The sequence below is a fragment of the Stegodyphus dumicola genome, chromosome 2 (assembly GCF_044657685.1).
Source record: "Stegodyphus dumicola isolate Sdum_Otavi_A_Nest chromosome 2, ASM4465768v1".
NCBI classification, from domain to species: domain Eukaryota; kingdom Metazoa; phylum Arthropoda; class Arachnida; order Araneae; family Eresidae; genus Stegodyphus; species Stegodyphus dumicola.
In genome coordinates, this window is record NC_140769.1 from 217,906,964 (window position 1) to 218,051,142 (window position 144,179).

Consider the following 144,179-nt stretch of genomic DNA (forward strand, 5'->3'; position numbering starts at 1 on the left):
GCATATGCCCTATCCAGAATAAAAATAGATGAAGAAGGTAATACTGTAAAGGTGGCAATACTCACAGCATGTACAATAAATTCCTGAGAAACTGTAATAACCGAACTGGGTAAGGATCCTGAGATTAGAAACATTTATGAGTATTTAAAGGATCCTGAAAATTTTAGTCACCAAGATATTGTGGCGATAAGAAATAGGGCGGCCCATTACGAACTAATAGATGGTCTATTATTTTATACAAAAACTACAAATTCCAACAACGAATTTCGACCTGTTATCCCAGCTAGTCTTAGATTAAATATACTGCAGGAGTTACACGACAGCCCATTAGCTTCTCATGCTAGTATTCGAAAAACTATCCAACGCGTACGCGAGGCTGTCTATTTTCCTGAACTGCAAAAGTTAACAAGGGCGTATGTCCAGTCCTGCCCAACATGTCAAGCAGTTAATTATATTAATTTCCGCCCGGCCGGGTTTCTAAATAGTATTAAATCCGAATTTCCAAATGAAATAATTGGCATCGATTTATTGGGCCCTTTCCCAAAAAGTCAGTTAAATAAAAGTCGCTATCTCCTTGTTATGGTTGATCATTTTAGTAAGTGGACCGAAATTGTTCCCTTAAAACGAGCCTCCGCGAAATTAGTTACTGATTCTATTTTAAATAAATATATTATAAAATACAAGGCGGCCCTAAAAGTTATATCGAATAATGGTCCTCAATTTGTAAGTAATATATTTGAAGACATGTGCCAAAAACTGGGCTTACGTCATTTAAAAATGGTCCCGTATCGGCCGCAATCAAATATAGCGGAACGGGTCAATAGAAATATAGTGAAAATTATCCGTAGTTATGTTAAAAATTTTCATAAAAGCTGGGATAACTATGTCAATGAATTTGCTTTCGCCCTTAGGACCGCAAAACATGATACAACAGGCAAAACTCCTGCTGAGTTATTTTTAGGCAGAAAGATTATAACGCCGTTAGATAAATTATTTTATGTTCAACAAAGAGCCCCAGAATTTAAAATGGGTGATATAGAAAAATTAATTAAAGAAGCAAAAAAGAACACTGAAGTAGCACAAAGAAAACAGAAGCTCTATTATAATATGAAACGACGGGGAGTAACTTATAAAGTAGGAGATGAAGTATTAGAAATTAAGCATTCACTTTCTTCAGCACCAGAAGATAAAACCGCCAAATTTTGTCCACGATTTGAAGGACCATATGTCATAGAAAAAATAACTCACGCTGTAGTGGTGTTAAAAGCCAGGAATGGTGAAACATGCTCCGCAAACATTGACCAGATAAAACCATACTGTGACCGTAATAAAATGCAAATATTTAAAGATCTTTTGCAGGATCCGGCACGGCAGGCACAAGCTCCAGAGGTGGAACAACGACAAGCACAAGGGCAAGCCATTAGGAGGCAGGAGCATTTGAAAAGAAAGTTTCCCCGTTGGAAAATTGAAGGTAACAAGAAAAAGAAGCCGTTCCACCGACCAGAAAAGAGAGCGCACGACCACCCCCAGAATGAAGAAGGGAGAAGTACGACGAATGCAAAGAGAGCCAGGAGAAATAACGGCAACTATAACCCGGCTCCCAAACGGAAGATCTACCCATCGGACAGGACTCTACGCAGCAAATGTCGACGAATTGCGGAAGGAACACCAGCGGCGGAGGCAAAGATACAAGGAAAATTTGAACGGCCAGCAACGATATCCAAGCAGGAACGAGAGAGAAGTGTCCCGGTTCCGCCAGGACCAGCTGCCATCAAACGGCCAAGACCACAGGCAGAGGCGAAAAAGAAGGTCTTCAAGCGTGACCGAACTGGAGGGAAAAGAAAGTTCATAGAGGAAGGAACTGAAGGGCGAGCCCGCACAAGAAGGAAGATAAACCAAACGCTAATCTTTGCTACCTTCCAGGACTGGGTAGAAAAAAGAATGTCCGAATATCACAAAGATAAGTAAAATTTTATGTTACTTTGCAACCTTAAGTTAATCTTTCAGTCTTACTGCAAGTGGCAGAGTTCAAGACGTTTTACCTCATGTGAGGTCTACCTTTATCGCCAAAAAGGCGAGAAATCAGTTGTTACCTATTTTGGTATTATGTTTTTCAATTACTCGCGAGTAAAACTAAAGTTGATGTATAATAGGAATGTGTAAATACTTGAATATTGTAAAAGTTATTGTATAAAATTTTATTTAAAAGATTCTGACAAGAAAGAAGTTTTAGTCTGAAAGACTTTTGAAATGTAATATTTCAATGTAGAAGAATTGGCACTTGCTTGAAAAAGAATAGAAGTTAACAATGTACTACTAATGTATGTTTTAAAATGCGTAAAATTAACGGCATGTTAATATGTTCTTATATACAATGTGAACTGTTATGTTAAACGTTAAGAAATACTGTGATATGTTAAAAGTGAAAGTAATGCCAAAAATTTTTAACTTATTCATGTGACTGTAAAAAGAGAAAATTATTGTGAATATGTGTTAAAGGTTGAATGAATGTAGTTAGGCTCTCTGACGTTACACTTCAGAGTTAGCCACTTTCAGAATAGTACCTCAGGGTTTAGAGATGAATATAAGGTGTGTTATGAGGTCTTGTTATGTTGAATTTTAATACGTTAGAGTTTTGATTGCAGGCGGTAGTGTTGAACACTTGTACATAAACACATTCATGTTTGGTGTTTTCTTTTACAACACATGTCAGAGAGCACGGGGAGAGATAATTAAATAAAGTCATGAATGAGATAAGAATGTTAAGAGAAATATAAATATTCATGTTACTTGCCATTTAATTGTGTAACAGTTCATTAAACTAGTTTTCCTTCCAGACCTCTGGAAGGAACCAGATTTCAACTAAAAGCTCCTGTTTAGATGCAGTACAGATGAAAAGTAATTGTCCATGGAGTTGATAATGTAAAAACGAATTTTTTTTTTTTTTTAATTTCTAGTTTCTAGTGAGAAATGTTTGTAAAAGATTGGCCTCGCGTTAGATTCTAGAGCTAAAAGTTTTCAACAAGGTCGTTTTAGACCTCAATTTCAAACTAATTAACTCTGGCGGGAAGTATGTAAGGATCTTAAGTTTTACTAACGTTTATTTTATTTTAAATCTTTACTATCACTTCTTATTTTCTACTTCCGGCCAGAATTAAAAGCTTTAAATTATTTATGCAAATTTGTCTTGCGAACGCCAAGTACTTAAGTTGTGGCTTTTTGCCAAGCAAGAGAGAGAGGAAGGAGTTAGTACAAGCAGGCCGCTTGCCTTAGCAGTTTTACTCGGTTGCTGGTTGCCTTCAAGGCCAGAGGTTTAATCCTCTTGATAATTTTAAACGTATCGTAGTGTTAACAGTTCTCTGTACTACATACGGCCTTTCTGTTAATATACGGCCAATCTTCAAGTAGCCACTTGTTTATTAATCCAAAGTTAGTTTAGTTAGAATTTAGTTAATATTTTTATATTCTTACGTTCAGACCACAAGTGGTTGGTCTCTGTATTCCGAAGTCCGGAAATCATTGTAAAGAGAGAAAAATAAAGGGTTTCGTATACCCTTCATGTGTATCTTGTCTACTTCTCACATTTATTGAACATAGCTTTAGTAAGCTCCCTGTTCCGAGTCAGGTCATTGAATGTTCCCCAAGCAAGTAAGGAGGAACACTGAACCTGATAAGTCTTGTTATTTATTCAGAATGAGCAACTGAAAATAAAGGTGAGGTCGTTCGATTTGAATTCTTATAATCTTCAAAATGAAGTATTTTAACTCTCTTAAAACATAGATAATATTTTAAAGAAATTAAAAGCAGAATAATAAAACTTAATTTGTATAATAATAGTAATACAGTAATAATATAAAATTTCAACGTAAAATATCTATCTATCATCTATCTGTAAATATATATGTGTGTGTGTGTGTGTTATGTATTTGTGTGAGGTAAAAAGTATGTGAATAAAAATTATAAGCTAGAATAGCAATAGCCTCTTTAATTCTCAATTTTAATTTCGGTCCATCCCCTCTTTATTCTAAAAATAGTAGTAACGTTTTTGGACTGCGTCATTTCTAGACTAAACTATCATATGACTTTTGAATAACGATGATGGCATAGCTAATTAAAAACCTGAACAGAAATTTTTCGCTTAATAAGCTGTCAAAATGGATAACTACGCACTTGCTTTCTTCACCTCGGTCTAGACAGACTGCTGCTTGCTGCTTCTCCTCTTCCCGCTAAGCTGTCGAAAATGTAAAATGCTTGAAATAGGCACAATTAGAGTACCAAGTGAACTGCAGCCTCAAATGCGAATTGAAATAAAAAGAAATATTTCTGTCTTGCTGTCAAGTTTCCTATTCGTTAAAGATCAATACCTTCAACATCTACGCTATCAATTTTTCTACATCATTACATCCAGTCGACAGGATATCATCTGTCTCAGAAATCCCTGCCTGAAATTTAAGTCCATCTGTGCAGAATGATCCCTGTCTTAAAAGTGCAGTTTATCTACAAAATTCAATTAAGTGTGTGAACGACAAGGATTGAAGCTTTGCTATGATAACTAATTTTATGTTATTCGGGTTCCATGTGAAACATCATCTTGATCTATTAAATATACACAAATGGAAAAAAAAATCCTATCTTTGTCTAAGGAGCAGCAAGTTGAAATAGACAAAAAAAAAAAAAAAAAAAAAAAAAGAGGGTACTGCACAGTAGTAACAGCGGTGTTAAAGACTTGATTTCTTTGTTTAAATTTTGAGCTCTGTGAATGGATGAGCGCCATCCGCAATGCAGGAGGATAAGATGACATAACCCGGATTAGATTTCATATATGACGTAGTTTAGATTCCAAGAAGGGGACGTAGCCAAATTAAAGTCAGTAATTTTAAGTTTCATATTTTTCTATCTTTCATACAAATGTAATGATGCAAAAAAGTTGATAGCATAGATGTTGAAGACGAATATTAATAATGAACAGGAAACTTGAAAGCTAGGCGCGTTATTCTTCTTTTATTAAAGACATTCCCCTTCATTTCAACTGACATTTGCAGCTGTAATTTACTTGGCTCTCTAATTGCGCTTATTTCAAGCATTTTGCATTTTTTGATAGCTTTATTGTAAGAAGAGAAGCAGCAAGCAGTAGTCTGTTTAGATCGTGGTGCAGAAAGTAATGAATTAAAAGAATCTGTAATAATACAAAATACCTCCAAGAAGAAGTACTCTACTTTGTTAATATCTTACAAAGCAATCTTACTCCAAAAACAGTCATTAAAAATTCATTAAAAAGAGCTGTCATTTACCTATTTTTTAGATTTTTTGAGTTAGATAATGAAATTACTTATTTAAATCCCTTAGGGAAGGTTATTAATGGATGGCTAATTCAAATGATCTAATGTAAAAATGAACTTGAATTTTATTCTACACGTTTGGCTCAGTACTTCAAATTCTACTCTTGAATAGATGTTTAAGCTTTTTCTGGCCATTCCTAGCCTTTTATTGATTTTATGGGCCTTTTTCGTTTCAAGCAGCTTGAAAGCCCTCTAGCTGGAAGAATTTCGATTTTAATTAACAATTTACTGTATTTTTCCAATTTCTACTGCTTTATGGCCAATTTTTTACCATTTTAAAATTCACTCATCCCAACTTTCTAGAATTTACATCGAGCAAGACGCCATCTTGAACAAATTTCTTCCTTCTTCAACCGTTAACACCCCCACACTACCTGAGTCAGGTTTTGCCAAATGTCTGTCACGTTTCATTGGCTGTAGCTTCATGAAGTTTCTTCCCCTTTTACGTCATTCCACCGCGTTGGTGAGCTTCATTCTTATCTTTTCTGGAGGCAAACGACCATTTTAGCACACAGCATTTCGCAGTAGAAGTCACCAATCAAGGTCTGTTTTAAAAAAAGTTTTTTCTTTCCCTTGTTTTAATTTTGATCATAGCAAAACCCAAGTTGGTTAGCCTTTAGTTTTAAAGTTTTCTCCTTATTCTACAAAGTTTAAACTCTTTAAGCTAGTAGGTTCTCCCTAAAAATCTTGTATCAATTGACTAATAGCAATTCGCTATTTACTTTACTTTGTATATTTGCGTAACCAGGCTAGTTTGTATAGCTTTTTCTTACACCCTTAATGTGTTTATCATTTACTTTTAACAAGCGGACGCGTCAGGAAATGAAGCAGAGAAATTAGAGACTGAAGTTTTTATCTAGGTTATTTTGTCAATTATATAATCAAAAAAGTTTCGTTTACAGTCTCGATTCTTCTGTTTTGACGAAACGCGATATGGAATTAGCTGGATTCGAAAACCCTTGTGCATTTCCCCTGAAGAGTCCATAATGAGATTCGAGGCTATCCATAATGATGTCCATAATGATGTTCGTTCATAATGATGTTCGTTAGGCTAATTTACCATTTGCCGCTTCTTTATATCTTTGTATTTTTGCCTATGTCTTAAATAACTTTTGTATTTCTATTAATATGTTTTAGGATAGTTTAAACTTTAATCAACATTTTACTTTCAATTTGATTTGAGTTTTAAATTGGCTTTTTATTTGTAAGTATTCTTGTGATAATCTCATTTTTTTTGTAATTACACTTTTAATTGCAATTTATTTTAACTTAGTGTTAAAATTATTCACCGGAACCACAGTATCACATCTTCTATAAAGCAAAAGCATAAAGAATATTCTTTTTACCCTGTTTTCTAATTTTTGCAGCTCAATGCGCAAAATACTTGACCACAAAGGTCTTTTTAGTTTTTTCTCCTTTCTTAAATTATATATATATATTATGTGTAAGATATAACAAAATACGATAGCAGCTTTAAGATTAATTGTCGACCTCAAAATTATCTATTCTAAATTCATCTGATCTCTCAAAGTCGAGATCTTTCCAAGTTACATAAGGCTGCCTGAAAAAGGTAACTAAAACTAAAAATTAACCAATCATACCTTAGAGTATATTCTGCATATACTCGGTATAAATAGCCCTCACAAGTTACGTACGCCATTCTTCCTCTCCCTAGCTTCCGCCTTCCAACATCTGCACGCTGCTATACCCACTTGCTTAAAATGACGTCGTATCCCTTTACCTGTGTATATAAAAATTATTGTAATTGCTAATGATATAGAAGTATCTTATCTATTAAGAAATTATTTGATATGTGCGAAAATAAAGATTGGTGATTTGTAAAAATCCAGTTTTTTTATCTTTGTCAGTAAGCATTCAACCCTCAGCCATGACGGATATCGAAAGCTGTTAAAAGTTCCAGTGTTTTCTTCTACGCATTAAATTATGAAATACATATATATATGCATTGCAGAATGCAGTTTTAAATATATATATACAGGGTGTTTGGTAAATGTTGCGACAAACTTCTGGGGAAAATAGTGAACATCGTAAAGATTAAGAATTGAATAGGAACTCTTGTCCGGATTGAAGCATTTATTGGACATGAATACAAATGGTGTACGACAATTTGAATGTTACAACAGATGTTCGAAGTTTGCACCATTAGACGCCAAACATGTCTGACACCGACGGACCATTGACTGCCGCACATGTTCAAACACACCGGGAGTTTCTTTGAGTGTAGCAGCTGCGCAGGCAAGTCTTTCCACGAGATCCATTTCGACACAACAGGATGATAATACACAACACTTTTGTTGACTTCCCACAAAAAGAAATAAAGGCTTGATAAATCCGGTGAGCGTGGGGGATCAGGGAACCGGTCCACCATGTCCAATCCATCGACGCGGGAACGATCTGTTCAAATGGCTACGAACAATCCAGTCCAAAATGAGCAGGCTCCCCATCATATTGGAAACACATGTTTCGCCTCACATTTGGTGGAACATCGGCGAGCAAGCTGAGAAGAACCTACGTTAACGTTATAACGTTACATGTTCTTCGTATTGTACCTACCGCTCGAATTAGGCAATCCTCACTTTCCACTAGCACTCTCCTCTACATCACCCGGTGGCGACGTATAATGAAGTTTCAGGGCATGGGTTCCTATGTAATTCTTAATCCTTATGATGTGCCCTACCTCCCCCAGAAGTTTGTCGCAACATTTACGGAACACCCTGTATATACTATATAACTACCATATGCTACTACATGTATAATCTTCTACTTCTTCAGTAAACAAAATTTTATTTGTCTTCTAGCTTTTTACTCTCACCTCCCGATTTTACTCTTATTGACTGGCTTTTACTCTACTTTTGACCTTGCTTTTAGTTATCAAAAACCTGGAAGACCACAACTAATTATAAATTACAAAATTTCTTTTAGGTATTATCAAGTGGTTAGGTTAGACATGTCATATTTTCTGTTGAATCGAAAGAAAGTTTTGTATTTTTATTCCCTTTCTAACTTTATTCAAGTACTTACTTTTTAAAGTTATATTCTTCGGTAGACATTGTTAATTATCTCATACATATGTCAAGTATTGCGATAGTGGGAAATTATACAATACTTGACGTAGATGTATATAGACTTAAAGTTACCTTTTATTCTTCTTTTTTCCTTTAGCGAAGAAAATAATAACAAAAATGAGTAGCAGGAAAAAGTTTTTTGAAAAAAAAAAAAAAAGCTTTTCAAGAGCAGCTGTCTTTTCTTCGATTCCTCAATTTTCAAACCATGTATTGACGTAAATCTTTGAAGAACTGTCACTCAATTGAAGGAAATAGAACATCTCAAAAGAATAAGTGAGAATTTTATAATAAACCTTGCCCTTGAAATTCAACATCGAAATATTTTTAGCTCAAATTATTGCAGTTTGTTGTACAATTGCATCCTGATTTGTGAGCAACACAGTCTGTTTCTATGCTTTCATACCTCGAATCAGCCAGAGAGAGATGACCTCTAGCAGACGAATAGCAGTATTTGAATTAGAGCCAAAATTTCGCTCTTACGTCAGCCACTGTTCTAAAGAGAGAATGACATACATCGTCTCACAAAAAAAAAGTGACAGAGCACTTTTGATTTCCGAAAATAACGAACAAAAAATAATGCATGAAATTTTAAAACTTTGAAATATGGTTTTCTAGACGTCTATGTTTAATGTTAAATATTTTTTCTAGAAGAAAAGTATTGAACCTAATTTCTTCCCTTTTAAACCAGAAAAGCATGTCGGAAAAAATAATCGAACACTTTATTAAAGAAAAACATTTCTTAAATTTTTCCCAAATTTTGTTGGATTATTATTACTTTTCCAAACAAAAACATTTAATCTTCTTGGCAAGCATTCCACTAAATAATTTCATTAATTCTCGCTTGATTTTTCTTCATTCACCTTGTACTATTAATTTCAGTCGCTATTTAAAAAATATATATAGTTTCTAAATTTTATATTACATTTCTTATCAGATATGTTTCATACAATTTCAATCTGGTCGTTAAGAAAGTACTTCGAATATTTCATGAATATTAAGCAGCAGTGAAAGTTTAGAATTTTTATCTCGGAATTAAATTATTCTCCAGGTTAGGTTTTGCTGCCAATGACTTTTTGATTTTAAAACAAAAATTTGATTTTAAAATGGCGTCCTTATGCTGACCTATTATAGCATCAGTACACTTAAATAATATTTCAAACAGTGATATATATACTTCAATACCATAATTCCTCTGCCACCATTATTTTCTACTATTGAAATAACTTTGTACAGAACCTAACTATTTTAAAGGCAAATCTCTGGCTCCATGTAGACAATCATATCACTTATAGTCCCGTCTTAGTCTTTCAGTGAAATAATACCACGCACAGAAGAAAGTTTAAAACAAACCTTTTCATTAGTTCTTCAGTCTAACAAATTTTACACAGCTTATGTTATAACAGAAGAGCTCTGATGCTTGAAGGATTAACATACCACAAGATCCACAAGATTTAAAGTAAAATTTAGTATGATAAAGTAAATTAGTATGATATTCACAAGACAAAGTCTACTTATACGTTTGGGGTCAAGTTCTGGATTCAAAGCTCTCTGTTAAATATCAGAACCCTGTTCTTATATACATGAACTATTCGCATCCTTCTGGAAGCAGACAAAAGTAAATTAGATAATACGAGCAAGTGGTTAATGAACATAAAATCCTATAACTTAAGTTTTTAAAATTCTTCGTAGTTTCTTTAGCTTTCTAAAAACGGGTCATGATAATCAAAACTATTAAATTTGATTCTCTAATCAAATACTACTTTATTCCAGCATTCATAATTCTTACTTTCATAGATTTTGAGAAAGCAAATTAAAATACTACCTGGCCGTTACATTCAGTATATCAAACTACTAGTTTAACAATGGACACTTTAGATATACTGTTTAAAGTTCGGCAACATTCAGTCTTCGATTATTTAATCTCTTTTTAATATTGTTTCCTTCTATATTTAAGTGCCACCGAATTTGGGATTTCTGATCAGTAAGGAGTTGCTGCTTTTTTGGCCTTCATTCGGTGAGGCATGCTTTCAACAAGTCTACGGAAGTGTTTCAGAGATTATTTTCTGAAAAATGTCTTCCATAAATCCATTAAGGATATTGGTCGTGGACGAAATGTTTCCATACCTTTTTCAAGAATATCCAAGGATTTTCAACGGCATTTAAGTTTGGGCTTCTTGGTGACCATTCCTGTATAATCTAATGGAATACTCCTGTAACAGGATGTTAGTCAACCAGGAACTGTTTCAGGAGTAGTTGACTTGTTGGTACTTTTCACCTCTATCCAGATGAAAAAACGTAGGAAGGTATGTAAATAATCGGCTAAGATCTACGTACTTAGCTCCAGTGAGTTTGTTTAGTACAAACACCACAAATCCCAAGCATGGAAAAAAAAAAACCCAAAACATAGCTTTTAATCGCCATGACTTTGTATTATTCCAAACAGGCTTTCAGGATCCTCGGTTTCATGGGATAGGCAAACAAATTTTAACCTAGTATCAGTGTGATGCAATCCAAATCGAGACACACCTTTTCATGCTGTTCGTTTCCGATCACCGATGGCCCAGTCACGGCATTGTTTGGCTTATTTTAAGACGTTGAAAACAGTGGCGTAGAGTGAGAAATGATACTTTCGTGAGTCTTTGGCTTCTGGAGCTATTATGGAGAAGTGTTCAACGTAAACTAACCCCACATTTCGTCTGCGCTTCTCATCCAGTTGGATAGTCAACTGAACTAAAGTTTGGTATATCTAGCTACCTACGATTCGGCCGAGTCTTCGATCGTAGATCAGATCGATGATGAAGCCGATCGATCATTTAGAGCTGCTTGTCTCTTGCAGTTTGCCCACTTACTCTCTCTCTTTTTCTGTCGGTGTATTCACACCATACTCTTTTTGTTATGAAAAAACAAAACCCAATTCTGAAACTATTTCTCATTCTGAATGATCCATGCTCGATGAATCATATTATATAATGCATACGTGCGTTAATGCAAGAGCATCGAAGCGAAAAAAAAAAGATGCTCCGTAACGTGTTTGATCACGGCATAGGAATACACAATAGGAATTTTCGTTAGTAACATCCTGCCGTCCTAATTGGTGGAGTGGTTAGTGCTCCTAGCAGCTGTATCGTTCGATTCGGTTTTGAATCTCCGAGTGGGCACTATAACGTCACCGAGATTTCGTGATAGAAAAACTAAGATCGGTTGTTATTTTTTAGATTTATTTAAAAAATTAACATAGGCTTTCTTAAATAATTAAAAAGTATCATTACAACATTATTACAGAAGGGGAAAGACAGCAGTGATGCGTATTACACTGTCGGCATTTCTCAGACAAAAGCTACCTTTTTACACTTACAAGATGAGTCAACGGAAACTTGCCAAAGAGGAGTATCCTTAACAAGTTTTTCCTTGATCACTTTTACCGGCCTCCGCGGTGGACACTCCTGTTCGTTTCCAAGAGACTAGGAAGTTCTCTAAGGATATACACCTGTTGTATTGTTACTGCATGGATGCTTGTGAAAGTATTGCGTTTCTGCGGCGTCGGGACACTCAAAAAGTAAGTTCTTTTGAGTGGTTTAGTGGTATAAGAAGATAAGAGACCTTCAGACTGTCCTAGAGTGTTCTCTATCAAAACTGAAGTGGAGCTTAGCAACTAGTGCTGAGGGGCTACATCTGTCTATCAATGATAAACGATAAAATTATGGTACTCCCCTTACCTTTTAGTAACAATTAAGGGAGTAAATGCTGTGAAATGAAACAGAGAACGAATAGTATTAAAGTTTTAAGTAAAGAATCCAAAAATGTAAGTATCTTCACAGTCATTTCTTCATTATCTCTTGTGCGAAACGCGTCTCTACTATTTAGTATGCCCTCTATTTCTGTGGTTACACATAAATAATTCTTCAAATGTAACTCTAGCTGAGCGTACTACATGTCTTAAATGGTGTTTAAAAGATTTTTTCCTAATTCCCATAGTCTATCGAAATTTGAAGCGGTATGCATTATAAGAATACATAAATGAGAGGCTTCTAGCAGATTTATCCAAGAACTCAAATGAACCTCTTCCATTATCAAAAGCTCATTTTCTCCATGATATTGGTAAATGAACTTATAATGAAAACATTGGTTTTGATGTAATCGATGGAAACCATATAATGTCAGAGAATGGCATCTAGTTTCATGCAGAATGTCAAAAATAGTTTTCGAAAGTTAGATTCCAAAGAGAATATCTTTGTGAGTTTGTTAAGAACCCGAATATTAAACGAAGACATAATATTCAAATAGGAAACAGTGTTCTTATAGCATCTGATAACATCAAGAAGATTAATTGGCCGTTGGAACAGGAAGAGATTTTATAAAGCGAATGGCTCGGTTTAAGCTAACAAAAAGCGAGATTATTCGACCATTGCAACGCATATTCCCTTTGGAGATAACGTCTTCAGATGCCCCTCTCCCTCATCCAGATAACTGAGACTGATAATCTGGAATAAAGGATGATAATCTGGAATAAAGGAACAGTTAGACATCAGACTTCGGATTTGAATGCAGAAGATGAAGATTTTCATCTATTTCCGGAAAAAATTCCATTACAAAGTGATTGTCAAGTAACGAAGCCTGAAAGACTAGATTTATAATTAATATTTAATTATTATGTGTAAGTACTGTTTATTTGTATGAATATTTGGTTTAACTATACTTGATTTTAATACTTGTAGTTTTGTCTTGATAATTATTTATCAAGACAAAAGGAAAGAGTATGTTATAAAGTGACATGCTGTTGTCCGTGTTAAAAGTGAACAATAAATTTTGTCATTATTGTTACTTCGCATCTGGTAACAGTATAAAACTGAAATTTATATGTCTACACTTGTATATGCCGTTAAGAATAGTGAATAAGTTTTAAATCAAACTACGTTCTATATAAAATAGCAAATGAGTACGTGTTTTCAAGAAGACATAAGTTTTTCTTCCTCCATAAGCAATTATTATCTGCAATTAAATTGCTGTTTAAAGCTGCTAAAAGTCTTCATAATTTCCTGCGTATTTTGTCTCAAAAGTAATAATAACACCTTAGTGGACTGTAATTTCTTTTATCAATCCTATAACATCTCAATCTTATAATTCTAAAATTAATAACTCATTGCTCTCAACAAGCCGTTTCACCTTCACTCTCGAACGCCGTCAACGGCGGCTCTAATCCACATCGCAAGTCACGTAGCTACACTGCAGACACAAACACCGTCAATATTAGCAATGGAAATTCAAGAAGCTTTAAGTTACGGAACGTTAGTTTTCATTATGCACTGATACGCAACGATTTTAAATCTTTGAAGAATTATTTATTTTATGCGTTCAAAAAAAAATATTTAATTCTTACCTCCACATTATCCAATGATGAATCCAGCTCTTCCATACTTTTTAAACCTTCATCAATATCTAGCTTTTCGTCAACGCTTCAATAGTTGTTGTAGGAATTTGTCATGCTATCCTTTATTTTTTTAACTTTTTTTAATTTAATTTCGGAATTAAATTAATTAAACTTCCTTCGGATTCTTTGAAGTTAATCGCCAACGTATCCAATTTAGCAGCTGTACCTTTGATTGCGCCTCTTTGGCCATTTAGTTACGTTAACTTATTCATTATATTTGTTTTCCTACTTTAAGTGGCAGCAGCTTTGTTGATCTTTTCTTCGATAGACCACTTATGAATTTTACCTTTCGCCGATTCTTTTAATGGACTGAAATTTTCTTTAAACTAGATAAAGAATGCAAAAACATAAGTATCTTCACATTTTTTTATGTTCAAAATCTCTGGAATGAAGAATATGTAATTTTTAATTCTTGCCTTACCTAGGACTCGATCTCGATCTTGCTCTTGCCACTTCTCATCCATATAATCTTCCTACTGCCTACAAAGCTCCGCTGGAGGACCATGCATACGTAGGTGCCACTAATGACGTAAGAGATGGGATTCCTTTCATGCAAAGACGAAAGTTTGTTCCGAGAAACTAAGAATAAAGACAATGCTTGTAGCATTCTTTGACAGCCAAGGCATGATTCATAAAGAATTTCTCCCAGAAAGGGAATGGAAAGAAAGAGCAATAACTAATGCTAAAATGTGCAAGGTTATTCTGGCAAATATATTGCAAAGAATCTATATAACGTCCAGAATACGCCGAAGCTGGCTCTTGGTTTTTTAACCGTGATAAGGCACATCAGGCCCTCTTCGTGAAAGGGTTAATGAACTGAAGTGGAGCTGTAGCTCTCAAACATCCACCATGCTCACCTGATCTTGATCCTGCAGACTTATTTCTTTTCCTGCACCTGACATAAACTTAAAAGAAGAACGAGAACATCCCAGAAATTCAAAGACATGTGGCATGTGACGAGGATTCTCAAGGCGATATCGAAAAAAGGAGTGTGTCCACAATTTTCAGGAATTGTATAGTTGTTGTCTAAACTGTATTTCAAATGACGGACATTATTCTGAAGGAATATAAAAAGTGTCCCCTGATTTTAATAAGAATCTTTTAGTTACTCTTCACCAAATTTTATAATCATGCTTCGTATGATCCATTTCCGTTGGTTATCAGATATATGATGTGATAGCAAAATTTTAACCACAGACTAAAATTGTAAATTTAAATATACAAGAACTCCCTTTCAGTTATTTTTCTCAATAATACTTATTTCACAGGACACTTTAAAAAAGTGTGACTTACAAATTATGGTAGTAGAATATGCAGTTAATGCATGCAGAAATATGCAGAAATGCAGTTAATGTGTGATCAGGCTAAATATATAAAATAATTCAGAGAAGGCATATCTCATTTCATTGCTAATTGGTTATGCAGAGTTTTTCTGAAATTAAAAAAATTTTTGATAATTTGTAGTATTACATTCCAAATTTAATCTCTAATTCAAATTCATAACTTTTTCAGGGCAAAATTTTGTACGAAATCTAAAAATGAAAATGCAACTAGCATAAAATATCATTTTACTTTCCTCGTCCCGTAACTTTACAAAAAATATTAATTCAATTCTATATTTTAAAGTTGAAATTATTTTCATGAACCTTTACAAATGAAAGCGCTCAAGAAGATGCCAGCTGAAATGCGAAAACTTGCTAGCAACAGAAACGGATGATGACGCTAGAAGAAAGACTGTTACTGTTGTTTCCAGTCCTCCTGAGCTGAATCTCCAGTCAGATCGGATCCATGAATATTGTCATAGCAGAGAGGTTTAGGCCTTTGGCACTTTATAGTGACAGCTGCCCAGCTCTGTTCCAGGTTTTGAAGCCGAATTACCCGGAGATCTCACATTCTTCTCCTACCATTGATTTTTCCAGAAAACGTTCGGCTCGATAGTAATTTAAGTGCCTCCATACCACAAAAACGTTATGTATTTACAAACATCAGTGCTTTTTCCTGGGTATGAACCAGGCCCAAGGCTATGGTAGCCGGTTTCCCTACGATGTGGGGCGTAGAATAACAGAAGGAGATATTATTACTGTGTTTTGAGATATTATTACTTATTTATAAAGAAGAAAGAGAGTAACTTTCAATTTGGAAACTTTCGATTACGATTAAGTTCTTCGAAATAAATTTTACCATTAAAAAGTTAACATATACAGAAGAAGAAAAAACTTTTAAAGGGTAAAACTTATGTTCATATTTCACTTTTATTGTCAAATAACAATATTCTTACTCACTACTAAAATTTAATATTTATTGTTAATCACAATTAGAAGGTCAACTCAAAAACATGTTCAGTTTTTAAAGCCAGAGTTTTGAAACCAAAGGACTGGACAGCTATTTTGAGTTTAATTTTACTTTGTTTTTGGTTTAATTTTACATGTAAATAATATTATTTTTAGTTAATTTATAATATGTCTAATTGATAAATTCTGTGTTTATTTGAAACATTATCTTAATTCAGAGAATCATTTAGTTACGCCTTCGTTAATTGAGTATTGGAGGGGATTTAAAACCTAGTTTCATAAAATCAGGTTATAAAAACTAATATTTCGTGCAATCTTCATGCAACAGAAGAAACATTAAAACACTCGTGCAACCAGAGCCTTCTGCCATTGGGAGTACACGTAAAAACAAAACTAGTGGTTCCTGATTTTTTAACTTTTAACTAATGTAAAATGAATGATGTTATATTTTCAATGAAGTGAGGTATCAGAAACTGCTGATATAAATTATTTATAACTAAAAGTTTTATGAAATATAGTTAGTCTGGCATTAATAATAAAGTTATTTACATGTTAAGCATCTTATCAAATTATGATAACATTAAAATATGAGTTTTGTTGTAAAAATGAAGTATCAACTTTATCGTAGATATGGAGTTTACAGAAAATGAGGAAAATACACAGTTAAAGTTAAGTAATTGATACAAATCATATATAGTTATTATATATATAGTTCTGAAACCATTTCGTTAAGGTTCAGTGTAACCGGTTTCTAGTTGGTCAAATACTTTTAAATATTTCTAAATTACAAGCTATGTATTAATATTAAAGTTAGCAATGCAAAATAAATTAACAGTAACAAATAAATAACGGTATAAAATGACAATTATGTTCCCTGCAAAAAATGTCTTTCAAACTAGAAAAAGTATGAAGAAACCACTTTTAAGATACTTTCGAAATAAAATTCCATAAGATGTTTTGTAAAGCTTTGAGCTCCGGTAGCAGTTTCCCACACGAATTTCTTTCAGCGAATCACCTGATCACAAGCCAGAAATAAGCTTCCGTAGAGCGTTTAAGATAAAGGATTGCAAAGAAAAGAGTGTAAGAAGACAGCGTTATTCTTTTTGGATCTAAATTTAGCGTTCTCTTTCTGAATGATTATTACTTTACACTTTCTTATCTTTAAAATACAAAGTAATCGTAGTTTTGGATCTAAATATAACTTCTTTCAAGAGCATCGTCTGATTTTGATTTCATATATAAGTGGTGTGATTCTTGAGCAACAGTAGCCCTTCTGTTGACTTTTTATTTTAAAAACAGTAGCACCACGCGTTAAGCATTCGATCATCACCTGTGCAACAAAAAATATTTCAAAAAAAGAAAAATATTTCATTTAAATTTGGCTCCAAAGATGCAAAGGAAATATTTTCCTCGAATTTTTTCATTGCAGTCTTATGTAATAGTTTAATTTAAAATTCTGACAGTATATTCTATTACAAACACAAAAAATATCTTTATTATTATTACGTCACAAAATCGAGGTAAAAAATACAGAATTAAAAATCGAATATAATGCATTTTGCTTCTTTCACGTTGCAATAGCATGATACGATCCTATTGGCCGATCTTCATCTCATGTCATGTGACGTCAGTTACGAATCTGCGTGAAGATGGTCATATAAGATGGCGCGCATTTAGCAATGTCTCGGCGATTAAAAGATTATAATTCGTGTTCCTTCGAAGCGGTTTTCTTTTCCTTGTTAAATTTAACACTGCGCTCTGTATATTTGAGTATCAGCGAAATACTTGTGTTAGTCTGACTATTTTATATGGAAGATAATTGCATTTAAAAGTAAATAATAACGTTTAAATTATTTTTACTTGAAATTGTACAGATTTTATAATTATTTAAAGAACTAAATAATGCCCGATTTTATAGCAAATGGATATTCTGAAAATGGATTGCAGACTAAAGCTAAATTTCAAAGTTTTCAAGTGAGAAATATGGATGAATACAATAAACTATATAAGCTTTCTATAGAAAAACCTGAGGTGTTTTGGAGCAGTATAGCAAATGAATTCGCATGGAAAACGAAACCTAGTGGCGAATTTTATAGTTACAATTTCGATCCAAGAAAGAATTCTGTTGGTGTTAAATGGATGGAAAATGGTGAAACTAATATATGCTACAATGCTTTAGACGTAAATGTAAAGAATGGACTTGGAAACAAAATAGCATATTACTGGTAAGACTATAAGGTTCATTTATTTGTTTATTTAATTAATTTGTTTTTCTTCCAATTTACATTGCTTTTCAACGTAAGGTAGAAGAAAATTTGGCATTTAAGTAAACTGGATGAAACTAAAGGTGTCAAAATATGCAATTTTAAGTTTTTTTTTTTTTTTTTTTTTTTTTTTTTTTTTTTTTTTTTTTGAATTCAAGAAAGAAATTTTAATATCAACCATTTTATCATCAACTTGAACAAGGCGTTAAAATCTAAGGTGTGCTGTTGAATCAATAATCGAATCTTTGTTTCTGAAAAACAACATAGACTTTATTAAAACTAACAGGAATTATTGAAATTAGATAATTTTTTATGAGATCAAAATTTTCTTGTTTTTGTTTGTTGTATACTTTATTTCAGGAGCGTAAGAATAAGCCTTTTTAGAAAGTTTTCTGATTGTTCTCTTTAATCTTATTTAAATATATTCTAGTCGATTTTGATGCGATAATTTTCATCTAAAATGAAAATTAGATCATAAAATCAGGTACTTTATTACCATAAAAATTAATAGATATTTTAAGGTAATTTGGGTCATTTAGAGACAAAAGCTGGATAGAAAGTAAAACATTTTGCTTTATTATTATTATTAATTTTTTAGCAATATTCTTACTTTCAAAATTAATTTTAGACGTTAGAATTTTATTAGTAGTAGTAATAGTAGTAGTATTTTTATGTTAAAATTGTAAAAACATTTGATTATTGTCTAATCTTCCTCGCTCTGCGTCACCTTACTTTATGATACTAGATCTGCTTCTGTTCTAATTTTTTACGCGGCCTAGCAAGCCGCTAATTTTACGAACTGTTGCCACGCGGAATGAGATAATTAAGTTATTTTTCAAAATAGCATTGCATTCAAAAGTGCATTGCATAGATGCATTTTAACAACATTTTTAACATTTATAACATCAATATAATTAGTAAAAGACGCTACAGTTATGTACGTACGTTACAGAATTTTTTGTTTATTACCATATGTCCATAATAAAATTATCATTACATTTATTTAAAACAGGAGGTAAGCGGTTTACTGAAAAATTTTACAAGTAGTTATAAAATGAAATTTACAGCAACAGATAAAAAATTTTCTCCTTCAAGCCACGGTATTTGTTAAAATCAAGCAGGAAGGTGTTTTGCATGATCATGGACCTTATAAGAAATAGACTAACCCAAACGGGTTTTCTCCCTCGTCTGAGGCGTTGCCGGCTGTCACCTTGATCACTTCTGGAAGAGTAGGGACGACTTGCAGAAATTTAACATTGGTTGCCTATTGCAGCGTGTATAATTGTAGAGAAAAAGTTGTTTGTAGCGCCTCATTTCACAAATTAGAATGTCTACATATTTTTATTTTTGAAACTGAGATTGATTGTTAAAAATTTAGCATATTTATCAAGCATAATTAACATTCCAAATAATTATAAAGCTATTGCATGCTTTCAGGACTGGATATTTTTTTGGCTTTTCCTATGCTGTTAGGAAATTTTTAACCACTTCTTTTAGAAAATAATATTTTAAATTTGAACTAATAAAAAATTTCAAACAAGCAATTTTCTCTTGCAATTTTTATGCTTTTTATTGGTGTAAATAAGTAAAAAATACTAAAACATTTAAAAACGAATTTTTGAAAGTTTTGTTTAAAGTTCTAAATTGTGCTGCTTTTTTAAAATTATAGATGAGTATTATAGCACAATTTCTATAAAGGTATTTTATTTCAATTATATTTCATATTTCATTATATTTCACATCATAGTGGTAAACACTTTTGACTCCTTGGAAATGTTTATACATTTAATTCTAATATTGAAATTGTATTTAACCGTAATAATCAATTTTGCGGTTAAATACGATTTTGTTTGTATTTTATAGTGATTATTTTTTAAAATTTTTTTTTAGTTCAGCATAAGATTTTTTTTATTTACCGTTAATTTAATTTATTAGCCTAAAGGGGCGGTAGCCTAGAAAGGCTGTCAGTTTCGAAGCGGCATTTTGCGCTGTTTTATTATAAATGTCCGTGTCTCCTTGCCAATTGTTGTTACCATATATTATCGCCCTGTATTATATGTAAAGAAATTAAATAATGAAAAATCTGCATGAATGCATGAATGTTTCTCGCATTTTCAAAAACGACGGTATCTAGAGCCATCAAATTTTGAATAATGTAATCCTCCATCCGAACATGGGCATCTGGACGGCCGAATTTCGAATTTGTTTTAATCTATTTCATATTTTGTAAAACTTTAACGAATTTTTGATTAACAAACTCAACGAGTTCAGAGCGAGCACTGTACGGAAAATAACAGTTTTATCCCCAGTGCGGAAATTCTAAAGATATGCTGTTTTCAAATGTATGTGGTTTACGGGCGAAGAACATGATATTCAATAAATATAGGTAACACACAAAACTTTAAAAAAAGGTTCCTTTTGGGCGTAATATAAAATCTGAGTGCATCTAGATTTTATTTTATCTTTTTTTTCCTTCATTATGCTCAGAAAATTTTATGCTCCGAATTTTATGAATTATTAAAATAACTAATTTATGAATTATTAAAATAACTTTTAATTAATAAAATAACTAATTTATTTTATTATATGCTCATTAATGTTATTAATGAGCATATAATAAAATAAATATGATCGCTTTGTAATGTTATTATAGTTTGGAAAATCACTGCCTGAAAATGTTCATTAAATTTAAAAAAAAATATCAGATCTTGTTTAATTTTACCTTATTTATTTCAAAGCATCGCGTACTATCAATCTTATTTAATTTTACTTTATTTTTATGCAAAATTAAGTTCATAAATTTTGTGCTTAGAGTTTTTACCGTTTTACCAAAGTAAAGATGTTTGTGCAAGAATTAAGCATGAAAAAAATGCGCGAAATGCAGTAAAAAGTGGTTTAATGAGATATATTAAATCCTATTTGGAAAAAACTGTGGCTTCATAATCTCATCAGTATACAACGTATCACATTTAATAATTAAAAAGCGTTATGTGATACAAACGTCATAGGTTTCAGTGTTAAAGTAAACCAGATCGTCCCTACTCTTTCTTGCCGACATGTCGGTGACGCGCGCCCCGCCCACAGAGTTAGTCTACCTCCTACAAGGTCCATGTGCATGATACTGTGACGTCATTAACAGCGGCGAGAAATTTCCTTCGCGCTGCATGGCTTGCGGGTTTTTTGTCATCGTGTTTTTGCTCCAAGTAGCAGCACAGTTGTTTTTTCTCCATTTCGCATTTTATTATTTTTACCCTCTGTCCTTGAACTTTACTCGCTCGTTTTCTGCAATTACTTTATACTGCAATAATTGTTGACTGGTACAGTTCCTATTTAGCGTCTAGGCCGGGGGTGGGCAAATACTTTTAAGGGGGCTCCATACATCTTAAACCTCTTATGATCATCGAATATGTGACTGTTGCAAGAATTGGGATATTTTATTTATTTTAAAAGCAATTACTTGCACCTTTTTACAGCTGACTATATGACTAAAATATTTATATTATGTATGTGTTGACGTGTAAAGAATGATTAATACTTTAAGGAGGTGATAAGGTACCTTTAAAATAGCAAAATATCCCAAAATACAATACATTTTAATATCCCAAAATATAAGACGTTCCGTTTATTTACCCAAAATACAGTACGTTACGTTTAAAGCTCAGTATCTTTATAACTGGTTTAACAAGCGGGAAATTTTGTATATGTATTTCGACACTCTTAATAATATATTTGCTTCTTTTTTATATATTCACATATTGTAAATAAAGTACCTTTTTTGTCATCCACATAATACTGTAATATGTACTGCGCGTAGCATTATGTAAACATATTGGTATTTTTAACTGATATTTTTTAAGTAGAAAAATAATAGTAATTATTAAAATGTATCACGTTAAAAACAACAGAATTATATTTTCTTAAAAAGTAATATTTTATTTATTTATTTTATTTTCGCCGCTTCAAAATCAATTATTGTTTAATATAATTAAAGATAATTTCTAAAATTTTGGGCAAAAGGTATAGTAGTTTTTCGTTTTTTAACTTAGGTATTATGAAATTGGTCAAATGGTTTCAAAATTCTGACCAATGGTTTCGGAGAAATCGTGCACGCAAGCAAGAAAGTTGTAGTTAACATATATCTACCGTCAGAGCAAGAATAGACACTATTTAAGAAAAATCTTATCTATAAATTATAAGGCTGATTGATTGTTGCTGACAGACTGTGCAGAAATGTTGTCCATAAGTGGTAGAAAATTTAATGTTTCCCAAGCGATGATGTGCACAACTGCCGTGTGCGCAAATGTCACACCACCGTTTTCAAAAAGCGATAGGGGAAGGAAAACTACCCTCCCCTGTAAGGTTCTTTTTTTTAATTGATATCATAATTTAAAAAAAAAAACTAAAAATACGCCGATTTCATTGGTCATCAAATGATTGACATAATATATATTGTATATTGTTTCGTTTTCGGATAAAAATTTAGAAGTGAAATGATTTAAGCACCTTTTCTGAGCAGTCTTTTTATCTCAACAATGTATGTCATTGTTTAATTTCATTCATATGCCATCGTTAATAATTGAATTTGCTAGAAATTATAGAGTTATATTCATGGGCGGATGCGCATGCTTTCATAGCATATCTAGAGTTCACAACTTAGGTCAATAGCTAGTACAATGATATGCGTACTATATGGCAATCAATTATTTCCAAACTTTATGTATAATATAATACAATATATATGCGCTCAAAAGGCGGGGAATTTATGATACTGAGCTTCCCAGACAATAGTGAAACTAGTTACAGCGACCATTGAGAGAACCTCGCGATCACGTGATTCACTATCATACACTCGCAAATAATCGTGAGAGCCAACTTCTTTGCCTACCCCCTAGGGTACGACATGGAGGTAGGAAGTAAGAAGGAGTCGCCCTAAACAAGTTTCTCCGTACCCTGCTCTGAAGCACCGGCGATCCCTACGTGGTGACCAAAACATTGGGTCATTTACCATTGAGTTCTATGGGATTTGACGCGTTCGGGTGTAAATATTTTGTAATTACATCGCAAATATACATATAAATGTATATATTTTCTTTTTCTACAACACTTCAGAGTCCTAAGTATGTGAAAACAACATATTTTTAAACAACATTTCATTCTGAACGGAATTAAATGCTATACTTTTCACAGGACAGTTTTCTCAGAATGGTTTAATTTGAATGAAATATTTTCACAAGTTTTCGTTAATTACATTAGAAAAAAAATTAAGGTAATTCGATTTTATTCGGTTAAGGTACAAAAATTAAGATCAAAGTTTATTGTATTATTAATATTAAAATTATGCATTATTTCTTTTCTATTTATAGAGCTTCTTCCTAAAATACTTTCTTAAATATGACATGATTTTTTGGCTTCTTTTAAATCGAAAAATGTAAGTCAATTTATAATTAATGCTCTGTTCGGTTCATTTTAAATTAGAGAATTATTAGGAATTAGCGAAATTCTTTAAATAAGTATTTCGCTAATTCCTAATAATTAAATAGGTATTAAATAGTATTTGACTTTCTCTGAACATTTCTGAAAGGGAATAAAATAAGTTTTTTTTTTTTTTTTTTTTTTTTTTTTTTTTAAGTATTATTTAAAACTTGTAACTGAGTTATTATAAAATGTAAAGGGAATAATTCTTTTAATTATACTTATCAGATTTTTTTTACCCTTCATTTCAACAATACATATTCCAAAACTCTTTATTACGTTCTTAAGTGCGCATCTCATAGCATTTGCTTTACAATACCTTTTAACAGATTGCTTTCCAATGCGAACAATTCTTCCTTAAATAGTTTTATAACGTATTTGTCAACAAGATTTCAATTTATGTTTACAATTCAATATTAAGGTTATTATATATTTAGATAACATTTATAATCATTATAAATTAGATACATTTAATCATTAGATTTCTTCACAGTACTTTCACAGTTTTTTATAAGTGAATAAATTCTTCATTTCAAATACATTTATAAATAATTTAATGAATATTTAAGTATTTTGTCAAAGACAGATACGCGCTTTTTGCAAGCACATGCATAAATACCCATACATATTTCCTATTTATCATTTCCGGCATGTGCAAATCTTTAATTTCTGTGCATTCACTATATTTTTCGTGTAAAGTAATTTACACTAATTTAGCATACACCCGAAAGTTTTACATAAAAAATATATATGAATATAATTTGAATGAAAATTATAAGTATTATTTTTAATACCCACTCAAAGGTCAGTTTTCCTTCAAAATTCCTCCACGACGGCATCTCTCTCTTTAGGCAGATAGCCCTTGCCTGCGTTACTCTATTTAATAAAAACTTAATCTGACCTATGTGCCTAATTACAAATATTTTAACATACATAATTTTATATTTACATTTAGCCATCAAGTTTCAAACTTTTCAAATCTTCTAGAAAATAAATTTTGGCAGATCTCTTTTAGCAATTTTCTTAAAATCTATATTTTTGTAGTGCAACAGCTTAGAATTTTATAAAACAAATTCATAATCAAAATCGCTGTTGTTAGTTATCGAAAAATAACCAAGATGTGATTTTTGCGTAAATGTCAGTAAACTATACAAATTGCTATTATCCATCCCACTATGAATGTTTCTTTCATGCGAGAGTGTCCCTTTTTCGATTTCTATGGAACTGTCGTGTGTCGAAATACTATCAGAATCGTGTCAAGCGAGCTTCTGAATGTAAACAAATAACACCCCGTCTGGTGACCCAAGCTTCAAAGCAGTGCTTCACTTCTAGCGCGGAATGGCCCCTCCTCCCTTTCCTACCTCCATGGGGTACGAGTACCCCACTTTAAAGATCATTGCTAGATGCGCACTCGTGCTGCTCTTTTAAGGGATATCAGAAACCCCTATACCGACAGTGTTAAATTGGCCATTTTCGATGTACCTTTTCTTAAAATCTGCTGTAGATACAAGCTTGAAATTTTTTCTGTAATTAAAGTATACCTATCTGATTATACTGAAATGAGCTTTTGAAACATTTTGAATTTTAGAGTAAATTACAGGATATTTTGTTAGGCATAGTAAAATTTAGCACTTTTCTCACACAAAAAAAATTAAAAAAATTTTTTTTAGTTATTACGAAAAGCTCATTTCAGTAAATATTAGGGAACCTAATAAATAAGCCATAAAAAGTTTAGATACCTGTGAGCAGTAATTCCTGAGAAAAGGTACATCGAGTATAAAAAAATCACGTTTGGAGAAAAACGCGTTTTTATGTAAAAATCCCCATTGATCAAAGCAGTAGATGACAAATTAAAACTAGATTTTTTTACAGTTCTAATTTTCATAGAGATTAAAGAAGGGTATTTTTAGAAAGATAAAAGTGTAGAGAATTTGAAAATGCAAAAATCCGAAATCACAATTTTTTGAAGATTTGGGGGTTCCAACTCACCTTAAGTAGTTTGCACATAAAAATAGGTAGGAAAGAAATGAAAATGTCTTTGCACAGGATTTCATAACGGACCGGATTGAGCAATTAGAAGGACCGGCTTTTGTCCATTCCTGGTCTAGGCATTTACCTCGCAAAATCATGTTGTAATCTCTTATTGGGTATCAATTTCGAAAATTTGTGATTTCATTTTTATTAATTTGTTCTTGTATAGCTTTTAATTTACGGTAAATTAGCTTGAATTCTGCATACCTTTAAAAATAGTATTATCCGCTTGCAGCATATTTATTTCATAATCAATAAAAAGACAGAATTAAAAATTCGAATATTCAATGAATTTCCTTGGTTTAAAATATAATTAACTGACATTCTTTAGGCAGCAGTATTTCTAAAATTTTCAAAATTATCAAAAAATAATCATAACAGGGAGGGGAGTATTTTTAATGTAATATTATCCCTAATTTGGGAATTACCATTCTTAAATTTCATCTAAATGAGCGAGCGAAAATCCTAAACATTAAATTTTAGCATTTTATACTTTTTGTTATATTACTTTGATTAATTTTCTTACATACTACCTTGATTTTTATTTCATTTTATTAATTAGGATAACTTATATGATCCTACAACAGAATTACCACTACTTAATGTTTTTCACCTTGGGAGCTATTAATCTTACACGCCTTCTTTTTTAATTGCGAATTACCTTCAGATACAAATGGAAGGGCGTTTTGTGTATCTTAAGCTTTGTCAACAACGGCAATTGTAAAAAAAGCAACTCTCTAGCTAATTCACTGGGTTTATTGGCAACCACATTACCAATATTGCAGTGTATTTATTCGAGTTTAATGTAGATCAGAGATTCTTAAATTATGGCTTGCAGGTCTTTATAGGTCGTTTTTAAAAGTAGTTTTGTAATTTTTAAAAGTAAAATTTTATTCTTTAATTTTATTCTTTATTCTTTAATTTTATTCTTTGTTTTTATTCTTTATATTGATGTAAGAAAAATTTTTAATTAAAAATTGTAATAAAAGTATCATACAAGTTAACCGTTAAGAGACCAGCAAAATACACGTCATTGTGAAAAGTATCCCCAAACTCGTAAGTTTAAGAACCATTGGTTTAGATTTATTTCGTAAAACAGCTAACAAACAAACTTTGGGAAAAAATGCGAAAGCCAAGTTCAGCGTTTTTCATTCATCGAGAAACCCAGATTATCAGTTTTATAAAATTAAGGCGTTGAAAACCACACAGAAAAATGCCTACGTTGTTTGTAAAACAGAGATTATTTAAAATATATCGAAAATTTAGGGAAGAACAGTGAGGTAAGACTAAAGACAAATGGACCAACTGCTTCAAAATTGCCATCATGGTTACTCGATCCCACGGCCTTCAGTACCGTTACCGAATTATTCTTATTTGCTTAAAACAGCAAGTTTCGTGTAGCGGCAAAATCCGTCTAAACTATACAAATAACCTATTGTTAACTCGCAAGGAAAAGCAAAATATGCTATTGCATGAGATGGCAAAATTCCTTAATCCAGCACTGCACGTAACTTCAAAATTAGTCCAGGATTAAAAAAATCCAAGAATATTAGCGTTATCTGATTACCGGCCAGACTAAAAAGTCCGGTCTTAAGATCACCCAAACCAGTCTGCAATTCTTCATCGAATTCCATCAAAAGATAAAGAAAAAAAATCATTGAGAAGACGTTGGTTAGAAGGAACGTTATTTCTAGAGCCCCAAAAATTGTTTTAAAGAGAACTGAATATAAGTGGTAAACAAGCTAGCAGTGTGTATATCTTTCAAGAGCATACAAAAGGGCACTGATTCTATGGATGTGATCTTTCCTGTCAGATGGTCCAGCTCCAAAGGAGGTACCCAGTGTGGTTACAAATGCCAATTAATTACAGATGTTAGGTGTTTACACGGCAACATATTATAGTGCAACAGGAAAGACCAGTTTGTTCGTAAGCACACTCGTGCGCAAAATTAAAAGAATTGGCACATCATGTCGAATTTCCGAAAAACTAACGGACAGATTTTAATGAAATTTGGTAAGCACGTGCATTTATACCAGAGAAAGAGATGTACCATTCAAAAGTCATTTTATGTATGCATGATTATCAGTGAAGCTCATAGAGCAGAGATGTCCAAAGTCAACATTGGGATATCGAACTGAAAATGAGTCTAATATAGGATATGGTCTCCTCTCACAGACAGAGAGGTCACGTAGCGTGACGGCATACTGGACAGGAGAAAGGTAAAGAGTCCCTATGGCAGTCGATCTCACACCTGCAGCAAGGTAGTTTTTAACTCTGGTGTGGTTCTTGGAGAAGGCAAGATGAAATTACTCTCCAAACAAAGCAAACAGCCCTAGCCTCCGGAACCTGTAGACTGTGAAATTAGTAGACTACGACCTGTTGACTGTGAGCCAGTGTCAGCATACAGCTCACTTAAGAGCTGTGAAATTGTAGCAATATTGACTCGCTGTCCTGAAAGTGCCAAATAACGATCCTCATTCGTCGTTATGGATCTTGATTGACCTTTTTCGGGTTTTCTCGGTATGGATTCAATGTCCTGAAACTGTTCCCACAAATGGCAGACGACACTGGGCATTGAACTCTGTAGCGACTTGCGCTTGTGACTGCTTTGCCTCTAATTTGCCAAAAATTCCCCATCTCATTCCGTCATCAATACGTTCGTGGCCATAAATTTTACCTGAGATCTTATAAAATTTATCCAACTCTTGCGATAAACACAACGAATGTCGTGAAGGAGTACGATCACACAAATCGTCTAAAACTCCTCGTGTTGTTATATTTTCTCCATAATAACCAGCTCTGCAGATAGTCACGTGCAGGCTTACGGGGGCATAATTAATATCTTTAGTTCAATACTTTTCATAAAAATAGACATAATTTGCAAATTCTGTTAATTTTGTGCACTAAGTGTATTATAGTCATGAATTTTATCCAGGTGTTGAAGGAAGTAGTCATCACTTCACTACGTTATCTGTTCTGTTACTTTCAAGTGGTATTTGCAGTTTAGTTGGAATATTAGAAATTTTTCACTTAAGAAGTAGTAAACTAGATCAAAAGGCTTTAATTTTAAGGAATTAATATCACTTCATTTTTAATGAATTGAATCACCCATATGCTGCACGAATAACATCAGTTGTATTTGGACTGTGAAAATGTGCTGACTGCATGGACATTTTCACACGTATAGTAAAAATAGGTAGGAATAGAAGGAGATATTTATGATATATTTTTAACAAGGAGATAATATAAATATGGACCGCTTCCTCTAAATGCTCTTCCGTGATGTCAGCCCACCTTAAGCAGATACTTACACTACGATAATCAAATTGAATTCTAAAGTGTTTTTCAGCACTTGTTGCATTTCATTTGCAAGCGAAATTAATTTTTAAACAAATCTGTTTCGGAGATTAATTATGTACTATTTTTGGTTGCAGGGAAGGCAACGATGTGGACGACAGGATATCTATAACTTATCGACAGCTGTTGAAAATGGTATGCAAGTTTGCAAACGTATTGAAGTCCAAAGGTAATATTTTAAAATTTTACCTCATTATATAGATACGGCCCACCAGCGGCCGAGCGGTAAAGACGCTGAACACTGGTAGTTCGGTCCGAGGTTCGAATCCCGCGAACGGGCTGGCTGCATGGGCGTTTTCGTGGTTTTCCCCATGTGTAACGTGTATACGAGCCAGTTTCCCTTAGAAAGTCCTCCACGAAAGGCATCCCTCCCCTTAGGCAGATAGCCCTAGTGTGCTTTGCCATAATTAAATACACCAACACCATTATATAGATATAAAATGTTATTCTTAATCTAAAAATTTCCGGAAACAATCAAAAAGACACAGAGTTAGTCAGAAATTGTAATTAAAATCAATTAGTTATTTTTCTATCTCAAAATCTCAGCCATTGTGTGTTCTATATTTGTGTGCTCGGATAGAAGTAATATATTTTATGAATAATTTTTGTTTGTTTTTAAATTTTTTAAGAATAAGAAATTTCTATTCATAGTTGTTCATAATAAACTGTGAGTTTTTGATAATACACTACATTTTAGTGTTTTAAGAATTACTTTCATAATTTAAAAAAATGTTTTGTAGAAAATGGTACATGAGAATTTATAAATAATCACATAGGGTTATTTTTTTTTTTTTTTTTTTTTTTTTTTCCCGTTTTTAATTGTTTCGTTTCGAGAGTCAGTAAAATGTTATGCCTTAACATTATCGAAAATATCAAATATAATATTAAAAACAAAACATTACGCTCAAAATGTTAAGTATAATATTAAGTGATAGTAAGTAAGCGTATCGAGCCCTTTACAAAGTCTGAAATAATAATTAATTCATGATATAATAGGTAACAAATGCTATCATTCTTTTTTAATTTTAAGTGCATGTAAACCTATGTAATTTATTTTGCTCTTTGACAGGTGTAAGGAAAGGAGACAGAGTTACGATTTATATGCCAATGATCATCGAAGCAGTCGCGGCCATGCTTGCTTGTAGTAGAATTGGAGCGATTCATAATGTTGTTGTAAGTTACTTTTCAAGATTTATTTTGCACGTTACGGTATGTTAATTTTAAATTAGGTGAGGAAAATCTTCTTAAAAATAAATGCAGCAGAAAAATCTTTTACTGTTATGTATGCTAATAACATAAGCATGTTTTACATAGGATATTCATGATTACATTAGCTAATTACAGCAATGAGCCCAAGTGGCGCAGTGGCTAGCGCGTCGCGTAGCAGCACCACAGGTCCCGGGTTCGATCCCCGGGTTGGGGGGCAGGGATGAATCAGCCTTTTTGCGACAAGCTGACCACTTGCCTGAAGCATATGCTCATCCACCCCAGGGCCCACGCACTAGAAAGCAGATATAGTGCACTGCCTGCCATGGCTCTTTAAGGGCTGTTTGTGCCGCTGAGTTTAGTTTTAATTACAGTGATAGTTTTATGCAGTCAAATCTCACTGTATCGAAACCGGTTCGTAGTGAATCCCCGGATATAACGAATGAATTTTTGGTTCCTCTCTATATATTCAGAATTATTTTATGCAGCTATAAAGAACCTCCAAAAATATGAAAATTCGGATATAATGAACTTTATGGATAATTTCGACTGAAATAGCTTTCGCATTTTTCATAATTTCTTCTGAGTTTTTCATAATTTCTTCTGACTTCTGAGTTTTCCAGTACCCTTCTCTTTCTCTATATACTAAACAAAGGCTATTCAAGGCAGGTACAACAGACAATTCTTGGAAAACCGAGATGCACAATAAGCATATCTTAGGACATCGTACTATGCTCACGAAAATCGTTATTTATAATTATAAATGTGTATTTGGAGAAAAGAATCTAAATACTTACTTTTATGTTAAATAATTTATCGTACAAAACTTTTAACGTATCGTGAAACTAAAAAATCTGACGTGGACACCACATGACTTCCTTGTATGGCCTATTAAATTATACACATTTTTACTGCATTTCAGTAGATATATATTTCTCATTCAATTAAAAAAAACACATAAGGCAAAAATACATAAAACCTCAAAACGCTTTCATTAAATTTGTAAAATACAGAAAAACTTACAACACCAAATACAATTAAAAACACTTTAAAAAAATTCTACAATTAAAATTGGAATTTCATCGCAAAAACCAGGAAACTAGAGGGCAAGAAGACAGATTTTTCAGTGCACAAAACTGAAAGTTTGCTTTTGGTTCCGCTCGGTAAAAAGTCACTGAAGTTGGTGCAGAAACTGACTTAATTCACTGTTCTACTAAAAGTTTCAAGTGGAAACAAATGGTGGATTTAGGCTTAATACTACTTAAACAACTTTTAAATTGTTGATAATTCTACAACTATTAAATGCAGATTCAATAAAGCCATAAAATCTTTAACCGGGGAACATAAGAGCAACATAATTAATTCTTTTCTAAAGGAAAAAATGCACAATTTACCAACATATAAGAATTAAAAAAAAAAAAATTGAGCTCACTGAGCCGGGTAACAGAATGGGTATGTATATATACAATTACAAAACAATTTTTAAAAACAAAATATAAACATGCCTAGTTCACGCATTTAAGCTGCTGAAAAATTAGCAATAAAGACACAAAGTAAGAATTTAAGAACAATTCAATTTTTGGTCTTTTTGAAAAATTAGTTCTTAATTTCTTACTTTATGTCTATATATATATAGGAAAAAAAATTAAAACCCTTCCATTAAAATATTAAAAGAAAAAGCCATTAAAATATTTAAAGAAACCTATCTTTTTTCCAGAAACACTTGTAAAATGAAATTCTTAAGAAAATTACAAATAATTAACTAAAAATGTTTTTTAAGAAACAACAGGAAAAATGGAAAAAATTCGAGTATAAAAATGTTTACAAATCCTACAAATTTATTTAGTCCTACAAATTAAAAACTAAACTGAAACATAAATTTAAAAAAAAAAGGTACTACAAATTAAAAACTAAAAAAGAAACATAAATTGAAAATTAGAATCTAAAATATAAATGGCCTAGTAAGGCTAATGATCAAATAACAAGTAATGCAAAAGAATAAAAATATTCAAACAATTTTCAGAGATGAAAATTTAACTTGAATGTTTTATAAAAAAATAAATTATTAAATTCATTTGAAATAAATTATTTAAAATGGATTCAGAAGAGGGGGGGGTTTTTTGGTCGGGTGTGAACGTACGTACGCACAGATTTCACAAAAAAATCTCTTTTAAATCCATTTTACAATCCGTTTTGGATAAAACAGTCCTTTATTCTGCCCGTGCGTACCGATGTAAAGCAAAAACATGGTTCAAATGGATTCGAGAGTGGTCAAAATAGATATTTTAGTTGAAATGTGATGCCCGAAATATTTAGCTATTACAATACTTCCTTTACTTTGTATAAGGAAGTAAAAAGAACAAGTAAATAAGTAAGTAAAGAATTGTACATAATAAAAACTACAATTCGCTATTAACATAATTTTTTTAATTAGATTTATTAATTCCTTCTTACCATATGGTGAAACTGAAAAAGAATGACAAACAAATTTAATAATTGCGCATAATAAAAACTGTAAATAACCCTTAACATAATGTTTTTAATTATATTTATTAATCATCTCTTTTGTAATAGAAGTAACAAAGCTAAGTAGTTTTATATTTATTGTTATTCGCCAATTAATTTTTACATTTTTTACTGTGGGATAATCCATTTATCTTCACAGATCGGACTCAGCGAATCAAACTGTCGGTTTCTTGAAATTCACTGAATTTAGAGAGTCACATTTCTTGAGCAACAGTTACTTTGAAACTTATCTATATAAGAAACATATTGAAATAGACACCATTCTAGTTAGATTTTAAAAAACAGAAATATTAACCAATGATACAAAAATACTTTAATTATGAAAAATTAAGGTGGAGTTTCTAAACGCTGCTCCCAATATGCTAAATTTGGTCAAAAACAATTTTTTTCCAGCATATTTATTCAATGCCTCATGACTGCACGCCCTGAATGTGTAGGATTTTTGTGGTTTTACCAAAAGATAGCATGAATACAAGCCAGTTTCCATTAAAATGGTATCCACGAAGGCACTATTTTTATGTAGCAAATATCTCTTTTTGCTTGTTTTAATGACCTAACCTAACTATAACTCTTTTCTTTTAAATCTTGAATTAGAATTTTTTAAGATAAAAGCTTTTAATTGTTCTGCGTTAAATGGTGAAATGCAAGTTTACTTAACTTCTTTGATTGCTACAATAAACAATAAGTTGTGTGTATTAAGAAATAGAAATACAGAGGCACACACAATCCTGTATGTGGCATGGGTAGATGAAATAGATCATGTAGTTAGCAATTTCTGTCTGTTGAACACATCTTGAGCTTGATAGTACAATCCGCGCTATCTCTTCATCTTGATAGTATTATCCGCGCTACAATTTGAAAATGAATTTTTAATTACGGTTATATTTAAGACAATTAGAAATTCTAATATATTAATTACACATATGCATGCATGTACATTACAAAATGTGCACATTAACTCAAATGGACCCGTTTTATTAAGTGAAGTTTAAAATTTTAGGTTATGATGCTCAAGGTTGGGATAACATGTCTCCTTTTGAAACAGTTAGAAAAGGGCAAGGAGCCATTAAAAGAAGTATAAAGAAAATGAAAACTAGAATACTCATCGCAGACTTTCATCACTGCCGAGAAGAGATTCTGCGCTTTGGAATGAATGATATCGTCTTCAATAATGAAATAATGTTGAATGATAGATTGATCACAGATATGATACATTAATAATTAGCTTGTTATGCATATTTGTGATCCTTGTGAAGTTTCATTGACATCAAGTACTCGTTACAAGGTTTATTACCACGAAGCGAACTTCTAAGAATTTGACATAAGTAAGGCGAAAGTTCGAGCAAATGTACTTTGAAGGAAGAAAATTTACAAAAGAAAGAAAGGAAAAAAGAACACGTAAAATTCGGTTATTTTGAAGCGGTGACTTTTACGGTGATTTTATTTAAAGTTCAATTTATAAATTCTTCTTGAATGCAATAAAAAAAGTATGGCCACGCTGTCTATCTTTAGAAACCTTATGTTTCAGCATGTAAATTTACATACATTATTTTAGTTTCGTGATTTTTTGCAATATCGACAATTTTTATTTGCAGTTTTTTAATAAAAGGTATTAATAGGAATATGCTTACAGATTAAGCAGTTTCTCGCTGTTAGGAAATCATCTGAATAGATATTTATCTATTTATTTTTTCACTCAAATCACGAATTTCATTATGCAATCTATTGCTATTCCTAAGAGTATTAATGTATGTACAATTCTGTCGAAGAAATGTTTATAAATTTTATACTGTACTCATTCGCTCATTAAATTTTAAAACAAACTTTAATCATTCCTGAAGGCTGATAATACCAAAACACATAACTGACGGAATTCTTAACAACAAATCTTTCGGATTCCTTGAGGGAATTTTCTTCAAAACTGAGAGGAAGCTGAGCAAATTCTCACTGTCTTTTATAAGGCGCCGAAGCCAATCACAGGTGCAAACTTCTATCTGATGGAGAACACCTCGAAACCTTGGCCACGATAAGCCCACCCTTAGCCACGATAAAATTCGTGGACTTTATTTAAGGTTACCGTCAGACAAATGAAACATATCAGTACAACAGCGTCTTATATCACTTCAGAAGTTCTTGTTTTTGACACAGTGTTGTCCTCAAAGGCATGCTGCAACATTTAAAGGCTTTTACAGCAGAAATTCCGAAACCAAAATTTAACGCATGTGTCTTTGCTTAATTGCATTCGCCATTTTGAGAAATCACCAAAGCAAAAATTTTATTCATTAAAAACGAATTCGTTTGCATACGAGAAAACGAAATGGAATCCGGATTCTTGAACACCTTGACGAATATCCATCGGAAAATAAACTGTGCTATCGTTCGAACTCTAACGCAGAACTTTGGAATTTTGGACTATGGTGAGGTCCACTGTAAAACCATCCTTGTTTCTTTCTAATACATCCATATGAAGCATATCTATGTCTGAATTTTTATTTAATGTACGGTAGTTTATTAAAAATTGCTGCATATTCAGAGTATCTGGAATAAAAGTATACTCAGATTGACTTCCAATGCAATATGATTTTTACTAGCAACTATTAGTACATACATACTAATATACTACATAAATGATACAGCTGCACGTGTAAATGTTCTCTCAGTGCAGCAGGTATTTGAGTTTGGAACTAGCTTCCTGTTGCCGGCAGGCACAGATCAGCTCTTTTTAATAAATTTGCGCATAGCGATTTTAGTTCATTGTGCAATTTGAAATTTGTCTGGATAAATGTTAACGAAGATATGGTTAGCATACGCTCTACGATGGAAGTTTTTGATGTGATGGTGGTGATACTATTTTTATATTCTCTACATGTTCTTCACTAATTTGCTACGACTCACCAAAAACATTTCCCATTGTAAAATTTTCTGCAGTTGTATCTAAGAATTTAAATACAACTTGAAAAAAAAGAATATCCCCGAATAAAGTTACGCAAATGAAATTAGCATGCTTTTTGGTTCCATTTGGATGTTCTTTTATTTGGAACACTCCTTAGTGTATAATGTTGTACGCTGCTCTGATAAGTGAGGTGGTTAGAGCTCTAGTTGCTGTGCTGGGCTCGGAATGAAGTCACAGAGAAGGTTTTATGTTTGTTAATGTGTAACGTTCGTATGCTAAAATACTGGGGAGCTGAAAGTTGTCTCGTATGACTTGGAGGTAGGTAAAGAGGGGTGGAAAGCACACCATTCGTTCTCTCGAGGAATTCGAACACAGCTTGGTACTCTTCTGTTATTGGGACCAGATTCTGAAATGTATATATGTATGCATGTATGGATGGATGGATATGTTCATGTTTGCGTGTATACATGCATATGTGCGTACATATATTCATATACACGTACGTAATACGTATTATAAGGATTTTAAGTTTTACTAACGTTTGTTTTATTTTTAAAACTTTGCTATCCTCTCTTATTTTCCATTTCCGGTCATAATAAGCGCGAGTAGAAATTGTTTATGCTAATGAGGTTGCAAACTGTATAGGTATTTAAGAAGTGGCTTCTAGCCAAGAGAAGAGAACAGCCTTCCTGTTGCCCAGCCACGCCTGTGCTTTTCAGTCAGTTCATGTCTGTCAGTTAAGACCAGAACTTAGTTCCTGCTGATATACTAAGACGTATTGTAGTATTTGGATTTCTCTCACTACATACGTAGTGTCAAAGGGCCAATCTTCGCGTTAATAGTCTCTGTAAAGCATTTAAATTTAATTCTTGCTTAGTTAAGTTAGTTTGTTTCTTATTTTCTACGTTTTAGACCAAAAATGCTCTGTATCCCAAAGAGCGGCTGTACGCTGTGAGAAATAAAGGGTAAAGTTAACCCTTCTCATTTATGTTGTCTCTTCTACGCACACACGAACATAGCTTGAGTAAGCTCTCTGTTCCTACTCAGGACTCCAGTAATGTTTCCTAAGGCAATTAAAAGGAATAGCAGTCCTGACAATATATGCACATACTTATATACATAGATTTCTGAATCTGGTCCCGATAACCGTAGACTACTCCGAACTGTACCTTTAATCGCCTGTGTCGTCGCCCCATTGTGATACACTTTAGGTGACGTTTTTGGTAATGAGACAGCTAAATTACCATTGGGTATTGACCATTCCCTACAAATGCATTAAACTGCCATCTGAAACAAGAACAATATATAATGCTATACTGCCATCTGAAACAAGAACAATATATAATGCTATACTGCCATCTGAAACAAGAACAATATATAATGCTAAATTACCATTGGGTATTGACCATTCCCTACAAATGCATTAAACTGCCATCTGAAACAAGAACAATATATAATGCTATACTGTTAGAATCTAATATAAAAAGTCGTGAACGAAAATGATAGGAAGCATTTTATGTTTACATCGTTTCTCTCTCTTAAATAATTATTTGTGTGCGATTTAGCAGTAATCAAGGTTACAACCTAATTTTTCCTACAGACATCGTGAGAAATCAAAAATTACATCAATTAACCTTTACATGTTGCACAACGACAGGCTTCATTGAAGTAAAGCATTATATCGTCATATGCGGATTTAAGTAACCATCGTTTTTCAATAGTGTTAATAGTTTCTCCCCAAAACTGATTGTTAATTTTTCAGATTTGGTTCTCATTTTAAAAAATAATTTCGTAGAATAGTTCATCGAGGTCTTCCAACGAATGTTATTTTTCGATTATCAGGGAAGTCATTAAATAGAACAAAAACAGAAGAATTAGCAAGATCATAAAGACTTCCAGGAAAATCAGTCTGAATGTCAACGCTATGAACGTAGTAGAAATGTTTCACGGAACGTGCACGTGTAAGTGCAGTAAAAAAAAAAGTTAGCTAAGATTTACATAAATTTCTACCAAAAAATAAGCTTTAATGCAACGTAAGTAAATTTTTGCCTGGAAATATATGTATAAATGAAGTGAAAGATAGGAGAGTTTTAAGTAAATATTTATTAAAATTTAATATATATATACGAACTGGGAAGAGAGAAGATTTGCTTAAAAAGCAAATTGCGAAAATTTGTCTTTAAAACTTACAATGAAAGCATTGTAATGTTTCGTAAAAACATACGAAAATGTAAGTTATGCATAGTGTAAGGTAAAAATAAACGTAAGCATTTAACTGTTTTTTGCTGGACGTTTAAAATGATAGTTTTACTTTTTTTTATATGAAGGATTATTCATAAATTATAACCATTTTTCAAGTGCAGTTAACAAATATAAACTGCTTGCAATATATTTATTCGTAAAATCTTTAAAAATCCATTATTCTTGTTTACAACTGTTAGTGTATTCCGCTTTTGTAGGGTTTTTTGCAACAACTGCTTACCATTTTAGGCACTTTAAAACTGTTCTTTCAATTTATAATTTCTCAGAAAATTTTGAGAGTTTAGTACAATGCCAAAATGTATGATTAAATTTGTAAAAGTGTTTAAAACAGCTGCAGTTAAAGAACAATTATAGCATCTGAAGTAATTCCTCAGTCCCAGTTTACATTATGTAGGTTACATTTATCCTAACGTAGTGAAGTTATCGATATTCTAATGTTCTAATCAGGGCTTCATTCTTAATATTAGAAGTGTCGAAGTCCTAAGGAAGGTGAACAAAAAACATTAAATTAAATAATAAATAATTAATAATTAAAATAAAATATAATAAGATTAAAAATGAGTAGATAAAGTAAAATTTTTTATAAAAAATAAAATAATAAATAAAAATTTAAAAATAGTAATGAAAACGAATAAGTGAGCTAAAAGGAAACCATAAAAATTAAATTAAATGATAAAATAAATGTAAATTAATTGTAAGAGCAAATAATAGTGAGGATTAGAGAAAAATGAGGTATTTAAGCAATATTCTTTAAAAAATAGATAAAAGTGCATCCTTATTCTGATTTCTGATGCATTTAAAACCCTCTTGGCCAACTTAATATACAATAAACCCTTGCCAAACATGAGGGTTGCGTCATAAACACATTGCGCGTAAGGCACAATCTCATTCCGCAGAGTTAACTTTCTCTGGAAAAAACTCGTTGGGTAGAGTTCAGCCTAAGAAAGAATGTATTATTTATACACACTTTTAATATTATTATAATTAAAAGGTGAAAAATGAAACAAATATTAATTGAAAGGATTTCTATTTCTGCTTAAAAAGTTCGCACGATACAATTATTTTTTTTTTAAATAGCTGGTGATTTTTCTTGGATAATATCTTACCCAATTCATTAAACGTTTCTCAGTAAGAAGTGGAAAGTTTTTCGATAGCTTTACTAAAATGCTCTCTTCTTTCTTCATTTAGATCAACTTCCATTACAAAAACAAACAGTTCTTGTACCTTATTTAATAATTCGTTCAATTTCTTGCACGTTAAAGGCTCTTTATCTTGTTCACTATTACTGTTTTCTCCGTCGGCTGATGATATAAAATTATCAGATTCTTCCTTTTTCAATCTCGACTTAATTCTTTAATTTCTCCTTCTTATGTAACTGAAAAATCTTTCGCCATCTATTGCTTTTGTAATTTTCAATCAACAGAAATCCTTTAAAATTGTTGGCCCCTCCTGGCCAGCGCTGAGGCCAGTAAGCATTCATTGTTTGTGAAATCACTATTTTCTATGCAAGTTTAATCATTTGTGTGTAATGTCCTATGTTAAACTGCTTCCAAAATGCCATTAGCGTCATCTACTGCGTTATTTGCAGAGATGTTAACATGCCTGTCATAATACGCTTTGAATTTTCTTATGATTCCTTAATCCATTGGTTATGTTGGGTTCTGTGGAAGAATAAAACTTTTACATTTGGATGCAATGTTGTCAGGACTTCAGTCCTGTGTCCGGGGGCATTTTTGAGAATTAGGAAATCTTTAAAACACGGGTTTTGCTTTTCCAAGTAATACCAAAGTTCTTTAATGAATGAATTTTCAACCAGTCATAAAAGACGACTATCGCTAAGCCGTCGAAGCTGTGCAGTGTACCACGTATAATCGAAATTCTCACGTTCTACAAATTAAATGGAGACAATTAAGAAAACATGTATGCGCAAGTCCCCGTTCGATGAGGGTTACTATACAGTCAATACAAATGCTGCCTTCCGATGCGATCGCATTTCGACTTCTATCAATAGTAATTTTTTAAATTGAGGTCTCGGGGAGAGCCATCTTCTTCCCGAGTACCTACCTCTGATTTTGGTCTTTTATTGTACACGACAATTTTTTATTAATATTATCATTCGTTCTTTTCTGAATACTTAATTTTTCAAAATATGTTGAAATACGAATGCCACTAGCAGAAAAAATAAATAATGTAAAATATTTTATAATTATCTAACAATATATGCTTTTTGCAGTTTGGTGGATTTTCTTCAGATTCTTTAGCTGAAAGAATGCTGGATTCTAAAAGTTCTGTTTTGGTCACAGCAGGTACGTTTTGATTAAGTAAAATTATATATAATTTCGATGGCACATTCTGCCTTATTTATTCACAGATATCCTTCATATATAAGGATGCGTTCAAATTGTGGCGTGCTAGCTTTCTTATCAGAATGGCTCACATTATTATTAAAATAGATTTATTAAGGAACTAATTATTTACTATATATTAAAACATCCAGCTATAGGCTGAGAAACATTACACATGGTCATTACATTCGTTCGCGTTTTTCTCGTCTGCCGCTTCTCAGTTTTGCGTCCTCTACGACGACCTCTAACGTCGGCTTTCTTGCAACACCATCTGTCGACGATTATACGTCTAAGCATCAAACTTGTCGTGAGCACAAGATCTAATCGTTAATCTAATCTAGCTAGCGACAGCTTTTGAAATTAAACCAGAGCTAATCGAGTAGAGTATAATTTCTGCATTGTTGATCTTCGCTCAGATCTGTTGGGATTCGCAATAAATATTAAATTTCTGTAGTTTGTTTCCAATATATATTTGCATTTAAGAAAATAAGCAGCTGCTGTTGGATAATTTTGATAGACCAAAGAGGGAAACAAAAATTAAATATCGACACTCCTAAATTTTCTGCGTTAAAAATGGACAATTCATTTAAAATTAACATGGATACGTAATGCCGTGAGCCCTCTCAGCCCGAAAGCGATGTCACTGTACTTTATTACAACTGGTCATACGGTACGTCAGTTCCTGCTATTGAAGACATATTTATAACAAATTTGACTGTTATGTCAGGGATCTTACGGTTTAAAAACCTACCAAGGAAACTGTGCTTATGAAAGTTGTATGATGAGTCACTTTCAGTACTAGTAGATCCAAGAAATTATTTATTAAATTTTGAGCACAAATGTGTAACTACGTACCACACACCATGCTAGAAATAGTTACACTGCCCAGTCATAGCTGAACCAAACATTTTACGAGGGTTAAGTACCTCGTCGCGAGCTATGTTCCAAGTCCCACGTTGCGTGGGCGTAAAATGGAAGCAGTGGCCATCTAAGCTGACGTAAAGACTTCCGTTTTTTCCAAATGCCCCATGTTCCTTTGATGCAACTTTGATAAATATGTGTCTCATAACTTGCTGATTATTATCATTTTTTGGAGTCTACTACTGGAATAATTACCTTGTAATATTACGTAATGTTATGAAATATCCAGTAAAAGAATGCAATATTTGTTTCAGATGGACTCTGGAGAGGAAACAAACTCATCAATTTAAAGCAGCTAGCAGATGGAGCTATTCGTCAGTGTGTTTCAAAGTAAGTTCCCTAAATTTCTGTAAGGAGAATGATTTTGATATGAAGTAAGCTGTAAATTCATTAATCTGTGCTATTAAACATTGAACTAATGGTTTCCAGGTTCACAGAGACGGGTGAAGCAATGAGAGATTAATGTACCTAAAATAGGCTAATTGTAAAAATAATAATTAAAATGCTAACTTATCCTTAAAGAGCATAACTTTATTGTCACTTTACAAATACATTTCATTAGTTCTTAAAATTGCTTCAAAATGCATATATATTCTCTCGTTTCTTCTCTTACAAAGTGAACAAGAATGAACGCTAACATTCCACCATTCTTATTATTTTGAGAAACATAAATAATTTTTTTCTGATTACAGAAAATTGGCTTAAGTTAGGCAAATTATTCGAGAGCTAACTAAGTTTTGAAAAGCATATTCAACGAAGACTTCTTAAGGAAAACTGACTCTTATTGCAACAGGTATGCGGGAATCCGTAAGAGCTGTATTTAGACAACTCAATCAATAAAGGAAAATCGAATCTTGGACAAATTACGAATCTTAAATAGCCTTACCCACTTAGCTATTGTTGAACTTAATCACAGATGAGAATATAAAAATTACGACGAAATAAGACTGTTGAGAAAACTTCTGAAAGAAATAATAAAAAGAGCTGAATAATGTAAATTTGTATCGCCAGTCCCAGTAGGTATAGAAAACCAAAATAATAATGATAATGGTAATGATAATAATAAGAAGAAGAAGAAAGAAAGAAAATAGGACAGCTAGGTCTTTGAGGAAAATCTCAATACTTCCCCCTCTCATATATAATCAGCCTCAACTACTCAGTTAGCAGAATAAGCCGTCTGTTAAGTTTAAAATATATTGTAACTTAATGTATGTCATCGAAATAACGGAAGTAGAAAAAATCATCTTCGATTAATGACTTTTTAATAAATGAAAGACAAATAATGAGGTTTAAAGCATCTTGTCTTAGAGAGCTATACTAATTTTACTAGCAAATAAAGCATTTTTTGAGCAGAAAATGGCAGGATAAAAAAAGTAAACGTAAAAGAAATAAAGGGATAAAATGCAGGCTGTGCAATGTCGATTTCTGTAGATGGTAAAATTTATATATCTACTTGATTATAGAAATATATATCGGCTACTTGAAATACAAAGTATTAAAAAAAAATCTGGTGTGGACACTATGTGACTTTCTTGTACGACCTATTGAATTATATACATTTTTTGCTGCATAGCATTTAAACTTATTTCCTTGAATTTCATTAGAGATATATTTCTTATTCAGTCAGTTCAGTTCTCACTTTGCGGCCTGGCAAAAATACATAAAACTCAAAACATCTTCATTAAAAATTGCAAAATACAGAAAAACATAAAACACCAAATACAGTTAAAACAGTCACAAAAACAATTTTTACAATTAAAATTAAAGTTTCGACCAGCAATTCGACCAGCGTACAAGAAGACAGATTTTTGGGTGCGCAAAACTGAAAGTTTACTTTTGGTCCTACTTGGCAAAAAGACACTGAAGTTGGTGCGCAAACTGACTTGATTCAGTATTCTACTAAAAGTTTCAAATGTAAATAAATGGCGGCTTCATTGGGCTTAGTATCCCTTAAAAAACTTTTAAATTGTTGATAATTCTACAACTATTGCATGCAGATTAACCAAAGGCATAAAAACCTTAAATAAAAGCATAAAAACTTTAACCTTAACTTGTAAAACAAAACTATGATTTACACCAGCATTAGCCTCTTCATTCCCTCCCCTCTATAATAAAAATAGCAATGCCTTTTTCTCGACTGCGCCATTTCTAGATCAGTCTGTATCATATGAGTTCCATAACGCTGATAACGTAACTAATTCGGAGCCTAAACCGAAACTTTGACGCAACTAATTCGGAACTTAAAATTTCGAGAACTGAAACCTTTCTCTTGGTGATGCCACACTGGATAACTGCGCACTTTCCTTCTACCTCTGTTTCCTTTAAGACGCTGCCTTCCGACTCTCTTCCTATAACAAGGGCATCAACAATGTAAATGTTCTTTAACGCACGATTAGAGTGCCAAATAAATTGTGGTTGCAAATGTCAATTGAAATAAAGATGAATACTTAATATGCCTCGACTGCCAAGTTTGCTGTTCATTACAGATTCAGCATTCTGCGCCATCAGTGCTTCTGTGTCAATATCGCAATGTCTTTTTTCATTACAAATATATATTTATCTTTCGAGTTTGGGAAAGGAGTGAGGGAAATAATCTTCTAGCAGCGGTGAAAGGGGTGGGTGGGGCAAAAAAATTTGATAACCCCTGAGCTATCGCATTCTATTTAGCACAGATTTTTATTAATTAGGTTTCAGTCTTTGGGGCAGAGAGAAGAAAAGTGTTTTGAGAATGCATTATTCCTTATTATGATTTCAAGATACAAAACAGTTTTGATTTCAGTTAAAGACAAATTTGCAATTTTCACTTGTTTATAAATGGTAAAGGAGCAAGTGCGTTTTATTTTAATTCCAGAAAGTCATTAATCGTAGTTATTACGTTTTCGTTTTCCAGCTGTGTTTGGAGAACGTAGTACTAAGATCTAACCTTTTCCGACTTTTAAGTTGCTTTTGATTCTTTTCTAATGCAGACTTGAGAGACTTTAAAATAATAATATTTTACATTTACATCTATGAAAGCCTGGAAACCCAGAGTAAAGAAGAATATTCCGATATTTTATTCAGGAAAGTTTTTATATAAAAAAATTAGTATGGGAAATATATGCATAGAAATATATAGCTACAAAAATTTTTTAAATGCACATAAGTACAATTTAATGTATCTTAACTAAATTTTCAAATTAGATTGCACTTTAACAAAAGTTGTGATAATGCTGTGGTGGTCGTTGTATTAGTAACATTAAATTTGCAGTTGAAGCGTTTCTGAAGAAATGCATAGCTGATTATGAATTATTTTCTACGAGTAATAAAATGTTAATCTTTTAGGCATTTACAAGTGAAATGCATCGTTGTCTGCCATATGGGGGACAGCCTCAACAACAATATAAACGGTTTCAGCACTCCTCCGAAAGCGAAGCGAATGTCACCAGATCTGCAGGTAACTCCCATTCATAAATAAATTAAAACAGTTTTCATAAACTTTATGCAGTCAACTCAAAATCGAACTTCATCGTGGCAAGGAAAGCAAGACTGTGTCTGTCTTTGGCAAGAACCTTGAGCTACATACAACTGACAATACGACTTCGCTCAGATCCTCCCCCCCCCCTTTTTGATGAAGAGCACGCCGGGGGATATGGGTCCGAGAGTCTCCCACCGCTCTTCCCCTACCATCAACCTCTCGAGAGGACTTCGGCTCGCCGCATATTTAGAGTGCCCCCATACCGCACAGACACTATTCATTTACAAACAACCATGACCTCTTCGGGATTCGAACCCAGGTCCTTCGGTACCTTAGTAGTACCCTAACCTACTATGAAGTTATTTTAAAGATTAAACTTTCGAAAATTCAAATTCAGTTGTTAATAATATTTTTCTGTTCATTATAACATGGGTTACTCCTCTCTCCTGCGTTTCGTTAACTGCCCTCGCACTGATTTTCAGTTAGCCATGGACGTCGTCCCTGCTTTTACTCTTGTGAAGTGGAAGTTGACTGTACATCTCTCCGTTTCTCTGTGTTATAGACTTCTTAAAAAAAAAAAAAAAAAAAAAAAAAAAAAAATATGATCGCATAATATTACAAGCAGCGTTCTTGCGTTCTTCTAATTAATTATAGAATGTTTTACTTCCGAAAGTTTTATGGTAAAAAAAAAGGACAGAGAATGTCTTATTTTGCTCTTTCATCAAAACACTATTAAGATATTCGATCCCAAATTTTACAATTTAAAATCAGATTTCTCCTTAAAATTTTATGATGAACCCATGAAATCAAGGCGTTAGAAAATGCAATAGAAGTGCAGTAAAAGCAATCTAAGATCGTTGATGTGCAAATTATAAGTAAACGCAGGATTCCTACTCCCCTGGAAGATTCCGAAAACTAAGTATTAAGTATATGTTAAGTATATGGAAAATTAAGAAAATGTAAAAGTAGTCAGGGAAAGTAAAAAAAAATGCAAACATTTGTTTCAGAAAAGTCAAAAATCAAAACTTTTTCCGAAAATTCTGGAACGTTAAAAACAGTACAGGTCAATTCTTTAAAATAATAAAAAACTCAAGTGTTTTAAATACTGTAATGTTTGTTTAATTACGGTAATCTTTGTTTCACTGCAGAAACTATTTTACCCGTGTCATGCGTGACTCAATTTTAACAAATTGTACCTTTCATTTCCACTTGCTTATGAGCTGTTGTTCATTCCTGTCATTATATATGTAATTGTTTTGTCAACCCTATTTTTAGAAGTATAACTGTCCTTCAAAAATAAGTAGTAGAATAATAAACTATTTTCAGAATGAACAGTTTTTCCAGAATTTGATATTCCTTTAAATAGCCTACCTACTTTCTATTCATGTTCGTATATTCATATGTGATTGTATCACATATTTTCTGTACATATTTCTTTCATTTAATTTAAAATAATAAGAAGAATAGTATAAAAACTGAATTAAACTTTTATAATATTCTTGTTTATTGCATGTTAAATAAACATATATAATTATTTATTTACTCATCTGACATTATGTTTGGTCATGAAAATAAGTCCATTTTGTCTCGGAAAATCTGGGAAATTAAAAGTTGAATATCAGAGGGAATGCTGAAATAAAATTCCAAAGATAAGAGGCGTAAATATAGAGGTAAAACATATTGATCAATGTTAAATAAATAAAAATATAATGTTATGTAAAAGTTAGAAAATAACATAGCAATTATTAATATTTTTACTATTTTTGCAAGGAATATACGATATGTATCTTTTATTGAAGGTTTAATGGAAGAACTTTATTCCTTAAATTTATAAAAAAGTAAGAAAAGAATTTAATCCCACTCTTTTTAGTAATGCAGTTCTATTACCTAATTTATTATTTATTATGGCAGATTCCTTGGCATCCAGATGTAGATAGCTGGTGGCACGAAGAAATGGCCGCGGCTTCTGTGACCTGCGAACCCGAATGGGTAGAATCTGAACACCCACTTTTTATCCTTTATACTAGGTAAGGTTTCAGTCTGAAATAGGGCGAATGCATAAGTGTTCAGAAATTAATTATTACATTATATACATTAATTTTCTAAATATTTCTTTTATAAGCATTTTTGACACACTCATTAGTGGATGTATAAATTTATAAAAAAATTTATTGAAAAAAGCTTTTTCTTTTCCCCCTTTTTTTTTCTTTTTTTTTAAACTGCATCTCGATCAATTTAAAATTTTTTTAAAAGGGTTATAGCTTTCTGAGTACATATTTTCTGGATACTGGTTGCGGGCAGCAATGTAGCCTGCTATCATGAGCATTTGGAGCCAAAAGAAATTATAAATCATGAACGATTTTTGTAGCTCTGAATAGACTAGTTGTCAGAGTTTCAGGTTATGGATTACTGACACCCCGGTCTTAAGCACTTCATAGCTCCATTGGCATGCTCCTAGAAAAACCTTGGAGTAAAGACAAAATCATCGAAGATGGAATTCAAGTATTTTATTCTTGATATTTTAGTCACTGTAACTAAAGATTACTTCCATCACTTTATTTAAATTCGTTACGTGCAATCCTTAGAAAAGACAGATGGAAAAATTCAAAATCTCAGATACTTGTGAACCAGAAAACTACCTGAACAATGAGAATGTTATATTGTTCAAGAAATTCTTTGAAATGGAATATAGTTAAAATTCTCCGTTACTATCATGAACGGTGCAAATCATGAAAAGGAAATATCATGAAAGTGTGCAAATGACTTTGATCCGGATACGAGATATTAGAAGTTTTCTTCTAAATAATAAAATCATTAGCCATCTAAACTAAATACATTTTATCGCGGTTTGTTTATGTAATGTTCAGAATATGGAAAGGAGGTGAAAGAGATTCAAAAATTTTGGATTATCTGAAATAATTTTTCATTGGTCTCTCATATGAATGTTTGTTGTTTCGTATTAATTAGGTTTGGTTTATTTGATTATGGCAAAGCACTCGAGGGCTGTCCGCCTACCGTATTAATTTGGTGACAAAATTTAACTGCTTAAAGCTTCAGCCCTTTTTGTTTCAAACACTCACACACGCACACAAAAAAGTAAGTAAATTGCAGGGTTTTCGATGAAGCTTTCCAGCTTATAATTTTAAACGTGCTTTCATACCGTTACTAAAAATTAAACAGAAACAGAAAGCCGTTGAAAAGGTTATCGATCTAAAAAGTACATGTTCGCTTTATCGCTATGAATCTCAAGTCACCGTAATTTTATCTCGAATCAATAAATAAGCTTATCTAAATGTGCCTGATAAGGAACGAAATTCGGGATATTACTCTACACCATTAACGTAAAGAGAAAAGGAGTGTAATGGAAAGTCTGTCGTAATGAGCTCACGAAAGTATCTCGTATGACTCAGAGCACATTAAAAAAAAAAAAAAGAAAAGAAAAAGACGATAAGAGAATATACTAAGAATTTTCAATGAAATGTAAAATTTTGTACTTGTCGCATGTAACTGAACATAACTTTTGCCGTTTAAGTAGGGTATTTTCGTTACGGATTTGCAGGAAAAAATTATTTAATAATTGTTTAAGTAACGTATCATAAATTTTCATTTTAAAAAGTCTGAATTTTTTTCCAAGATACAACAAACTTCACGTTTAATAGATTAATTTGTACAGTGCACTAGAAAAAAGGCAACAGGCTTTATTTCATTGAACTTTAATCCTAAGGATACATTTTCAGTTACAAACTATCTCAAAACAAACCTCGAAAGTTTCATAAAAGTATTTTCAACATAGGCTAGAAAGCGTCTCTGTGAAAATAAAACTTATCTTCTTTTTTCATTTGCTTATTGGAGTAAAAGTTAGAATCAGTACACCGAATAAATCACCGAAACGCACATACATTTATTTCGTTTATACGGATTCGAAAGCGGTTCCAATCGAATTACAAGTACAGTCATATGCAAAATTGAGAGAACTTGCACATTACTTTGAATTTCTGAAAAAAAAATGTCTTTTAATGGACAGATTTTTAGTGCAATTTGCTAAGAATATACATTTATAACAGGAAAAGAGATGTTCTATTCAAAAGTCACTTTATGTACGTATGATTATCAGTAAAGATCATAGGGCAGAAATGTCCCAAATCCACATTGTAATATCGACCAGAAAATGAGTCTAAACTGGAGTTTGGTTCCCTCTCACAGCCAGACAGGTCGCGCAGCATGACAGTGTTCTGGACAGGAAGCAGTTGAGGGGTCCCTGTAGCAGCCGATCGCACTTCTACAGTAAGGCAGTTTTCAACTTCGGGAGGGTTCTCGGAGGGAAATGGCGAGATGAAATGCCGTCCCAAGAGACCAATTTACAAGAGATCTGGCTGGCCAATCCGCGCATCGAATATCTTCACTTTCCAGGTAATCGTCGACAACCTGAGTCCTATGTGGACAAACGTTGTCGCCGATTAACAGAAACCCAAGACCAGCTGCACCGCTGAAAAGTCGACCATACGGCTCTAAGATCTCCTCTCTATGCCTCATAGTAGTCAAGGAGCCTTTGTCAAACACATGCAAGGTTGTGCAACCGTCCAACGTAATACCTGCCCAAACCATCATATTTCCATTATCGTAATGATCCTTTTCTATGATGAGGGATGGATGGTATAATGTTCCAGGTTCTCTCTAAAAACAAGTACGCCGAGAATCAGTGTCTGGACTGAATCTCTACTCATCTGTGAAAAGCACAGTTCTGCACTGTCCAAGGTGAATTTTGTCTGAACCATGCTAAACGCGTGCTCTTTTTTGTTGCAGTGAGCGAACCGCAAACAGCGGGTTCCAGAAAACAGCGCAAGCATCCAAATTGCACTATTTGACATTTCACTCAGCAACTTGTCTGTAGATTGAAAAGGAATTTGACAATAATTATATTTTCTTCTTTTTGCAGCGGTTCTACTGGTAAACCAAAAGGTGTTCTGCATTCGACTGCCGGATACATGATTTACGCTGCCACTACATTCCAGTTTGTATTCGCGCATCAATCCAGCGACGTCTATTTCTGCACTGCGGACATTGGTTGGATCACGGGGCACACATATGGCGTGTATGGACCGCTTCTTCAGGGAGCGACAAGTATTTTGGTGAGATGTGTATATTACAATGTGTTTTACATACTGAATGTGTATTTACATTAATGTAATAACTTCTGTGTTTTCATCATGCATTTAATTAGCTGTGGCCCTACTTTCCTCAACTAAACACAGCATTGCCTGTTTAAAAATCTAAAATTCTGTGACTAATTGGTGAAATCTGCCTTACCACAGTTATTAAATACTTTAGTCACACAGTGTGAATCGTTTTTAAAGTGCTATACATCGAATCAGGAAAACAAATAATTCTTCACAGCAGTTGAGAACATTTTTAGCAATCTAGTAGGTCCAACACGTCGGAGATATAGCATTACGTAAACCGGTTGACGAGGCTTTCGTGCTCATATCCTCTTCGTTTAAGGATGTAATAAACACAGTATGCTTTCAACTTTTTTTTATTATTTTCAAATTTATAGTGAAAATTGTAGTTGTGTTACATATTAACAAGCACTGACCATGAGAAATTTAAAAAAATTAAACTGCTTATTCAAATAAAATTTTAAATTATTTTTAAGCGTTTCATTTTTAAATTTACTACTTCGGTTTTAGATATTGTTATTTTTTCTCTAATTTTTCTGCATTTCTTGAGACTACTATATAGAGCTGCGTGTGAAATTTTGGATGCTTCTGTTATTAGATCTAATAATATATTTTTATATATTTCTAGTGAAAAAACGGTGAAATCTAATTAGTTCTTTGTTTAACTATCTAAAAAAAACTGCAGATGCTAATATTAATTTTTTGAATTTTTATCAAAAATGTAAAATAAGCATGTGTAATAAATTTAAAATCATTGTCCTTAACTGAAAAAAAATTGCTTTAGCATTTTTTTAAACGTGCATGTCAACAAAAAATAGACATGCAGCAAAATCAATGTGATCTTCAACTGAAAAATTGTCCAGTTTAACAGAAAATGTGTCTAAATTTCATGCACAGTTTCACCATGCATATAAATCAAAGAATGCCTAAAATATTTCATGCATCTAACTCCAAAATAAAAAACTCTACAATGTTTTAAAATGCTGAACTGTCAAAAATGCAAAATAAGTAAAACTTATTTTTATTAGTGTAAAATACCACTTCTTTGATGACACGTATTTATATTATGCTTTAACTAGGAATTGCAAACAGAACTTTAAAAAAAGTTATTATTAAACAAAAGTTTAAAGAAAGTTTTTGATAATTTAAAAAAATTTGTATTTTAAAATTTGTTACTACACTTTTAAATATTGACATTTTTGCTCTAAATTATTTTATGCATTCTTTGAGATGAGAAAAATGAGAAAAACCTAAATAGTAAATTTTTTAATAAATAATTACTAATGTTAATGTTAATTCCACGCATGATTTTATTAAAATTATCGTAATAAACACGTATAAAAATTAAAACCTCCACCTTAATTGCAAAAAAACCTTAATATTTTTAAAACGTAAATGTCAACAAAATATGAGCATCGAGAAAAATTTTATTATCATTTTTTATTTATCATTTAGCTTTTATTTATAAAATGAACAGTTTAATAACAAACCTTTCTATATTTTACTTCTCTTTAATCGTCACATTTCTTCACTCCTGATTTTCAACTAAAAGAAATAAAATAATTTTATAAGGTATTTTCTTCCTCCATTCTGCATGCCTTCGTGGTGTAATGGGTAGCACACTCGGCGCGTATTCGAGATATCCGAGGTTCGAACATCGGATATCTCGAATCCCGGTGAGGGCATTGCTCAATTTTCACTTCTCTTGCTTCAAAATAACCTGTTGTCTCTAGAATTTAATATTCCATTAGACTAGATTCGGTAGCAGATTTCAGCCATTTAAAGGGATTATCTCTTTAAAAAACTTTAAAGACCTACTGGCAAATGTCTGTTTTTTAAAAAGACAAACTCTTTTATATCTTTAAATATTTTCTCTTTGTTTGCAGTTTAAGGACACTATCTCTTTAAATTGCTGACACTAAATATAAAAACTTCTGGGACATTATGCTCATTATCTGAAGTATCATTTGTCCATTTGTACCTTGTCAACAAAAATTACTGGTATGCTATTTTCATGTTTGATTTGAACAAACTGCTTTTTCTGATAACATGTAGATACAATAGACTATTTGTTGGAAATCAAAATTCATAATTGCCTTGCCAAGCGATGAAGGAAAGAACGGGACTCCTCAACTCTTTTACTTAATTTCTTATTATAAAAACAATTGAACGTTATGTATCAGGCTAGATCTACTTTGCTACCGTTAAGCTTAATATTAGGTTTCCGAAGCAGCAGGGCATTCTAGTCTCTAGTTTTTTTCAAGCTACTAAATTCTTACTCAGTTTTCAGCTAACCTGTTAATTAGGAAGAGAAAAACGGATTTATCTTAATATATATTGAAAGCATTTCTGGAGCGAATGTGACGTATTTGAAAATTAGCGGAACAAATGAGAGTCAAAATTAAAAATAAGATTGGCAAATTTAAGTAAATGTATAGTTTTGCTGTTTATCTAAATAAGTTACATTAACATTAAGCAAAGTCTTGTTGCCACGCAATGCTATTTGAATCTCCTTTAAGAAGTTTCCTGCTAGAGAAGCGCTAGTTTTAAGTGCCATCAAAACATTAATTTCTGCATTAGCTGCTAAGTCATTCTAAATACCCTCCATGTGCTAAACTTCCTCTTGATGAAAAATGGTCCGGGAACCCAAATTGTGGAACCGTGTCAGCTTGTTTGTTTTTCAAATAAGTCTAATCTTCGTTTCCTTTAAGTTCTGTTCTGCGTTTATGCTTCGATCGTAACGTTTGCATAATGACTAGAATGCTTTTGGAAGAGTTTCAGTTAAAGTGTATCTAGCACTTCTAGGAAGTCAACGGGTTTAATTTACGGCTACGAATTCAGACATGAAGCAATTAAGTCTCAAAATAGTCTCAGAATTAATACGGAGACCGGGAGGACAAAAAAACCAATGTTGATAACATTTCTGACATAAATGTAATTGTTCAAAAAGAATTCGTCCCTTCAGGCCAGGGAACCATTGAGACATTTTAATTTGATGTTTTGAAGCAACTGAGATCGCCAATTGTCGTAAGAGATACTACCATTGCAATGATGGAATCTGGTTGTTCCACCACAATAGCGCACTAAGCTATAGTACTTTCAGAGACAGAAACTAAACTTATTGTCCTTCTTAATCTTTTTACCCCCTAGATTTAGTACACAGAGACTTCTTTTGCTTCCAAAGCTGGAATCTAAATTAAAAAGTCACCGCTTTGATCCCGTATGGAACATTCAGCTCGAATCGGACAGCATGTTGGATAAATTTCGGTTCAAATGCTTTTAAAGAGCATATCACTTATAGTGCAAATGCAGCATCGATGCACAAATGAAAAAAAAAGAACTGTGAGTATTTGAAGAGGAAGTCGATCAGATTTAATTAGGACAATTATTTAACTTTGTCGTCTCAGAAAAATCACAAAACAATTTTACTTTTATTTGATGGGATCTTTGCCATTCTCAGGAAAATAAATTAGAAGTTCGAAAGCATTAGAAATGCGTCATACTGTGTAGACAAACTGCATAAATATATATAAAAAAATCATTGTTTCAGTATCATTTTATTCACAAAAATAAATCTACTACTTGCTGTTTTAGAACGAAATAACATTAAAAATAGAAAGAAATACCATTTCTTCAATTATTTTGTGTGCTTAACTATGCGATCACACAGTATTCAAAAGTCTTTTCAAATTTTCATTTTGAATTGCGGAACATCTAAAGGCGTTTTATAAGGAAAAAAAGGCGTTTTAAAGGCCCAGGATTCCGCGGAACATAATTTGATGAACACTGAATTGATGTATGTTTTCAAAATTTGGCTGGTTTTAAAGGCCCAGGATTCCGCGGAACATAATTTGATGAACACTGAATTGATGTATGTTTTCAAAATTTGGCTGGTTTTAAAGGCCCAGGATTCCGCGGAACATAATTTGATGAACACTGAATTGATGTATGTTTTCAAAATTTGGCTGGTTTTAAAGGCCCAGGATTCCGCGGAACATAATTTGATGAACACTGAATTGATGTATGTTTTCAAAATTTGGCTGGTTTTAAAGGCCCAGGATTCCGCGGAACATAATTTGATGAACACTGAATTGATGTATGTTTTCAAAATTTGGCTGGTTTTAAAGGCCCAGGATTCCGCGGAACATAATTTGATGAACACTGAATTGATGTATGTTTTCAAAATTTGGCTGGTTTTAAAGGCCCAGGATTCCGCGGAACATAATTTGATGAACACTGAATTGATATATGTTTTCAAAATTTGCCTGATGGTCTTCAATTTCTTCATTGGTACTCTAGTAAAAGTGACAAATGAAATCGAAAATTTTCTTATCCTATTTACTACCTCTATCTTACATCTGCTGCCAAGTCATTTTACGTGTTTAGCATCTCTTCATGATAAATTTCATTGCAGAATTTAATCATATGATACTGTGAATCTTCATTTTTAAAACTCAAAATTAAGCTTCTTTGTATTCGTTTTTTCTTAGTTTCAAGGCATTCCTACGCATCCTGATCCAGGTAGATATTGGTCTATCGTTGAATACTATAGCGTGAGTAAATTTTACACAGCTCCTACAGCTATCCGAGCGCTTATGAAATATGGAGAATCATACGTCAAAAAGTAAGTTATTTAATATAAACTTGCTGAAATAGTCCGAAAAGTTTTATTTTATAATTAATAAACTAATACATGCATTAATTTCTGTAAGTAAGTAAATGCTGAGCTGACATAATAAATTATTCTAGAAATGCCTTTTATTAATGACATTAATAGTGCAAATGTTTATAAAAATTAACAATTAGCCGTATTATTATATAACACAAACATGGTAATTTTCAATTACTTTATGACTTATATTAATACACTGTTAGACATTAAAGCCGCAGTATCAACAAGGGCAAAAGAAGACATAATTATGATTATTTTACAGATTTCTTATTACCCAATAACGAAATTATTAAATTTCAGGGCAATGTCGTACAGACGTTGTAATATTGCAGTCCTGACAACAATTCGTTCTATAGTCGTTCTATTATAGGTGCAGACAGTCTTTGTCATGTTACTGTATATGATATCACAAACCAGATTGGAGAATTTATGGAAAAACTCTGGTGAACGTGCCGATCAAGCTGAAACATAAGGGGTCATTCTCACGAGGGCTTTGCTGTCATACGTGGCATAGGCTAAGCTTCGTTGCTAGGCAGCCAGACCTTGCTACGTTACAAGTAACCACTGAAAGGCTTTTGTTTAAATATTTTAACTATTTATGTCAGCCTGGTATAAGAAGCAACCAATCGCAACTGCACATTTACGCGGTTTTACTTTCCGTGATAGGCTACAGTTTAAATTCTGTTCCACAAATGGGAAAGGACTTAATGACATTTGTGCCTTAGGAGTGTGAGAATAATGACGACTAAGTCATCATCTGAATGCTCCTTTACCTAGGTTGAAATATCGGATGTTGAGCACGACGTATGACCGCAATTTTTTTAAATGAAAGTTGATTGCAAAATGAACAAAAATAAATTTCCACAATAAACATTTCAAAATTAACCTAGAAATAATTCTAGATAATAATCTATTCTAGAAACAACTCTAGATAATAATCTATTCTAGAAATAATTCTAGATAATAATCTATTTCTTGATAATAATCTAGAAAAATCATAAAACTTAAAGGTGCTTTTTAAAGATTTGCCTTTCATGTAGTAACGTGTATTTTGAATACATGTTCCATACATTTAAATGTATTTATATATTTCAAATTAATAGTAAAAAAGAATTGAAGTTGATGAATTATTATGAAAATTAGTTTTCAATTATTTTAATGGAGTTTGGTTAACAATATTTCTTACAATAACTTTTACAAAATCAGAAATTAGCTGAGCTAATTAAAAAAAATCGCGGGCTTCAGTTCTTAAATCTAGCACCTTTTGCGTGTACTACCAACCATTTGCTTAAATTCTTGAGCTTGCCACCACACTCCTATTGCTGCGATATAAAAGACTCAGCAATGTTTAAAATGCTCTTTGATTGTTGTAGGTGTTAGCGGGCCGACTGCCATTTCACTGGTATCGAACTGGATTCCCGAAAGAACGTGGATGTTTGTAAGTGTAAAATGTTTTTGCAAGAACAGGCCTTTAAGAGTTATCGTTTGAAATTCTCCTCTCGAGAATTTGGTAATGATAAAAATAAGACATTTAGAATACGTCTCGGCCCTAGAGTAGTCTCGATCAAAATTGGAATAGAGCTGGACAAAGTGGGTACTATAACTTACAAAATGCCCAAGACCTTGACCAACCATAGACAGTTTACTGTTTCTCTTTCTGTGATGAATTTATCCAACTGACGTGTGAATCTGATCCGAAGTCAGAAGGAAATTTAAAAACAAGAAAAAATGTCTCGGAATATTTGTGTAGTTGTAGATTCATTAAGTTTATATCCGAGGAGGAATCAAGAACAAACCAACAATAGCAACTTCCTCTCAGGGAATCGAATTCCGGACTTCCTGATTGCCAACGAACGTACCTCCAATTACATTACGAAGGCATGAAATAAGGAAGCAGAAAACTCCGTATATCTCCCTCACACAAACACACACTTAAAGTGCGACTGGGAGGGAGAGGATTCATTTTCAAAATTCAGGTAGTGACGAATTATCGCCCCAAAATAACTTAATCCGAATGCCACTTATAGATTCATTAGATTTTTATCGGAGCCGGAAAAAGGAAAACTCAGTAATGCCCTCGCCGGGATTAGATTTTGGACCTTCCGATTCCTAGCCAGCTTCCAGTTACACTCCAAAAGCACGCAATAAGGAGAAACGTTGCAGGCATTCAACGTAATATTTTAGCTTTAATTATGTGTAAAAACTCTGGTTCATTATAGCATTTGCGAAGAATATTTACTCCTTCATTACGTGGAGATATTTATTGCTGAAACTTCAGAGTAGTTTTTCCAGTAAATTCACAGTCTAATTTTATACTCCTGGCTCGTTTCAAAGCTTTCCCACTACTTTAAATCTTCCAGTTTCCATTTATAGTCCTTCTAATTTACACATGGCGAATGCATTCTAAATTGCAGCAAAGTTCTTTTATCTATCTTCGCCGTAAATCCACTGTTCTAACTATGAATAACGACATGCACTTAATTTTTTCACTTTTTTTTAATCATTTACATGGAGCCCTGAAGAGCACATCACAACTGAATTCCAGAAATTACAGAGCTGTAAAACGAAAGCTATAGGCTGAAATGTAAATGAGTTTTGAACACTACGTGTCAGTCTAGAGGCATATGCGCAATTAATGATTGCAAATTGAAAACATATCAGATATCAGGACTTGCCGACTGCGGAAGTTAACAAATTGCAACATGTGCTTAAAGATGACATCAGAAAAGCCGCTATGCTAACTGAAATCTACTGTGATAAAAAAAAGTTTCAAGAAGAAAATCTGAACGGGCAGCTTATTTAATCAATTAGTGTATCCAAATTGAGAATTTTAGAGAAGTGTGACATAATAGCAAAACTTCAATTCGCAACATCGAATTAGGAATATTGTTTTGGTTTGGGATGGCAGTTTTAAACGTATTTTCTCGCTTCATTATGAGAAGATGTATTTCATTTCTTTTCGATTTCAGGTACAATCTTGAATCTCTGCAAGTATTAGGATCCGTGGGAGAACCAATCAATCCAGAAGCTTGGCAGTGGTACCATAAGATCGTAGGTGGTGGAAATTGCTCCATTGTGGACACCTTTTGGCAGTCTGAAACGGTGAGAATTTAATTTCATATCTAAAATTTGTTACATTAAAATGAGCTTAAAATAAACAAAATTCAATTTTAAATCAGACTGCCATTCTAATAAATATCAAATTGGATGGATGCTCTCAAACTTCAATTTCAAGTTACTTTCATTTCTTCAAATAAAATATGTGGTTTATTCTGAAAGTATTTTAATCAATCAAACTGACAAAACTTTGAGATTGCATTTAGGAAACATAAATGTTATTTCAGGGAAAAAGAGACTGTTACATTTCTGTCAGAAATCATTTTTGATATTTCAGCCTTCCTTTTAACTCATTTTCTATACAAATCATCCCAGCCCCCCCAACAAGAAAACAAGAATTTTTTTATTTATTTAGTAAATTTCTAGTAAGCTGCCCAATTCTCAAACGAATCAAATAAACATAAACGGTAAAAAAATACATGCCAGTCAGAAGGGCGAGAACTTTTGAACTTCGAACGCATGGCGCTTTGGACTTGTTGCAGAAACAGTATTCACCCACGCTTGTCGTATATCTTGCCAGAACAGAAATCACGTAAAAGCGTTGCCGGTGTAGCGAGGAGCAAATACTGCCGAGTGCAAGATGTGCGCGTGCAAAGTTTCTTTAGGATACGTTTAGGAATATGAAGTGACACACAATTGTACTTATAATACTGTCTGAAGTAATACATGTAAACGATTCACAATATATATTGCAGAAAATACCGTTTCTGTAAGACATTCATTCAGGAAAAGTTCCTTAAGATGAATAAGAAAAAAAAAACACATTTAAATATTAAAAAAAATATATAAAATAGAAAATTAACAGTTGCAACTAATTACGTTTTCGTTCAAAAAGTCAAGGCGTTCCATGATTACTTGTATTTTCCTCATTCTAGAGTTAGTTCGTTTCGACCCCTCAAAGAGAGATTGAGTTTTTCTTGGGACGTTTTTAGCCAGGTCTTTGATTCCTTGTCGTCTGCTAAGGTTTGTTCACTTCGAATTTGCTGTTGAGGTTTAGCAATAGAAGCACCATCTAGAGCTGGAAAATGCTCATCATTTTTTGGTACAGGTTCTGGAACTTTTTTTTAATATTTTCAGAGTAACCGTGGGCAAACTCCATAGCAGACTACGTGGTCCCGTCAATAGAGAACACACTTCTCGGGAATATTTTTGTCTTCCCTACAAATATTAGCCAGGTGATTCTGAGCACATCTAGGAGAGTGAGCCGCCCATAACGCTGACAGTTAAAGGCATTGAATAGGGCTTTTGTTTATTTTAAAAGGTTTTGCATAAATAGATAAGTTCATTAGGTTAGTTAAGCTATAGGTTAACATTTCTTTTTATTTCGTACAGTCTCAACGAAACATATAGGAAGAGGCTTAATTCTCTTCTCCGACCTTTCTTCGGTAACTGACGAAAGAGTTTTTACTGGAATTTTTTTTCTAGTAGTACCTGTTGGATATGTGCAGAGTTTGTGCCTTTCGCGTGTTTTTTATGACATAGTTAAGTATTTTCGCTAATACAAATTTTGAGTGAAAAGCAATTTATATAGTAAAATTTATAAATTACTTGAGTAAATGTCCCCCGCCACCTTCGCTTTTATGCATGTTAATTCAAAACTATTTGTATAAAAATTAAACAGTGGCAATCTTAATTGGAATTATGAAATCAAACTCAGAGTAATTGAAATAAAGATTAGAAAATTAAAAATTCAGAATGAGTTCTTTGGTACTCTACTTTGGTTCTAAATCCCATCGCTTCACGGAACTATTTGGCCTAACTTAATTTGCCAGTTTGGCATAACCATTCTTACTTGAGTAAAAGACGAAGCACCTTCATATTTATTAATTATTGTTCATTGAACGGGAGTTGGTTTGTTCCCCTTAAAAAGTCAACTAATTTCCTATCAATAGCGATAATTACTTGCTTTTAATTTAATTTGTTTTTCAAAGTTTGAAATTTTGTTATTCATAATTTAATTCAAGTCCCCGTAAAACATTTTTAATAATTTACATTCAAGTTACTTTAAAACACAATTTTCGAAATTAAACTTTCTACATATGGGTTCACTCTTTTTTGATACTTCTACTAAATTTATATTAGGAGATAATATAATCAATATTTCTTTAGTAAATATATATAATAATAATATATATAATATATGTGTGTGTTGAGACTAGGCAATAAATTTAAATAACCATTAAACGAATTTAAATAATAAATAATTAATATTAAATAAAGATTAAACGAAGATAGATCAACTAAAATATAACTCAAACTTTGCGCAGCAATGGGCAATAATGTTAACAAAACATGTTAACTCAAGAAATTAATCGAAAAGTTCACTGTGCAAAATATTTCGGGTAAAAGCATTGTTAAATATTATTAAACACTAATGTGATACACACGTAATGTAACTAAATGTAAACTTCGGAGCAGAAAAATTCTCCTTTGCTTTAACCAAAATGTATAATAATAATAAACTGCGACACAGTCAGTGTTAAACAACGAACACTCACCTTTTTCCCGAGATAATGGAAAATTTGTCCATACTTTCACGTTGCGGAAGGAAATGAGGGAAAAGGAGAAACCCTTTCAAAGCTGACTGCGTCTACGTACCCACATTCGCCAGTTCTAATATAAGATACCTACTTCGAAGTACTTTACATTCATTAAAATGCATAGAAGGTTTCATTCTATCGCCTATGATATCATTATTTTTATACATGACATCATTACATCACAGCTAAAATCGGAGTGAGTGGCATGTCACCATTCACTAGTGTTGGACAACTATTTTCGAGATATGAAGTTAATTCGCCTTTTGCACGCGTCATTTAATTGATGTTAATGAAACTAGATGCGGATATTTTACCATAACTTTTATCTTTAGGTCATGTTCAAAATTAATGTTAAAAGTAGAATAATTTTTTGCACTCCTTTAAAATTTCATTATTATCAGCTTGATGACAGAAATTAATTAACTTAATTTAATAATGGATTTTTCCCTTCATTGTTTTTATTACTTCCTTGTACGAAGTAAAATGGAAGTATTGTAATCGCAAAAAGTTTCAGGCAGCATATTTCAACGAAAATATCCATTTTTACCGCTTTCGAACGCAATTTAACGATGTTTTTGCGTGATATCTGTACGTAAGGACAGAATAAAATACTCTTTTCCTCCAAAAATTTATAAAACTGCTTTAAAATGAATTCTGATGAGAATTTTTCGTGGCGTCTGTACGAACGTATGCACGTACATACGTACTTACGTATCTCGCATAACTCAAAAACGAATAGCCTCAGAACATTGAAATTTTGTATATAGGACTGCTATAACATGTAGATGTGCACCTCGTATTTTGGTTGCAATCAGCCGCACTAAACGTATATAAATATATTTATATATACCGTAATTTCCGGAAGAAACGCCACGGCGTTTACGTGTTTAAAACTTAAATTTTCAGCGGGTGCGGCGTTTCTACCCATGCGGCGTTTAGGTGCACTGAAAATAAAATATTTCCTACGATGGTCATTGTACATAGTTTGGATGGCCTTGTCATTGTGCATAGACTGGTGCTGTTCCCACACAAAAGACCACTCAGTTGCTTTTTGCGAACGTTATTTTGTTTACATTCTTTCCCTTGAACGGACCTACATGCCTTATTCACCCTAAACGAGATCTCAGAACAATAACATTCTTCCCCCTTTCAAATCAACATTCTCATCAGTTTGAATAGTCTCTCTCCTCTGCGATTCGATGAATCTTCCATTGCAGAAAAGGCAGGGTGGGGGGAGGAATCCCATCCTCTCCCCCCCTGCCTTTTCTGCATTTTTTTTCAAAGGCGGACACGACTCCACCTGCCTCGCAATAACGAACTCTGACGTATTTCTCCTTTAGCATGAATGGATTTTTCTTGGCATTCTGCCAAATATAGATCCCATCAGTTTGAGTACAAGTACTTGTTGGATAGTTTTTAAGTAAGAAGGGAGCGTAAAATTTTTGAAAATGTCTCTAAACGGCACAGAAGCTATACATTTCTTACCTTTAATTTATTTTTGAGTTATGGTTTCATTTCATGCATTTTTCTTAAATGGTATGTCATATATCAGGACTTAGGTTGAGTTTTTGCATCTATACGGCCCACGACGATGTCACGCGCAATTTAATCTGTTGTGGCGTTTACGCTGATGCGGTGTTTCTGTGTAATTTTAATTTTTTTCCTGCCATTTTGCTCGAGTGCGGCGTTTACGCTGATGCGGCCTTTCTTCCGGAAATTATGGTATATCCAACTCTGTACTCGGCTCAGTGATCTCAGTTTCTTTACTCTTATGTGTTTGTAAATTGTACATTTTTTGCTTTAAAAATGATTGAATTATATTGTTCTTATCTTCCGGTTAAGGTTATTATGCCTTTAGTACATCTGTAGGCAATATTTTTAGAATTATCAACAATTTTAAAGTTGTTTAAGTGCCGCTAAGCCTAATAATTTTTTTATGGCGGCCATTGCTTGTTTACATTTGAAATAGCAGGATAGTGGATTTGTTGGCAATCTAGAGAAACTTAGCTTCAACAACAAAGATAACGCCTTCATTTATTATTGAGAATTAAATCATACTTAATCCTATCTGGAATTATTTCAAGGAAATAAGTGTTTAAGATTTACTTCGTAATTTTTAATACAGATATTTTGAGTTTTTATGTATTTTTGCCTAGTCGCGAAGTGAGAACTGAATTAATTGAATGAAAAATACTCAATCGTCTGTGAAAAACGGTTTCTTTTCTGTTTTGTTTGCCTAATTTCTTTTATACATCGTTCTAGCTTTATTATAGTATTTGAATAGATTATGTGGCAACGATTCGATAATTCTTTAAATGATATAAATTTTGTGCATTCTGAGTTATAATATGAACGAAATATAATACTGTTAAGTGAACCTAGCCAGAGTGTCGCTGTGGTAAACAAATAGAGTGAATTTTAAAGAATGCATTTATTCTATTGTGGTTTATGCGCTCTCGGCGAAGTAGATTTAATTCAATCCAATAAGTTTAAATGAAATGCAAGAAAAAATGCGTATAATATGCTGTCGTCTTCCATTCACTTCGATTTCACTCATATCCGTGGCACACCATATACAGCAATGACATAACTACTGAAGGCACAGAAGGACTCTTTAGATTGTCTTGAAATGAGTATACCACATCATATCAAGAGAAGTATGGCATTTGAAGACTAAATTTTGTCTAGGCTTTAAGCCTAGACATATTACTCTCATATCTTTTATTATTTGCATTTAGTTATTTAATTCATTAAGAAAATCATTCTAGGTTTATCTACCTCACGAGGTATGCCTTAGTAAATACGTACGATCCGCTGCGATATGTTTACGATGAAAATTCGGTGTTCAATTCAAAATGATTTAATTTCCGTTCAGATTTGTTCCCACTGACAATTTTAGGTTTTGATTTTCAAATTTAAATTATTATTCTCTGTCCGTATGCAAATACATTAGCACTTATGTAAGAAAGATATGACAGCGAACAAATTTGAAAAAGTTTTATTTTAAGAACTACTGTTTTAGAGTAGAAATCAGAAATAACCAAATTAGAATATTGTAAATCAAAATTAGAATTTTGATATATATATATATATATATATATTTACTTTACACATATTTACCGCTTTGTCACATTATGAAAACAACAAATATGGTATTGCTTTCACTTCTGAAATTCTGTGCAACAGTGTACACAGAGGTAACAACTATCGCTGTCACTAAACTGTCAGATGTAAATGACATTTTCGATTATATTGGGAGAGTCATGCGATTTTATCAAGTTAGTGGTTCAACTTTAAACCTGTGACGTAACAGATTTTTGATGACACAGCAGTCACTTTATCTTCTAGTTTAAGAAATAACGATAAGCATTTAAGTTGCTTTTAGTATCTCGTAAAAGAAACATTGATATAATTCCAGAAAGATAGAATAATATTCCAAAGAAGGTAATGTATTGAACAAAGTTACGGTTCATATGGTAGCTTGATTAAACAGTTATTAAAGTATTAGAATAATTGATTTCTCGGTTGTGATACAAGAAGGTTAATACACTTCTGTGTAATAATATTCAGAGGGTTTCCTATGTGAGAGAGTGTATTTTCTTCATGGTGTTATAGAAAATTAAGAAAGTTTTACATTTTATATTTTTATGTAATAGAGATCTTTATTTAGCAAAATAATGAAGGAAAAATAATTTTCTATTCCTCCTCAGCAGTTTCCTTTTAATGCAATAATTCAAGAACTCTAGCTATTTTTTTAATTTAACTGTAGTAACCAAATAACCTATATCAAGTTTCAGTAAATTTGTATTTATAGCGCGTTTCGAATATCTGTTATTATAATTTAAATTTAGCGCATGCAAATATATATTCGAAGCAGTATCGTATAGTAGAGGGAACATTATGGGACATTTCGATGCTTAGACATGATGATCTGTTCCATTCACATGTGACAAAAAATCTATTGGCGTAAGAATTTTAATTTGAGAATGCATGAATAGTAGTGATGGCATTGACCTGTACATAATCAAAAATAAAATAAAAGGCAGTAAGGTGACGGAAAAAAAATCATTTGGTCTTTTTTATATCTTATTTTGATGCAGTCGAAAATTCTTTTGTTGTCGTCTACATCAAGCAAGTCAAACTCGTAGCCCACGGTTCACTCCGAGAAAATGACAAATCATTGGAATTAATAAAAATTAACAAAAGAGAGTCTGGTTTATGTGATATGTGGATCGAGAAGCTTCGGCGTCTGTATACAGAATTCGAAGAAAATTTCCACAATATCATATCTACAGAGGATAAAAGCTCTTCCTGTTTTTTGTCCATTTTTCAACGCACGTTTAGAAGTGCCACTCCATTTACAGACAGAATATTCATAGAAATTCGGCACGATTCAACTATATATATCCACGAATTTTACAAACATTTGCCTGAGCGTTTTCCGAATTTCCGCAAATTGGCATCGTTTTTCCTTAAATGATGCTCGATAATGCGTATCAGTGGAAACGACTTTGCATGCTTTATTACCAAAGGAAGAAGTCCTCAGCGAGATTCAGGTTAACAAATATTCATCTGGTTTCTGTTAGCCAATTCCAGCAGCATGTCTCCAAACATCCGAAAGTTGGTTGCAGGAAAAAGTTATGGGTATCGAGAAAAGATACCAGATAAAGAGGAGAGAAGGATATCGATACCAGATATCAGAAAAGAAATAAGAGTATCAGTCTACCACCTGGATATTCTTACTTTCCTTCCATTTTTTTAAGAGAACTTTTTCCTCTTGCTTTTCGCGCTATTCTGCACTGATGACTATTTAGCCCACTTTAGACACTGAGATTGACATGCCTGGTCTTAAACGTTGGCAGAAGGCATAAATAATTACAAATATGCTAGAAAATTATATTATTTAACATATAACCAGCGAGCAAAATGCATTTAAATCCAACTACAGATGCTTGGGACATAAACCACAAGTTGCTGATAGTCAACCATATCCACGGCGGCCATCTTAATTATAACGTGCTCTTCTAAATGTGAATAAGTATATCGTTAGATTATAATTTTATTTTACCTGTGACAGACAAGTGGGATGTGATTATAAGAGTTTATTATAACTTGAGTCATTATGCAAAAATAAATCACGAATATTATCTGGCGATAGTGTGTTACTTTAAAAACTTCAACATCATATCAAGCCTCCTTTTTACTATCATAAAGTGTATCAATATCATTCCACAGCGGAGGTTTAAGGTATTTTAGCGAATTAGATGACATGACCGTATTGAGAAATACGGTCATAATTAACACTTACGAAGTTAACCATGAAATGCCTATTTTAAAGTAGATTATAAGAGATATTTCTTTTTTAATTTATTGTTTTTCGACATTTTAAATTTTCTGCTTCTTCTTTTAAACTGTCAGTTGTGTACTAATTAAAATAAATGAATTTTTAAGAAGTTTATTTTTCATGTCATAGTTTCACACTTTTCACTTTCTTGAGAAAACTTCACTGATCAAACAGTTATTCTTGTTATTGCTGTATCAATCCTTACAGAGAAAAGATGATACATGCTGGGTAGACTAATAACGTGTAAACTAGAATCGCTGAGTATTTCTTATAATTACTAATTTTTATTTTATAAGGTCTAAATGAGTTTAATTAAAGGGAATCACACTCGAATTTTACTAAAACACTAAACTTTATTCAGCCAATTTATCCTTTTTTATTTTTTGTACTTTTAGGGTGGACATGTTATTACACCTTTACCTGGATGTACACCTTTGAAACCTGGATCAGCAGTGAGTTTCTGAAATGTTAATAATAATTTTCGTAACTTAATTAGTTAACAGAATGTATTGCTTGGGCTTTGCTGTATTCTTCTCAGAAATAAATTTAATAATTGCAAGCTATTGTACACTGGATTTTGACGAAGTTTTTTTTCCCCAGACACTCCCATTCTTTGGGATTGTTCCCGCTATTTTGGATGATCAGGGGAAAGAAATAGAAGGTCCTGGTGAAGGATATCTGGTAAGATAACTTGATTATAACTAAATTAATACAGATTAATTGTAATAATTATTATAATAATTGAGGAGATTATTTTTAATAAAGAATAAGCGTCAAGAAAACTTATTTATAGTTTAGAAGTTTAAATACATTTTATGAAGAAGAAATTTGTGGAGATTTTACATTATTAATTAAAAATCTAATTTAAATCATCATAAAATATTTAATTATGAATTTCCGAACGTTAACTCTAAACTACATTCAATGAAGTGCATCATTAAACACTTCATTGAATGTAGTTTAGAATGATTATTACCACGCTATTTTTCATTTAATGTCTTTAGTTCAATTTAACTGAGATAATCTAATCGAAAGTGCATGAAAGTAATTGATGCTTTTATTTTTAATAACTTTCTAGGTAATTAAACAGCCCTGGCCTGGTATGATGAGAAGTTTGTATGAGAATCCCGAGCGATTTGAGTCCACTTATTTCAGTAAATTTCCTGGCTACTACTGCTCCGGGGATGGTATGTAAGAAAAGATATTGTAAGACAACAAATTTTATAATGAGCTTGTAGAAGCGAATTATAGGAAGATATGTAACATGGAATAAAGACAGAGCACTACAATCTTAGCTAATACGTGATTCAGTGAATGAATGAAATTGTTTTCAGTCTTAATGTACTCGCATATATATATAAAGGTGTCGTATTCCTTGGTAGCAAAAAATGTACTAAAGTCTTAAGCGTTATTAAAGTGAATTATCACTGTGTCTCGTAAAGTACCACACAGACTGAGAAAGGGTGTAAAGGACTCTTTTAGTTAACTCAAATAAAAATTAACAGCAGTCACCACTCCTACTTACAAAAGCCAGCATTTATGGCTTAAATCAAAGACAATGAAATTTACTTAATAAAAGTAGTTAGCCTAACGGCTACACGATTAGAGTAATGCGCAAGCTGGCTCTGACTTGTGACAAACCTAATGGCAAGAATAAAGCAACGTCGCAGAATACTACTCTGAAAAGAAAAAAATTAGCAACATGGCCTTCAGCAGCAGAACACGCTCTGATTCTACCCTCTAAAAAACCTTTAAATACCATCTTTTTATATCCCTTGATTATCACGCGAGCTAGAAATTTGCATTCTGGCATGAAAATGGCAAATGAGGAGGATAGGAAAGCAAATTAATGTAAAATAACTGGTTAAAGAACTAAGCGAAACTTTACAATATTATTATGTTTAAATTAGATAAAACCACTAATACGTTTTTCTCTTCATATTTACAGAGTACTCTATGCAAGTGATTCCTAAAACTTTTATAGCGTGTGATGTAAGAAGGAATGAAAACTCTCCTCTTCGTAGTTTAGAATTTTAATTTCATATTTGTTTGCTGATAAATCTGGAATATTTTACGCATTCAATGTTTCACTTCTACAAGCTCCACGCGTGGATAAATATTCAACTAACTAAACCAAAGAAACTTTTGCCTTGATTTTTTTAAGAGTGGATCAGTATTTGATCATAATACTAAAAAATTTCCGTATGTTTTTTGTTAGAAATTGCACTATTAATTCCCTTAAAAATATTTATTAGCAGTTTTTCTTTTAGCATATTATTAATTGGAGTTATTTATGTCATGCAAAATGTTTCAACCATGCTTTTTTGCAGTCCTTTGATTTTCGTATTTTAATTTTGTATTATCTCACAAACTTTGTTGGAAAGTTGGAAAGTTTTGTCATATCTTTTGCTGCTGCATAAGCTTCTACCTGTTTAAGCGGCGATTTCTCTTACCAATTTTATCTCTGTTGCCGAGGCAAATTGCTTAAATTGCAAAAATGAGATTTTCACTTTTTTTGCGGTTTATGAGATCAAACTGGATCATCAGTCTGTGTAGACAGTTTGAAATACACAGATGAAGATGAGTTTAAAGACAAAACTGAGAGAAAAATTTGGGGAGTTGATAGGTTTGAAACATAAAATTTCCAACACATTGGAAAAATCTTTTTTATTTTAATGACGTATTTGAAAAAGTCAGCCCGAAACGTTTCTTTAGAGATTAGTGGAAAAGATTATTTGTATTTTCTGAATGTAATCCTTATCAAAAAGTGAGGAAAACGAGTGTCATACCAGTTCTTCTTTTTATTCAGTTGTATTAACAGTCTATCACAGTCCAAGGCCGTCTTAATAAGCTTCCTCCAACGGATCCGATTAGTCGCTACGATCCGCAAAAGATTGAATTTTTAAATCTTGAGATCTGCCTCCACAGAGTCTATCCATCTTCTGCGAAGTCTTCCTCTTTTCCTGATACCCTCTACACTTACAAAGGTCACCATTTTAACAGGTTTCAAGTTTTAACAGGATCCGATTAGTCGCTACGATCCGCAAAAGATTGAATTTTTAAATCTTGAGATCTGCCTCCACACAGTCTATCCATCTTCTGCGAAGTCTTCCTCTTTTCCTGATACCCTCTACACTTAAAAAGGTCACCATTTTAACAGTTTTAAGTTGTCATATCTAAAGATATGCCCAAGCTGCCTAATACGATAAGATCTAATGACTCGGACAACATTAGGTTGCATGTATCTTCTATATATTTCATGGTTAAACAAAATTCTCCATCTGTTATTTTCTCTAAATGGGCCATATATTTTTCGTTCAAAGATTAGAAGTTTCTTAACCTGTTTTTGTTAATGGGAAGCGCTCACTACCATACAATATGATAGGTCTAATAACACTTGTAAAAAGATTTATTTTTGCCTTGAAGTTTGATTATTTAGACACTAGCACTTTCTTTAAACCATAATAATATCCATTAGCTCTCGATAATCTATTGTTAATTTCTAATAATAATCTATTGTCATAATAATAATCTTTTAAAAATAATCCACTGTCAATTTAATATTACAGTGTAAATACATTAGAGATGATAGGACAGAGATACGTAAACTGAGAAACGTCCTCGAAAGTGTAAGAATTCGTTTGCAGTGGGAGAGGATTACGTACTGTACTAGTTACTGTTATTTTATACTCATTAATGGTTATTTTACCAATTAACAGCATAAAATTTAGAAATGTTTTGATATGAATTCTTTGCTGCTTCGGCATAAGGAACTGCTAGAAATGCATCCGCCATTTCTGTTCTGGAGGAGCAGCGAGAAAAGTCACGAAAAATACACCTCGCACTACGTAGAATAGGTCAGTCACGGTATCTCTACGGTACTCTACGGTAGTATGATATCTCCTCGAAAGACTATTCTCGCATTTTGGTGATCAGAGGCTACCCTACCTGATTGCAGTCTTCTGAGATATGGATTCACAACTGACTATAATAGAATTGTGACATTTCATTTGAATTGAACTAACAGTTAAAGGTTTAACTTCCATCATTCCTTTATGGCTCATTTCGTCTCATACTCGCTCAGTTTAAGAGATTTGTGCACATTAGTTCGGCAAATGGCATAGTATAAACCGAAAGAAAGAACAATAACGGATGACTTGTAAAAGATAAGACATTTGGCTCTGTAACGGCCGCCGCACTTGCCTTGCATCCAGAAAAGCCGCTGTTCGATTGAGAAAGCTTGGTCGACATTAGTCTCGGTTGATAAGTTCATCTTGATTTATATTAGGTTGTCTGATCTAAAGATATTGATTGTAGCCTTGAATAGAGATATCTGTGCTGCCATTCGATTGAATTTAAGTTCCAGTTTATTGTTGTACAGTCAAGGATACTTATTTAGGTTTTATAATATTTTAATTTAATACTCAGATGCTGTGAGCAGAATAAAATTCACTTTTACTTGCTTGTGTGTTTATACTTCTATAGTTAGCTTTAGGTAGAGAGGATAATTTGCGTCATATCTTTAAGGCAATACTTTAAGGGTGGGAGTTTGATGTAGGTACTTAGATTAGTAGAAAGGTCTTGCAAGTGTTAGAGTTACACACTGTCCAATCGGAAGCTAAAAAGACAGCACTAATAAAAAGAAAAGGTCACATCCGTCGCAATGATGATGCTGGAAGTCGCAAGCATGACCTCATAAAACTACACGAATTGAATGATGAAGCTCTCCTTTATCTCTTACATTTTCGTGATCAGTTACCAACTCACTACTTTTTTTTTTTTTTTTTTTTTTTTTGTTCTTTGGATGGCTTTCTAACTGGTCATCAAAATTAAAGGATAGTGAGAAAAAAATGTGCTCACTAAGTTAATGTTGCAACTAATGCCCATTGCTGTAATTCATTAAATGCAGTTGAACACAAAATTGCACTTCCACGCATAAATTAGCGACGGAAATATGCAAATTCGGTGATTGACAATGTGGTGCGCAATGGAGGCATGTTGGAATTCCGGTTTGTAGTATTGTTTACAGTGAACGTGGTTTCTGAAAGTAATCAGTATTCAATAGTTATGGCTCAAAGGTATCATTTAAGTGAAGGTCAAAAGTAGCGAATAATAGGTAGAATCGAGGAAGATCAAATACAAATGGAGGTCGCCAAGATTTGGATATCTCTCAAGAGTGTGATATTAGGAGTTAGGAGCTGCTTTGTAAGCAATGGATCAGTTGATATATAACCTGGTCAAGGGAAATCAAGAGCAACAACTGTATCATAAGAGCGTTTTTTGTCGTTGTCTGCTCGAAGAAACCGCGAAGCGACTGCAAGAAATTTGGTTTTAGACCTTCAGGGTGAGACAGAAACTCAAATTAGCTATTCTGCTGCTGCACGATGGTTTAACGAGACTAGATTGTATGCGAGAAAACCAATGGTTTGTGTCTCTCTCATTCCGGCTTCCAGAACAGCCCGTTTAAACTGGTACCATCGTCACGTTCAATGGGACCAAGACAACTGCGCCCGAGTATTGTTTGCTGATGAGTCTCGATTTAGTCTGAATAGCGATTCTCGGCGTGTTTTGATCTGGAGACAGGAATGAATACGCAGTTTTGCCTTTCCTTATCCGTAAAATATCCCATTTCCAAGAGCGCGGTTTAAAGACTTGGGGAGTAATCGTGACAAATGACCGCACTGAGCTGCATATCTTCTAATAGTTCTATAACCTTTCGGAGATATGTGGACGAGATATTGGAACCCGATTTAGACATTTTAGGAGTGCTGTTGACACAGAGGTTTTGCTAATGGATGGCAATGCTCGGCCTCATCGAGCATATGTGGTGTCAGAATACTTGCAAACAGAAGATATCAGTCGAATGGTTTGGCCGCCTAACTCATCTGACTTGAACCCGATTGAGCATGTGTGGGATGCCTTAAGGCGCTGAATTTCAGTTCGCCAAATTCCTTTCCGATCCTTCAGGAGCTAAAAAGAGCATTTTTAGAAGAATAGCGTGCAGTTCCATAAGATATGATCAACACTTTGGTAAAGTCTACGAAAGCAAGATGTGAGTTATGCATATCTGTCCGGGGTGACCATACATTATATTAAAGAAAAATGTTTTCCTCAAGAGGTGATTTAATTTTTCCATCATTTTCCAGTTTCCATAAATTTGGTTTTAATTTCAGTGTCTTGCGAATACTGAACTACTAAACATTGTAATTTATGTTAACTAATGATTTTATACAAATTTGTATTAATAGTTTTTTATTAAGTATCAGTTACATTTTATTTCTGCCATTATTCTTTAACTATGATGACCAGTGTATTTTCATGAAGAATACAATGAAAAAAAAATGTCTTCTGAGAGTCTGGTATTCTTAGAGAAGGAACTTTTTTTTACGATGTTTTAATCTTCTTGTCACAGAGCATTCGAAAGCCATTGATTGCATGGCGCTGATTTTGACTAAAAATCTCAAATTTGGCAGTTAAGAGCAAAAGTATGATTCTTGTAGACGCAAGAGTATTAAATTATGATTTGAAAATGTTTTTGATTTTCAAACAAAATACACTTTACGTATCGTATTCTACTCTATCTAAAAAGAAGGTTTTGTAGTTGTTCCACTCATGTAGATGAATTTTATATTTTACACATACGAGACAAATCAGGTTAATAAGATAAATTATGCAACTTCATTCAACTATGATAATGGCGGCAGTTTCTAGACATTTCCAAGTCGAATTTTGTTTTTATTCAAGAAATGATAAAAAAAAATTTTTTTTCTTGATGAAATTTAAAATGTTTTCGTCAAAAATATAGTTCTGAACTTGATTATACATAGGCAAGTTGAACAATTTCTGATTTTTCGTTTCAGGTGCCAGAAGAGATTCAGATGGGTTTTACTGGATTACGGGTCGTATGGATGACATGCTGAACGTGTCTGGTCACTTGTTGTCAACTGCAGAAGTGGAATCCGCTCTCGGAGAGCATCCATCTTGTGTGGAGGCGGCAGCAGTTTCCCTTCCACATGCAGTAAAAGGAGAATGTCTTTACTGCTTTGTTGTTCTCAACGAAGTAAGAAATTAGATGAAAACTTAAGTCTAATTTACAGAGGTTGTTTACACATTTTTCCATCCCTGTTCGGTATAGTAGTAAGCAGTAATGACAATAAAATCGTTCGGAAAACAAATACAATCTAAATTCGAAAGAGTCCTCTCCGACTCTAAAGGAGTGATATTCCACCTCCCTCTAATGCCGAAATGGCACCAACCTCGAAGGAGCGATATTTCACTCTAGTAAAAAGCGGTCCCTTTTCACACAAAAACAGGAGTGACCCTTTCTTCGTTCGCTCTTTTTCGATAGTCAGATATCGCCCGATATTCGGGTGAAACCACACACATTACAAGGAGTTATAATAATAGTCTGCTCGCTCCTTGATGGTGCGATTTTTATATAATTATTTTATAGGCAAACTGAAAATTGGTATTTGATATGTAAACTTTATAGCTGATGTATTGTTTTAGATATCTGGTTAATATTATCTCTTGAAAAAAATATTTTACACTACTTTTTAACATGCTATTGTGATTTTAATTATCTAATATATACATCTGTTTTAGATTTGCTACCTGTGTACTTACTTAAACATTTATTGGCGATGAGATTTCTTTCCAGATCTAACGAAATATACATATAAAAAAATTACATCCATATTAAAATATTGGAAATTCGGTGTAGTTAACATTCTGAAATACTTAACACTATCACTTTCTCACAGAATATATTTTATTTTACAGAAACATGGCTTTTGCCTTTATGTGTAGTAAGCAATAAAAATAAGAACGTCAATGCAACTTATATATAAAAACTAGATTATGAATCAAAGTAGACCATCACTGAAATAAAAAAACACAGTTTAAAGACAATCATATCTTCATTGTTTAGACATATAGTTTTTCTTCCAAATCTAACGAAATATACATATAAAAAAATTACATCCATATTAAAATATTGGAAATTCGGTGTAGTTAACATTCTGAAATACTTAACACTATCACTTCCTCACAGTACTTCTGATGTGAAATTACTTTGAACTCACAGAATATATTTTATTTTACAGAAACATGGCTTTTACCTTTATGTGTAGTAAGCAATAAAAATAAGAACGTCAATGCAACTTATATATAAAAACTGGAATAGCAAGATATTCGCAATGAAAAACTTAACTTTTGAATAAAAAATAAGGTTTTTCAGGTACTTAAAACTTTGAATAAATATTTCAGATATTTTCAAAATTTGATTTGAGAAATCAAAAAATGCTTAGTTTCATAAAAGAAATTTAAAAAAAAATCATTTTAGATGAATCATATATATATATATATATAGTGATATACATTCTAAATTTTGTATACATATTTTAATTTAAAAAAGCAAATTATGCTTATTCACAAGATTTGGGCACGTAATCATGTAAATTGTAAGCTAAATTTTCCATTAAATAATCATTCTAGTTGGAAAAGTAATTTATTAAAAATAGTTCTTGACAGAATTTTATAATGAAAATTTGAATGTGTTAGAACAGCTGATCATATATATATGTGTCAGTAAACCTGTATCATAATCTGATAGATTTAACTTCTTAAAATGCTACTTATAAGTGACTATATTAATACAATTTGTGAATTGATGTTACTAGTAGTTTGTCTACTTGAGCATAATATGCATAAAAAAATCGAATAATAAATTTTAATATACATTGAAGTAAGAAACAAATGCGAATTTAATTTCCCTTACATGAAAACTATTCAGCTTTATTTTTAATGTATGAGATTCAGAAAATAAGTAACCATAAAATACTCTCATGCTATTGTTTTTAGCTTCATATATTGCACAAAATATTGCAAAAGAAATGTTTCTATTTCTTATTACATAATTATGAAGAGCTTAAAATTAATTATTCCCCCAAATTATGAATAAAGTCTAAAATCTTCAGTTAGCTTGTTACGCTTTCTATTTTTGAGAAGTTATATGCATACAAATTCCTATACATTAATCATTACAGGTGAATAAATGCTTACATATACTTTTAGACTATAACTTATTTTTATATATGCTAATTCCAAGTCTCATTTGGGAAAAATAAAGTAAATTTTAAAGTGAAATAATATGGATTATAGCTCACATGTGTAAGCTAAAAATTCATTTTTCATAATTCTGCTGAAAATTATTATGTATTTCATTTATTGATTAAATCCGAATAGGAATCATTACCATAACTGCAGAATTATAATAATTTCAATGAACAAAGTATTTTAAATATAAGTGAAAACAAGCACTGCATGAAAAACTCTTTATTAGGAAATATATGTACATATATATAATATATAAAAATGGAAAATATGACACTAAAATGACATTAAAAATATGAAATGTAATGCATGTACAAAATGCAATAAATTCAGACTCGAACATGTATTTAAAGAGTCCACACAAGCTCTAGGAGTGCTGACATTATACAAAAGGCTTGCCACAAAATTATAAAAATTTGTTGATGTATGTGCATATTGAACGCTAAATACAAAATTAGTTTTAAATAGAATGTCAAATGCCTTCATGGCATGATTTGGGCATGCTTTTAAGTGATTTACTGCTTTAATATAGAATGAACTTGTAATACACACTATAATGGGCTGTTTATTCTGAGCTGGTCCAAGAGATTCCATGTCTTCTATTCCCTGAAAATAAATTTCTTTATTAAGAATACATCCATTACCTATCTATTAGGACAAGTCAAATACCAATGAGCCATACTAGAAAGTTTATCTTTCCAATTAAAAAATATCGCCAGAAAATTTTTTCTTCTTTCAAAAATAAGTAATTCCTAGTAATTTTATTCATATAGAGGTCTTTTGCTTTTAGTTTCTGTAAAAATGCAGTATAAATACATATAGGAATATGTAAATATTATATTGATGCAAATATAAAATAGGATAGTCTATCTGTGCGTTGCTTCTTAATGAAAAATGTAATAAATAATGTACATAAAAATGTAAAAAAAAAAAACAAACTATATGGAGAATTAGTCTGTCTTTTCCTTATGAAAACAAGTATCATCCCTTCATAATAAACTATTGTTGTTCATAATAAACTATTGTTATTGTAAAGATGTTTGTTCTTGATTTCATGATCGCTACAGTCTGGCTGGAAGTGTATCTTTTGAATTTCACCTTGAAGCAATTTTTCCATCACTTTACAAGTTAAATAAAATTCTGACAGCTTTTCAAAGCCTTTATTTGTCCTTTAGTTGCTGACATGCCATCAAAAATCTGCCTAATGGGAAGGATGCCTCCATGGAGGTCTTTGTAAGGCAAACTGGTTCGTATACACGTTACACATGGAGAAAACCACAAAAAAGTCCATGCAGCCAGCTCCTTCATGCGATTCAAACTCTGGACCGAACTACCAGTGCTCAGCGACTTTGCCGCTGGTGGGTAATATTTAGGGGATGTGCATTAATGTTCGGAGAAAAAGCATGATATTAAGCATTTGTAAGTAAACAGCCTGTTAAACATGCTATTTAGGGCATATAAATTAAAATGAGCGCAGGGGCGTAGCTAGAGGGGGGCAAGGGGCATCTGTCCCCGGGCGCAGGATCCAAAGGGCGCCAAACTGATGTTACGGCATTTTAGAATTAAATGTTTTCCATCCTTGGGAAGCAGTAGGGGGCGCGAAATCTTCAGTTGTCCCTGGGCGCTGAAAACCCTAGGTACGACTCTGAATGAGCAGCAAGAAATATAATATTAAGCATACGTAAGTAAAATTTACATAAAGTAAATATTAGTTACTGAAATCAATTTGGCCTTCCCCCATTTTCTCAAAATTGTTCCAAAAACTGTTCCGTTAAGAAAATTTTCGACAACATATTATCTTAGAAGGAAACATTCTTTAAACGCAATTTAATAGTTCTTTGACTGTATCTCAACCATTATGCTTAATTTCATGCCGAGACAAGTACTCGAGTATGCAGTTTTGTAAATTTTCTTTGCAAACACTTTAAAATCACTTTTAGGAAACATAGCACGGAAATCAGATAAAATAATAATAAATTGGGAAAAAATGACACATGCAAATAAATTTTGAACAGCAGCGAAAGAAAGCGAAGATGCCGTAAGAGAATTCTACCAGCTTTGTGCTTTTGCAGCGTTTACATTTACTGGATTCTTTGTGGTAGTGTTTTCGAAGGCAGGTGGAAGGATGGTAACTTTGAACTTCTGCAGTTCATAAAATTTCAGACTGCAGTTCCAAATACTGATATACATCTGTAAATTTTTTTCATGACTGTTGCGAGAAGAATTTTGCAAAGTACAAATGGATTAAAAAACACCTAAGACTGAGAAATTGTACCATACTGTCTACAAATCAGCTGATAGAGTAGTAAATCAAACTTTTAGAATACCATTAATGATTTTGTGTATAAGGAAAACAAGCAAAATAGTACTTTACGGTATTAGAATTAATGTTTTATTTCAAAAATAAACCCAGATATTTTGTTTTTATATATATCATTTTGACATTTTATAGACTTTTTATTGTGCACTGAGTGAGGCAGCAAGAACTCTGGCTACACCTCTAACAGTGTTCACATAACTTAGTTATTGAAAATGTAAACAAGCTGTGTTACCTGAGTCTTTAAATCCTATCTAAACCAGAAAATGAATTCATATCAGTTTATTAAAATCAGGTTACTTACATTTCTTTCCTACTTTAAAGGACTGTGGATAAGAAAAGGTTTATAAGACTTGTTTGATACAACAATAGCTTTTGCTAATGTAAACAATTATATTATTTTGAACATTACTTCATCAGATCCTCACTCATTTTAATATCACTAGGAGAAGATATAATAACTAATTGAAATGAAAAGGCAATAATCTTGAAAAGTAATAAGTAAATGTCATTAGTTTAACTTTCTAACTATTGAGTTGATGTATATGAATTAATCTATGAATCATTTTAGAATTATCGTTTAAATTAGTATATATTTCGACAATTTTGAAAGTATGCCTGACAAGTTTTCTTAGAAGGGGGAAATAAATAAATAAAAATAACCCGTCGAATTAGGTTTTCTCCCGCAATAGAAGGGAGGGGAAGCTGTTTTTTAATTGTGCATTCTATTATCTGTTAATAAAATAAGTTAATTTTTTAAATATGATAGGCGCTGCCACAAATATAAGGCAATATTGCTTAATTTTCATATTATAAAATAAAAATGCATCAAACATTTAGGTTTTATGGCTTACATATAAAAAGTCGTTTTGTTTCAATTGAAATAAAAATGTTTAGACATAAACGAATTTTACTATTTAATTAAGTCTGAAAAAAACATGCCTTACATTTTTTAGAAATAAATACTGTTTTTTTTAATTTTCTTATTTGCATTAAAAGAAATAAACATTTGGTGTACATATTATATATTGGCATATACGTATATTTGTCAGTAAATACATATTTAGCATAAAATAAATACATGTATATAGCATATAAAGTCAACTGAATATCTGGAATTTTCAAAAATCCGGACTAGGTATAGTTTTTAATTTAAAACAGAGTAGAAAATAAAATTACCTTTTAGGACATTAACAGCATCTTCGGGAACTTCTTGCAGTTATAAAAATCTGATAATTTTGAACTATTATGTAACGCCTTCTGAAAAAAAAGTATTTTATTGTGCTACAGTTTAAAAAAAAGACAAGGGGCAGATAAATTTGACAATTTGCTGTGGCACAAGTATTAGGAATATAGAACCTATGTAGAATGGGACAAGGTACTAAAATTTTATGCTTGGTCTTTGATTGAAAATGAATTCTCATTAAATAGTTATCTGCATGAATTACCTGGAATATTTAATAATACAATAGTTTTCAGTTTGTCATCAGAAAATCAAAACTTATTATTTTTTTAAATAGCTGGGTTTTTTTTAGTCCAAAGGGGCAATTCTCCCAGAAGGACTGTTAATTTCGTTTTGGCATTTTGCATATATTTTGCATTTTGCATATTCCCGATATGTTTCATTTCAAATTGCTGCCACCAAACATTATATTTAAAGAAATTAAATAATGAAGAATCTGCATGAATGTATGTATGTTTCTCGCATTGTAATAAAACAACGGTACCTAGAGCCAACAAAATTTGAATAAGGTAATCTTCCATAGAATATGGGCATGTGGAAGCCCTAATTTGAATTTGAAATTGGTTTTATTATTTGCTTTATTATTTAATATTTTGTAATACTTCAACGAATTTTTGATTAACAAAGTAAACAAGTAAACGATTTCAAAGCGAGCAATGGCAAGACTGTACGAGTAAAAAAAAATATATATATATATCCAGCTCGCGAGACAGTGTATTGGAAATTCTAAAGATATGTTCATTTTAAAATTATTTTGCGAGATTGCTGTTGAATGTTTTTATGGTTTAAGTGCGAAGAACGTGATATTTAATAAATAAAGGTAACACACAAAATGTTAAAAAAATGCCCCTTTGGACGTAATTTAAAATCTGAAGCTTTCAGTCTTTTTTAAAGAATGCAAGATTTTTTTTAAATCGTAAACGGAAAGCCGTCTTAGCAGCTTTATTGGCCTCCCGGACTTTTGAATGTTCAAGAGGCCTTAGTTACATCTACACTCTCGAGAATAACAACATATTTGCAAAAATATAAGTTTTAGAATGCTGATATGACCCAGGTAGTGCTAGTATTTATATTTTGGAAAAATTCAGCTTTGCAACAGTAAGTGAATTTTATTGTCACAAACTATAAGCAGAATTTATAAAAAATGAAAGTTAAAAATCTATTAAAAACTACTAGAAGCTGAAAACGATATGAGTTCAATAGGAAATTCAGTAAAGTATACGGTTTTTATTTCTTCCAATACTACCAAATAATTTACACACTTGTGTTATAAAAAAAAATCAAAACTTTAGTATGCATTTTTTTTTCCGCCGCTGTTCTTCCTATTTGAAATAGGAATGCATGCAAAACTAAATTTAAATAATTAAATTCGATAGCTTTGTGTAAATTGTTCAAAAATAAAAATAATGTTAAGAATTATTTACAAAAAGTACCATCCATACGTACAGCTTTCATTGTGTTAGCAGTACGTAATAAATAAAACTACGTTACAGCATTACACTCTTAAAGCAAATTTACAGACACCTAAAAAAAATGAGCAAACTAACTATAATTTATAATAATTAAGATATTTATATTAAGAAATAATTGTATCAAGGTTCTTTAATATCTTTAGTCTGGGTGGACAATGACAAGACAGGGGGTCGTCCTGCTCCTTCAATTCACTCCCTTCCCCAAGGTTATTATTGCAAGTGGGAAACATGTTCTGCTACCAAGACAGTAAATTTGCGTTGTTTGACACGAAGCGGAGCGAAAACTGCTGTCACCCTCCAAATCCCACTCTGCGAGATTTAGAGTGTAAATACAGCTGAGAACTGCTCAACATCTTTATACTGGTTCACATCGACACCGCCTAGAATCAAGACTGCACAAGATCGACATATTATATCGATTCCATAATGTCGCTACGGCGTAGAATCGATAACGACGTAGAATCGGCACCAGTTGAAAGCATGCAATTGACAAGATAAAAAATAAACTTTGATAATGATGTAATAATGAACAAGAAAAATCATGAGCGAAAAATTCGTCTGTAAATACGAGCATTGTAACGAGCAACGAGCCAAGCTGTGGGTATGCGTGTTGCGTTTCCTGATCCGGCTCGACTCGGGAAATCTTGTCATAAAACTCAGTGTTCTTTGATTAGCGCACAAACGTGCGCTTGTGAGTTAATTGTTTTTTATATTTAAGGTAAAAATAATTATTTTAAGATGTCTCCAAAAAAATTGCTGACTCAGATAGTGTAGCAAAGAAAAAGAAGGAAGCCATGGCCGTTGAAATTAAGAAAGAAATCCTACATAAACATAAGCGTGGTGTAAGAGTGACGAAACTGGGCAGACTTAGGCCATTCGACATCAGCGATCTGTACTATTCTGAAGAAGAAGGAAGCAATTGAGAAACTTGATGTGGCCAAAGGAGTTACCGCTATTTCCAAGCACCGTCCAAAACTCCTAGAAGATGTTGAGAAGCTGTTGTTGCTGTGAATTAACGAGGAGTTAAAAGGAGATTCGGTGTCGGATGCTATCTTTTGCGCTAAGGGCTACGAATCTGTACTTGAACCTTCTCCGAAAAACACCAGGTATGTCGACTGAAGATGAGATGGCAATGAGATTTTTGGGTGTTAGGAACGGATTAACTGGATTTCCATTATTTTCAATGGGGAAGTTTGTTTCTAGATACGAGAAATTCGCTTCGAGCTCAGCGCTATAACCAATTAAACTCGCATCTCGAGGTTCCACTGTATGTCATCTGCGCGGAATCGTGGCAGGCAAAGGATCGATACTGCGATGAGTTGACACCCGCATAGTATCAAAACTGAATTTTGAACTGGCACATAAATCTTAGGCTGCCACAGAGAACGTCGATCCTGTTTCGCATTCCGTATATGCACTAGCTTCTCTAGTGTGACTGAGGTGCTTTTTAGTATTCAACCGCGACAACAGAATTCGCAAACCTATCACAAATTTTAAATGGAAAGCTATATTTTTTCCTTTCTCCAAAACGAAATATTCGGTAATTAAAAAAATCAGTTAATTAATATTTTTGAATACGTAAAAAGTAATATGATTCATACATGAGCTAACATACGCAAAGCATTGTTTTAACAAAGAAGGAGAAAGAAAGAGCAAAGAATTATCTGAAATAAGCACCTATTTTTGATATTTTTTTTAAAAGCATACTTCACTAACCTTAAGAAAGAAAGAAGAAAAATGAAAGAAGACTTCATTTAAAAAATTTCTTCAGGTACTTCTACACCAAATAAGAAAAATAATAACAAAGATTTAAATCTTTTAAAAAATCATTATTATGTTTTTCATCGTTTGCATGTGGCCGATGGCGGAACGTATTATTGTAGAAGTCTTTATCAAAATCTTTCAGTTTCAGACATGAGTGTTGTGTCTGATGAGGGAGCATGCATTTATTTATGTGAATGAATTTTTAAAGTGGAGAAAAGATTTGATTTAACGAACCCAAAGATAATTTCTGTAAAAAAAACTTATGGTTATTGCTATTTTCTCATAAAACAGGAAATTAAAATTAAAAGGAAGTCCAAATTTATTCCTAAATTTCGAGTAAAAATTATAAAAGGGACAGAAAAATCCTTTTCATCTGGATCACACTCCTTTAAAGCCTTCTGATGTTCCGCTAATAGATTATTATGCTTTTAGAGAGGTAAAAAGAGCACTTTCTATCAATGTATACCTGAAACATGGAAAAACAGTGAATGAGTAGTGGAGAAAAACATTATTCCTGTATATAATAACTGCATTCTTATCTTGGAAATCGAGACAAGGTTGTCCTAGGAAAGAAAAAAATAATATTGCTAAAATTTATTTATATTATTATATTTTATATTATTTATTATATTATTTTATATTATTATTTTATATTATTATATTTTATATTATTATTAAAATAATATAAAATAATATTTTTTAAAAAATAATATTGCTGTTGTAAGCAATTATGATGAGTAGATTCGTTCTAAAATGTGTAAACATCCTCTGCAGTAATTAAATGAAACTAGTGCAAGTTTAATTTTAGTATCTCAGTTGGGCTAAAATTATTTGCCCCCTAATATTAGCGAATAGCGTTACTGGTTAAATATTAGTTTGTTTTTGCTGTAATTGAACGTGTTGCATAAATTTGTTGAGAATTAGGCCTATGGCTAAGTATAGTTTGTGCTCCTTTGTTACTGTATTCAAATGCAGTTATTTAATTACATCTATCTTTTTCCATTTGTATGTTTGCTTTGTTTATAATTCTAATTACTGGATGATTTCTTCTTCTGGTTGCAATTACTCATTGGTCATTTTAAACTAATTGTGTAACTGTACAACTACGCTGTGAATTAGAAACTTTCTAATGATATATTTTTCCTTTAGAATGTTACTCCAAGTCCAGAACTATCATACGAGCTTAAAGAACAAGGTAAGCTTTCAATGATTATTCTAAATAGAAATGTTAGAAAATGAAAAGGTGTAGGATTCGTATTTTTCATCAAATCATAACCTGTCTCACACTTGACTGCATGTGTAATGGACTAGACACATTTCATCAAACTTATCAAAAAACAAAAGCTTTTAACTGAACGAAGAATTTGACCCCAGCTTCTTTTAACGATTTGAATTTATGGAATTATTTTGTCAAAATGAAATTTAATTTCTCGGTTTCGTTAGCAATTAAAAAGTTTCAAATACTGTATAAAAATCAGTATAGTTGTATATTATGATTCCTTGTTCTGGAGAAAACTACATTTTTGGTAGAATTACTAAAATTATCTTTAGTTCATCAACAATTTTATTTTATTCATAATCTGCTGAGAAATTTTGTTTTCGCGCCTTTTAATTTGCATCAATTACATCGCAGGCTCACCTTACTATGCTGATATAGTTGCTTGTGAATATCTTCTTCTAGATCAGAAAGTAATTTTTGTCTACTAAACATTTAAACGCGAAACCTTTTGTTGGAAAAGCAGTCAAATGGTATCATTCTATATACTTATTTATAACGAGTTCTGTGTTTCGTATAAAGTTAAGGTTTTAGTATGAAAATGAATCGGTTATTATAAATAACACATCAATTACTCCTGCGTTAATAGAGCACAACATTTCTTAGCTATGGAAATACGCTTGCTGCATTTGAAAATTCTAGTTTCATTCTCCATGCTACTACACCTCGAAAAACTGAAAGTAACTTAATAGCCGAAAGTTGTAAGGCCATGACCATCACGAAATTGTATAACATTCTTTTAGTATGTGTTAAGTAAACTGCATATTAAAAATTTACAAATATAATATTCCTTTTAAATCTAATAACTAAATTCCTGGAAAAGTTCTGGTCGACTTAGACCTATCATGAATATTTGTTTTGTATTAAACCAAAAGCGGTACATTGCGAAAAGCATGCACTCCATACATCGAAGGATCTGTGAACTTTCAGACTGATTCCGTATCCCTTCTCTATACAGCTGAGCTGGCTTAAAAGCGAAGGGAGTCTTCTAGTTAGCCATTCACCTAGGCTTCGTTGAGAATGAACAGACCATCACCTTGGCTGAGACCAGAAAGGAGCTACTTAGAGCAATATCTTGGATTATGAGACATAAGTTCCTCACCTACGTCTTGTAACTTCCGGCGGGTCCGTCAAGTCACATGATGTCTTGCAGGACGAATAGTAACATTGTCGGGAATACATCTAAGAGAGATCGTTAGTTGCTAACAGCGGTGTTCTACGTGTTGGAGCCATCGCTCAAACGATTGTGTCTTGTGAATAGCAATAAAAATTTAATATTTCTTTGATAAGGTGGATCTTTGTTTCGACTCTTCTTTTTCTTCATCTAAGGTAATATGAACTTCATGTAAACATGAAAGCACCATTTTTCATATGGTATTAGTTCGAATACCAGTAGGATTGTACGAAAACATAGAAGCAAAGATTCCTGCAGGTTTCCTATGTTTTCGTACATCAGGTTGACTGCCTGATGTCATTGCTGAAGCTTGATCCCTAATTTGAATTGCAAGGGGTTTGGCTTTTTATAAGCTTATGCAGAATTATACAGTGGTCTGCTTCCGTTCTCAGCCTAGCACCACGTTGAATATTGTCAATTTTTAAGGCCGATTTTACTATCATGGAAGCGGGTGAACCATTACATTGTATTCTCTCATTCTCGTTCTCAGAACGCAGTATTCATACAACAAATATACTTGGCAACACTGAACTCGTATCTGAAAAGGGATTTGATGCATTTTTGTATTTAACTTCCGCATATGAATGAAATGCACGACAGTAACACTAGGAAATACAGTGTTCTTTCATGTACTAAAATATAAAACCATTTAAATACCAAGGATTAAAAAATCACATTCATTTAAAGACTACACATAATTCTAAGAACGCTCCAGTAAAGAGATTTTTTAGTCAAATGCTGAAGCGACCAGAACATTCTCTGCAGCCTAACATATTAAATAAATATTTTCTCTTCTATGGTAATATCATTTACTTTGATGCATTTATTTCATAGTTATACATTCAGAGATGAAGCAATGTCTTCCTCGCCTTGTATACAGAAATTCGATATTATGCCAATATCGCACTTCTAGTTTCTTTAAAATGATATAATAAAATGTGCAAAATTTTTGCCCAGCAGAACCTTCTGAAGTTCGATATTTCTGTATTTTTTAAAGCACTATTTAAGATCAAATGCAGAATAGTTCTAAAACATACATGAGAGTTTCCGAAATTATTATAAATGAATTTATTAAATCATAGGTGAAAACTTTCTACAAAAGAATAAAAAAATTTGTGTTTCAAAAAGTAATAACAAATAGGTTTTGCAAAAAGAAAAGGAAAAAAAGAGAGAGAGAGAATTCCCATCTGAATACTTTATAACACTTCAAAGAGTTTAAAAACTGGAAAAGATAACAATATTTTGTTAAAACTATAAAAATCATACTGAAAAGAAATTACAATCTGATCTTGGTAAACAGATTTCACAAGTGGAAATAGACTTATTAATTAAACAGTGTTGTTTTTCTCACAGAAATTACAGATATAAAATATTAAATCTTATATTTAAAATGAGCTTTCAAAATGATAAAGGCAGGGGAAAATGAACATGATATTATTTCATCATAAATGAATGCCATGCGGCGATTTATGTTCCTATTTAATAAAAAAGAGACTTAATTGTCCAAGACTTATTGAATTATTCCACTGAATGGTTTGCGTATGTAACTTAAGTAACAAATATTTTTCTCAAGAGGCGATATTTTTTATTTTTCCAGGTTACCCTATCTATTTATTGGCTACCAAATTTGCTGGAGGTCATAAAAAACCTCTTCGAGCAATTTAAAAAATTTCTTTCTCTTAAAAGCTAATTCATTGCTAAGAGCTTCTTCAAAAGTCTTTTTCCTATTCAAAACTATTGGTGTATAATGTTTCAGTTACATTTAAAGTGACAATTTAACGCTATTACTAGAACTGTTATTTTTAAACGGACTTGTTTTGCATTCCAGTTCGTTCTAAAATCGGCACTTTTGCATCTCCGGAATACATCCATTTCTCATCTGCTCTGCCGAAGACTCGATCTGGGAAAATCCTTCGACGAATATTGAGGAAGATAGCCAATGATGACCACGAACTGGGAGATCTGAGCACTGTGGCCGAAGAATCCATCATCTCAGATCTTTTTATGACTAGGCCTACCATTGTGCGATCATGAAGAACTTGTAGTTGATTTGTTCATTGTTGTATAATAGCTAGACTATCTCACCATGCAGTTTCTTTATGTTCTTATGTATAGAATTTATACTTTTTATTTTTTGTACATAAACTTTTAATGTGCACATGAACATTATTGAACGTTTCATAATTTGTTTTCATCTAGTTGAACCTGTTTATGTTTTTAATAAAATGCATAGCTCTACGTTTCCACTTCTAGTTCTTATGGTATGATAAGGTGTAAGTAGCAAGTTATTCATAACTCCCCCCCCCAAAAAAAAAACGCCAATGAATACTTACTTTTAATTTTGTTATGCTTTTATCCCTGCCTTTTCGAGCTGATTTTCTCAGCAGCTTTGTCTTTTTCTTCGGCTCTCCAGGCTGTTGAGCAGATTCAAACGCTAAACTATTCTACCCGGGCTCAAATGCCAATGAAGGGGCTAGCTCAAATGCCAGTGAATGGGGAAGTCAAACTAATAATCACAAAAATATGGGCGTTTTCGTGATTTTCTTCATCTGTAGGTAAGCCAGTTTTCCGGAGACAGTTCTTTACGAAGGCATCGCTTTCCCCAGACAGAAAGTTCGTGCGCGCTTTGTCATGACTCAGTAAACTGTCTTTTGTTTCTGTATTTTCTTATTATTATAGTCCCTTGTTATTTAAACCTCGCCAAGAACGCTCTTGTAAGTAGATTGCGCCATAGCTGTAGCCCTACTCATTGCTCTTCGAAAAAAAAAAACATCTCCAAAAAGTTCTCAGCAGAGTTGCCGTTTTGAAGCAGGCCATTAACAAGAACGTTGTTGTTGTTGTCTTCTCCATGAATTTCATGGAAGAAAGGTTGCCAGAGCCTCAAGGATGTTGAACTTCTATTTCCAGCTCAATTTTGAGGAAGAGCACCCCAGCGGGTGGTCCGGAGATCAGTCAGCAATCCTTACCATGGTCACCTATAGTCCATTTATTATGAGAAGCTTTCAGCAGAATTACCGTTTGGAAGCAAGCCATTAACAAGAACATTGTTGTTGTTGTCTTCTCCATGAATTTCATGGAAGAAAGGCTGCCAGAGCCTCAGGGAGGTAGAGCTTCTACTTCCAACCCAGTTTTGAGAGCACCCCAGGGGTGGTGGTCTGGAGATCTCCCACCCCTTTCCTCTTCCACCAAACCACATGACTTTCGGCTCGCCATCTATTCAGAGTGCCTCCATGACTCAAAGACATTATATATTTACAAACATCGATGCCTTCTCTGGGATTTGAACCAGGGCCTTTCGGTACCGCAGTACGCTCCCCTAACCACTATACCGTCTGGGTGGCTAACATGAACGTCGGAAATAATAAAGAAGTACCATTATTTCTTTTTATGTAACTCGGTTTGTCTGTTTCTGATTGGCCGATTTATATTTCGGGCAGGGGGAGGATCAAGCCTTATCAAAATTACCTGTTGACCCCTTTTTTGCTCCAATTTTCTTGAAATTTTTCACATATACATATTTGCTATGCCAATACAGTATTCTACAGGAATTTGCTTCAGAATTCTATATAAATATATTTGTTTTATTTTTATTTGTTATTAGTATTGTTATGTAAACAATTTCGTTTAACAGTCAAACTAATAATCACAAAATTTCAGTTTTCCAACATTTGCTAGATCGAAAATAATCTTCCAAATGAAGATTTTTCGTCATTTCTCTAGTAGTTTTTTTTTTCCCCCAAAAAATCCTTCGATATTTTTAGCTATCATACACTAGCTAAAAATAAAAATTTTTTAATTCAAAAGGTTTAACCCTTCTTTTGAGCAGCTCCATTTTAAATAATGATGAGATCTTATTTCTAAATCAAATAAAAATTTTAATGAAATTTGTCATGGGAAAGACCGGACGATCTCGGAATAATATATCACGCGTTCTGAGTAGGAGGAATTTTCCTACGTTCAGAGGCAAGATGATTTTCTCTTTTTCATTACTTTTCAGAATTTTAACTCCAAGAAAGCATAAATTAAAAATTTTTAGTTAAACTTACTAGGAAATAAAAATAATAATTTTTAACATATTCTTAGTCATATATGAGTAAAAATTATGAAAACAAATACGAGATTTTGCAAAAGTGCTGAACAATTAATCATTAACGTCACTAAATAGTAACTGAAATAGCTGCACAAAGACCATGTCAGTCACGGCAAGCGTTCTCCACAACGAGAAAGCATTTGACCGCTTCCGGCAAAGAGGTCTTATTATTAAGCTGCATCATACTCAACTTTCAACCAGTGAATTTTCATTCAAATTATAAATTAGTAACGGAAAAACAGGACTTCCTAATTAATAACTACAAAAACGCTACTGAAATTTTCTGCTAAACTATAATAACATTCTTCGTATATATACACTTTTATAAAAGGCGTACTTATGCTTTTTTGGACATAAAAATCTCAAATGACTAAAAACTGAAAAAAAATTTATTTCTGAAAGTTTAAACATTATATCCATTATATTATTAGGAATATCGAAGTTTAAGAGTTATAAATTAGTCTTAAGAAATTTATCAACTTGTTTTATGAAATTGCTTTACTTTACTCCCTTGTGGTCTCATTTAAAACATTTGAAATAAATAATTCATCTAGGGCTAAAATTAAATTTTTAGAAGAAACGCTGTCGAAAAGGGGATATATATCTGCATTTTTCATAGAGAGTGAAACTTCTTGTATAGTCTCGTTCAGAAGGGAGTATTGAGAACTTTATTAAACTTAGTTACTGATGCCATTCTGTTATCTTTAAGTGTTTCATAAATTATGCAACGATTACTTCATGCATTTAAATTACTAGCAGCATCCAATCACTGTTTAAAAGACATCTAACATGTGTAATGTTTTAAGAATATCTTGGAACGGTTCACAAGCACTTGAATATCATACAGTCTACATCTATGTTACATTTTAAGTTAGGAATAAAGAGGTAACATTTTGTAGCGGTCTTTGCGGTTATGCCACTAAGTTTGACATTATGTCATTGTTTGCTTTATTAATAAATATTTGTTAAGTCTTCTTTGCATGATTCCATGCTCCATAATATTCCACGAACTGCCTACTTCTATTACGAAAAGTCAGTAAAGGGTGTCTCTCAATTCCACAGAACCACAGTTTTCCTTCAAAGTACAGATGTCTTTTTAATGGGCTTCTCAAAGAGGCGCGAAAGCGAAAGCCAAAGCAGCTGCCAAAACTTCTCCGAACAGGAATAGTACCAAACGTACTTCACGGCTTATTACCTGAGAAGAAATAAAATAAATAAATAAGGTAGAGAAATAAAAGAAAACATATTTTAAAATTAGCAAACACATAAAGTAAAAAAAAAAAAAAAAAGAGAGAGAGAGAGAGTACAATTAAAAGAGAACACGCTTTTACTGAAAAAATACAAGAAGAATGTCCGTATTGCATGGGTCTCTTTATTAATGTCGCTACTCTTGCAGCAGTTTAATATTTAGGAGTCATATTTGATAGAATACAAGTAGACAACGCAACTGAAAAAAGATTATGCAACTTTCATGTCTATTTGTGGACCCGTAGGTGGAATTTCAGAATTAAATTTTAAAACGAAAAAGAGTACTTCATCTGACCACTGGCCAGCCTGTGCTAATGTATGCAGTCCGTCCTGAGCTACAGAAACAAGACCGCCTGTAAAAAAATAGATGTATTGCAAAATAAATGCCTCAGACGTACTACGGTTGATATCCTATGATTCGTCAGGAATAGGTAATTTCCCAACGGTCTCTGAATTACTTGTTCGCATGATTTCCTATTCGCATCTTTTCTTCGGCAGCATTAGTAAATTGAAATATAGATAGCATTTACATACCCTGCAGAGACATTAGGTTATTTCCACCGGAGAGATGAAAAATGAGCAACGCGTTCGCCGGGAATCGAACCACGGACCACTCAGTTACCTGCTGAGCGTGGAAACATATCTTATATACTCCCCCTTTTAAAGAGCGACTGCGTGTTTTTAGGGGACTCAATTGACAAATCCTGGGTGTGGAGAATCATCATCCACCACCCTTTTAGTTCGTGTGCCACTGTAGAGACATTAGTATTTTTTTGGAAGCAGGAAGAATTGTAAAATGAGCAACGCCTTCGCCGGGAATTGAACCACAAACCTCTGGTTACGCGCCCAGCGTGCAGACAACTACACCACGAAGGTGGGAGAAATACCTTATAACCTTAGTAGACTATGATCGTACTAGTGAATTCATTGCCACCTAGATATGCTCACACTGGCAAATGGAAATTGTTATTTTTATCCCTAACTCCAAGACTAGCTGCTGTTTTACAGCTATCCTCAAGGGCACAGCCTGAGAGCGTAATCCTCCTGAAATGTTCTATAATTTAAAATACATTCAACTCCCTATTCAGCAGGGTAAAACCAAGGCTAACGTCAACGATTACTTCAAAATCATTGTTAATCCTAACAGTTAAAGAAACGCGAGAAAGAGGAATACTATTAATAATTAATCTTTATACTGAAGGAGATTAGTTTGGATAAGTTCATTCGGTTAGTTGAATTAAATTAGTACTATTCAAACGGGGGGAAACATCTTTAGAAATTAAAAAAACTATGTTATAAATAGAATTAATGAATTAGAACGTAAGTTTGTAAGGTATTTCTCCCGCCTTCTTAGCATGCCTTCGTGGTGTAATGATCAGCCCTCTCGGCGCGTATTCGAGAGGTCCTTGGTTCGAATCTCGGCGAGGACGTTGCTCACTTTTCTTGTCTCTTGCTTCGAAATAACCTAATGTTTCTACAATGCCCGAACTAAAAGGGTGGTGGATGATGATACTTCACCACCAGGCGATTAGGTCCCTTAATTCCCAGTCGCCCTTTAAAAGGGGAAGTTTATAAGGTATTTCTCCGGCCTTCGTAGCATGCCTTCGTGATGTGGGAAAGATACCTTATTTACTCCCCCTTTTAAAGGGCAACTGGGGAATAGGGGACGCAATCACCAAATTCTGGTGGTGGAGAAATCTGGTGGTGGCAACATTGCAGGGAATAAAACATTTTTATGGTGACCGGAAAAATGCCCACAGGAAAAATGCTCACAGAATAATGCTCTCAGGTATGAATGCTCTCAGAAAAAAAGGCCCGCACAGAAATATGCCCACATAGAAAAAAACTCACGTGAAAATATGCTCACACGGAAAAATGCTCACATAGATGTATGCTCACATGGAAATAAGCCCACTGATAAATAAAATACGTAGAAATATCCTTAGATGAATCAATCAATAATTAATCGATTTTGAACATCGTACACCTACTTGAATTGTTCAAAGAAAAATTATTTAAATTACCAGAACATATATATATATATATATATATAACTGTATAACTTATGTGTAGATTCAGTTGCTATATAAGATTAACAAATGGGCCGTTTTGAATTAGGAAAAGGAGGCAGAGTTCTAGCCCGTAATGATTCCATTTATTATATATATATATATATATATATATATATATATATATATATATATATATATACACTTTTTTTTTTTTTTTTTTTTTTTTTTTGAGTTTCGGCAGGATGCATCGCTTGGTTTTTATTAGAGTCTAAGAAGGTATGTCAATGTTAGAAAGTCGTCCTTTCAAGGACATATCTTTTTTGAGCGGATATTCGAAAATGTAATGGTCGGCATAATGCAGTTCTCGACATGAGCATGTGCGATATTTGCCAGGCTCCTTTTGTAGAAGTAATCCAGGAACGGGCCATGGCACGACACATATTGCTAAGAAAACACTATGTACTTCTGTTTTTGTAGCCCACTTTTGAAAAGAATTAGAGTTTGCGACGATCCATTGTCGTTCATTCCCACACTTGTTGCAGATCTTTTGTGTGTGTGTATATTTAGTATATCCCTCAGGTGAGTCTTGGGAAACGGCACATAAAAAAATTCTGCTATTTGCTGTTGCGCTGCCTTCTCTGCAAATACGTTCGCAGCGTAGTTACCTGAGTTCTTACTGTAGCCTTTTATCCACATGAGTGTAAAGTAAATTTTGTATTTTGCATGTTTAATTTTAGTACGGATTAATTTCGAACGCAATTTTAGAGCCAGGTTGCAATAATCACTTCATAACCTTTGACTAGGTTACGAAGTGATATTATTGCAACCTGATTTAATTATGATAATTATCTGCTTTAATTATGATATGAGGGATTCTCTGGTTATTTGCTATTTTCAATGCTGCTTTTACTGTCGAAAATTCTGCCTGATGAATGCTGCTAATGTTTTTTAGGTATCTCTACCATTTTGTATAATTGTTGAGGCTCTTTTGCATAGGTATGTTGATTAAATATCCAACTATTCTATCTATTTTGGGGTCGTCCGCCGTCAGAAACTGCTTGACAGATAGGACCGTCTGAGCGGGTGCATTGTCTTGGTGCAACAGCCATACATCACTCCGCAAATATGGCCATTTTTCTCCTAATTTTTTCACGAAGTCTTTTTAGTACTTCAATGTAATAATATTGGTTAACAGTCTGACCACTGGGAACCCATTCAGTCATGATGAACGTGCTGGGCGCCCAACACGTTCATCATCTTCTGCACTGTCTCTTACCCCTGAAAACCGCTTATGCCATTTAAACACACGTGTATGAGACAAAGTTTCAACTCCATAAGCCACGGTTAACCCTTGAAATGTTTCCTTCGTGGCTGATTTCGTAAGTTTCTTAAGAAAGTTGATTTGCTGTTCGGTTTTTTACATTAAATATTTTTCCGGTAGAATGCAATTGCATGTGTTCGCTCAATGATGCAGTATTCCCCACTGGCATAGTCGTTTAAGTCGAAACTGGCCGCATGGATAGAGGAGGTGTGTGGCATGACATCACCAAAATAGTTGTTGCCAACTCCACTCTGTTTTCAAGCTCAAAGAATTGAAAATTAAAGTCAAATTAATTAAACGCCGAACATTAATGCTTGGAAGCAATCCAAGAAAACTTTCAAATGACCATTAAGTGCAACCTGTAACTCTGGCATCTTCCATGCCAATAAATTTCTGTTTTAGCGCAAGAAAATGAAGAGCCTGGCGTGGACCTAACCAAAAACAATCATAATAACGATGAGGATTCAGAAGCAGTCTTCAGAAACCCTAAAATTATCAGAGCAAGATTCCGCCTATTTTAATAAAAGATTCAGACATTAATTGGTCTAGCTCCAGGAAATATATCGAACATGTACCTGGCATCAGAAAATTCGACGAATTCGTCCGCGATAACAAACTCAAGATTTAAATTTTGCTCTATCAAAGACTGTCGTACGTTATCAAAATAATATATCATTACGCTATCATAAGGAGTACACTGGAACCTTGGTTCACAAATTCAATTCGTTCATGAAAACCGTTCGTTGACCGTTGTATTCGTAAATCGCAACAGTTTTCCCTGTGGTAATTCATGTCAAGTGGATAAATTTGTTCCTGGAATACAGATGGTTTTTTATTTAAGCTTTACAATAGTATCTTGTTCATAACCCAAAACCAACAGAAATTATTAAATTAAGAACAGAAGAATATTGTAGAGATATTAGGTAATTTTGGAAGCAGGAAAGATGGAAAATGAGCAACGCCTTGCACGGGAATCGAAACACGGATACTCGCCCGGCGTGTAGACCACTACACTACGAAGGCAGGCTAAGAAGGCGGGAGAAATACCTTATATACTCCCTCTTTTAAAGGCGACTGGGGTTTTTAAGGGACCCAGTCGCCAAATCCTGGGAGTGGAGAATTATCATCTGCCACCCTTTTAATTCGGGCTTCATTGTAGAGACATTAGGATATTTTTGGAAGCAGGAGATGTGAAATATGAGGAACGCCTTCGCTGGGAATCGAACCACAGACCTCTGGAATACGCGCCCAGCGTGCAGAACACCAAGCAACGAAAGCATATCAAGAAGGCGGGAGAAATACCTTATAATATGAACACCATACTGAACAGATAAAATAGACAAAACTTAATTTAATTGTACTGTAACTGTACGAACAGATAGTAGAGATCTTAAGAGGGAAATGATGAGGAAGATATTATTGTTTGGATACGAAATTCTCTTCCATGAAAACTTCAGAAAACTGTCTTTAGAAGGCTTAGAACTGTCTTTTATCCGTTCCTTGTCTATATGCGCCACTCTGCTTGAGACTCACTCAGCCTCTGTTTCACTCAAAATGCTTCAAATGTAATTTGTCGTTGTTGACATTTTAAAATGCTTCTGAAGTAAGATTGTCATTGAAAATGCTTATATTGTAGCTTGCTACTGCATTTTTAGAATGACATCATTGCATAAAAGCATTGTATCTTACCCCATTTTGCACAAATTTCGCGGATCGGCGAACTAGGTTTTCTTTATTTTTCTCTTCATCTGAAGACATTTCTTCCACGCGCAGGAAAGTTGTTTGTTATTCTTAATTTTTAGGCCTTCTACTAACTTCTCTACGTCATCACTGTTAATTTCCTAGCCCATTATTTTGCCCAGAAGTAACGAAAAAAGTTCTAAGTGCGTGAACCAAATTGTTCGTGAAGTGAGGCCACTGTATCTGCTTTTTCATTATTATTTATGATTTAAAACTGCATATAATATATAAATAAAGAAATATTTAAATTAAAAGTGTTATGCTAAAAGTATTAAAATATTTACTCTAAAAAAACATTTTTGGCGGCCATAATACTTTATAATTACTTTATAATTTATATACTTTTTATATAGTGAAATTTGAAAAATATACATGCAAAGATATAGTATCAAGGCAATAATAAATAATTAACTTTATTTACACACATTATCATTGTTACATTTCAACACCTGTGATTCTAAATGAAGGTAATAGCTAACAACGTGGATGTTATTTTCTAACAAAATTTTTTTTGCTTAGTATTTTTTCCTTTAGCTTTTGAATTTTTTATTCAGTACTCTGTATTTCAATTTTGCCTTCTGAGATTTATTGCAGCAAATAAGTATCAGCATCATTGATTCATTTTCTGATTGCACTTGCTTTAGAAGCACAGTCAATGAATATTTAAATGGTGACCGGTAGTTTTTTTTATTCAGCTTAGAATGCCATGTTTCAATCTGATTACTGGTTCTTGTTCCATCATTTGAGAAGTGATTCCAGATGTTTCTGTAAAAGAAAATGAATTTAAAATTTAGAAATGAAATTACGCTTCATTCATATATTGTTTCATTTAGAAGAGTTCTGTGCCATTTAAGTTTATGTAAACAATTTTAATTAATAAAAGATATTTCCAATGTCATATATTACACACCCGTGCATAATAATCATTTGTGCGATGCCTAACAATAAATTCTTAATAGTACAATACTTCTGAAACACACTCTACAGAAAGAAATACATATATATCAGAGAATTTTCCTAAGTGGACTAAATTATTTTTAAGTTAAATGAAAAGTAAGTGATATATATATATATACTCTTTTATTTTAATATCAAAAGAAAATTTATGATTTCTTTTCTGACCATAATCGCTAGAAGTGTTTCTTCAAACTAAGAAATTTATAATGCAGAGTTAAAAGTGCAGATATATATTTCAGTGGTTCCCCCCCCCCCATAAATTTTCAGGAAAAATGAAAACAAAGAAATTTAACTTACACTGCTAACAATGCATCAGCTTCATCAAACCACTTTTCAACTAAATAATCAAGAAATTCCATTGCTTTAGAAGCATATGGAAAATTTTCCTGCCAAAAAAGAGAAGCATCAGTAACTTCGTCTTCAGGAAAAGTGGCAAAACGACAGCGCGTTTCCTAATTGCATTATCCTCTTTGTACACCTGAATTAAACCGAGTTGCTGCACCTAAAACGGATATCAAAATATGTTCGTCTTAATGCAGAATTTTTTGCTTATTACGACACGATGACGCAAGAAAGAAAATACGTAACACACATACATACACACACACACACACACACACACACCATATAAAATAAAATTTAAAAAAAAAATGTTTTTAATTTTAAATTACGTCCAAAGGGGCGTTTTTTAACGTTTTGTGTGTTACCTTTATTTATTAAATATCATGTTCTTTGCACTTAAGCTATAAAATTTAGTTCAATAGCAATGTCACAAAATAATTTTAAAATGAGCATATCTTTTTAGAATTTCCGATACACAGTTCGACGCGCTGGAGATAAAAAGGTTTCTTTTTCCCGCGTATAGTGTTGCCATTGCTCGCTTTTACATCGTGAGTTTGTTACTCAAAAATTCGTTAAAGTTTTACAAAATGTGAAATCGATAATAAAACAAATTCAAAGTTCAAATTTGGGATTTCAGATGCCCATATTCGCATTAGGATTACGTCATTCAAAACTGGATGGCTCTAGATACCGCTGTTTTATCACAATGCGAGATATATACATAAATTTTTGCAGATTTTTCATTATTTAATTTCGCCCATTAGCGGCCGAGTGGTAAAGTCGCTGAACACTGGTAGTTCGGTCCGAGGTTCGAATCCCGCGAACGGGCTGGCTGCATGGGCGTTTTCGTGGTTTTCCCCATGTGTAACGTGTATACGAGCCAGTTTCCCTTAGAAAGTCCTCCACGAAGGCATCCCTCCTCTTAGGCAGATAGCCCTCGAGGCTTTGCCATAATCACACACACACATTATTTAATTTCTTCAAATATAATGCAGGACTCTAACATTTTGTGACAACAGTTTGAAAAGTGAACCCCGACATTGAGAAGAGTCCGACGCAAAATGCCAAAACGAAAATAATAGTCCTTCGCGACTCAAATCCCTTTGAAAAAAAAAAAAAAAAAAGACCAGCTAAAGTAATTTTATAAAAATATTGAATACTTCTAATTAAATCTCTCATGATTTTAATACACGGTTATTTAAATCAATCAACTTTCTTATCTGAATGGTTAATAAGATGGCGTATGTATTTTATTTCAGCCGCGGCAACACAATGCTTTCACAGAGCCTATTTGTTAATTAAAACTGAAAGATAAATATTATACATTTCTCTGAATGGCAACAGTCCCGCGCGATGGAAATAAAAATGTTTTATTTCGAACAACATTGCTATCTGCTAGCTTTCAAATAGTTAAGTTCGTTAATCAAAATTCTATTAAATGTTTTACAAAATATTGTTGCGTGCATACGGGTTCGTAATAGATTGAATGCACACAGAACCGATGATAGCTTGATAAAATTTATTTTATAAAAAGGAAAACTTTACAGGTCTGGAATTTTCTACAAAAATATTCGTACAGCTCTTGTCAGTATCATAGAACTCAATCAGTAGTTACATTTTAAAGTACTAGGAGTGTTAAACACAACACGTTGCAGAGCGCATCTATTAAAGGCGAAGCTCTCTCGCATATCTTACTACTCCGAATTCAACTCCGAAGTAACAATTGAGGGCAGATGCCCTTTTCTGTCTTATATAATTTTCATCCGGCTGCCTAGAAATTTGCAGTTAATTCCATTTCTCGAAATTTCTGGAAGACATATGCTATTGAAGTTACATTTAAGGACCGGATACGGTTACAGTTGCATATACAGATTATATACATTTACTCAATCACAACATCTATTACAGTTATACATGGATCGAACCAAAACATCGCCAAGTTTGGCGACTTTTGGGAATTTCTCGCCAAATGTAGGGACAAAATTTGTCACAAAACCACCGCCACCTTAGCGATATGTCGCCAATTTAGCGGGCCATTTACTCAATGTTAAGGGACTGCATTCTTTTTTTTTTTGGCAAGGATTGCATTCTTTAGATTTTCATATTACATTATACAAAAAAAAAAAAAAAAACTACAATTTCACTTATAGTTTAAATAAAATTATTTATATATGTACAAAATTCGTAACAAAATGGAATAAATAATAAAACAAATTCGAGTTCCCAGGTGCATACGTTCGGTTGGAGGACTTACGTTATTCAAAAATTGATAGCTGTAGGTACCCGACATTTTTTCACAATGAGAGGAACATACATACATACAAGCAGATTCTTCATTATTTAATTTCTTTAAATATAATACAGGGCGATAATATTTGGTGACAACAACTTAGAAAGTAAATCACCATTTAAAGTGAACCGACTAAGGAGGTTAGAATCAAGGAGGTTTCGATAGATGGAATAAGCATGACGTCACAGAAATAAAGCCAAGAAAATGTCAGCAACGTGACGTCACGACTTATCATGGCCGACATATAGCGTACGGATTAGGCTTCGAAACCTATTGTGAAATTGCTGACTTTGAGAGCATATATCAACGTCTGCAGTCTCAGAAAAGTGTCTTTAGGGATAATTTGCGTAATTTCCACTGATCTTTCAGGATTTACTCTACACACATTTGTATTATAATTACCACTTACACATATTCATGTACCTAGATTTTTTTTAAATGATTATTTGTAATCCTTTTGGTTTTTCTATGTACTAAGTCTTTTATGTTAAGCATTAAAATTAATACGACAGACTTATAAACGTTCAAGGATGAATAGTTAGCATGTAGACGACACCAACTGGAAGGTAAACGAAACCAGCTACTGTCTGTCTACGAGAAGAACAGCTCCCGCAACAGTGTCTGGCGGGTGGCATTCGCTATAGCAACAGGGCTATACATTTCAAATAGGGGGGAACCGAGTGTTGCTTTGTTGTTATTTTGTTTTGGGCGATTGTTTGCTGATGGTAAAAGAGTTTATCGTTCGTCTTCAAGACACATCTATGGAAAATGGGTCGATACTCGTTTATACGGCAGCAGACTAACTGGCGAGAGCTTTTCTTATGATATAAAGGCTGTAGGACTCCGCTTACGGAAGCGGGCATGACTTCATACCGTGACGTTTCGTGGCTTCATTTTCTTGCACGGAACATACGGGAAAGCCTTACACCATTTATTATCACCTTGGAACCAACGCAAAATCCCATTTCGAGACTAATAGGCCTTTCTCGGCTAAAAAAAAAAAAAAAAGCACGACACTTTTCTCCAAATACTGTGTGCATAATGAAAGAAACAACCCTAAGTTGCTGTTAAGGCTTCCGTTTATATGCCAAGAAACAGAATATGCTTGGAATTCTTCTGTATATATGCCAAGAGTTCAATAAGGCACGTCAAATTCTATAAGGCACGTCGACTGAAGCACTAAATTCAAACTGGCAGCTTTAGCTTTTTTATCGAACTAAATAACATTCTGTACATGTCTTTCCTTTTATTCTGCAGTAAACAGTAACTAAAAGGGAAAATTTCCCTCAAATAGGATTCATGTATATCACGTAATAGGGCAAGCATTTTTGGAACGACTTTAAATGCTTCATCCAGAAATAGTCTAACAGAATCGCATGGTTTACGCAAATTTTCAGTAATACAATGTCCTAAAACACAGAGCACCCCTAACTCTGTGACCCCCTCCCTTATTCCCGCAATATAGCTTACTATATTCTTTTAACACCACAAAATAATAGATTGAAATGAATATGGTCAGAAAAATATACTTAACAAAAGATTGACTGTTACATAATTTATGTAAATGTAGCACACATTTTAAACCAAAGCACAACGTAATTGTTTTGAACATAAGTTTATTTAAATCGGAAATAGGGGGAAGAGTGAATTGATGAATTTATTGACTATTGATGAGATCTAGTGCCTAAACTAAAACCCTACGGTTTCTTCAAATAGTGTCGTAGCGCAGTAAAAGTCAATTAACTTATAATTTCACGCATACTTAATTTAAAACAAAAAAATTAAGATTCGATCTCGAAATGCTCAGTATAATGGTGCTGTCATCAACATATACAGGCAAAAAAAAAAAAAAAAAAAAAAACTTTATTCTTGACTATTCTGGATACAAAAGTCATGATTCTCCATGAAACGGCATTGCCTGTGAAGAGAAAGCAATTCATTTTTAATACCTTCTCCAAACATGCATTGAACAGCATCAAATATTCACCCACCATTTTTTTTTTTTTTTTTTTCGATTATAGCCATGCAATAACTTATCCTGTAAGACCTTTCAATCGCGCTTTCTTCATTTGTGTTAGCTGATAATAGATACGGTTTTACATTAAGACCTTCAGAAAGTCTCTAAAAAAGGTTTATCAATTTTTGCAATTCAGGTGCTTGGCTTCTAAATGATGCAACAGTAATAAAGATTTCATATTTCTATTCAATAAATTTTTCTGCGTATCACGTATAGAGAAATAAGATTGCCATCGTCTCTTATTACTGAAAATCCATACTATTGCATCAGAATACTCCTTCGAAGACATACAGACCGCTGTTTGGAATTTTCATAAACAGTCAGAGCAAAAACTTTACTCGCCGAACGATTCATATCACATGATTAGCATCAAGCGCATGCGCCTCCCGACGAAACCAGAACTTTTTTACTAGCAAACATGGGTGATAAGTGGTAAGGTATTTTCCATGTTTTGTGTAAATAAATAAGTAATGAGCAATATGAAATTGAAATATGTTGTTTTAGAATGTGTTTTTTTTTTTTTTTTTTTTGCCTGCGTTTGAATAGATTGTCTTCAAATCATAAAAAAGAAAGCCTCGTAGTTATTTGGATAGAAAAGTTTGGAAAGAATACAGATCTTCAGATAAGGTAAGATTTTTATCTTTATTCTTAATACCTTGATCGGAAGATAACCGATATTTTGAACTCGCTTCATCCGTGTCATAACTTTATGTTAAATGAAATAAAGTTTACAGCAAACATGAAAACTACATTTAAAACGAAAATGAGATTAAAAGAAAAGTCTGATGTGGACACCACGTAATTTGTACGGCTTATAAAATTATACACATTTTTTGTTGCTCTTCATTTAAACTTTTTACCTCGAATTATTCCAACGTAATTAAGGCAAGCTGAAAATGACTACATTCCTGAAATATGATTATTTTAGTAATTTAAAACACTTCTGTGACTAGAAATACTACATGACTACGACCAACGATTGCGAAAATAAAGGCCGGGTTAAGGGAGTGGGTATATATTGTATATATACTATATATATATTTAAACAAATTTAAATTCTTAACAAATACGTATAAAAGTAAAAAAGCAATGTATATATATATATCCTTTTGATATTACCGATTGCAAATAAAAAAAAAGGAGGGTGCACACCTGAATGTTATAGCCACTCCTACATATAAAATTCCTTTTTTACTTTCTGCGGCTTTCAGTAACTCGAGATAAATACGCACATATCTGCTGCGCTCAAATGTCAAGAAAAAGTCCATTTTGAGGAGGGGGGAAAAACACTTTCATTCTATCTATGTGTATAGACGTCAGGGGGGATTCTAAATGGAACGGTCAAAATGGATATTTCCGTTGAAATATGATACCCGAAAATTTTAACCATTAGAATTCCTTTATTTCGTGAATTCAACACTTGCTTCCTGACCAACAACTTCAAATTAAACCCTGTTTTAAATTTGAAAAGGCCTTAGGTCAACTAGTTATCAACCACCACATTATACAAGAAAATAGCATATGTAATTGCCGAATGCCTGTCTACAATAAATATGTCGATCCTTTCCACCAACATGTTATTACTGGAGATTTCAATAGCATTGAAGATATAGAATTACGGACCCTTATGCAAGTTGGCACCAAATTTCGTCCTACTATCATATTAGCTAGTAATAGATCCAATATGCCTACTACAGCTTTTCTTGAATGGAAAGCTGCACTTATTAAAGAATTTCAACATTCGCTTATTTCAACTCTTTACACAATAAAAAGCATCTTGAGGATCTTATTCAAAAACTGCAAGATAACTTTATCATTACGAAGATTGATAAAGCCAGCAACAATTTTAGTGTTATTTGTAAACAGTTTTACTTCAACCTTCTGCATAATGAGTTAAATTACACATGCACTTACCAAAAAATTACTACTAGCACTAAGATTCTTCTCAATAAATTTAACGCACTACATAAAAGACTTAAAATACATCCCCAGAAATATAACAACAGGTTTGCAAATCTCTATGCACTACCAAAATTTCATAAGTCTCCGATGAAATTCAGGTTCATAGCTAATAGTACCAGAAGTTATCTTAAAGAAATAGATTATCTTTTTGCAAAAAAACTTCGTTTAATACGTGACTTGATTAATAACTATGATTTTAAGGATCTGCATTGCAACTGGATAATTTCAAGTAACGAGCTAGTGATTAAGACAATTAATTCACTTAAAATAGACCATATACAATGCTACGATTTCGAGAACCTTTATACTACCTTACCACTTGAAGAAATTTATACCAGCTTACTTGCTCTACCAGATATAATTCCACAGATTTCGACAATAATTGATACCGAAAAATGGCAACTTTTTCTTTCGAGCGTGCTTTTCAATAATTTTATTCTCTTTAACAATAACATCTTTAAACAGATTCAAGGGATCCCAATGGGAGGTAATTTTTCAACTACTGTGTGTGAATTATTCCGTTTACAAAAGAATTGACCTTTGTCCGTTCACTCAGTAAAGAAGAACATAAATTTTACCAACACATCTATAGATATATTGATGATGTCATTGCATTTAATAACTATAACAAAATAGAAGTTGCTAATATCTACCCTCCATGCTTAAAACTAAATAATACCAATACAGTGCAACATAGTGTTGTCTACCTTGATTTACATATTATTGATTACAATTTTATCAAAGTTTACGACAAAAGAAGAGAATTTAATTTTTCAACACTAAAATTAACCAACTGGAATTCAAATATTTCCAAAAGAGTCATCCTTAGCACAATTTATTCACAGCTACTGAGAATAAAAAGAACCTGCAATACTACAAAACACCTTCAAGAAGAAATACTATACTTCGTAACTATCTTGAAAAATAACCTCATTCCTCATAAAATAATTACAAATACTTTAAAAAAAGCTGGCATTAGCCTTACCAATTTTTAGATTTTTTTAGTTAAATAGTGATATTTTATGTTTAAAGCCCAATGGAACGGTATAAAGTGGATGGCTGATTCAGAGAATCTAATGTAAAAATGTACAGATAATTCTTCTCACTACATATTCTTTCCTCCAAAAAATTTTGGCATAATACTTTTAGTACTATTGTTTAAATAGTTTTAAATTACTTTGATGGCCAATTTTACTACTTTTATTAACAAATCTGGCCTTTTCGTTTTTCATTGTAGCTTGATCGCCCTCTAGCTTGAAGAATTACGACTTTTATTAACAAATAACTGTTTTTTCCTTTTTACTCTTACTTTTGTGGCCATGTTGAATAATTTTAGCTGAATTAGCCATTTTTCACTTTTTGAAGCATTTTTTTCTTCAAACAACCTGACTGACGCCATTTTGTAATCTTTCCACGTCTTCCCGAGACTCCCGACCCCCCCCCCCCTTTGAAAATTAGGGACGAGTTACAGCTAACGGACAGTCTAATCGCATTGGCTACTGCCCAAAGCTTTGTTCCCCGCTACTTACGTCACACGACGAGTGGGAGGGCGATAATGGACACTGAGGGGAATTGCAATCAAGGTCCGTAGAAAGAACCTCTACGGTTCTTTCTACGGACCTTGAATTGCAACCCCTTTTCAACTTGTTCCACGATGGAGGACTCTACATAACCACAGGTCTGTTTTTTTTTTTTTTTTTTTTTTCCAGTTTCTTTTTAAAAAATTTTTTCTTGGTCTTAGCAAGACCCACTGTTTTTGTTTTCGTTTAAATTTAATTTCAGTTTTCTAAACTTTATAAAGGTATAATTTTTAAGCTAGCAGGTCCAGCCCGTAAGTTATTGTATTTTTTGACTAATAGCAGACAGCTATTTATTTTTATCTTTTTATTTTACTTCATTCTTGTAAATCGGAATTGTTTTTAGTTCTTTTAACACCTTAATGTGTCATTTTGTGCGGACGCGTCGGGAAATTGGAACAAAGAATTGAGACTAATAAATTTTCTAAGGCAATTCGTCTATTTAATTAAAATTTGTAACGCAAAAGTTTCAATTCTCTGTTTCGGCGAAACGCGTAATGGCTTAATACTTTTAGTAGCAGTTAGCTTAATTCGACGTCCAGCTAGAAATTTCCCTTGAAAAGCCAGGTTGAGCTTCGGATTAAGCAAATTTGCCATTTTCCTTTTTGTATTTTTTATATGTTATATTAGTTTTATGTTTTACTTGTACCATCGATTGGTTTTTCTATGTTTTAACTTTACACTTGTCACATCGATTGGTATTTACTGTATTTTTTGCCGTTACTAGTTTCCAAAGATTAGTATCTTACTGTGTTTAATTTAACGTGTAGCATATTTTTCACTTTTTTATAAAAAAAAAAAAAAAAATGTGTTGAACTTTTCTTGGAGCCACAGCTCCTGGTAACTTTCTGGCGAGCTTTCTACAATTTGTCTTATCTTTAATTTTGCAGCATATTGCGCAAAAACATTATTTAGACCAAAATTGGTCTTACGTTATTGTACTAACTACCTTACTTGTTAATTATATATATGTTATAATAAAAGCACAGGAAAAAGACGGAACACTGTAGATGCGTAGTTATCCTATATTGAAGAGGAAGTGATCTGATTGCGTCGTAAGCTAATGTGTTGACTTCGTAAATAAAACTTGGCAGTAGAAGCGATTTTAATTCCATTTTTATTTGCAACTGATATTTGTGGCCACAATCACTTGGCACTCTAGTCGTGCCTTTCCACAGAAGATTTACATTTTTGATATTGTTGGGATAGAAAGCAAGCCAGCGAAAATTACATCTTAGCAAAGTAGAGAGCAAAAGCTGAAGTAAATAGTTATGCAAGATGGAGGGACGCGAAGAGAAAAGTTTTGGTTTACAATTCGGTGATTGGTTGTCAAGAGGCATTTGGTATTAACGGTTACGTAAGATCGCATGATTAATTTGAATGACGCAATGCAGATAAGTTATTACGATTTTAGAATAGAGAGGAAGAATTAATCTTTATAGTTATATTATAATTCTGATTCATACATTGTTATCTTACATATTTCCCCCCTTCAAAAAGAAAAAGGCGTAGCGACAGAGAAGCCTTTTTAAAGAGAAAGAGTTAAAACACTAGCAAATGTAAAAAAAATAAAAATAAATAAATCATAAAATTTTTGTCCTGTAAAGTATAATTTATAAATATAAATTTTTTTTAAATAAATTTTAAAATTTTAGAGTCCTATTGAATTTTTCAGCATTTCAGTCCAAAAGTCTTTCTGTTTGAGAGTTCACATAATCATAATTCTTCAGGGAAGATTCTTGTTATTACAGAATATCACAAAATAAACTGTTACATAATCATTACTTACAATTAAATGTAATGCACATAAATATTGATACTTATTTCCATACTGATAAATTATAATTTAACATCATAAATAATAGGATAAAAATTTTCAGAATTTTTGGTTTCACCGTTATCGTCTTTCATTTACAATTCCTGATATTACCAAACTGGAAGCCTCACAATATTTCTAAACAAACATATCCATCAATAGGGCTGTCCTCTTGAGCTAACCAGTGTGTTCTCTGCACTGGTGGCCCAGGGTGCCTAGGCAGTTACTTGAAAATGCCTCCGTTCCTCGCATTAAGGTAACTGGTTTTTGAGAACTGCACTAATACATTTCATAATAAAAATATATAATAATAATAATAATATAAAAATTTTACATGCATTCATAAAATGAGAGCCTCTAACATTATCTTGCATGAAGAGGGTAAAAGGAACAACTGTACAGAGGTAATTACAGGCCTCTGTTGAAGGAACTAGTACACCCTCAGCATACTATACTTAACACACAATAACCCATAAATTTTAACATGCATTTACCATAATTTCATATTACTTATCTGTACTAATTTCACTTATTTTTTACACCTTTATTTTTAGAATAATTATAAAATTCGTATTCAAAATTCTCAACAAAATTTCAAAAACATAAAAACTTATCTTAATATCCTTCCCTATGAATAATTTAAATAGCTTAAAATTCGTTACTTAATTTGCTCACACACATTTTATGAAAAATTAGAAAAATTAATGAACAAGAATTTCAGATTTTCTCAAAACAAATTGCAGAAATTTTAACCAAAGTTGAAATGAAAACTATAGAATTCGCAACATATTAAATGATTTAGTTCCTGAGTTAGAGTCACACGAATGTAACAATTTTTGAGCTGTTGAAAAAGTGGAAGTGCAAATAATTTTCTGTCGCACATACTTGCAAACACTAACTCAGATCGACCTTGAACTCGCTGTAATGCTGAATTCCTAAACGGTAATTCACTGATGATTTCCTTTTCACTAGGCATTCAAACTTCTCAATTTATCGAGATATTACTTTCAATCTGTAAACACTACGCGTGATTATTTTTTTGAAGCACTTTCAAAACACCACAGCAGAAGAATGATCTGTTATTTTTTAAACACTGAAAAAACAAATTTGATGATTCAATTCTTTCACATTATCTTGGATTTATCACAAAGCGATGAATTGAAGAGCTGAATTAAATTTTCCATTGAGGTTTCAGGCTGCAGGAAACTATCCTACTAGCTTAACAATGTATGAATCAGAATTATAATATAACTAAAAAGATTAATTCTTCCTCTCTATTCTAAAATCGTAATAACTTATCTGCATTGCGTCATTCAAATTAATCATGCGATCTTACGTAGCCGTCAATACCAAATGCCTCTTGACAACCAATCACCGAATTGTAAACCAAAACTTTTCTCTTCGCGTCCCTCCATCTTGCATAACTATTTACTTCAGCTTTTGCTCTCTACTTTGCTAAGATGTAATTTTCGCTGGCTTGCTTTCTATCCCAACAATATCAAAAATGTAAATCTTCTGTGGAAAGGCACGACTAGAGTGCCAAGTGATTGTGGCCACAAATATCAGTTGCAAATAAAAATGGAATTAAAATCGCTTCTACTGCCAAGTTTTATTTACGAAGTCAACACATTAGCTTACGACGCAATCAGATTACTTCCTCTTCAATATAGGATAACTACGCATCTACAGTGTTCCGTCTTTTTCCTGTGCTTTTATTATAACATATATATATTTTATACTGATTAACAAAATAATATAGTCGGTAAGGGAGTCTGTAAAAATGATTTGTTACCAATTTTTATTAAAATTACTACGATTTAACAGATAAAGACACATGTAATCAAAGCCGAATAAGAAATAGTCAAATAATGTAAGTCTGTTATAATCCACGATTTTTTAAACAATGCAACAGGTATTTATTCATTTAAATCCCAAAATACCAACAGTTTAATAATTTAATACAATGTTCAGTATTTCAAATGCCTGTGCTTTAATTAGTTTAAATAAATTCTGCTGCGGTTCTTGTACTTGCTTGCTGTATTCATCTCACTGAATATTTTTGTTTGTATTGTTGATTTTAATACGGATTAAGAAATAAAATACAAAAATTAAAGATTAATAGCCTGAAAACAAGAAAATAAAAGCACTACACTCAGTTATAAATTTTTAACGCAGAAATTGCAGCTTCAACTATTGTTCTATCCATTAAAAAGGCATAATTTTTCTTTCTGTTAATCGCTGGAATATCAGACTCGGCATTGTGACGGCCTGTTAATTTGTGCATGTTTTCCTTCTTCAAGATCTCTTGTTCTTATTCTTCTTTTCTAAATAAGTTTTAGAAAATCTTAGAATATTAATTTAAAATTATTTAAATTTAACGATTATACGAAAAGAATTCCAAACATTTATTGTTGTGAAAGATTTCGTGTTAAGCCTCCATTGGCTTATTCAATTTCTCTTCTTTATGTTATTTAATTTTAAGGGGACTATTAGTTTCGTTTGCCCAGGACTATTAGTTTCGTTTTGGTATTTTGCATCGATTCACGATAAACATTGTTGCACTTGTTGCCACCAAATATTATCACTCTGTATTACATTTAAAGAAATTAAATAATGAACAATTTGCATGAGTGTATGTATGTTTTTCGTATTGTGATAAAACAACGATTCCTAGAGCCGTCAAAATTTGAATAGCGTAATTTTCCGTAGAATATGGGCACGTGGAAGGCCTAGATTTAATTTGAAATTTGTTTTATTATCAAGTTCTTATTTTGTAACACTTCAACTAGTTTTTGATTAACAAACTAAACGATTTCGCGAGCAATGGCGACACTGTACCGGAGGGGGGTGGATTATATCCAGCGCGAGAGACTCTGTATCGGAAATTCTGAAGATATGCTCATTATAAAATTATTTTGCGATATTGCTGTTGAATTGAATTATATGGTTTCAGTGCGAAGAACATGATATTTAATAAATAAAGGTAAAAGAGGAAACGTTAAAAAAAAACTGCTCTTTGGGCGTAATGTAAAATCTGAAAGCTTTCAGTTTTTTTTTTTTTTTTTTTTCCCTGTTCTTTATATGTTGATCATGTTTAAAATAAATTATAATTTAAAAATTTAAATGAAAGAAACAATTCCAAAGTTTTGCTGTACTATTTCAAGACGCAATTACCCAGCAATGATGAAATAAAATTCATATGTATTTGAGACATTAAAAATAAACTATAATTTAAACTTTAAAACTGAGGTATAGAAGTATCTTGCATTCGATTCCGCCATTATCCTATACTGTTTAAAATCGGACTACCTGAAAACCTAAATACACACAAAAAACGATAACAGATTTCCAAAAAAAAAAATCTTTTTTCCCTTCCTGTTTTTCAACAAATAAAATGCAGTTTATAAATTCAAATGTTTTTATTATTAATAATTCTCCAAATTACGCAAAACAAACTTCTCAGAATAATTACTAATGCGCACTTTTATGTTTCAAATGAGACCTTACATAGAGACCTACGTATAGACAGAGTTGAAGAATTCCTTCATAAAATTAATAGAAAATTCTTTGAAAAAGCAAAAAATTGTCCTCATATGAAACACTTCAAAGTATTTGATTACCAGATTTTTGCTGAAAACGCACGTATTCGACCGCTTGCGGCCTTCACCGCTCGAGATTCGACCTTCCCTACATAACTTTATCACGAGTGCAACGTCGCTGTATATATGTATATAGACTTTTGCCGTATTTTATTTTATACTCTTTCCTTTTATTTGTATGTATTTTATTATTCTAATAAATTGTATTTGTTTCAGCTTTTTGTATAACTTTATTATGACATGTACCTATCATGAACAACAGAAAAAGTCTGATTTTCACCCTGCCTTTGCCTCTCCTGGTTCTGAGCTTCGTCTGTGTGTTTAAATGGACTTGTGATGTCATGCTGTCACCTCCTCTTCGCACTACTGACGCCTCCTTTCAATTGTCATTGCTTTCTACAGTCATGCGCCCTTTGGGCCTAAGTATCATGAGCCGGAAACATTGCGTAAAAGCAGCAATATGCCGGCAATATCGATGATGATGATGATGATGATATTTATCGCAGTTCACTTTTTATTATCGAAAATTTTCAATGTCAATGTCTGAAGATGTTTCTTTGACCTTTTCACTTCAAACATTTCTTTATAGCAACGAATTGTATCGTTTACCGTTTGGGAAAATGTAAAGCTACATTCAGCTTTGGATTCCATTCCCATTACATGCTCTGACAAGTTTCCAATCATTCCAATACTGTTGTTCAGCTGTTTATAGTGATATTTATGATAGCTGTTCAACTGTTGTCCATCGACAACAGAGTTCAAGAACGAAAGGCCTGAGCATAGGTACATACTTAAAACGGGGAACCCCAGAAAAAACTAAAATATGCATCGTATCGCATAACTTGAAAGGAAAAGGAGACTCGATTATATAATAAAAAAATTGATCGCTTATGCATTAAAAATAATTCTGTGTACTATTTTCTTAGACTTTATTTTTATAATAAGCTAAAATTTAGCTTGTTTTGAAATTTCTAATTCGGAGTTTAAGTCCTCGGCTGCCTCTATGTCTGAGCTTGCTGCTTCGCCTTGTTTGAAAACTTTTTGAACCACCCACAGCTTGCCTTGGGTGTGTCTTTTCGGTCCGTTGATGATCCTGCCGTCTTCTTAATAAGATCGGGAAATTAGTTTTCCTTCTCACAAGCTATTCTCGTTAATAGTGTCGCCTTACATTTGCTTCTCGTTGATCCATAATCTTTCAAAATCGTCAAGAATACGTGGCCGTTGCGTAGAAATTCTTGGTAACACCCTTTGAAGTATCAATCTCCTTAATCTTGTCCTTGTTACCAAAATTAGTTTAAATCTTTGATGTAGACCGATTATATGCACATGCTAGGTCAGACAGGCTAATACCACGTTCTCATTGACGTTTGATTTCTACGGTGATTTTTCTTCTCTTACCCTTATCTTCATGCGGTATTTTCTTTGGGGACAAACGTGTAAGCATGCTTAAATTTTTACAAGCAACAACAAGATGGTAGCTTAACAAGCGCTAAATACAAACTGATAGCGGAGATGCAGGCAGGATCTTGCATGTGGTGTCACAACGTATGTCTCCACGTCACTTGTTCTGCGAAACATCGCTCGTTAAAGGAGTCTTTTATTTTTTATACCTTTTGTTTTGCTCGTTATACAGATTACTGCTTATGAGGTGCTAGTTAAGCGATGTGTAAGTACTTTTGCATGTTAAAGTTTATGTCGTGGAAAGTGCAATATTCTACTAGCTCGATAGATAAATACGAAACATGGTCAACGACGAGGAGAACTATTCTAAAATAAAATTTTGAAAGACGAAATGAAAAGTGGGAATATGTCTCTCGGCGAACTCTAGCAAATGATTGCCTTTAATTGAAAACAGAAATATATCAGAACACAAATAACGAGAATAAAGGTAAATAAGATAAAGTGCCTGTGACAGACATTTTTCAAAAGCTATTGGCCGTTGAGAAAAAGTTAGAAGATCTGCTTAATGTATGCAACTGAGAGCTTCCGGACGGCATATTTCACAAGTGCACATCAGCGTAGCCACTGAAGAAGGGGCTTCGAAAATGGACCAATGAGCTTCTATTGCTCTTGTGACGCTAAATCTTCGTGCATGTGAGCGTATATTGTTTATGTTTTAATTTGCATTTGTTTCGCAGTTATAAACGTATGGCGTAATAGTAGAAAATCTCGTATTGCTTTCGTTTTATGAGTTTAATTAATCTCTGACATTTCAATTTCGCGCTTTTTTTCACGCATTAATTTTTGGATTGATGTTAACGGCGTATTATCGCTCTTTACATCGAGAAAATGACTCTAGCTACAATTAGCCTGGAATATTATGCATTTACCAACACCTGTGGATTAAAAGAATTCAAGTGTGTAGTTTTTTTTTTTTTTTTTTTTTTTTTTTTTTTTTAATCAAGCTGAGAAGGACTGGAAGTATTATAATGAATCTAATGTTTTCTTATTTCAGTGCCTGCATTCTTTTGATGTTTAAAGTGTAAGATTCAAAATACATATTTTGCATGATCTGATTATATCCATTCTTAACATTAAAAGCTATATGTGAATAAATTGAATATATTCATTGTGAATAAGATAAATTTATTCTGTTTGATGAGTATTTCTTGTGTAGATAGTACATATAAGAGTGAGCAGTTATTAAATGTGAAATTTAACACAATGTAAACGAACGTAAATTAGTAAAGTTCACTTTGAATAAAATTATGCGTTGGCTATTATTATAGGACATCTTTTTCATATAGACTGAAAAAAAAAAAAAAAAAAAAAAGGTGCTGACTTCCATTTACATATATAATTGGTGTAAATATTTTTCTCACATATTTCTTTCTTCATCTTATTTACCACTTAATTAATATTTCACATGGATATTTTTGCGGAGTATCCAACATGTATTTATTTCAAATTCTTTCAACCAGGTTGTGAAATCTTCTCAATTGCTTATATTTGATCTAACTTTGCAATGCAAATTTTCAGAGGAACTCGACGATGCTTTAATTATTTTGTACAGAAAATTGTGTAGCAGAATATTTTCAACCATCTTGCTTAAATCTTAAAACACGCCAAAGGTCAGGTGACAGGACAGAAATATTACTGGATGCCCATTGGCCCATCCTAGAAGCCACTCCCTCGGTGGCGACACAGATATGCACTTGTGAAATATGCCTCCGGACGTTCTTAGCAGCCTTTGAAGCAAACTTGGATGAACAACAAGTTGATCTCGAAACATGCGAGGTAAACTTTCAAAAACTTCTCAATACAAATCCAAATTCTATTCCAAGTATTAAAAATAGCCTATCGTCTGGCAGCTGAAAATTACCGTCAATTACACCAATCGACGGGGAGTGTTAAAAATTTGAAGTTTCTCTCGCGGCTAGGAGCGGGACATTTATTTCTTTAATACTTTTGTGGTAATCCTATTCTCGTGTGAGAATATATCGTTCGGGCAGCCATGAAAGAAACATGTTCCTTATTTTTTTTTTTTTTTTTTTTTTTTTTTTTTCAATACGTTATATATGTGCAGTAGAACTCCAATTATCCGAATCAATTTGAACCGGACCCTATTCGGATAATTGGATTTTTTCCGAAGTAAGGATTTACGTATACTTTAACTATTGTGTGCTGAAAATAGAAGATAATTGGAGTTGTATTGTGTTAAGTCATTAAGACTATTTAACTGTAAGATTACGTCATTTTTTCTCTTCTTGGCGCCTTGCATGGCGCAGATGTTCATTACAGCAACCCTGTAAACGCTTACTCAGTTATATTTTTTATTGCTGTTGTTGTTAGTAGTAAGTCATCGCTAGAAAGATGGCACGCATTTGATTAAAGTTGTTGAATAAAATATTTAGTACAGTCCACTTCTAGTTAATTTGGAATTGTTGTATAACAACGCACGCATCGCATGAACACTTTATGGCCCGCCGAGCCACAGGTAAAAGATATCGTTGCTAAAATTAACTTTTTAGAACATTTGGAATACTTTCGTTTGGTTGTATTACGCATAACGTCATATAGAGTGTTTGGAATGCTTTCGTTTTCGTGTGGATTACGCAATTAAGATTGGATACTGTGTCATCGTTCATTTCCGGTGTTGCTGTCGAGAAATCTGCAATCACGGTAAGTGATAAATTATTTATTTGTTCATGATGAGTGAATTGAAAGCAATTAAAGCTAACAAAAAGAGTTTAAAATGCAGTATCACAAAGTTTGAAAATAAGGTAAATTCTACAGTGGATGAAGCAGATATTTCCTTATTGGAGTTATACGAATCAAAAATATTAGAATTTAAAAAGGAATTAAGTAACATTTTCGATTCTTTATTTGCACATTGTGAAGAAAAGGACACTGACGAATTCATTAAGGAAAAGGAAAATGCAGTAGATAATCTCGATGAAATTCATTTGAAAATTTAAAAAAAAATTTCTGAGATCCGTTCTCAAAGGAATAGCTGCTCAAATGAAAACGGTTCGAGTAAAGACATAATTGTTTCGGATATAAAATTGCCTAAATTGTCTCTTCCAGTATTTAGTGGGAAAATCGAAGAATGGATTGAATTTGAGGATTTATTTTCCGCAGCTGTGCATAAAAATAGCAAATTAACTAATGCGCAAAAATTGCAATATTTAAAGAGTTCGTGTAAGGCAGACGCTTTAAATATTATTCAGTCCATTCCAATTTCAGATTCGAATTATGACATAGCATGGAATCTGTTGGTTGATCGCTATTGCAACAAAAAAGATTTGATCAATTCTATCATAAAGAAATTAATTTCTATACCTCAAACGAGTGATTCTACTTCGTCGCTTTTAAAATTTATCGATAAGGTGCATGAATGTTTACGATCCTTGGAAGCATTGGAGCAAAAGGTGGAAGAATTTTCAGACACGTTAATTGTTTATTTATTAGTTGAAAAGTTTGATAGAAATACTCGGTGTTGGTGGGAAAAGTCACTTAAAAAAGACGAGATAGGAACGGTTAAACAACTGACATGTTTTTTGAAGGAACACGCTCGCACCCTATCACATTACAAACCTCCGCATGGGGAATCGAAACGTTCATTTAATACCAAAGCTCTGACATCACTTTCGGAAAATTCAAAAAATTGTCCTTATTGTAAAGCTGATCATTTATTGTTGAAATGTGCGCAATTCTTAAATCTAACAGTCAAGAAACGATTTGAATTTGTAAAGACAAAAAAACTATGTTTCAATTGTTTATCTTCGGTCCACACAATCAAGGACTGTTTCAATTGTTTATCTTCGGTCCACACAATCAAGTTCCAATACATGCAGAAAATGTCAGAAATTTCACAATTCGCTCTTACATTTTGATCGAAATGAAGAAAATTTCGATAAAGCAAATGGCACATCGAATCAAATCACAAACAAGACTAATAAATTTAGCAGTAATCTTTCTCCAAATGCTGATACATTTAATCCAATGGCAAACAGCCAAAAGGTTAGTGACACTAATGAAACCAACCAAGCAAAGTCCATTAACGGTACTACGCTGAATATTTCCAGTTCTTTTAATAAACAAGTTCTACTTTCAACTGCAATTATTTTCGTTAAGGGTAATGATGGAAAATTTATCTCGCTGAGAGCCTTGCTGGATTCCGGTTCTCAAAATAATTTCATTACTAAAGAAGGTGCTGAGTTATTGAATTTGAAGAAAAGAAAAATAAACGCTTCTATTTCAGGTATCAATGGTACAGTTATGGGTGTTAAGGAAAAAGCTATAGCAACCATCGCTAACGCTACTAGAGAATTTATTCGTACCTTACAATTTTTTGTTGTTCCAAAAATAACTCGCGTAACGCCTGCTAGATATATAAACATTCCTGATGTTAAGCAGTTGCAACTCATTGGTTTAGCTGATCCAGAGTTTTATAAACCTGGTCAAATACATGTTTTATTATCTAACGAAATATTTTTTGATTTACTGGGAACAAATAGAATAAATATGCAAGACCTGATTCTCCATCAGTCAGTTTTTGGATACATCGTTAGCGGGTCAGTACGCATGCCGCAGCAAGGCAGTGTTGATAATTTTTGTGGGTTTGTGGAAAATGGGGATAATTTATCTGACAACATGAGAAGGTTTTGGGAGATTGAAGGTATTAATGAAGCAAAAAAAGTGAAAAGTCAGGAAGAGGAATTTTGTGAACAGCACTTTCTTCGTACACACACGAGGCAAGATGATGGCAGATATGTAGTGGAAATGCCAATTAAGGAGGAAGGACTTAGCCTTTTAGGGGAATCGAGAGAAAACGCTAGCAAAAGACTGAATTATCTACTTAAACGCTTCACTCGCAATCCCGCAATGAAACACTTATACGAAGATTTCATTAAGGAATATAATGAATTAGGCCATTCCGAAGAAATTGATGAAGGGGATAGCTCTAGCTTCTCATATTATCTTCCTCACCATGGGGTTTTCAGACCCGAGAAACCTAGCACTAAACTTAGGGTAGTGTTCGATGCCACTGCTCCTACGACTACTGGAATTTCGTTAAACGATATTCTGCTGAATGGAGGGTTAGTTCAAGACGAACTATTTGATATTATTTGCAGATTTCGAACGCATAAAATTGCCTTCACAGCAGACATTGTAAAAATGTATCGTCAGATTTTGATTAAAGAACATCAAAGAGATTTATTACGCATCTTATGGAAGAGTAGTGAAGAAGAACCAGTTAAGGTCTACAGACTGAAGACTATAACTTACGGTACTTCCAACGCACCATATCTAGCAACACGCACACTTAATCAATTAGCAGAAGACGATAAAAATAATTTTTCGTTAGCAGCGCCAATAGTACAAAGGGATTTTTATGTCGATGACGTACTCACAGGAAGGCTAAAGAATTACAGTCGCAATTGATTAACCTATTATCACGTGGAGGAATGCGTCTGCACAGATGGTGTGCTAATCATCCTGATCTTTTGCAGTTTCCGGATGGACAAGAGGAATATTCTTTCAGTAATTTCGATGACGATCAGAGCATCAAAACTTTAGGATTATTATGGAATCCAAAGATAGATTGTTTTTCATACAAATCAACGATCAAGAAACCAACTACTTACACAAAGAGAACAGTGTTGTCTGATATTGCTCGCATTTATGATCCATTAGGACTGCTTGGTCCAGGGATAAAAAAAGCAAAAATCTTCATCCAAAGACTTTGGTTATTGAAGCTTGATTGGAACGATCCGCTACCCGAAAGGATAATTAAGGATTGGCAACTTTTTATTGATTCAATGCAATCTATCAACAATTTTAAAGTCAGTAGATATGTTTTACAGGATAGGTTTTCTGATATACAAATTCATGGATTTTCAGATGCATCAGAACACGCATACGGAGTAGCCATCTATTTACGCTGTAGAAGTGACAATAATTTATCTTCACATTTGCTTTGCAGCAAGTCCAGAGTAGCTCCACTAAAACCGCTGACAGTACCTCGACTGGAACTCTGCGCAGCTGTACTGCTAGCGCAGCTTGTTGCAAAGGTGGTGCCTTTATTGAAATTGGACATCAGCAAAATATGTCTGTGGTGTGACTCAACCATAGTGTTAGCGTGGCTTCAGAATCCTCCGCATGTACTAAAAACTTTTGTTGCTAATCGAGTGTTGCAGATCCAAGACCTAACACAGACATGCCAGTGGAATTATGTGCGTTCAGAGGAGAACCCGGCAGACCTTATTTCCCGAGGATTGAATTTTGACAAAGTGCATGATGCTGATCTGTGGTGGAAAGGTCCTCCATTCTTGAGTGAGGGTGTCATACCTAACAAGAACATTGACTTTGAACAATTAGAAAAAAGAGAGACATTTTCTAATGAACTGAGAAAAAGAACTGACATTGCTTGTTTATGCACTTTGCCTTCAAAATTTATTGATAATGTCCTAGATATCACTAACAATTATTTAAAATTATTACGTATTGTTAGTTATATTTTCAGGTTCATTTGGAACTCTAGGTGTGCAAAACAGAAAGGAGCACAGAGAAGAACAGGAGGAGTAAGTTCAAAGGAGTTAAATGAGGCAGAATCCTTTTTAGTAAGAGAGGTTCAAAAATGTAGTTTTTATTCAGAATACTACTCCCTCGCACAAGGTAAACCCATTAATAATAAAAGTAATTTACTTTCTTTGAACCCTTTTTTGGATGCAAATAATGTAATGAGAGTAGGAGGCCGATTACAAGGGGCCAATGTAATGTTTTCACAAAAACATCAAATAATTTTGCCTGTTAAATGCAAACTAACTAAGCTGATTGCTGAGCATTATCATCAGAAATATTTACACGTAGGTTCGCAAGCATTATTGTGTTTTATGAGACAGAAATTTTGGCCATTACAAGGTAGGAATTTAACTAGAAAGATTACCCATGAATGTATAATTTGTAGTAAAAATAAACCAGTCACTATCGAACAAATTATGGGGTCATTACCTGCAGAGCGCGTAAATCCAAGCTCACCCTTTAATCATGTCGGAACCGATTTTTGCGGTCCATTTCTTATTAGGTACAAGGGACAGAGGAAAGGAACTCTTCATAAGGTATATTTAGCTCTTTTCATTTGCCTTATAACAAAGGCAGTGCATCTCGAACTAGTGAGTGATCTCACCACTGACGCATTTATTGCCACCTTAAAGAGATTTATTGCTAGGCGCGAAAAATGCTCAATCATTTTCTCAGACAATGCAAAATATTCGTTGGCGCAAATGCCGAATTGCAAAGAATTGACAATTTAATTAGAAATCCTGACAAAAAATTTAGCAGATTATTTAGGTGAAGAAGGAATAGTATAGAAGTTTATTACCCCACGGACACCTAATTTTGGTGGACTATGGGAATCTGGAATAAAATCCGTGAAATATCACTTAAAGCGGATTGTAGGTAATGCAAGGTTGACTTTCGAGGAGTTATTAACTGTAGTAACTGAGATAGAGTCTGTTTTAAATTCTCGCCCTATTACTCCCTTATCTTCCGATGTAAATGATTTAGAGGCATTAACACCAGGTCATTTTCTCATTGGAAGACCCTTGAATGCTATAGTAGAACCCGAATTAATTGATATACCTGAAAACAGACTCTCAAGATGGAAACGAACTACCAGATTTGTCCAGTTGATATGGAATCGTTGGCATAGGGACTATTTAAACACACTACAACAGCGTTCAAAATGGAAGGTAGAACAAACGAATATTAAAATAGGTATGCTAGTACTAGTTAAGGAGGATGAGCTTCCTGTTTGTAGATGGGTGTTAGGGCGCATTACAAGAATTTTTCCTGGAGTTGACGGTAAGGTTAGAGTAGTAGAAATACAGACAGCAAAGGGCATCATTAAGCGTGGAATTACAAAAATTGCAATTTTACCCCAAGAAAAAGCTTCCAAAGTTAGTTAAGTGTTAGCTTATTATTATAAAATTTGTATTGTACATTGTATTAGGTATAAAATTTTTATTGAAAATTGAATATTATTATATTGAATTAAGAGATGTTATTCGTATTGCATTATTGTATAAGGTAGTAATTGTACAATTTTGTAGGTTATTATGAGTATTATCGCACGAAATTATTGAAGTAACCCTTCAATGCCGGGGGGTATGTTAAGTCATTAAGACTATTTAACTGTAAGATTACGTCATTTTTTCTCTTCTTGGCGCCTTCCATGGCGCAGATGTTCATTACAGCAACCCTGTAAACGCTTACTCAGTTATATTTTTTATTGCTGTTATTGTTAGTAGTAAGTCATCGCTAGAAAGATGTCACGCATTTGATTAAAGTTGTTGAATAAAATATTTAGTACAGTCCACTTCTAGTTAATTTGGAATTGTTGTATAACAACGCACGCATCGCATGAACAATTGTAATTGTAAATATTGTGACGAATGTAATATAATTTTAATGAAATTATAGGTGAAAGTTTGGTATCTTTTATATGATGTTAATATGAAAAGCTTAAAAGAATCGAAGCTCTGTTGGAAAAATAAGATTACAGAGGAAAGTCCATTTAACATTGAGGTAAACAATAGCTATCTCACTCAAATGGCGAGATACTGTCAAGATGGCGATAGTTTTTGGCAACTAATTTTTGTCACGAAATTTAGTGAGAAATCGCCAAAAGTCGACCGATTTAGAGACATTTTGGTCCGGTTCCTGTATAACACTTTATTGGTACTGTAATTGATCCCTGCAGGTAACTGTAACTGTATTCAGTGACTAAGTAATTTTAGCCGTATATGCCTCCCAATAATTTCGAGAAACAGAAGTTACTAGAAATTTACCGGCAGTTGGTGGAAAAACTGCATACTCGCGAAGAAAGCATTTGCTCTCAGTTGTTATTTCAGAGCTGAATTCGGAAGTATCCGTGCGCTTTGCATAGCGTTCTTAATACAGCACTAAGTCCGATATCCGGACTCGTCAGGCGATTCCAGATTTGGGATTTTTCCGGATATTACAACATCTGTTTCAATCTAGTGAGATGGCATCCAAAAATTATAAAATTAAATATATGAAATCGTGATTTATGAAATAATGAAGCATCTGTGATCTAAAGGTATCAAAATTTACAAAAAAAAAAAAAAAAAAAAAAAAAAAAAAAAGCTTAATAATTATTAGTTTACTTTATTAAACATTTCTTTGAATGTAAATTGTTTAAGCTGCTTCACTTTTTGTGCTAATACTTTCTCTTCAAATTCTGTAGACAGGCATAATTTCTTGTTAATTACAAGGTTCCACTGGTCAAGTCCTGTAGTGGCTGCTTCGAGAATTCTGACTAACTTGTCAATCGACATTTTTTCGTTTTCAATATCCTCTCGTCACTTTATTCACTATCGGTAACGGTATTTTATGGATCTTGAACCATACTACAGATTTAACCGTCCGTTAATTAATTGATGATTGAAACATTGCCATCGCAATGAAAAACGTCTGTTATATCATCTTCACTTATTACCACTTCTCCACATTTCTTTACAAAATCCATTAACTGGAAAAGCAGATACGCAGCTACGGAGCCAAATTATTGATAACAATTTATGCTAAAATAATTGTTTCTTCAATAACGAGGTATTTTATTTGGTACCGAAGTGAAATTAAGAATCGGTATTCTCCACATGCTTTTTTATGCGAAAGAAATCAAATGCGCATGCGTAAAGCATTAAAACAAATTCCTAAAAAAAATTTTATTAGAGGCTTTTTTAAAGTCCGGATTTTAGATCATTCCGGATATTGGACGTTCGGATCTCGGACTTTGTACTGTAGTTTGAAGTGTAACTACTGATTGTGCTCTGTGATACTGAGAAGAGCCTTACGTTTGTGAAGAGTTTACGTTTGTGAAGAGTGGTTTTTTTCGGTAAAATAAGTGTTACCAAGCTGTCATCGGTTCTGCGTCACCCGTACGCACGCAGCAATACTTTTATACATTAAAGTTGAAAACTACAGCATCCTACTTATAAAAAACGGATAAACACCAAACAGTTAGCATTTGATTATGGTATATGTATTTTTACATTGATACTAAACGTGTATGCGATTAAGGCAAATCTTCGAGGGCTCTCTGCTTAAGTGGAGGGATGTCTTCGTGGAGGGCTTTCTAAGAGAAACTGGCTCGTATACACGTTACACATGGGAAAAACCACGAAAACGCCCATGCAGCCAGCCCGTTCGCAGGATTCGAACCTCGGACAGAACTACCAGTATTCAGCGACTTTACCACTGGACGGCTGATGTTGTATAGTAAGATTTACTTTTCTTATCTGTTTCGCAAAGAAAACTTTTTCAGGTACTTTGTATGAGTAGAAAGTTAATAAATGAAAGCTAGGGTATCTATTTTTTTTTTCTAACTTATACCTAATGTTTATTAAATTACCTATTTTTCGTAATCATAAAATAAACAATACTTTTATTTCTCTAACTACGAGACATTCTGGTATTCTATAGAATTTCTTCTAACGATGATGAGATATGATTTAAATGCTGCTTACTTCGGTACTTACGTATTAACGTTACCGCAACTGCAGATTTGGCGGTTTTTAAGTGCCGCCAATCTACACATAAAATTTTTGCGACGAACAGGGTTGCCACTCAAGCAGGAGAATGAAATTCCCTGACTTTTCCAGGTGTGTTTCAAGAAAATTCCAGTCTGTCCGCGTAATGTACGTTGGCTGTGCTAAGAGGTAAATTAATTATGGTATTACTTGTATTGTGTAGCACATTCACTTAATTATTCAATAAATCCCAGAGGACATTTATTCTTAATTATACTTGGTATACTTTGTTTGATAATTTTGTTTACTTTTCCACTTAAGAAACTTAATAAAATTTAAGATATATACACATTGGATAACAAATGTATGTTTTATTTAATTATTACTCATGATCATCACCAGCTCAACACGAGGCTAATCCGGTCCTTATAAATTACAACGCAATGCTAAATAGTAGGTTAGATTTTAGGTAAATTTAATTTGTGTGAGGTATCTTCTTAAAGGGCACCTTAATACTTGAAAACACAAATATAATTATAACAGGAGTTGTTTTCTCCACTGAAGACTGAGATTAAAATCTTCCCAATCTGGAATAAAATAAGGCTTTTTTTTTTTTTTTTGCAGACATTCTGCAGCTAAACGAAAGAAAGAAATCTATTTTAATAAATTGAGGTAATTTATATTTATTTCGCAGCATGCATAAGGAAAAAATATGTCATTAAATTTCGTGATGGTATGTCATCATACTGCTAGAATTAATTTCAGGATTGTGCCAGAGAAAATTTTCTGAAATTCGGAAATATTATTTACTAATAATAAATAAATTTAGAGGGAAGAAGCAACATTAAATTGTACGAATAACATAAAAATAAAGATAATTACTTAAAAATTGAATTAGAATAATCAACGATATTTTAGCAAATATAGTTATATTACATGGTTAGCCTAGATGACTGATTACTATTTTTTTATTTTACTGCAAAATGACAAGGTATTTATTAAGAAGAAGGAAAAAAAAAGGTTTAAAAAGATTTTGCGGTAAAATTCTAGTATACGGTAAGGCCTTGGCACCATTTTGAAAATTGTCACCAAGACCAAAATGACCCGTTTTGTCACAAATCATATATTGTTATTATTTAAAATCAAAACACTTTATTTAAAATCAAAGTAGTCAATCGGATTTCGGTGGAAAACGAGCCGATATAGAGTTTGGCTAATGTTTGGAATATGGTAACAGATAGTTTGGCGACATTTAGGTAAGGCGATAAAGGTGACTATCTAGGACTTTAGCAGTGTACATGGATATAGTCAAAAGTTTGCGCAATGCCATTTTTGTGCAATTCTGGGATTTTTTTTAAGTGAAAATAGGTCGACGTGTACATGGATGATACCGTGTATGTGAATTCGTAAAAACGCGGCAAGCAGTGGGAGATTCTGCACTTTGTCCCAATTTCGCACCTAATCTTCGTCATGATTAAGCACTTTTGTTCCATAAAAGTTCTAGCATAAGCGTAATTCGGCTAGCAGATTGTTTGAAAAAAATGTAAATGTTGAGTAAAAAAAAAAAAAAAAAGCCTTTACTTCGTGAAAACAAAATGGCGTCCAAACAAAAACTAGCTGGTTGCTGTAGCAGGGTTGGTCACCAAATTTTCGCCAAAAAATCGCCAAGTTACCATAATCCAAAGATTAACCTAAGATTCTAAATGATGTTTCGCTGCCCGCTATGTCTCTCTCTCTTCCATTTAGCACTGCCCCACATTCTTTCAACTGTCTGTGTATGAACTCCTATATCAGGATCAATAAAATTGTATTTATGATTACCTTTAGCATGTAGGAATCCTTATTTTTCTATTCTATTCTGTTTGGTAACCTTTCCAACTGTCAGAACAAATTTGTGCTACCATCTGCAATGTTTTCAATAATTTTATTAAGAAAGGTAAAGTAAAGTGACCACACGTCCCAATTTTGGCGGGACACTCCCACTTTTTGGAGGACTGTCCCGAGTCCCGCCGGTTTTTAAAAATCTCCCGCTTTTTAGAAAATATCTGCATTTTTTATTTTACCTATTATTTATCAATTATTATAGTGAATATAAAAAACTAAAAAATACATAAGTAAAAAACAAAACACATAAAATGCATGCAGAATAAACTAAATTAGGCGACGTAGCGAGCTAGATTTACTCGGTGGTGTTAGATCATTGTCGTTACGTTTCGTCAAAGAATATGTATTGTTAAGAAGAGCTTCGCCAAAGGCAGAAGTTGCTCCATCACATTGTAGAGGGAAGCACTTGCGCATGCGCGAAATAGCTGTCGAAACAAATTCAACCTAGACCAAATTCAACCAAACCTAGTGATTATGTTCCTTTAGTTATTCGAAAGGACATCACTAGGTTGGAAGAACAAGGTGCCATTAAACGACCGGATTTTCTGAAAGAAGTCAGAAATTTTTATAACTGTTTAAAATATCTTGAAGAATGGACACTTCAATTCGAGGATATTAAAAATTTTCATTGGGTGACAAAAAAGATTTTATGGGAATATGTAGGAAAATCTTTTGAATATATTAGTAACCATTTTCCAAAAAATAGTATTTGTGAAAATGATCTTTTTTGATGAGGTGACGTTAGTAAGAAGATACGTTACTGATGAAAAAATTAAATGTTGGTTATCTGCAAATGTGGAAACAGACAAAAAATGGACGGAGTTATTCCTTCATTTTAAACAGAATAGTATTTCTTATCAAAATATTTTGAAAATAGTAGAATACGCCCTCTCCCGTCCAGAAACAAATGCAGCAACAGAGCGTGTTTTTTCTAGTATCAATAATATATGGAAAACTGAAAAAACGCAGTTGAACATTAAGACTTTAAAATCTATATTAAGCGTAAAATATAATTTAACCAATTCATGTGAGAAATTTCACATTTTAATAAATGATCCAAATCTATTGCAAATTCACTCGAATCCAAAATATGACCGTGAAAGAAAACCATAATTTTTTAAATAAAAAATGTAAATTAATTAAAAATCATAATGTTCAAGTTATTGTTTTTTACAAATATTTTTTATAGTGACCAATAATTAATAATACATTTTTGTATATTTGTAGACAAATATATGAATGTATACAATAAAATATTTTTTTGAATTATTGGTCTGCTTTCATAACTAAATTATAATTCCCATTTCATTCCATTTGTCCCGCTTTGTCTCAATGAAAATGTGGTCACTTTATGCTAGTGGCTGTTTGCACCTCTGAAAGTTCACTTAGTTTCAGTTTCGATTTCTTCGCACCCTAATCGTGTTTAGGGAACTATTCGGGGTAGGGTACGAACTGCGCCGAATTTGATCGAAAATCCTCGTCCCCCTCTTTTCTAATGCACGAACTGCGCGACGTTTCCTGTCCCCCATTTCTTTCCAGGAAGATTGGGTGCTACAAAAGGTCGTTTATCGCCATGAATGGGACATTCTGTTGAGACTGCAAGCCTTTATTTTCGTTTATCAGTATTGTAAAAACTGTGCATGTAAAACAAATATTAATTTAAATTCTGGCGTGCGCTAAAAAATAAATTTCTTTTACACTCATTTTAAAGTTTTATGATGCTTAAAGGAATGATGAGCCAGATCTTTTTTATTCTCTGTACGAATTAAAAACTTTCCAAGTTGTGGATTTTAGGCGCTGATATATATAAATTTTGAATAGTAAAATTGATAGGTTAATGACATACACAAAACTATGACATACACATAATCAACGTATCAAATATCGGATTTGTAGCTCACCTTAAATAAGTTTCTTGTCTAGATAAATATTAACAAATCTTCTTAGATAGCAAAATGGTTTTAACTTTCAAATTTACCATTTTAGGTAAACAATTCTAATTTAATTATAAAAATTATCTTTATTAAATCTAAAAATTGGACTTCTTAAGTCGTTCTAAATTCACACTAATATTATTGCAATATATTCCCGTGTTGAACTTTCCATTTTTAATTATTGAAGTTATTTTAAGGTTATTTCACTTTGTTACAAATTCCATATTTTAATACTAGAAATTTTATTAATATTTAAATATTTATTCTGTTTAAATAATATAATAAATAATAAAATATTAATAATAAATTATTTATTCTGTTTAATAAATTAATTTATTCTGTTAAATAAATAATTTATTTCTGTTCTGAATAAAAAATATTTATTCTGTTTTCCATCTGATGTACTTTGGCATACATTTAATTTCTAATACACATTTAATTAATAAATTAATAATTATGAGCGTCAGAGCAGAATTTTCGTAATTAACAAAAAATAAATAAATAAATAAATAAATAAAAATAAATTTCCTTATATTCATATCCTGGGATTTTCAGTTCCCTTTTAATCCATTCCTTTTTCACATATTGTTGCACTGTACTCAAGTTTTCATGCATGTAGAATTTATATACTTTGTATTGTATTTATGCAAATTTATATTTAAATGATAATTTTTAAAAATTCTTGCATCACAACTCTAGTTAATAGAAGATGTTTCTAACACCTTGACGAAGCTTAATCTTCAACATGTAGCTTATTTTCCAACCTAGTTTCAGGCTGAATTATTTGTAAAATTAATTACTTGAAATTATTTGTTAACAAAGATGGTCGCTAAATCACGCTAATAATATTTCTAACTGTTGAAATTTATAATGCAACGAGTTCATGTGATTTATAATGTAATTCATTTATAATTTTTCAGCAGTATTGAAATTAATAGCAGATACTCATAATAATATACATTTAGATTACAATGATTTAGATTGCCATTGCCTTCTTCACTCATGCTTTTATGCTACATTCCTAAAATTTCATAATGGCATACAGGTAAGTTTAACTCATTCACCAAACATGTAAATCTCTAATTCAGCCCACTTTTGTTCTTACGTGTGCTGTATCTTCTATTTTCTTTGATATATTGTTCAGCCTAATTTCAAAAGGTCTTGTGGAAAAGTCACTAAACATTGGTAGTTCGACCCGAGTTTCTAGTCCCAGTGATCCCCCAGCTCTTTTTTTTTTTTTTTTTTTTTTTTTTTTGTACTTATTTTATAAAAATGTAGCATAAAAATTTCAGTTCATGAAGTAAAAATACTTTTTTAATTTATTCTTTAAAAGTATTGCAAAAAGTTTTACCTTTACCTTAGCATATCTTTTTACAAATCCCTTTAATAAGAAAAAATAAGGAAAGAAATTAACTCAGTTTTGGTGATTGATACCTCGGTGCAAATTATATGTAACATTTTTCCAAAAGCCTAGAGTTTATATGGATATCAATAAATTAAGGATTATTTCTCCATCTAATTTTCTTAACATGTTTATTCCAGAATTTTCTTTTCACACTGTAGCGCTTAACTTTATGAGTTTTCTATAATCATTCAATTTCTCTAGCCATGGCAACTTTGCATACCTTCTAACAAGTAGTTATATTTTTAACCACTGTATTTTAATTCCTGTTGGCTATCAGTACATTATTCACTTGTTTTACAAGTGCAACTTTTATTTTATACGCAAATCTACGTAAAATAGCATTAAAACTTCACTTATGGGGAGCTCCTGATCGATTGCTTGTTTTAGATTGAATGAAATTAAGCTTAATTTTACTGTTAATATGAAATTAAGCTTAATTTTACTGTTAATTAGCTTGTTATTAATTTAATTGTATGTTTCTAACTAATTATATGTTCAGATATTTCCAAGTATATTACACAAACGTTTGCATCCTAATTTTTAGTTTTTGGTTAAAAAAAAATAAGCTTTTATTTATTGAGAGGCCTGATTGATTATATTAATTTGCAGTATTGTTTATCTAATTCTTTTCTTCTAGATAAATGTTAGAAAAACTTCTTAGCATAATAATTTAAATTTATTTACAATTTATACGTCAGTGATCCAAACGCATAGTAATGTTGTTATAATAGATTTCATGCTAAGCTTTTTTTAAAATTTAACTATTAATTTCTGCAAACATTTACATGATTGCTTTAATTAACGAAAAATATTTCTAGCACACTTTAACACACTTTGATATGGAATAATGTTTTGCACTCTATTAAATTTTCCAGTCTAGTTCAGACATATTGACTATTATTGATGTAATTATTAAAAAATATAATTTGTTTGCTTTATAGTTATTTAATTTATGATATTATTATCATAAATGAAAGATGTTTGTAATGCTAATATGTATGTTTACCAATATCTTTTATTTTCTTTGTTAGCTGTCGCATTTATTACTGTTATTCAAGTAATTAGCCTGCTTGTTAGATATTTGTTACTTGTTCTTGTGATATGTAATTCTATTTATTTATTTTTATTTTCCTCTTGGCTACAATTGGCAGGAAAAGTTAAATTGTAACCCTGTAGGCAGCAGGGGGTAAGAAATTTTGATTGGCGCAGTTGGACTATAGCTCGACCCGGGGGGGGATTTTCATTAGCGCAGTTGGAGTACACCCCTATTCGGGCTGGTCTAAACTTTTATTTCCTGTTTTCAAGTTATGCTTGTAGCTATTTATTTGCTTTCTGTTTCTAGTGATACTAGATTCTTCCGGTTTATTTTTAGTCAAGCGACTGAATTCCGATTCTGGAATCTTTCTCAGTGTGCCTTAATTTTCTATTTCTGTTTAGTGTTTTGATTGGTTTTTAAACCTCTCTGGTTCTTATTATCGTTGGTTACTTATGGTGTTAATGCAGATATTATTTACTCACAAGCATTTCTTTCTTCCCCCCCCCTTTTTTTTATAATTCCCATTTCATTCTATTTGTCCCGGCTTGTCTCAACGAAAATATGGTCACTTTAGGGTAGAGCCAGTTCTATTAGGAACAGTGACAACAAACGAATCTTTTTTTTTCTCTACATATACCACCAAACACCCACTGTTCCGGTAATACTCGACCACAATTATTTTTATGCTTAGTAAACAAACTTTCAATTTCCACAATGCAATCTGGTCCACCTACCTTCTTGTTTGGTTTATTCTCCATATCCAAGACACATAGTTCACGTATGTAATTGTCAGTTTTATCCGATAAATCAAGTTGCTTTTTACAAAATTTAATCGACGTCAACTCATCGCACCACCGTATATGAATCTCAAAGCTGAACAAAATGGAATTCTCCTTCCTTCAAACCTAAGTCTTTTCTAAGTCCCATTTGCTGATTAAGTCCCACTGTCTTAAATTACATTTCCAAAACGTATATTTACCAAAATAAAGTTTCATGTCATGCAAATTGGTACATTTTCGTTTTTTTTTTTTTTTTTTTTTTTTTTTTTGTAAAAATTTCGCTCCTGAAAAATAAAATTGCATCTTCTTCTGTGTTTAGCAAATCCCAAAGACGCATTTTCGTAGCACTAATAAATGGCGTCAAAAATCAGCAAACAACAAGGCAAAAAGGAATTCCAAAAGATAACTGCGTACGAATTGCTCTTTATTGACTCATCAGCGCAACTTCTGCTGCGGTAGTGTTAATACGCAAGTACCCTTACTTCTTTCGATATAGGTGGATTCTTTATTCTTAAAATTTAAATTTCGTTAAGTTAAAGTTCTATATCGACTGATGTATTTAGGAACGAAAGAGACTTTGCTATTTTCGTTTTTTATGAGAGAAGCAAACATTAATTCACTCTGCCTAACTTTCTTAAATGGTATAAGAAATAACGGTAAACTATATGATTGAGTACGCGCGCTGTGTAAAAATAAAGTGACAGAAAATGGATAATTTTCTAGAGAACTGGCGGTACAAATTTCCTCTCAATTTTTTATACTCCATGAGTCAGGCTGCCTGACCTCGGGGAGCATGTTCAAGATGAAGGCAAATATTATTTAGTAATTAGAAGTCCACATAACTCACAATTTCCAAGAACGTATATTTCAGCACTGATTTTTAGTTTTAAAGAATAATTTCGATTATCTTGTATAGAATTTCAAATCTAGGCATAACTTATTACATGATAGAGGAAGATTTATTTTTATATGAAATATATTTTAATTCAAACTTTTACCGACAGATGGTGCTGTGCCCTTAACATCACAAAAATAGACAAGCTTATAAAAATGTTCTCTATATATCACTAACTATATCATTACGAGTATTGTAGAACGTTTGCAAGTGCAAACGAATATATGGTATATAATTTAAATTTTCCGATTCAGATTATTCGAAATTCCGGTTTTCCATTATAGCATTATAACTATAGCGCTACCTATTGGCAGAAATTGAACTTAAAATGTATCTTATACCAAGAAAACTTTTACCTCAGAAGAAATGCAAACCACATTCAGATATGCCAGTGTGTTAATTTTATATGAATTTTCAAAAAGTGCTTCACTTTATGGGTCGCCTTGTACTGAAATTTAAACTTTTGAAATTAATTAAATATATTAACATTCTGTTTTAACATTTTCCCCATCTGCATGAAGACAAATTGTTAGTATAAAAAATAGGTAAACGGTGTTATCTGTTGACTGTTTCCTTAAATTATCACATTTACAGCCTTTTTTATGCAAGTATAGAACTTTTTTATGCTAAATAGTTCTCAGATTCTCATGTTTAGTTTAAATATTTCAAAATCACGCAAGTATTAAAATTTTATTTCATTTTGTTAATTTCAAGTAAATAAGAAATAAGCAATCCAGGTTCAGCATGTTCGCTGTCCAACATAATAATACTTACAAACATTTATTGAATAACTAAAAAAAGAATTATGCGTATGAAGAATAACTATTCACTTCACTGGATTACTTCCTCCTCAATATTTCTAACAAGGAAAATTCATAACATATGAATCTGGTAACAAAATTTTAATGTCCTACTCACATTACCATTTCGCATTATATTGTAGGACTGATATAGCAAACTCGCAGAAAATTTTGAATTTCATGAAAAACGTAGCTAATCCACGTCGAGTGTAAACTATAAAAAAATTTGATAACAATGTGTGACGTAGGCGTCTCCCATAAAAATTATTTATCTGCAAAATTAAGGTTACAAGTTCTAGTATATCACTAATATTAAATTTAGCATATTACACATTAAAATTTTGCACACTTTGTATTTTGCGGCATTCATTCTTTTTTTTTTTTTTTTTTTTTTTTTTTAACATTAAACATGCAAAGTGAGTTTTTGGAAACATTAAATAAAATAAAATCTGATAAGAGGGAGAGAGTTAGCCACGCCTACTCAGAAAGGTTATCCTAACAATTAAAGATTGCGAGCAGACACATTAGCTTTGTTTATCCTCAATAAATAGATAATATGAACAATTTACACTTTCTTGCATAAATTGCGTTCTCTTGCATAAATTGCATAATTAATGTTATCTTGATAGCAATAAAGCAAGGGTTTTCTTCTGCTAAGGACCCATTGGAGCTTCCGCAGATAATGCGTTGTCGTCGCCGTTTTTGCCGCCAACGGCAATGGTTTTAACGATATACGGTAGTGTTTTGAAATAAAACACGATAGAACGCATACATAAATTTAGCGTTTTTAACAGACAAATAACTAACTGCTGTATTTATATTTTAATTCCATTCTGAAATAATTAAAACATTAGTTTTAAAATTAGCATATGAAAGTCGACAAGGCGGAGGATAAGTCCCACCTCTTATGCAAATGCACATTGTGTAACTAATAATAAAAATAATAATAAAAAACTGCCCAAAACACCTACTACTTTTGTTTTCATTTAAGTGATTGGCATCATATTTACATTAAACTGCATTCAAAAACGGAAAATTGTTGTTGTTTCCCATCAGAGGCGTAGCAAGGCACGCCTTTTCGAGCAAAAAAGCCTTAATTTCTTTCAATAGACCCAGAGTTAATTGCTTATCAAAGAGAAGTGAATTATTGCAAACTTTTCATGATACACTTCACTCTAATTTATAAACATCTTCCTCATATTTAAACTATATACAGAAACGCAAATGATATTTTTCTTCTTTCCTAGAAGGGCGTTGTAAGCCACGCCTTTTCTACTTTACATTTCACGAAACTGCCAATCAAAAATGTCCCAAAACTGCGCTTAGGTACAATTAAGTCAGGTCAGGTCTTTGGGAAAACTTTTGTTAGATCCAAAATCAATCTAGGTAGGAAAAAGGGGCCCATCAGCAGTCAAGTCACTGGACACTGGTAGTTCAGTCCGAGGTTAAAATCCCAGCGAACGGTGTGGCTGCATGGACGTTTTCGCGGTTTCCCCCATGTGTAACGCGTATGCGTGCTCGTTTCCCTTAGAAAGTTCTCCACGAAGGCATCCCTCCTCGCAAGCAGCTAGCCCTCGAGTGCAATGCTATAATCAAATAAACCAAACTAATTTAGGTAGAAACATCTACTTCGGCGACACATGTGGCGCCACCTCGGAGACATACTAGGTTTGGTTTGGTTTGGTTTATTTAATTATGGCAAAGCACACTAGGGCTATCTGCCTAAGGGGAGGGATGCCTTCGTGGAGGACTTTCTAAGGGGAACTGGCTCGTATACACATTACACATGGGGAAAACCACGAAAACGCCCATGCAGCCAGCCCGTTCGCGGGATTCGAACCTCGGACCGAACTACCAGTGTTCAGCGACTTTACCGCTCGGAGACATACTAAAAATCTTAGTTAAGCATGAAGACAACGTAAGTATATACGAAATTTACCACGATAATTATTTTCATATAATAATGAATTTATTGATGCTATCTTTTGTGCTAATTGATGCTATTTATTCATCCAGCCAAAAGACCAGTACCACATCAGATGGAAGAGTTTACTGTAGTGATCAATTGCAATAATTGAACAAAAATTTACAGGATCCAGTATGGGGAATAGGTTTTAACTATTCAGAATTTGCCTTATGTTGTGAATATCTCATTAAGCATGGTTCGGAAAAATGTTTCGTTTCATGAGCTTACATGATCTTATATTATTTTAAATCATGTACTAATCATCATCTCTAAAACGTATGTATATTTAAACGTAAAAGCTTTTAAAAAGATTATGTTGATGATTGTTGATTTCAAACTTTTATTATAAATCAACAATAAATTCAAGCAGCTGCTAATATACACATTCAATAGACATAAAACTGATAAATAAAAGTTTTATTATTATAATTTTTCAAATAAATTTTTTATATGTTTTAAATTTGAAAATAAAGGAAAATTCAGCTTCAAATTACGGTTGGCTTTTTTTTAAAGGCTCTCTCTGTGTTTCAAGGCATTTTCTCTTGATGATATGCTGTTCTTTCACTGAGAATTGATAATGAAATTAAAATGTAACAAATTTAAGAAAGCAATCATTATCTAAATAAGATCCGCTATGAAATGAATGAAACAAAAAAATTGAACTTTAATTTGCTATACTTCATTTATATTTCCCGCGGAGCAAAAGTATTCTTCAAAAAGCCCAAGAGATTTTCAACAATTTTATATATTTTGTTATCAATTTTATTTATTTATTTTTTTTTTTAAGTTTTATTGAATTGCTTTTTTATTTAATTTTGACATGAAATTTTACTGTGAGAAATTGCCCCTTTTAATGATCTAATTTTGACTTATATCTAGGACTTCGGATATATATATATAAATACATATACATAAGAAAAGAAATTTTGAACTAATTTTTCACAAAGACCAAAAATTTATATGTAACATCTAGATGAAAATTATGTATATTACATCTAGATGCTGTAATATCTAGGCTTCAGTGATTCCAGTTTTTGTAAGTTTCCGGATTTTAGATCATTAGTTTAAATGCAAGATAAAGAAATTGAAAATCAAAAACCTAAAATAACTGCTTATGAATTAATGAAGCATTTATGATCTTCTGAAAATCAAAATTTAGCATAAAGAATTAATATTTACTTGTTTTATGAAACATTTCTTTCAGTGTAGTTGTTTAAGCTGCTGAGATTTGTGTTAATTATTTCTCTTTATAGATAGCCATAATTTCTTCTACAGTTACAAAGTTCCTCTCTCAGTTTTGTAATTGCCGGATCGAGAATTCTCTCAAAACCATGAAGGAAATCTATTCATTCTTAAAAACCTGTTCACTATAGGTAGGGATATTTTCTGCATTTAAAACCATAATACAGATTTCGTCATTCGTTAACAGATTGCAGATTGGAGCATTTTCATCGCAATGGAAAACTTCTGTCGTCTTCTGTCGCAATGGAAAACTATCGTCTTCACTGACTCTCTATATTTCTATCCAAGTTCCATTAATTAGAAATTTTCATCTCAGAATCTATGGTAAAATAAGGTTATTGTTTTACCTAATTCTGAAATAATTCTTGTTCAAGTCTGAATTGCGCAACTGCTCCTATAGAAGGTAAGTACCAAATATGCTTTTACTTTGCGGACCCGCCTACAGCTCCGGAATGAGAAACTCTTTTCGAGATAAACAAAAAGTGAAACTTTAATTTTGACGAAATAGTTACAAAATAATAGCATGCAAAAAGTAATAAGCTGGATTAAGTTTGAAAGTAAAGGAGAGCGCAATTTGATATGTTAATTGAATTGGGGTTTTCATCCGCAGAGAACCCGTTGGCGCTTCGGGAAAGAACCCGTTGGCGCCGTTGCAATTTTTACTCGCCAAGGGATGAGCCGAGCCGTAAACGTGATTTTTAATGCATGTAAATTCAAATTAGCAGACAAAACAAAATATTAAGCATATGGTAGTAAAAATTCACAGATAATAAGCATGTAGATGTGAAACTAACCGGTTAAACGTGATATACAAAAATAAAGCTGTATTTTTTTCATAATATATTTCACAATACAAATAACCTTCAACAGTAATCTAATTTTCTTCAGTAGCATTGTTAACAAAACAAGAACTTTATACATTTTATTATTTTTCAAGAGTAATTTGAACTGTATTCCTTACACCAGCAGTGGTTTGCTAAATTTGATGACCATGGGGATGCATCAAACTACTCTGTCATCTTAGATAATCAATATTTTTTATTTCAATTTAATCAGCTATTTATGTCACACCTGCTATCCTCGGAAAGGTTATTGTTAGAAAAGCATTAACAATATAGTATCTTGTTAAAATTTTACGCCATAAAAATTGGAGCCTAGAACCGGCATCTATCGACGAAAACTTCTTTAATTATAACGAAAATATTTCTATCCGTTCGTTGTTAAAAAATTCAGAAAAATAGCGTGGAAAATCAGAAAAAATAATAATAAATAAGAGAAGAAGAATATAAATCTCCATATGCGAACAACGACAGTGATAATTCAACAAAATGAACGCAAGAGGGATGGTTGCAACCTTCAAACAAGCGAATACGATTAATCCGATAGGTTACTAGGTTTGAACGTTTATCGCCAAAGTTGGCGATGTTTACATTTACCGGGTTCTCTGCGGAAGTGCTTCCTTGAATTGTACTGACTTTACTGAATTGAGTCCTTCGTAATCTCTTTTTTTTTTTTTTTTTTTTTTCCCTCCCTGCCTGCTATTATACCGACAAAAGAAAAACCTCCATCAGCAAAACTCCACTTTAAACAAATGTCTTGGCATTTCCACTTATTGTTTAGGTAAAATCGTTCACTCCCCCTACCTTCATAACCACACAAGGGCCGGAAATGTGGTCGTGGCTAACGTCAATCAATATTGCCAAGCCACTAAATAAGTGGCGCCATCTGATGACTTTCCATGTATTCAGAATAATTATTTTATGGATAATCAGATAATTATTTTACGAATTTTACTTCCAAAATTTGATTCACCACCTCGCTAATTCATTTTCGTCTGATTTGCGCTGCTGCTCGCTGAACAGCACTCTTGATTGCTTCTAGATATCATTTGCCCTGAACTCTCTGAAAGACACGCCCTCCAAACCCAGATGTCTGCCTCCCTTTCCAGGCGAACTTAAGATGCCTAGCAGATCATCTTTTCAGGATACATTACCGTGGTTGCCCAAAGTTCCCTACTGCTAGAAATAGTAAAATTTCACAGGGTAATGAACAAAGTAAAGTTATGTACCTGTCAATGATAATAATGGTAATCGAAATAATGTAGTACTAGGCATTAATTATGCTAATACTATTAATGGAAAGACTGCACCTGTAAATGACAAACTGTCTGAAAAATATGTTTAAAATGTAAATATTAGGGAAAAAACAACAGAAGTAGGCCCAAATATATTTCGTTGATATTTTTAAAGAATTCTCATTTGTTAATATTATTAGACAAATTACGGATAAAATGACAGCTTCAAGCTGCAGAGCACACTATTGACAAGATGTTTATTTTGTTTGAAATATTCGAAAATGTATTTGGTTCTAAATGTGATGCATAATGTATAGTGTTGTTAATAATTAAATAAACATTTATTTATGCATGAACGCAAACGGTTTGTCTCGTAAAATTAATGAACTGTGAGATTTTATAAATGAGCACAATCCCGATCTATTCTTCCTACAAGAACACTGATGTGGCCCATAAAACCTAACCTATGTTGCAAATTACTGTGATAGAGACATAATTGCTGGCAGAAGAAGAGGTGGAGGTACTGTTAAACGCTGCATTCCTCACCATCAAATAACAAACCCACAGCTTTCAGCCATTGAGGCCACAGCTATCTCCATCATAACAAACACAGGCACAACATACACGTTTGTCTCCACTTATATACTACCATCAAAACTCCGCACAGCTGTTGAGACAGATCTTAACACATTACTTGAACGCTAGAAACCGCGCATGGAACTGCTATAATTCTAACACTATCGGCAATGTCATATGCAACTTGGCCCACAGGGTTTCAATTCAGATAGCAGCTCTAAGTACCCCAACACGGTATACTACTGGTTCCGCTAGTATCTCAGATTTCTTCCTTCTCAGAAACACAAGTGTTCCCGCTGGATGTTTCTGTGTTGGATGAATTATCCTCCGATCACAATCCGGTCCGTTTGATACTGGACATCAGTAGTTATACTACACCAGTCAAAAGAGCCCTTAAAACTGGCTGGCAAACTTTTGTCAAAGTTCTTCAACAACATTCAGTACACTACCCCAACAATAAATTTAGGCAATGACATTGACAGTTTAATCGAGGAGTTTACCTGTGCAGTACAAAATGCCTATAAATGTCCTCAAAGAGAAGTGAAACAGCCTGAATCTTTCAGATCCAAAGAACTAAGCCAGCTGACAAAAAACGCAAACGCCGCCAGGAGACAATTTCAGAGAACCAGATCCAGACAAGACAAAATCATCTTCAATAGGCTGTGTGATGCAGTCAAGACTCGCACTAATTATTATTCACAACTCCGCTGGGCTGTTCAACAACGTGCAGTCCCTCTCCAGAGATGATAACTTTATATGGAAAGCGGTCAAAGGTATAAAAAATGCCACAGTTAGTTATGTTTTTCGTGTATCAGGCTATAGACAGCTCATTCCTCCTATCTCGGCTTTCCAAGATAGCACTTCAGGTCTAATGAAACTTGACGCACACTTTAGTCTTTTTAGAAATTTATCAGGCCCACCAGCGGCCGAGCGGTAAAGTCGCTGAACACTGGTAGTGTTCGGTCCGAGGTTCGAATCCCGCGAACGGACTGGCTGCATGGGCGTTTTCGTGGTTTTCCCCATGTGTAACGTATATACGAGCCAGTTTCCCTTAGAAAGTCCTCCACGAAGGCATCCCTCCTCTTAGGCAGATAGCCCTCGTGTGCTTTGCCATAATTAAATACACCAACACCAACCTAGAAATTTATCTTTTAAATTATTTCTTATATCTATTCTTATAACTTTAAAAAATGTTTAAAAAGTAATATAATTATAAAAAATTCTGTAAATACACTCTTTTGCAAAAAAATCGAAGCACCAAGGACTTTTGCAATTGTGACGAAATTTGGTATGCATCTTGATCGAACATGAAAATTATCAAAGTTTCAAGGCAAATGAACATGAATTGCGATTATAGCACGCATTTCTAGTGCGCAATTCGCAAAGTATAAAACCAGTAACAGAGGCGGAAATTTTATCTTTTTTTGGTTGCTGCCATTGTAATTCCGTAAAGAAGCAACTAAAGATGCCATTACGACGACATCGAAGACCTTACAGACAACTAAACGACTTCGAACGTGGTCGCATTGTAGGGCTGCGTGAAGCTGGGTAGTCAAACCGAGCAATAGGCCGCCACCTGCAGCGTACAGACACTGATGTGCAAAGATGGCAGCAATGGTTGCTGCAAGGAAAATGCCGACGAAATGAAGGCTCTGAAAGGCCAATGATCACAAATGCGAGGCAAGATAGAATGATTGTTCGCCAGGCCCGAACCGCCTATTCAACGCACTACAGCCACGTATATACCTCCCGTGGTACCGTCCACCATCTCACGGCGCTTGTCTGAGACGGAGTTTCGCTCACAGAGGCCTTTAAGACGTTTGCCTTTGACCCCACAACATCGGCGGAGTCGTCTCGAGTGGTGTCGCAACTGATCTTCATGGTATAGTTCAAGCTAGCATCGTATAGTGTTGAGCGATGAATCCCGCTTCACTCTTGAAGCAGATGACCACCATGTTCGTATCTGGAGAGGGCGGAGCCAGCGGTCCTAATCAGCCTTTCTTGTAAAAAAAAGGCATACAATGTGCGTGATGGTATGGGGGGCTATTTCTTATAACAGGAGGTCATCTTTACTCATCCTCCGTACATCTTTATTAGCTCAACGATATGTAAATACCATCCTGTGGCCGCTTGCATTACCCTTCATGACACGTCATCCTGGGGCCATTTTCCAACAAGATAATGCCAAGCCACATACCGCTCGCATATCTCTTGACTGTCTGCGTGCGTTTGATATTCTTTCTTGGCCAGTAAGGTTACCAGAGCTTTCATCAATCGAGCAATTCTGCGACATGGTAGGCCGCCAGATTCGGGCACCACAAAATATCGCAATCTGGAGCGACAACTGATGAATGCCTAGCAGAATGTGTTGCAAGATTAGAATGTGTTGCAAATTAGAAACCTCTACAATTCCTTGCATCGATGAATTCAAGCATGCATTACCGCCAGAGGCGGTTCGACCAACTACTAATTTGAACACTCAATTGGTGATTGTGAGCCGTGAATAGGTACTATGACCTTGATTTTTTAATCATTTTATTATCTGTGTATGAGCCATACACATATCCAATTTCACAAAATACAGCCACTTAATGGTGCTTCGATTTTTTTGCAAAAGAGTGTATATACTAGTTACGCATGACAGTTTTCGAATTTACGTATCTGTTCTGCAAGGGGTCTTTGACCCAGGCACCCTGGTGCTACACCGCTTACCTAGTGCGTCAGTTTCAGGATGCAGTGACTAAGAGTTGAAGAGTCTCGCGTTTTCTTTTTTAGGTACTCTGAGAGAGACTGAGAAATCTTCATCTCGTAAGGTTATTTAAAAATGGTAAACGCGTGCGGGGGCTATCTGCCTATGAAGATGGATGACTTCGCGGAGGACTTTAAATCATGAGAACGCCCATACAGCCAGCCCGCTCGCCGGGAATCGAACCTCGTACCGTGTCTAGCGGCTTTACCGCTAGGCTGCTGGTGGTCATGTAAGGTTAACTGAGACAAGTGAAAAAGCTGTTAGAAATTAACTGCTGATTGTCAGTTGTATTTAAAGTCACAAGCAGCAATCTCATCTAGTCGGGAGAAAAATCGCTTTTACAGCATAATTCTTTTTTTTTTTTTTTTTTCCTGTTATCTATGTATTTATTCACATATCGCCGTGGTTACGTGCGCAATATCCGGCTCAGTAATATAATGCTGTTATAACACTTAACATAATTTTTCTGGAAATACATTCCGTATTGTAAATCAGAAAATGAGAAAAGAAAGTGGGGTACCATAAACGAGCCTTAAATATTGTAAGACAAGTCAGAAGAGGAAAACAAAAATATCACTAAAATGTTCAAAGAAGATATGTCAGAATGTTGAGAGGATAATCATCGTCACGCGAAAATATGGAAAACAGTTCTCAACAATGGAATATAAATGGAAGGAAAAACTGAGAGATACATGCAGTACGTACCATAAAACTGCAGATAGGTCATTCAAGTAAGATAATTACTGTTAAATGAGTGAGCCGCAAAAGGCCGGAGGTTTGTCTTCATTGAGTATTTTGTAATTGAAAAAGTTAAAGGTCTTTAAATGTCCAGAGTTAAGTGCTTTTCTGTTGTCTGTATTAATTTTACTTAAAAAGAATCTTCCAGGGTCGTGAAGACGTTGCTTACGCACAAGATAATACGCAACTGTAATTATTCCCAAATATTTATTTTAGTGTGATTTTATTTTTTGTTACAGTATACCAAGCAAGTGACGGATAAGTAACACAGAGCAAATTAAGGCAGTATAAATCAAAAGTTTCTTTCTAAGGTCAAGGTTTGAGTATTTTCCAATGGTTGGAAAAAGAACAATTAATGTTTTTCTTCCCTATTTTTAATATTATTGTTATCTTTCCATCTTAAGGTGTTGATTGTCACTCCTAAGTATTTCATTTCTGAATACGCCAATTTTTTGCACCAACTTTCACATAGCTTTTTGACAGCATGCGTACCATTAGTAGATTTAATAGCCAGAGCTGTTAGCAGCTTAGCATGGCAGTAAGTAATAATTATGGTCAAGCCCAGTTTGACCGCCACATAAATTAAATATAAAATAAGAATTGAACCTTCAGGCTCTTGCCCTAATTGGATAAGTACCAGATAGAACATTTCCATGAGAAACTATAAATCTTTATTGATGGAAGACATAATTAAGAGAATGTGTTCTTTATCAAGATTCAAGGGAATCAATTTATAAATAAGCCCCTCATCCCAGACGCAGTCGAAGGTTTTCGCCACGCCGAGCATGAGTAAGGCAGCTTTTTGCTTATTATGTAGGGCAGCACCTACAAATTCGATCTTGTGAATTGTTTGACTGTGAAAGGTTCTTTCCTAAGCCAAACTGTTCGTGTGGCAATAAGTACAGACAAAGCTGCATATGTAATGAAGACTAATCCGTCCATGAATTTTGCTCAGTCCACATGAAAGGCTAATAAGGTGATATACCCTTCAGGCTTGGTCCTGTCTTTGCCAACTATAGGAAGGATTATAACTTTTGCACATTTCTAATAATCAGGAAAATAAGGGTTAAGAGCAAGCATTTAGAATGCTGGTCAATTTACTGATAACGTTATTAGGCAAGTTTCTGATTGCAGTATTGTGCTAATACCGTCGATTCCAGGAGCCTCCCGTAGCAAACTTCATATGTGAAGTTGATATCACGAGTAACCATATTAGGCGTGACTTAGTTTTGTAAATGATATGCAAAAGCTGTAGCTTTGTCTCTTCGTTAAGAGTACGCAGTTTCATTTTCCATTATAATTGGTCTTTGATAAAAGTAAGTTCCGATTTTGTTGACTTATATCCAAAAAGCGCCATTGTTTACATCAAGATTTTTGCTTCCTATTTCTCAGATCTATGATTTTTAATGAACTTCTAGGTGGATCTATTACGTTTATTAATTTCTTTCTGTAGGTGGTTTTTTTTTTTATTGCCAGGATCTCTTTTATTGACAGGAAGTTGGTCAGTATGATTAATGTCATCGAAAGAGGATTCATGCTGTTGGTAAAATTTTCAAATGCAGAGTTAATTTCAGTGCGTTAAGTAAGTTCCCAGATTTCGGGCGGGTTTCAAAGCAAAATCTACTGATTTTCTGAGCTTTTTTTCTTTGAGTGTAGTAGTAGGATGGGGATGTGATCAGATGATGACCTTTTATGTTTAATCTCCAAGTTCATAGGGACTGCATTCGTGAAAAGTAACAGGTTAAGAATACCTGCATGTTGTAACCAGTCCGAACGAAAAGTGTAATCATCTGGAGCATGTAATAAGGTTGATTATATAGTTAATATATAGTTAAGCAGTATTTTTTTTTTTTCTCTCTGCACGATTTCCCCAGCTTTAAGTCGCCGTAGGTCGCATCAGGAAAAATCTGACAGAATCCGTACCATTTAAATAATTTTGTAGCGAGTTATATAATGCTTGATGTAACGTTACATAAAAGAAGACAGTGATCGAAACAGTAACTAGCTCATATCCATGGTACCTATTTTTTTCAATTAGCCAGGGTTGAATTGAATATCTTACATAGATGACACCACCATCTCCTTTATGAGTAAAACGTTCAGCTGTACGATCTATAATTGATACTGTCATCCAGCGTAACTGAAATCTTCGCAATCATGTTAGTCGTTCTTCTAGAATATCGATATCATATTATAGAATAAAGTTGTGAAGCTCACTGAGCTATTTCTAATGCTAAAAGCATTTTATACAACTAATCTAATGGGAGTGCTTTTAAGATTGTATTTACCCATTATAAACGACTTAGGAAGTAGCATCTTTATTTGAATTTGCTTTCCTAGTAGCCAGCATTTTTAAAGGCTAGTTAAAATTCAGTTAAATCAGCAGCTAATTTTATGGCTTCGTTACATCAAAACCTGATTTGAGAGTTTTGCGCATATGATTTATTTTGCAACAAACTTGCAGCATATTGTTTTGGTTTTTCAGTCTTCTTTTTTGGAAACTTTTCACAAACTCTGAAGTTTGAGGTGTGTGAGTGTTCACAAAAAGTTGGTATAGCACGGTTCTTGTGTCTTATCCTTGTTAAGACAGCGGCACGAAAAATGATTTTTTCTACATCTAAGGTTGTTGGGTTCGTGGTTGCCTCGACTTTTATTTTGAAATCACATTCAGTAAATATTTCTTCAAATTTATCTGTTTCGCTCAGAGCAACTAAACTGCAACTTCAGATTTTTAACCTGAGGTAATTCATAGGAATGGAATTTAAAATTCGTTTCTTCGTATTTCGTTAAATTTACTGTACAGTTGTGCCGATTAAAGTTCTGTCCGAGTATGTGTTTCATTTTCAATAACCCACTGGGGGTATTTTATTTAATTTGCTGTTAGCAGAATTTTATTTTTCTCGGTGCTATTTGAATTAGTTTGTTCTTCATTAATATTTATGTCTATGTCATTATATTCGATATTGGATTCTTTTGCAACTGGCGAGCCCAGTTTTTTCTTGTCAGTAATAGGTATTTGTTTAGTCTGAAATGATTGCTTAATCGTTTTGAATCTTTTGTATTTTTCCCCCAATATTCTTATCAGAGCTTGTATCTTGATCTAGCTGAGTTTTCTTTTGCCCACTGAATGAATTTTTGACTGGAACATTGAACATTTCAATGGATCTTCCAAATCTGATTTTTGGGGAAGATGACATAAAAAGGGAACCACTTTCATTTTGATTGTCATGTTTTGATTACAAACAGTTTAATCAATTTCAGAGTTATTTTCATTATTCATGAATGTTTTTATTTTTTGAGGATATTTAAGAAACGTAAGTCCTCATTATCTAAAGACCCTTGAGATAGTCTTTTCTATTCCAAGTCCAAGCAGAATTTAGTGAATCTATCCATGGTCAAGAGTCAGAGCCTATCAGAAACAAGCCAGTGGAAAGAAAAAAATCTATGTTTCGCTTACATTAACACCAAGGAGACGGCCCCTGGCCTGGGAGATAGGATTCTCCCTTTCAAGGTTCAATAGAACCGCAACCTCAGGACCGATCTGGTAGGGCGCCATCCCTCCCGATCGCTGTAGAGGGAAAACTTCTCTCACAGATTAAATCGCCAGTGATGGGGGAGCCAATCCCAACACCGACTGCTTTGCTAATTAACAGTGAAAAACTAAGTTAAATTTCCCACGATCTTGGCACCACTCCCTCTCGCAGTACTCACTTCCAGGACAGTATGCTTAAACCAGAGTTCATACGTCCCTCCACACCGACCGAGAGGAATCATATCCTCTCAGACGGTCACACCATCCACCATGTAACGTCCCCACAGCTTCGGTCACCGACAAGACAGTACCATATGATCCCTGTCAAGCCTGAAAAACCACCGAATGAACGATGGCTCTAGTCTTTAACGTGAAGACTGTTTATTTTCTCTGCAGTCCAGAGCTGTTTAGACACAAGTCTAGCCAGTGATCTGAAGGAACCCCGGGTCTCCTCCCATAAATGGTCGGTTCCGGCAATCCCATCCAGCCGAACCACAAAGAACGTTGTCCAGCATCCGTTAGCCTATGCCAGCCAGCCTATATCTAGCCTAGAGCTGTCCGAAGACAGCCAGCCTATATCTAGACTCATGCCGGCATAGTTTCCAGCGGGCGCCACGAGGAGGCCGATGCTGAACTGAGGGAGACAAGACTAGGTCTCCATCCCTCGACACCTACCCTTCGATCGAACGCTGGGTCTCCTGCATTCCGCCACTGTTCACGACGGTCTCCCGCACACGGTTCTCGCCGCTCTCAGTGGTTTCCAGCCGGTTCCAGACATCCGTCCTCTGGGACAGGTGTCGGCAGTTCTCCTAAGAACAGACACCAGGTCTCCTACCGCCAGCGGCCGGTTCTGTATACCTGTCGTCAGGTCCGAACGCCACCCGCCACGTTTCGCTTACATGAACTCCACTGAGAATGACCACTGCCCTGCCTCTATATTAGAGACTCTACAGTGTACTGTCATTCCAGCAGTAACCATCTACCATCGTCGTTTCGCCCAGCCCAGGGTTGGGCCCGACAGGTCAGACGGCTCAGAAGACCATTTATTGAAATTCCAAAGTTTGTACATGGGCATACAGGGCCACTTTCCAAGTTCATTGGAAATTTACATTATCTAGTTTTTACATGGGCATACAAGGCCATAATATATGTTTTTACATTGCATCAAGAGATTTACATGGGCATACAGGGCCAGATGTTATTATACATGATTCCGTTAAGAGAAAATATATATATATATAGATATATATATTCCTGGTTAACTAGAGCATAAGGTTATTGACACTTGAAAATCAATGAGGTATAAGTGTAATCACATAATTGACAATTTAGGTTATATATAACGTGGTAACACTGAAATATAAATATATACAAATGTACAAATCTTAGGTAATTGCAATAATAATTGAACTTTTAAAAATTTGTATAATCAATTAATTGTGAAATCTAGGGTAAATAAAACGTGGAAACTGATATATAATAATAATCAGAAAGACTATTCTAAGGTAATTGAT

The 144,179-nt window shown here is 33.2% G+C and overlaps 2 protein-coding genes across 2 annotated transcripts in view; one reads left to right on the forward strand and one right to left on the reverse strand.

Moving 5' to 3' along the window:
* Positions 1-17,826: 17,826 nt before the first annotated feature.
* LOC118205469 (acetyl-coenzyme A synthetase, cytoplasmic-like) lies at positions 17,827-86,323 on the forward strand. The gene is made up of 16 exons (XM_035377756.2): positions 17,827-18,369; positions 29,346-29,437; positions 30,338-30,441; positions 40,389-40,461; positions 41,676-41,751; positions 44,743-44,854; positions 46,787-46,902; positions 49,812-50,004; positions 54,543-54,676; positions 57,694-57,826; positions 66,121-66,177; positions 66,326-66,406; positions 66,804-66,912; positions 72,586-72,785; positions 82,785-82,830; positions 85,914-86,323. The coding sequence occupies exons 1-16, from the start codon at positions 18,047-18,049 to the stop codon at positions 86,117-86,119; spliced, it is 2,055 nt and encodes a 684-aa protein (XP_035233647.1). The 5' UTR covers positions 17,827-18,046; the 3' UTR covers positions 86,120-86,323.
* A 57,258-nt stretch (positions 86,324-143,581) lies between these two features.
* The window catches only part of LOC118202241 (uncharacterized), a 7,259-nt gene continuing 6,661 nt past the window's right edge, over positions 143,582-144,179 (reverse strand). The window contains exon 2 of the mRNA XM_035374394.2: positions 143,582-144,179. This exon is cut by the window's right edge and continues 2,781 nt beyond it. The gene's annotated coding sequence lies outside the window, so the exon portion shown is untranslated.

Bases quoted from the DNA above. Each gene is read 5' to 3' on its own strand.
- LOC118205469 (XM_035377756.2), top strand. From the start codon at position 18,047: ATGCCCGATTTTATAGCAAATGGATATTCTGAAAATGGATTGCAGACT. The intron at 57,827-66,120 runs GTGAGAATTTAA...TTGTACTTTTAG, and splicing joins CCTTTTGGCAGTCTGAAACG to GGTGGACATGTTATTACACC. The intron at 66,913-72,585 runs GTATGTAAGAAA...TTTTCGTTTCAG, and splicing joins CTACTACTGCTCCGGGGATG to GTGCCAGAAGAGATTCAGAT.